At 41.7% G+C, this 131,821-nt stretch overlaps 11 protein-coding genes across 17 annotated transcripts; 4 read left to right on the top strand and 7 right to left on the bottom strand.

Moving 5' to 3' along the window:
* Positions 1-16,430: 16,430 nt before the first annotated feature.
* On the bottom strand, positions 16,431-25,686 carry LOC113150790 (TBC1 domain family member 10A-like). Its single transcript, XM_026343486.1, has 9 exons — positions 24,966-25,686; positions 23,447-23,546; positions 21,887-21,994; positions 21,383-21,489; positions 21,172-21,286; positions 20,545-20,610; positions 19,773-19,962; positions 19,513-19,667; positions 16,431-18,828 (listed from the first exon to the last, which is right to left on the bottom strand). Exons 1-9 carry the CDS (start codon positions 25,145-25,147, stop codon positions 18,340-18,342), a joined length of 1,512 nt encoding a protein of 503 aa, XP_026199271.1. The 5' UTR covers positions 25,148-25,686; the 3' UTR covers positions 16,431-18,339.
* Positions 25,687-26,147: 461 nt separating this feature from the next.
* Positions 26,148-30,769, bottom strand: sf3a1 (splicing factor 3a, subunit 1). The gene is made up of 16 exons (XM_026343871.1): positions 30,731-30,769; positions 30,519-30,597; positions 30,038-30,147; positions 29,736-29,943; positions 29,385-29,642; positions 29,214-29,288; positions 28,972-29,122; positions 28,693-28,889; positions 28,405-28,522; positions 27,994-28,301; positions 27,629-27,877; positions 27,335-27,542; positions 27,078-27,232; positions 26,842-26,943; positions 26,680-26,751; positions 26,148-26,582 (listed from the first exon to the last, which is right to left on the bottom strand). Exons 2-16 carry the CDS (start codon positions 30,564-30,566, stop codon positions 26,481-26,483), a joined length of 2,361 nt encoding a protein of 786 aa, XP_026199656.1. The 5' UTR covers positions 30,567-30,597; positions 30,731-30,769; the 3' UTR covers positions 26,148-26,480.
* Positions 30,770-30,834: 65 nt separating this feature from the next.
* LOC113151057 (coiled-coil domain-containing protein 157-like) lies at positions 30,835-31,159 on the top strand. The gene has a single exon (XM_026343874.1). It carries the CDS (start codon positions 30,908-30,910, stop codon positions 31,157-31,159), a length of 252 nt encoding a protein of 83 aa, XP_026199659.1. The 5' UTR covers positions 30,835-30,907.
* Positions 31,160-33,283: 2,124 nt separating this feature from the next.
* Positions 33,284-34,246, top strand: LOC113151056 (coiled-coil domain-containing protein 157-like). Its single transcript, XM_026343873.1, has 3 exons — positions 33,284-33,498; positions 33,583-33,674; positions 33,772-34,246. Exons 1-3 carry the CDS (start codon positions 33,316-33,318, stop codon positions 34,013-34,015), a joined length of 519 nt encoding a protein of 172 aa, XP_026199658.1. The 5' UTR covers positions 33,284-33,315; the 3' UTR covers positions 34,016-34,246.
* Positions 34,247-35,145: 899 nt separating this feature from the next.
* Positions 35,146-41,587, bottom strand: slc7a4 (solute carrier family 7 member 4). Its single transcript, XM_026343954.1, is given in 6 exon segments — positions 35,146-37,287; positions 38,370-38,478; positions 38,734-38,961; positions 38,963-39,441; positions 39,555-40,612; positions 41,526-41,587. Coding segments are annotated over 5 exon segments (2,016 nt in total). The 5' UTR covers positions 40,537-40,612; positions 41,526-41,587; the 3' UTR covers positions 35,146-37,069.
* An 840-nt stretch (positions 41,588-42,427) lies between these two features.
* On the bottom strand, positions 42,428-44,576 carry dgcr6 (DiGeorge syndrome critical region gene 6). 2 transcript variants are annotated; one of them, XM_026343955.1, is made up of 5 exons: positions 44,211-44,576; positions 43,928-44,088; positions 43,429-43,529; positions 43,206-43,346; positions 42,428-43,098 (listed from the first exon to the last, which is right to left on the bottom strand). In XM_026343955.1, exons 1-5 carry the CDS (start codon positions 44,312-44,314, stop codon positions 43,021-43,023), a joined length of 585 nt encoding a protein of 194 aa, XP_026199740.1. In that variant the 5' UTR covers positions 44,315-44,576; the 3' UTR covers positions 42,428-43,020. The 2 variants fall into 2 exon arrangements, with proteins under 2 accessions (XP_026199740.1, XP_026199741.1); XM_026343956.1 differs by having other exon boundaries at positions 43,275-43,346.
* A 514-nt stretch (positions 44,577-45,090) lies between these two features.
* LOC113151112 (rasGAP-activating-like protein 1) lies at positions 45,091-59,181 on the top strand. The gene is made up of 21 exons (XM_026343952.1): positions 45,091-45,312; positions 45,620-45,676; positions 47,135-47,248; positions 47,591-47,652; positions 48,890-49,019; positions 49,603-49,684; positions 49,839-49,979; positions 50,127-50,218; positions 50,809-50,926; positions 51,114-51,267; positions 52,721-52,785; positions 53,055-53,167; positions 53,751-53,943; positions 54,102-54,239; positions 55,092-55,236; positions 55,860-56,032; positions 56,802-56,939; positions 57,147-57,282; positions 57,682-57,802; positions 58,022-58,095; positions 58,211-59,181. The coding sequence occupies exons 1-21, from the start codon at positions 45,248-45,250 to the stop codon at positions 58,357-58,359; spliced, it is 2,460 nt and encodes an 819-aa protein (XP_026199737.1). The 5' UTR covers positions 45,091-45,247; the 3' UTR covers positions 58,360-59,181.
* Positions 59,182-61,430: 2,249 nt separating this feature from the next.
* dtx1 (deltex 1, E3 ubiquitin ligase) lies at positions 61,431-100,351 on the bottom strand. Of its 4 annotated transcripts, none has more exons than XM_026342816.1 (10): positions 100,332-100,351; positions 98,879-99,525; positions 79,695-80,442; positions 73,187-73,248; positions 72,785-72,946; positions 71,057-71,118; positions 70,760-70,918; positions 67,971-68,132; positions 66,713-66,802; positions 61,431-65,931 (listed from the first exon to the last, which is right to left on the bottom strand). In XM_026342816.1, exons 2-10 carry the CDS (start codon positions 99,135-99,137, stop codon positions 65,707-65,709), a joined length of 1,929 nt encoding a protein of 642 aa, XP_026198601.1. In that variant the 5' UTR covers positions 99,138-99,525; positions 100,332-100,351; the 3' UTR covers positions 61,431-65,706. The 4 variants fall into 4 exon arrangements, with proteins under 4 accessions (XP_026198601.1, XP_026198599.1, XP_026198600.1 ...); XM_026342814.1 differs by lacking the exon at positions 100,332-100,351 and adding an exon at positions 99,891-100,325; XM_026342815.1 differs by lacking the exon at positions 100,332-100,351 and adding an exon at positions 99,891-100,325 and having other exon boundaries at positions 98,879-99,522.
* A 4,324-nt stretch (positions 100,352-104,675) lies between these two features.
* Positions 104,676-111,136, bottom strand: slc20a1a (solute carrier family 20 member 1a). The gene is made up of 12 exons (XM_026343432.1): positions 110,979-111,136; positions 110,577-110,686; positions 109,413-110,011; positions 109,155-109,295; positions 108,964-109,049; positions 108,375-108,471; positions 106,958-107,077; positions 106,584-106,793; positions 106,011-106,482; positions 105,742-105,927; positions 105,573-105,657; positions 104,676-105,472 (listed from the first exon to the last, which is right to left on the bottom strand). The coding sequence occupies exons 3-12, from the start codon at positions 109,759-109,761 to the stop codon at positions 105,317-105,319; spliced, it is 1,902 nt and encodes a 633-aa protein (XP_026199217.1). The 5' UTR covers positions 109,762-110,011; positions 110,577-110,686; positions 110,979-111,136; the 3' UTR covers positions 104,676-105,316.
* Positions 111,137-114,426: 3,290 nt separating this feature from the next.
* Positions 114,427-118,412, bottom strand: vgll4l (vestigial like 4 like). The gene is made up of 5 exons (XM_026342265.1): positions 118,211-118,412; positions 116,436-116,559; positions 116,067-116,316; positions 115,376-115,457; positions 114,427-115,227 (listed from the first exon to the last, which is right to left on the bottom strand). The coding sequence occupies exons 1-5, from the start codon at positions 118,275-118,277 to the stop codon at positions 114,926-114,928; spliced, it is 825 nt and encodes a 274-aa protein (XP_026198050.1). The 5' UTR covers positions 118,278-118,412; the 3' UTR covers positions 114,427-114,925.
* Positions 118,413-120,569: 2,157 nt separating this feature from the next.
* Positions 120,570-131,162, top strand: syn1 (synapsin I). 3 transcript variants are annotated; one of them, XM_026342351.1, is made up of 14 exons: positions 120,570-120,798; positions 121,067-121,458; positions 122,436-122,493; positions 123,381-123,472; positions 123,644-123,800; positions 124,511-124,600; positions 125,101-125,163; positions 125,279-125,421; positions 125,510-125,584; positions 125,681-125,783; positions 125,868-126,017; positions 126,406-126,475; positions 126,559-127,066; positions 127,983-131,162. In XM_026342351.1, the coding sequence occupies exons 2-14, from the start codon at positions 121,145-121,147 to the stop codon at positions 128,008-128,010; spliced, it is 1,851 nt and encodes a 616-aa protein (XP_026198136.1). In that variant the 5' UTR covers positions 120,570-120,798; positions 121,067-121,144; the 3' UTR covers positions 128,011-131,162. The 3 variants fall into 3 exon arrangements, with proteins under 3 accessions (XP_026198136.1, XP_026198134.1, XP_026198135.1); XM_026342349.1 differs by having other exon boundaries at positions 127,945-131,162; XM_026342350.1 differs by having other exon boundaries at positions 120,570-121,458; positions 127,945-131,162.
* Positions 131,163-131,821: the final 659 nt, after the last annotated feature.

Below are 131,821 nucleotides of genomic sequence, written 5' to 3'. Positions count from 1 at the left end.
AGCCATCTATGAGCTAGCTCCTAGAGTGGGTGGCCATGATGGTAACATATGTGCTGACTGACTCCACAATCCTTTATGAAGCCAAATGTTTGCACCCCACACTCATCCATTTATGATTTAGCTTAAAACAGACAGCTGCCAACCATATCCCTACTGGTGACTACCACAAAAAACACTCTCAGCATTTACTTTATCATCAATCTGCTTATCATCAGTCACTTTATCATCAGTCAGTTCTGATCTTTCATGAATGTTTATCTGTAATACTGTAGATGCAGATGCTTAGGGTGACAGTCACGGGATGCTGTACACCATTAGAATACACTCTAATGGCGCCATATTGTTACACTGCTTTTGACCAATGTTTTCCTTCATGCACTGTCAAGAAGAACAAAGTGAGAGGCCTCCTCCACCCAATAAACACAATCTCACAACTGTGTATTCACATCTTAACATGTCTGATGTCTACATATCCACATCAGAGCCATGATTTGAGAGTGTTTACATTGTACTGGAGACCCCAAATGAATCCTTTAAGAGGCATTACTAAAACAGGAAAAACAGTCTGTGCTACCAATCACACTCCACCGACACTCTTAGCGTACGATGGATACAGAGGTTTAGGGTGGTTATAGGGTTCATCGACTCAGCCCTTCCTGCCTTTGTTGGTGTCTGTTTACGGTGGTAAGCCTTCAACCAGAGGTGCTCTTGTGCATGACCCCTGCTCTACAGGTTCCTCCTGCAAGATCAGACTTTGTGTTACACTTCAATCTCAGTTGAAATCTGAGGTTTTTCATTTGTAAATTGAGCTGAACCTGGAGGAAGTTATGCACCCATTTTCATGAGTATCATGGAAACTGAAGTGCCTTCAAACTGAAGGTTGAGGTGACTGCAACCCTGAGGGGGCCTCTAGGATTAGGACTGAGAGGGCAAGCCTAAACCTGCTCGCTTCCATTTATGTGCCTTTAACGACCACTGACTTTATAACATGTGATGCTAAATTGTACTTAAATCTAAAAATTCAGTTATGGTGACATATCAAATTGGAAACCTTAAGATAATCACGGTTACATAGAAACCTTAATAATTAAAGGACATAAGAAGCTCACCTACATACCTGTGCAAGTATGACTGCATGGGTCCATGCAAAGGGGCAGGGGGCTGCTTGACAGCAAGATCAAGGTCAGAGAGTTTGAGAGGAAAGAAGAGAGAGGAGGACACCCCGGTTCTTTTCAGGGATAATCTCTCCTACCACAACATGGAGTGACAAGCTTTCACGGGCCCAAAAGGTAAACAGCTCTAAGCATTCCAGCGTTGCAGACAGATCGGTCTATTCATACGCAGAGCAAACAGCAACTCATCACCTTGCTCATCCTGACATGCAGTGGGGGATTTCAAGAAGATCCGGCAGGAGAAAAGTCAGAGGTAAGAAGGTTCTTTGGCCAGGACATGGAAGCACAGATGCTTGGACAGATGCTTCCTATAGATGCACATGAGGTGGGTGTCACTATTTTGTAACCGCTGTAAGCAAAGTGTGAACTGAGGAATCAAGCATCATGCACAATGTAGTGTCTACTGGAGAAAGTCCCTTAACATCCTTCCTGCATTATGCTTAATGCATGCTGACCTGCTTAATTTAAAGTATTGGTGGTTCTCCGTTTGGTGTGATACATGCATTACCTCCAATTCATGCTTATTTGTTTCTTGTGGAGATAAATATAAGACTAGAGCCCAGCAGTTGGTTCACTCAGTGTGAGCTTTTAGCATTTGCTTACCATAAAGCTTGGAAAAAGGGGGAACCAGCCGGTTTAGCTGTGCACAAATGATTGATGTTTCCTTGCTGTAGATTCATACAAAGAAATGCAAAAGTAGTACCAATCTTCTCATTTAGCTGTGGACAAGAAAGCAATAAGTGTACAGTCAGTCAGTCAGTCAGTCACACTATAGCTTCACCAACTGGAGGAATTTTACACAGAATATAGCGGGAAATCAACAAGTTGTGTATTTTCAAAATAAAATATTAGCAATTGTTTTCAAGCAGCCAAGCTCCAGACTACTGTATTGTTCAAAGATGCTATTTGGCAGCTGGTCTGTAAATCCTATTCTTGTTAGTGAAAAGGAGACAGTCTGCAGATTTTCTTTGGAGAAAAGAGAGAGAATCCGATTGTTTTTTGCCCCCTCCCTGCGGCTATCAGCAGGTCTCTAGAGAAGTGCTGGTTTCCGTAAACGTGATGGGGAGATGCTTCCTGTGGCAGGTCTGTCTGCTAGTGATTAGAGCCCATCCATCAGCTGGACCTCCTCGGAGCAGAGAGGAGGGCACTGGTCAGATTTGTCTCTCAGTCCAGAGGAGTTTCTCATAAAAAAAACAAGGTCACTTAAACCCACACCCTGCCACTCCACCCTGGACAATACAGACCGCCAAACTCCTCAGATGGCGCTTATTTAGAGCAAGATGAGTCACTGATTCAGATCTGAAAATTTATGTAAGCCAACACAATAAACAATGTAGGAACACCAGCCAAGATTTCTCTTTTATATCTAATTTGAAAGACGTCCACGTGATTTATCTCAATTTCTTTCACACAGACCTACATTTCTAACGCTTTTCCCCTGTCAGACTGGATCAATATTATTGCACCTTCTGAACAATATGCGTTAACTTTTGTTGTTGGGAATATTTTACAGTGCAGAGCAGCTGCCTCAATGCTCACAGAGGTCAGAGAGGCTTTTGTTTCTCCTTCACAGACACAATCCTTCATCAGCTCTGGCCTGCAGGCGCTGTTTGCTCCATGCAGCAGTGTGTTGGGTTTCTCCCCCCTATGGACTTTTGTGCCACTTCTTGGTAACACACCTACAATAGCAGGATGACTCCAGTCTAAAAACAGGCTGCCATGTTTGCCCCCTGCTCAGTTGAGGCATTTTCCTCCACAGTCTCCATCACTTTCTTTGGCTTCCAGTATAAAGAGTAAACAGGAGGCAGTGATGCATCCTCCCAGGCTAGGCAGAGGAAAGCACATGAGGTCAGGAGACTAAACTGACACTTTTAACATAAAGTCCTTTGTAGTATAACAACAACATTTTAAACTGTGTCAAGAAGAGGAATTTATGCCACACTTTGACTTTAGACTCTCTTGCTTTTAAGGGCCCCTTTCAGGCATGCATTTGTACGGAAGTAAAATTCCTTAGAGAGCAATAACTGACAGAGCACTGCTGACCGTACTCACCTCAACCTGTCAGGTTACTGAACCTGAGGCTGACTTAGACAATGCCCAGGTCAACAGGTCTACACTGCAATCGCTACACACTACAGATTCCATTACTCAGGGCTGACCTCTGACCTTTGAGGGAGTGCTCAAATAAGATCAATAAAAAGGTGGAAACAGCATCAAAACATTAGTCAAGCCACAAATTAGAGAGAGCAAGAGAAAAACAACGCAAAACAAAACAAAACAAAACAAAAAGACTCTTTGAGGTCTCTGAGGTTTAACTGTGGATTTGACCTAAAGGCTAACGTCCGTATACGAAACCGTTCACAATGCTGACGTTTACTGATGTGTAAAATATTTAACATATTGACCATCTTGTGGCCACAGTGACAATTTGCACCAAATTTACTGAAAACCACTGCTGTGGTCGAGGTACTATACTAAAAGACCTTCAACCTGCTGGAGGCCCTTCAGGAAAAGTGAGGAGATGATCAAAGACATTAGAACTCAGAAGCTGTGAACAAACAATTTCTATATCCAATTTATGTTGATATTTGCTATGGTTGATGCGATTTTTCACTGAAAACAAATATGTCAGCTTATTGCAGTGCTAGGGGATAAAAAGTCAGAGCATCTCTTAAATCAATATGACCAAGAAGGCAAAATCAATGATGAGAAATGAAATTTAATGGCAATGTATCCAAAGGTTGTTGAGTTATTTTAGTCTGAAACTAAGTGCTTGACTGGGTGAATTAAACTGACATTCCTGCAGCCATACTGCTAGCGTGTCTTAAATTCTTAAAGTCCTCTGAGTATAGAAGGATTATATCTTATCTGACTCCATCTTGGCTTAATTGCCATCTTTATGCACAGCAGCGCCAGACAGACTTATCATTTCATACTCAGCCTCCCGAATGCAGACAGAAAATGGGCCAAGAGTGACCAAGCACACTGCAGGAACTTGGCTTCTTGGACTCACATTTGAACATTGAGCAGCACAGGGGTGACAGCAACTAGCTCAGGCATCAGAGAAAACGTTTTACTTGTCTGGCAGAGGAAAAGGGTTAAGAGGAACTGGGGTCTTCCCAGCTGCACTGCTAAAGGAGGAAATGAGAAGCAGGCTTGGAAGGATTTATAGTCTTATAGTAGAATCATTTTCCTAGGCAGGATAACAGCATTACATTGTGAGTGTGAATATAGTAAAGGAAGAGCAGGCAGCACTTGGCTCAGGCATGAGACAGTTCTGTTAATAGCCTGGCCACCGCTGCTGTTATTGTTCAGGAGATGCTAGGCCAGGGAGACTCCTGTTTAGATCAGATACAGCTAGTTTTGCTGAGATATCCTTTCTGCCATCCAGCTGCTGTCTGCAGTTACTGAGAACCCCTGAAGTTACAGCCAGCTGCCCCTGCAGATCAACTCACTCTATTCTCACTACAGCAGGATCTGAAGCATTATGTTTCACACGAATGCAATAAGTGTGATATTTGCAAAGGATCCATGGGCTTTTTGGAAGGAGGAGAGCTCGCACTGCCAGAGAGTACAGCACATCAACCCTCGCACGTGTGTGTTTTTCTTTCTTATGCACAACTCTAAGGAAAGTTTTCACATATCAGTCTTTCCGTTTCCACATCTATCTGACTTGGATTGTTCAGGGGCTGACCCACCAAATTCCACTGCTAACAACAAGCACCACGGGGCAGAAAAGGAAAGCTACAGTTAGCAATAGTTACGATTCATAAAACACAATCCAGCCATAAAAACTTTACAATTTCTCATTAACTGGCCAGACTGATACAGTCCAACAGACTTTTTTTTTTCTTTTGTTGGTCAGGCGTGGGTTGTGCATGAACACGTTGCACGTTGTGAGAGAGAAGGGCACATTTGGCAAAAGCTGCACAAGCCAGTGGTGTGACCTGACGCTGGCCCCTGACCTACACCCAATGGGAGTGAAGCTCAGCGGCAGGACACCACTGCAGACATGACAGCTCCTGCTGGGAGGGGAAGGGGCGCAGCACAGCTAACCCTTAATCCCCACAGGCCAGGCTTCACCAGAGTGGTATCCTATGCTGAACATCACAACAGTGCAGAAGCCCCTGCTAGATCAGAGGAAGGGCCCCTGCTGAGCCACATACAGAGAATGAAACTATCTGGAAATAAATAATGTCTAATAAGCGAAATATGTGCATGTGAACATGCAGATATTTGCTCACACATTGCATGTGAGTTGGTAATATGACAAAGTGTGCAATGCCCACAAGTATCAGCATGTTTCAGATGGCATGCTTTACACAAGGTTTAAGATGTTGCCTTAGGGGCACAATGCCCAAAGCAAATACTGCAGATATCTGAAGAGCTGATGAAACAAGGCATTCAGGGGCTCCCTGAAAGCAATTATCCTGGCATGCATACACATACATACAGAGACTACGGTCGGTCAGTGGTGAACGGCTTGACTCAGGCTCTGGTTCTCCAAACACACCCTCTTCCTGTTTTCATAAGGAGAAAATGGGAGCAGCAACAGAGAGGAAGAGAGGAGAGACACAGCAGGGTGAAGGTGAGATTGAATGACCAGGACAGAAACGTGGTTCCATGTGAAATGTGTTAAAAGTAGAGCTAACGTGATTATTTGTTTGACAGAAAGCGAACTGGGACCTATTTTAATAACTGATTATCAGTTGCAGTGAGTTTTCAAAGTTTCAGCCTCTGTACAATCTACACTCAGCGGAAAAGTACAATGGTTCCAGCTCGTCTAATCAGATTATTAGTTGGTTTTCTTTGTCATATTTTTCTATAATGAACTGATTTTCTTTGGGATTTAAACTTTGGTTAGAAAAAATGAGGCATACATTAGGCTATAATATAATGGACATTTGTGCATTAAAAGTGTGATAGAAATCATGAGCAAAACACATGACGTAATGCCTGTGTAATGGTCCCAATATGCTCAAGCCAAAGGTCGGGTGCTCTTTCCATATGGTTTTTCTACATAAAGGCAGAAAAAAGATTAAGAAACCACAGGCTTTTTATCTACAGGCACGAGGCGTGCAGACGGAGAGCATCAACTTAAACATCAAGTATTTTACAAAGCAAGGAAATTAGTGGGGCATACATAATGGGATCAACATGGAAAGGCCTGCTTTTTGCAGTACATATATGAGATGAGATACAGTGTGTGGTTTTTGATGTCCCATAGTGTGGGAAATGAAGGAAAAAAACTTTTCACGCGGTATATTGCATCTCTGCATCGTCTCTTACAAGAAACTCCTCCTCTTTGTCAAAGATTATTAGTTCTTCTCATGAAAACACTGGATCAGTCATGGCGTGAATCATAAGCATCGTAGAGTCCCTTCCTGAACCTTGAAAAAAAATCACTGCTGTTTTCTCAGTTGTGTGTCATAAATGTTTGCTACTGTGTATATTGTGTTTTTTTATTGTGGGGGAAATCCTGTCTACAAGGCATTGGAATAGTGGAAAACTGTAAACTGCAGCTCTAAGCTCTACCTGGAAGTAATCAGCATTGTACAGAGCAATATTATGAGTGGTTCGACAGGCTACTCCTGTCGTCACACCAAGTTGATTCCCGGTTCCTATGACTTCCTGACGGGCCTCCAGGTCTTTAGAGCAGGGCTGATGAGATCCTCTACAACCTGTCAGAATTACACTTCAGTGTCCTGAGAGCTCAGCTTCATCACTGAAAGCACATTAGATACACAGTAACATCAGCTCTGATGTAATGCAGTTTATTTAGAGACATAATTGAGGAAATGTAATAGAATTATTTAAGGAAATTCAAAGGGAAATGTGGGATATTAGCTATTGGTTTCATGAATGTTGCTGAATAAATAAATCTGGGAGTGCGGAGAAAAAGATAACCTGAGTGCACATTTCTTAATTAATGATTACTAACTTAACTTAATTATCTGCAACCTGAGAACAGTGTGTTTGACCAACTGATATCTGAAGCATGCAGGTCAGGATAGGAGAATGGTGGAGCCCCAGCTGGACCACTTCCACCTTGTCATCTGGATCCAGCTCCCACATGTGCTGCAGCCGTCCCTGGATACACCCAACAAACACTGGATTATTCTTACTTGAATGAACTACTGTATTTTACACATTCTCGTCCATGTATTGACTGTGGAACAAGTGGCAACTGATGGGTCTTTGCTAGATAGGTCAGAGTTCAAGCTGCAGGATTTATAATAGTTAAAGGAGGTCACTGTTTGGTAAATCCCTTCAACTATCAGATAACATATTATTACCAGTGACCACGGTCGATGCATCTCTGAGTACAGAGTACCCATTTTCAGGGGCTTTTTGTCTATTGAGGCTAAAACCTATTCAGTAAATTAGGTTATGTTATGTTAAAATCCAAATAATAGTATAACAAGCCTAGCAAGAACGGCAATGCAAAAATGTGGTCTGTGTCTTGCATGGCTTGGTTAATGACAATACTGACTTTCCACCTGGGATATGCAGTTCTATATCATATCATTACATCACATAAGTAGTCACTGAACCATCACTGACACAGTTTAATTCTTCTTTTGAATCAAGTCTGCTTGTATCTGCTAAATCAGCTGTAGACCACGTGGTTGATGGTAATTAGGCTGCTCGCTATAGCTGATACAAACTAGTGGCAGTTCATCCTTCAAAATCTATAGTTGTTGTCTGTGGTTAAAAATCTGCTTTGTTAGAGCTCTGTCTAAATTCAAGGACCCAAACTGTTTCAAAAATTCCTGAGAAATCTGAGGCACAATCTGCCACTGTTTTAATTGTAAACTAAATACTGTGCCATGTGAGAATAGAAAAGCTGACAGGCAAAGAAACAGTGATGCAGGGGCTCCAGTGTAAGTAGTATCCAGTATTTCTTTACTTACTTACTAGATGTTGGCTGTGTACCATCAGTCCCATTACTACTGTCTAATAATGGCTGATTGTTCTTCATCTACTCTCAATGGACCTTTGGCATAAGACCTCTTTATTCCTGGGTGGTACATTTTCTCTACGTTATAATTATTCACAGCAGGCCCGAGCTAGACTTGGGTTTGTAAGATGTCTGTCACCTGTTGTTCACACGGTCAAACATCTACACACAGCCTGTTGCTCCCCCTACTTTTCCTGTGCTTACATCTTTGATCAATAATTCTGTGGCCGCCCATCAGCCATCAATATGTGCACCAGAAAGAGGCCCATTGTCAACTAATTACAGGCTGCTACTCTCTGACTGAACCAGTGGCTGGATGATTAAAAGTTAGCTGGTCAGTGCTCTGGTTCCAAGCGACTCTTTCAACTGGAACCAACAGCTTGGAAACACGGCACAGCCAAACAAAGCTTTCTTCAGCACACTCCGGTTGGGCCTGACATTTGAAGCACTATTACTGTTGACATTTCTCTCAGATCGGGGCTTCACAGGAGTTACAAGTAACGTGATTGAGCATCTAATTTGTGTTGAAATGGAGAGCACCTGTGACATCTGGAGAGGCCCAAGCTGAATCACACAGGAGTTCATCTTCAGCGTGAGAGCAGCGGAACTTCAGGACAATAGCTAGTAGTCTCAAAACAGGGACAGTGACCATCTGAGTCAGTGAGGTCATGCATTAGGTGCCAAGACCATTGTTTGTCTTGACTGAGGTGAAGGACAGCAAGCACAATTGAATCTTGAGAGTGTAGGTGCGTATACGTACATGCTGGCATGTCCAGCCGTGGTACAGTATGTACTGTAGCTACCTCTCTTCCTGACATAGCAAAGATCAGTACGGTGTTTTTTGGTTTGCAAGCCCAAAGCAAATGAGTTCAAGATGGAGTCCAAGATGTTAGTTTTAGCTTTTAGTCTGCAGTAAACCTATGGCATTGGATGGAGGACAACTTTTCCTGAGGGAACACTCACAGGAAACACCTCTTTTTATTATCTTTCTTGCTGCTATCGCTGGCAGCGCCTGTTTGCTCTCTCCTCTCCGCTCTAATCTCCATTGCCGGCGCTGCCTGCACGCCATCCCAGCATAACTCCTTTTTCTCAGGGCCCCACTCCCTTGTGCACCAACCCCCTTTCCGATACCTTATATAACCATGCAATTTATTCAAAGGTACATCAGAAATGAAGGACTAGATGTGTTAAAAAAGTTCAGTCACATTTGACCATGCTCAGCAGCTAGTAAATAAAAACGGTACACTGCATCTACTTGTTAATACTCCTTGTAATTGCAAATAAATGGAAAGAACAAACTCAACAAAGCATCTGTGACCCACTCATATGTTCACGTTTCTCCGTGATTAAGAAGTAGTGCTTTCCTCTCATCTGCAGCAATCATGTTCCTACATCTATCGTGATCTGAGGCCCCGGAGCAGATGTAAATTTGGGGTTTAGATTAGGGTGACACCATCACACACATGCAATCATGGCCACGGTAAGATTTATGATATGGCATAATGAGTTCATATTAATGCATGAACAAAACCTTAGCTGAAGCACAAACTCCAGATGTGTTCATATGTGGCTTCACTGACTCCAGTTAGAGCTAAGCTGTTTATTTTCATTCTGGTTAAGTTTAAACGTCAGTGATGTAGCGTAACATCCAGTTAGGCACTACTGTATCAAATTTACTGTATGTAAATAAACACAGTTCCACTGATTAGAAAATTAGTCATCTTTAACCTATCAATGCTAATCATAGTTTATCCTTTGAAATTAACAGATAAACTACAATTAATATTGTTTTAGTATGATGTCACCTATTATAGTGTTGCCACTGCTTAACACTATGTGTTTGGAGTTTACAATGTGAAAACGTATCTAATCACAGAAAACCAAGCAACTCTGTACTGAATCTAGGATTTTCTCTCACTAAATCCCCATAATTATTGTTTTTCAGTTTCATCCTTCTCTAAAACATCATCTCACCCGTGACTTTGTGTATAGCGTGCACGTAGGGAACTGCCCTGCTGAAGCTGAACCCTATTGTGGCATAGCAGAATTAACAATAAAGTTTGTGAGCCATAATGCTGTATAAAACAATATTTTGCTAGCCCCTCCAGTCTGATGGCTAAAACACTGAAACCTGCATCCAGCAGTGCTAACAGGTCCCACTGCTGTGCCCAGAACTGCGTCAATCACACGGTGTGGAAATGAAGGGACTTGTCGGTGCAGCTCTGAAGACAGAACACCCTCTGTGCTAATCCAAGAGATGCTGTTTCATCCTCACAGGTCATTGTAAAAACCACAAAGTCCAATGTCAAGCTCTTTCCATGGGAAGCAAACCTGCTTTGTGTTCATCAGTGTGTATATACACCCTGTAGAAGTACTGTAGTGTTGCCAGTGCTTACAGAGGGGGCCTCTTCTGTACTGCCAAACAGAAAAATTGCTAGTTAAGTTTATGGTTCCTGCTCTGTAACGCTCAGGTTTCTCCTCATCTGGTCTACATAACACTCAAGCTGTGTGGGGGTATCCTCATCTCCAACTTGGGAATCCGTACTGTCTGATTTAAGAGTAACCAGGAGCAGCTCAAAGAGTCTACAACAACTGCAATGCTTTTCTAAATGTAGTCAACAGTCGAAGTTAATTAAAAAAACATTAGTGACTTTCTTGAATCATTAAATCTACTAAATAGAGCATTCAGGTTTATCTTAAGCAAGATTATTGTTACTTAGTTATTGTTAAGATGAACTGGCAATAAGACGGGGGTTAATGCAAAGCTCATAAAAAAAACTCATAAAAAAAAACACGAACATAGTACAGTAATTAACTCATTACACACAACTATAGTGAAGGTTATGTAATGAGTGGAAAGCTGAAAGCAATGAATGAAAAGTTTAAACAGCTAAAAGTAATCGGCTGCTAAGTGAAGGACTGAGATCGTTAGCTAATGGATAAATGTTTGAATGTTTAATGTTTGAACCCATTCAAAGGAACATTATCTGCAAAGAGAACTGTTTTTTAGCAAGCAGGGTTAATAGTGCTGCTACCGTAGATGTGTTTCCCCGCAGCAGGCCTGTCAGCACTACCCCAGTGTCCTGGCACAGTTAAATATTTTTCCTGGCTGTTATCATCACTGTCTGGATAAACTTTCTGAGTGGTGTGTAAATTCAAAATTTAGACTTGGGTTTGAAGTAAAAGTTACTGCACACCAAACACGCTTGGATTTTGAGTTTTCTTTGTCCTAGAGTTCTTGAGTGTCAGTGAGGACCATTACTCCAGCCGAGCGTTGACAGTTGGAGTCATCAAAGAGACGATGCTGCTACAAAAACCCAAAACAATGGCAGGAAGCGGCTGCGAGTCTTCAGGAGATGAACCACACACAAACATCTTCAAGCAGGATTCATCAGACTGGCACATTAGACTTGGGGTGGGGGGTCCATTTCCTGTTTTTACCTCCCAGCTTAGCAGTGACAGGACCTGAGTGTGCCAACACCGCTAATGACTCAAAACTTGTGAGGCGCTACTAATGCAATCGCTCAAGACGCTATTCTGTTCAGAATGGAAGTGGTGCAGACATACGTCCCTGGGTCCACACGTGTGCATTGGCAACAACATCATTATAATTAGTGGTGACCAGAGATGATGCCAGTGACCATGTGTCTCCAGCTTTGAACACAATTGTTTGTTAAGAGGCTGCTAACGCAGAGGACATCCTCTCCATATGACTAAGGGAGCCTGGCTCCGATACTAATCTGCTCCCACTGTTTATAAAATAAACAGCTCCCCAAATGCTAACCTGCAGCCTGACTGGCTTCCCCCTCCTGCACTTTCTGCATTGCATCTGGCTGACCTTTGACCTGGGCTGTTTGAACTGTGCTTCCTTTCCAGTGCAACATAAATATGGTATCATGGTAAAATCTGCACTGTAGGCATTTTTCATGCAGAGGAAGAGGGGATTACCAATACATCCCAATGGAGTTTGCACATGTGGTGTTACGCACACACATATAGAATAAACAGGGTTACTTACATCCCATAAAGTGGATTATGAATCATCAAAAGTCACAAAGGTTTAGTATAGACTAGAAAAAAAGTGCAATACTTGACACCACGCTGTAAAAGTGCAAATGAGTATGCATTTGGACAAGGCGCCATTTAGTAGTGTAAAGTTACTTCTAATTACTAAATCTGTGCAAAAGCATTACCTTTTCAAAACAAGGGTGTTTTCACTCAGACATTCCCAGCAGACACCCCCCAAACACTTCCCCGCCCCTTCTCTCCAGGAGCCTTGAGCCTGCTAGGCCCAGTGGTCGTGGAATGAGACAGGAGATAAGCCCATAGTCGGCCTCCATCAACACACGAAGCCTGCCAAAGCGAGTAGAGTTACAGACAGGCACTCCTCTGGGGCTCGGGGATGGGGGGGGGGGGGTGCTCAGACATGGGAGGCTGCTAATCTGCAACCAGCCAGCTTGCTGATGCCCACCATCTGTGTCTGTAACTCATCACCCACTGGCCACGAGCCTCTGCAGGCACGCACACAAGTAAACAAACACCCAGAGAGAGCCATTTAGCAGCTAATTCTCTACCTGGCTCTGTTAATTACTTATTATCAGTGCCACCCAACAAGCACGGGACACAAGTGGATGGAGGGAGGTAAGAGGGGATAATGAGGCGCCAGCTGTGAACTTCAGGTTATGTCATCATCCTCATTATACGGTTAGTTTGTGTCAAAGAAATGTGAGAAATAGCTCAATCAGAAGACGAGGATCTGAAAAAACAGTTGTGACAGCTTTAATCACCGGCATGGAATGAAGACGGAGTCGAGTCAACAGACTTCAGGAGTGTCAAGAAAAATGCGGCGGCTCCTTATGCTTCATTTACTTGACAAGTCTTCACAGCCATAATTGTGCATGCCTCTGGCACTGCTGAGCCAGGGGATGTAGAGGGTTATAAGGTCAGGAGGATGGGCGCAGAGGAGGAGGGGGGCAACTGATGGAGATTTAACGAAATGCCTAAAACTCCTGGAGGATTAGGACAGCCACACAGGTGTGCATCACTTACCCCCACATAACCCCCACACACCCATCACTTGGAGCTAAAATATCCTGTAGGCGTAGCAGCAGGCAGGTGATTAGCAGACACAATTACTCTGCTTCATAACCTTTCTACCATTCATCTGCGTGTTTACATCTCACTTGTTGTCTCGTGTGATTTGAGGCAAAAGAACAACGATTTGCCAAATGCAGAGAACAACAACTGTTTCCGTATCAGGTCTTAATTAGCGTCGGTTTTCAAAACAAAGAATGGCAATTCATAATTTCTATCCTGTTGTATGATTTGGGCTGTTAGGGGACGGTCCAAACTGAATATTAACAGCTCCTAGTAGGGTGTTACTTTTTAAGTAAGGTTCAGCCCAGCGCCTCCTGCCTCACTAATATTCATATGATCACTAATGTGTGTTTGAGTCCAGTGGGAGAAGTTGGAAAGAGAACTGTGATGACATTTATAGTAGGTTGCTAAATGCACTCATGAGAATTTTGTGTTTTTCTACGTTAAATTTACCAGTAATAACCAAATATACATCCACTTCTACACCATAAATGGAAGCAAAATTATACAGTGAAAACAACAGAACTGCCAACTACATTTCCAAGGCCCACAGACCCTTGTATATCAAATGATGGAATAGTTTGGCCTGCAGGCATTTATAGTATTATTTAACAGTAGTCTCTGTTTAGATCAGTGAGAAAGAGCAGAGAGGAGCCAGAGGATGGGGAATATTTCCAAAGCTATGTCTGGAAGGAGAGCTGCGATGTTCCAAGAAGAAACCTGCTCGGCCAGAGAACAGACTGCAGACATTTAATATTTATGACATAGTGTACACGCTTCACAGTAGAAATAATCAAATAACACTAACTTGTGTTAAACATGTGGATGTGTGGAAGAACATGGACATCAAAAAGAGATGAAACTAAAAGCGAGGGCTTTGGCAGATGAAGTTAAGAAGTCCACACAGGGATGATTCAATTATCCACCATGGCCCTCGTACGGGGGAATCCCCCCCAGCGTCTCTTGCACCAAGACCGATGTTTTCCCTTGGTGCAATAAATAACTTTTTAATTCCCACAACCACAGAAAGTTCACCTGAACAGACAATCACAACGTCTGCCCTCAGATTTGTTACTACGGCCTTTCAATTTGACCTGAGCCAACCTGTCATGCTCCATCAAACGTGGGAAATGGATACCTCAGGAACACAGGCGCCTTTGCTTTGCATTATGCCGTGCCCCCCTGTGCCTTAACACATTGAGCCTGGGAGCAGAGAGAAAGTCACCCGCATCACATGAATCAAGCACTGTGACAGTGGGCCGTTGGGTCTGGGATCACACGGGGGATCACAAGTCTCTCTTGTTACTGCGCCCTCTCCCATCTCTATTAAGGAGGGATAAGAGAGGCGGGATGGCCGTCTAAAGGCATATATTTCCGTTGATGAAGAGATAAATCAGATCATTTCTGGAGTAAGGAAGAGAGCACAGAGAGAGCCTTCACGGTCTTCCCCCTTTGAGATGTAAATGGCATGGTGGCACTGAAAGAGGGCCAGGTGTCCGATGCAAAGAGGGTAAGCGTGACGGTGCATGCATTCCTTAGGGACCTAGACCATTAACTGTTGCTGTGCCTCATGTGGGCAAACATCAACAGATCCCGTAATGGTCCATAATGGCCTTGGAGGAATGACACAATGGGTAAATACGATTAATACCTATTGACAGGTACTTTTTTTGAAGCAAGAAATGAATCTCATTTACACACAGCAGCGTGCAGTTTTACCGACAATATGTCAAAAGGTAACTGCAAAGTTAGTGACAATTCCCAAATGACCTGAAACCCGCTGGCGTCCGTATGAATCACTGTGCTGAGCCCCCGAGGACCAGACACGAACAGCTGCAGCTCACACTTTGCTGCACGATTAGAAACGAGTTAGCCGGCTTACCGAGGTCATCAAGGTAGCAATTTGCCATGAACTCTTTAAAGCCTGAGGGGAAACCCTCAGATATCCCACACCTCGAGGTGGAGAAACGAGGCATTTGGTAGTTCAAACCGTGAATGAAGGAAAGAATAGGAACCTGTCATTATTGTAAACGAGGACAGGGAGGAGGAATGAGCTGTTTGGGGCATGTTGTTCAATCTGAAGAGAAAGACCGAGAGCAGAAAGGTCAAATACTCGTGTCATGGATGGATCCACTCCTACAGTGGCTTCACAAGTTTTTGTTTTTCCATTTCAAAAATGCCCAGACAGATAGACACCAGACCCTGGACTCCCTTTTGATAAGATGCTGCACCCTGTGCTATCTGACATGACGGATTTGACACGGTGCAGCATTACTTGTGAGAAAAGAAAATTCATTGTGGCGTCAAAATTCCTTCATTGCACTAATCTGACATTGTGATAGTGAAGTTCAGCTAATCTTCAACGTGTCTTCAGACCTTTCTATCCTCGCGCTGCGAAACCACAGCTTCACCAAAGTAGTTCCAGAACTTTTCCAGGCTATATAAAAAATTGATATTTGCTTTTTTTTAAATTATTTTTCAAGAGTCACATGTGAATGCTGATGTCTGAGTTGTGCTTTTAGCATCCGCTAAATATGTAGCTGGAGCCAGTGACCATTGAGATTCATTTACTTAAAGTCTGCTAGAGCTGGGTAAGTGGGGTAACAGTGACACTGGCTCTGTCCAAAAAGATATATTTACAGTCATCCCAGCACACAATCCATTGTTTTCTAAAGTTAATAGACTGAATATATTGTGCAAATTAGACCGATATGCTAAGCTATGCTAATCACTTGAAGAGTTTAGCTAGCGGTATTAAACTTTTCATCTAACTCTCAGCAAGAAGAAAAATAAACTAATTTCCCCAAATGATTCCTTTAAGCCATAACTCTCCTTCAAAGACATTTGTTTTCATGACATTTCCTCATGGCTACCCACCCAACACATGTGCAAACCCGTTTTCATTTGTATGACATGCCTCAGTCACTCTCAAATAAAAGAACTAAGCAGTTTTATGCTATGTTAACTCTTAAAATAACCAAATAACTCAATATCTGGCATACTAAGTGACTAATCTGGTTAATTTAGTAGTTTCTGTAGACTCCTGTGGTGAAATATTCCTTAATCCACAGGATGTTTGGGAAGCAAACCGATGACTCCGCTGCTCCATCTGCTGGTGAACATGAGACGCTGCACACCAGCTCAACACCTCTACACATAGAACCACACTATAGTTACAGTCTTATGATAAACATTTGAAGTTTGCTTAAACAAAGATTTATTTGTAAAATTTTAACTCATGATGATGCATAGTGCCCATGGTTGTCAAACATCTCTTTTTTAATCCTAATGTAAATAGTAAAATGATACCAGTATGTCTTAAAAGTAACAAAAAAACAAACAAAACATTTTCCGTGGCAAACCTTTTACCCCAAATTACAGGTGAACATTTCTTCTAGTGTTACAAATACTGATATAAAATACATTGTCCTGATCATTAAGAGATGTCCCATGTGCAGCTGCTGTATCTGCTCAATAAAATATAGCCTTACACACTGAAAAATAGATTTCATTACAAAACAAATTGTTATTTTACATGTAGTATCTACACAAAGAGCATTAAATTAAAATATACCATAAGCAAAACGTGAGGTGGGTAATACAAGCACCTATAAAACTATTGCATACAGGTGAGTCACTGCTTGAAAATGTGTTTCAGCCATTTAAACCCCATAGTTTTTTGCCTATATATGCATTTTTGCAAGCAATTTCACTATTAGTTATACACACAAACCCATGTCCTAAGTGTGCATTTGCTTGTTAAAACTCCCTTTACCACTTTTTTACTGTTAGAAAACACACTTTGTCTGGAGAATGTCCAAGATTGTCCAATGTTTTGAAAAAAAGCCTTGGCTGCTGCATATTTACCAAAGAAACAAGGCAAGTTCTCATTACTGAAATGCTACAGAGATCCCAATAAACCTTAAAATCCCATGATCTGTACTATACTAACAGAATTAGCCTGGTGACTGGCGGCACTCAGTGATCATATCAAAACAACAGTGCTGCTCTGCTTTGGAAATTCTAGCAAAAAAAAATTCACCCAACAACCTACCCAAAAAGATGTTCTTGGCCCCAGCTGGATATTTTACCAATGCCAAGATGAAGGTCAGCACCATTAGGCGATTTGTTTTGTGATCACTCACTATCCACATTGTGACAGAAACACATACACATACACATTATACAGATCTGCATTTGGCAAGAGGCAGCCTGTAGACTGTTTAGCTTTTAACAAGGCAGGAATGTGTCAAAGAGCAAGGAAGTGTTCTCTGGCCTCTGCTGCCTATAACATGAATTACTGCTCTAAAGTGGCTGGAAGTGCCTGGCACAGTGAGAGGGTAGTTAAACGACATTAATTCATCATACAAAAAAAAAAAAAAGTGACTTTTTGTGCACTAGCAGGCTTTGCACAAATTTCATGTCTAAAACTATTAATTTAATAAATAGTGCTTGTACAAAAGACTTTATCAAATCAGGAAGGTGATTTTCAATTTAAGATTCTTCTAAGAAGAAAAAACAGTCAGAATAATACCTCCCAAACTCACTGCATTTTTAGAGGAATCCCATCTGTGCTGTGCTTCACTAACAGATGTAATGTAACAGAAAATAAGGTTGGACCCTGTGTGAGGCTGCCCTCTAGTGAGCGAAAGCCCTACTGAAATATAATGAGGATGAAAAACAGGAGTTTACATCCTCTGCTTAAAGTAATACTAGTGAATGTAATAGTGTTAAATTTGACAGGAAGAACTGCACACACTGTAACACGTCATTGTCCCATTTACACCACAGATGTCTCAAGAAATTACTTTGCTCCCAATAAGTCAGTAACATGTCTCCCTTGCACACAGAATACTAAGACCTAAGATAATACCAGCTTCAGAAATGGCACAAGCATCCTAGTTATACACTGAGCAATGATGCTTTAGTGTATACCGATAATGTCTCAAGCAATATGTAATCTAAAATTAATATATGAATACAAAACATCCCAATTTTAGAATAATAGCAATGCTGGTCAGTCAGAGACCTTGGAGAGGCTACTAGTTGCTGGCTGAAGGGTGCTGGTATTACATCCACACACATGCACTCACACTAGCTGCTGCAGAGCTACAGGTATGTATCCTGCTCTGAACTGCTAAGGCTTTGTGTGGATTGCTGAAGAGGAGACTCTTTGGCAGGGGGAAGGTCTGTAAGAGGTGGTTGCTGCTGGTGAAGGGAGTGAAGGAAGTCAATTTGTGGCACGGTGTCTGACATCTTGCTGTTGACTGGAGGTGGGGCAGGTGAATCTGAGGGTGGAGATGAAGTATCGTTTAGAAGAGGGTATGGGTTAGGGATCTCCACAGCGGGCTGGGATTTCTTCACGCTCTTCTTTTTACTCTTTTTCAGTTGAGGGGTGGATTGAGGCAGCTCAAGTAAAATGGTGGGGTTCTGCTGCAGGTCCTGGCGCCTTGGCGGTTCGGCCAACATGATGAGACGAGCACCGTGCATCCTTGGTGGCGATTTGAAATTGAGCTCTCCCCGGTTCTTCTTCCAACGCTTCAGCTGGGTGTGATGCTCTCTTTCCACATCCCGCGCGGTCACTGGCACCTCCAGAATCTGCAACAGGAAAATACACGTCACTAGGTCACTGCAGTAATAAAGATCAGAAAAAAAAGGAGATGAAAACAACAAGATCAGCTCTTGCTGGAAAATCTGTTTCTTCCCCATTTCACTGTGGTAAAATGCGAACTTTGTCACTAAATGCCAAAGGGCCTTGGGGCTGCTGTGGATGTACCATCACCCACAGTCAATACAGCCTTGTGTATAAGGAGGGGTATTGTTAATGTAGACACATACTCACACAAGAGTCATAGACAAGAACCAGACACTGGTGAGCGAGCACTCGGATTAATTTGTCTCTATTTCACTCAGATTCCGTTTCTCGGAGTCTCTGCTATTCCCTACATTTGTGAACACTTGTTGTTCTCTGGCAACTCCAATGAGTTACACAACCATCCACTAACATCCTTAAAGCAATATGCTAGCATGATATGACATTTGTGATTAACAGACACTGTTTATGGCTACACCAAAGCTTGGAATTGCAGCCTTGTGCAATGCTACTGAAGTGGAAAAGTGTGGAAAACACACTACAAACTACTGTACTAAAACTACTCCTAATGCTATGTAATGTCATTTTAAATTGTATCTAAGGCCATATAAAGCATTTATAAGCAAAAATCAAATGGAAACACATGCATTCTGGATAAAGCAATGCCATGCTGCCACTCCTCCTCTTACCTCACGAACGAGGAAGCCTTCCTGCATGTATCGAGACTCTATGGCTCTGAGAAGCTCCATGGTTTCATACTGGCCCTGACAGGCTTTCAGTTTCTCCCGGGTACCCAGCATGCACTTAAGCAGCACCAAACCCACACGGAAGATTATCTTTACTCCTGACAGAGGGAGAAGAAGCAGGTAGTTCAGTTCAGTGTGAAGGATTTCTAATGTACTGCTCGTCTTTAACATGTGTACAGTACAGCATTAGCAGCTACTGTTACCATCGCAAAGGAACATGTCCCAGACACGCAGGACTGAAGCCCAAGGGAGTGTTCTGGAGAAGGCACACATAAACCACTCGGTCATATAAAGGATGGGGTCGATCTTGTATTTCTCTAGATGGCGGAAGGCTAGCGGGGAGACACGTCTCAGCAGAGCAAAGAGGATCTCGCCATCTAACTGTATAGCTTCCTGTAGGACAGGCACAGGTAGGAAAGCACAGAATAAACAACATTGATTGTAGTCTAATGTCAGAGCTGAAACATGATGAATGTGAATATTAATCCATTATAAATAGACCAATGGGAATGCATCACATTTCTCCAATTTTAATGTTTCCCACTATGCACATTGCACAATTAACTAGATTTTGAAACATCCTCTTTAGCAGCTCTGTGCTATACTGTGCAAAAACCTCAATAGCAAATCTTAGCTCCATTAAAATGAACTCTATAATTTGAAAACAATAAAGTTGAACCACCAGGCAAAATTAATTAAACAAAACAGTTTACTACTATGCAGTTGTGCAAGTAAGAAATGTTAAACTGTGGTCTGCCAACGCCTCATTGGTTTCATCAGTAACTTATAACCACAGAATCCCTTTGTCTGCGAAAACAAAACTGCATTCCAGGTTTGCTGTAAACACAGTGACAGCCCAGTTACTTAGTGGAGATTATTTTTCTGTAACAGTAAAGTCAGATGGAGTCATATTCTCTCTGCATTTTCAACATCGGGTCATGTAATTGCGCATGTCTGCACGTGTTTCAGTCTCACCAGTCCAGGACTGTAGTAGCCAGGAAGATACTTCTCACAAATTTGGACAAGTACCCAGAATGCCTCCTGTGAAAACAAACAGATGATGTCAGGAAACGAACTATTAATTTACCAGAACACTCTGTTTTCACATGGAAGTTGTAGAATAATGGAAATGTTGACTTTGATAAAGAGTTTTGGGAGTGGAATTTATTATTACATCAGAGGAGAACACTTTGACACATGATTAGTGTCTCACTCTTATATCATTTAGCCAGGTATACTATTGTGTGTTTGATCTGCGTACTTTGCTTACGTCTATGAACTAGATAATTTGCCTCAACCTTTGTGAAGTCAGTATGGTTGCTGTCGAAATATTATAAGTTATCCTCCAGGAATTAACTACAGATGACATCATCTGCACAGTCTATCTCTGTGCTGTTGAGTATAAAAATAAACTTGTGTAAGGTCACAAATTAAAACTGAACAGTAGAACAATACAAAAAGCATGTGATTTCTAGTTTAAACAACAAATGATAACAAGCCTTTGTCTTTTAGCGCAGACAACCAACAACTCCACACAAGTCAGCAAATACATATCTAAACCAAAAGAATCAGTTTGTGATTTCAGGAAAATATATACAGTACCTCAGCAGGCATGTGCATGAGCAACACAGCAGCAATGGGAGCCTGAGCCTGGCAGTATCCCTCCTCTGGTCTGTACAGAGTGTAGGCCTTAAGAACACGAAACAGGTCCTGCTGCCTGTTGAGGATCCAAATACAGAAACTCGCAATAATTAGACAAATTGAATTTCAAACAAGTTGCGGTCATCAGTTTCAGTGTGTAATGTCAGATTACCCGTGTCCTCCCCGTGACACAAACATCTCATGGAAGGGAAACTGTCTATGGAGGTCTTTCTCAATCACATCAAGCCATTTAGGATCCCCTGGTTGGCTGTCCAGCTCCTGATACAAAACACAGAGGGGACGTGAGATCTTTTACACAGTAACAGCATTGTGGCTTTTTCAATTGAAGTAATTCCAAAAAGAAGTAATTCAATAATCACAGGAATGTATTGGCTTAAAAGTACTGTATTCCGTTATCCAAAATAAATGTTAACTGATAATGACAGCTGTATCTTAGGTCATTACAAAGCAGTTCATTTGCCATCGGTAAACTGACAGAACTGAAAGTGAACTGGCTCTATTCCTGTGCTTTCCTGCACATGCTCCACAAATAAAAACAACACTAGTGACTAAACACAGGGTAAAAGATTCTTAAGAAATTCACAAATGAAATGAGCCCAAAATACTAGTGGGGGAGGGAGAGTGAAAACAGAAGTGAAAGGAGAAGCTGCAAGACCTGAAACTTTCCGTGGCCCTGCTCCTTCTTCACCTTTCCCCCTGACAGGTAGAGCCAAGCACGGCCTCGGAGGGCAGGAGGAATTCCTTTCTGGCACCGCAGCCTCACCTGAGCCACACGGACACAGGTGTTAACCAAGTAAAATACGACACAATCCTCAGATACCAGCTTTAGAAGAACTTAAGAAAAAGGGCGAACATTGTTTAACACAATCCTCAAATCACTGGACCTGTCAATGGTTTTAGTTCCCATTTTTGTATATATATATATAAATGAACAACACAGTATGTTGAAGCCACTAATAGCTTCCATTTTGACGTCATTGTGAAACTTTATAGACAGATGCTTTATCTCATAAATTGACTGAAAGAACAAATTTGGCCTTTACGAAAATGTCGCAAGAGCAATTCGACCACTAAGGGGCTTCACGAGAACCATGCTAAATAATATACACAACAAAACAGACAGAAGGGAAACTGATTTAGCTGAAGACATCTAACTAACTGTATCTTGTATGTTATGTACACACCATTCACACCGAGATGCTTCCTTAAAAACTGTTGGGTTGACTTAAACAGAAATATCTCTTTAAATGTCAATCACATATGAAACTTTCTCATCTTGTCATTCATCCCTGTCTTTATTGTTGTGCTCCTCTGTGTTTATTTTTACCAGACTGTGAGATGACGACAGACAGAAGGCATATGCACAAGGGAATTAGATGTTTAAGAACGAAACACGACAAGAAAAGACAGGAGAGATCAGATATCCAATATGAATTGGATTTGTGACCACATACAAAAATGGTCGAGAACTGAGTTTAAAATATATTATTTGGTCGGCTCACTATAAAAGACACAGTAAAATAATCTGATTTTTGTCACTTGGGGACATAAAGATTTAGGTTGGTCAACTTCAGTGTGGATAATGCAGCTATACTGTGTAATCTTTGTGAGGACTGCCTGCAGTTTCTGCTGTAAAGTTACTGTAAAACAAAAGAGCACATTAAGGGATCAGAAACCTGGACTTGCAAAACAAGCAAATAAAAAAACTGCTTCATTCTGAAGAGCTATGTTCTGCTTGATTCGAGCTGTAGTTTATACTCACAGCACCTTTATTATAGAGTTGCCTCACAGAGATAAACACAGCCGCACCCTGAATGTGAGACTGTCAATTTGTCACATGGTGTATGGGTAGATAAAGGGATGGGTTATATCCTGCCCTGCTGCTGACTCTCAGAAATAAAGTGAAGTTGCACCTCTGTGTTGAATTGCCGAGAGCGTATCACAAAGAACCAGCTAAACAAGTGAAGCTGCAAATAATGTGGCCACAGAAATCTTGTCTTTGTGCAATGCCATGTGCCTTGTCTGATCATGTGTACATTACTATTCTGTGCTGAAAAACTGCCGCCTTTAGACAACAGTGGTACAAATCAGTTACCAGCTTTAGAAGAACTTGAAAATGAACCACTTAAGATGTGGCAAATCTACATGGCCACATACAAACAAATCACTCAATGTTTAATTTAATTCTTTAATTTAATTAACTCTTGGTGCTGACCTTATCAAATCTTTTGATCATCCACTTGTCCCAGTGGCTGAGCATGTCCAGCCACTTCACCTCCCTTTGCCTGAGCACTTCTGGAGGCACATCCTGAGCTCTGGAGATATAATGAAGAAAAGATAAAAAAAAATCTCACATTTTAAAATCAACATTAAACCAAATGAAACTGAACAATAAACAAAATCTAATCCTATTTCTGGAAAGGTTGCAGGAACCAGCTGAAATTAAAACAATTTACATATTTTTTCTTTGAGGTTCATTGAAATTAAAACCCCAAATTAAACAAACACAGAAAGACAGACAGGAAGACACTTGTTAGCAGCAGGCTCTTGTCGAGCTGGGACAATAAGGCAAAAAAAAAAACATCTCCAGAAAGCCTGTTCATCGTTCTGCATGTGCCATCAGATCTGCGTGTGTGGCCACTCATGTGCAGTCAACTAAACTGTGCAATGAATCAAAAATAACAACTAGATTGTTTTGAGTAGACTATAAAAAAAAAAAAAAAAACCCATTTAATGGCAAAGCCTGTGCAACTACAAAGAGCTGCAGTCAGGATTTGTCTGACTTATGACGTAATTTAACGGCAAAGCATTTACAAGGAGGGAACATTAAAGTGTTCATAGTATATTCTTCAACAGAAAAAAGAAAACGTAGGCAAGTCTAACCTACATTATGAATGAGGTCTGATGCTTTACTAAGCTATGCAATTATCTCATCTGCACAAGCCTGTAATTGTAGGTTTTAAACGTCTTCAAAGAGCAAGTTCTGGGACTTGGGACAGCCCCCTTTCTCCTAAAGAACTTAAGCTACATGATGTAGCCTACAAGTACATCAGCATGTTGCACTCTGGCTTCAGCTTCCTTAAACAATGATTAGGTACTCTCACTGCCAAATAGTGTAAGTTAAACCCTGAGTTTGTGACTACCTATAAAACTAGGAGCCAAAAGAGGCCCTCTAGTAAAAGGGGCACCGGAGCTATGGCACCAAGTCTGCCAAAACCCCAGGAACAGGAAGCTCCCAGCCAACCAGTGCTTGGCAGAACTTTCTCTCACTCCTTGCACTATTTCAGTGCTGTAATGTATGCTTTAGGCCCACACTAAAAAAAAGGGAAGAAAGAAGGACTTTCTTAAGAAGAACTGCACTGCAACTTGCCTCAAAGGCTATGAATAAATCCATTCAGATGAAAGCGTGATAAACAAGACACAGGGGAAGGCGTGTGTCATGAATCATTTCTATATAGGAAAAGTTGAAGTACGCTATTTGCTGTCAGTGCAAAGTGATCTGCTCCCCTGTTGCTGTATTTACACCATGATGAGTGGGGTTTAAACACATCTTGCCACGCAGCTGGTTGGGTGTACTGACTCTGTGTACTGACTGCTGCACGATGATCACACTCTCAGCTGGAATAAAAATGTACAGCTCATATTTTAGTAAGCTGGGTGTTCACTGGCAAGAAAACACAGATGAGGTCAAGAGGGATTAATCACTGTAACTGCAAGAGTTGAAACAGACTTACGACGCCTCCGAGTACTGCTGTGCTCCACCAATAAATCCATATTTATCGGTTTGTCTCTCGCTGGTGAAGCCGTTAATCTCCGAGTCGGATCCCAAAGAGCTTTCATCGTCGATGTGACTGCTGCTAATAGTCCGGATACTCCTTGTGTCCACTGACTGGCGGCCATTCTCTGTTTTGGCCATTATAGCAAGAAAGCTAGCTGGCTAGCCAGGATAGCTAACGTCAGCGAGCTTGTTGACAGCCCGAAGTCAAAACTGCTCCTCTGCATATGTTGTCGAGTCAAACAGTATCGACGCCATGATTTCTCAACAAGCTCAACTTTCTCTTATGTCCTGAAATGTTATCTAGCGTTACGCTAAAGCTGCCTGGCCACATCCAACGCTTTCGTTAACTAACTTAGATTATCTTCAGTTATTTAGCACACTCAACATTAACTAGCTAATGTGGGGTTGCTAACGCGAAGTTAGCCTCCACCGCTCGTCACAGCCCAGTCCCAAAGTGTTGCTAACGTTATATTCACCCCACCTACTTCCAACGCGTCAGCGCTATATTATTGTCTTGGTTTCCATAGTTGAAAAACTATAGCTGGTCAGCTCGTAAACAGACTAAACTATTATTTTGTCAGCTAACGGTGCCGCGATTCGCTGCCCTGTAATCCCGAGTATGCTGGAGCGTTTATGCACCGACTGTCCTGGGCTGGTTTTAGCGTGTTGCTGTTACCACTTCCCCTAGTGGCTGTCTGAGGAAGTACACTTAATGTCTGGGTGTCTCCTGCATTGTAATCCTCCTGAATCATCTACCACAGAGCAAAGCTCCAATCAATGACCAGTTTAGGAGCAGGTCACCAACAAACCAGGGGGTCAGCGGTTCAATTCCCAGCTCAACAAGTGTCCGTGAGCAAGGCACTGGACCCCAGGTTACTCTGGTGGGTCAGGTACCTTATAGGACAGCTCTGTCTGTATTGGTAATTGCATAAGTGGTTGAATGAAAAGCACCATTGTACCTTTCAAGCAGTATGATTTAAAAAAAAAAAGCACAATATTCTGTAGCCTACAACAATAATTCTGGGGTTTTTTTTTTCTTGGTATTGTATTTGGTCTGTGCATCACACCATGCGGACTGCATTAATCCATGTCGTGTTATACTATAATTACTTATTTATTAACAGTCAGCACCCCATTGTGAGGCAACAAAGTCAGATTTTTATTTTTTATTCCTTTATTTAAATGGGTGAGCATTGTGAGGCTCTACATATTCTTAAAGGTTACACAATACAGTACATCAACATGTACAAATCAAGGGTTTAACCAACAGTGTGATGGCATGCCTGCCATCCAGTATCTTATTCATATAGCATTCTTAGTGAGAGTTGACATTTAAGAACAGTACTCCCTTCACACAAATGTATGAAAAATGCAACATAATTCTGAAAATGATAATTAAACTAAAATTACATGACAAATGAGTGACAAAACACCAACAAGTATGTTTTTTTTTTTCTTCTGGCTGCATGGTTCACTTCTTTCTTCCACCTCTCTCCTTCAGTGCCAAGTGAATGATTGAACCATTGCTCATGTTGTAATAAGCCAGGGAGTTGGAGTCCTTGATAAAAATACCCTATGAAGGAACAGAACAGTTCACTTGTTTTATTCAGTCCCCAGATTATTGCAGATAAGACATCACATGTTGCAACAAGGTTAAAAGAAAAGTTTACCTCATATTGTAACTTCTGCTTTCCTGCTGGCATGCCTGTAGCTTCATGGATTTTGACTTTAATAACAGACACCTGCAGAGATATGACATTTGCATAGTTATAAGAATGGAGTAGGTGCACACTCCATAAAAATATGGAAACAATTAGGCAACACTTGCTCACCTGGTCTGTAAGTGGGACAGTGAAATTTAGCACTTGGCCATTTAGCTTCCATTCGGTCTTGTCCTGCATGTTGGGGACCTGGACTTTAACTGCTACAGGACCCTGGAGAAGAAAAACAATAATAGTTCGTTTCAAATAATCACAATGGGAAATATAAACAACTTCATTTCTCTCCAACTTCACAGTGCCATTAACTACTGAATATAAACCACTGACATTTCACTGCAATAACAAACCTTATTTCTACGAAGGAACTCCTCCTCTGGAATAAGATTATCCTCCGTCTTCATCTTCTTGCTCACTGGCTCATCCTCATGAGGTGGTGGTGGGTGGGATGGTGGTGCAGGAGCAGCACTTGGTGGTTGTGGTACAGGAGGAGCCGGGACAAATGCTGGAAGAAGTAGTAGGTTATATGAATTAAGCAGTATAAAATAAGTGGATGAAGGCTCATGATATTTATTTTCAATGTCAGTGATGGAAACCTTTATCTTACCAGCTGGAACAACCATTGGAGGTGGTCTTGGGGCCATGATATGGGGCGCTGATGGAGGCATTGGAACCACATTGATACGGGGAGCAGGAATCATGGGGGGCATTGGCGCTATAACTTGTCCTGGTGCAAGGCGCACAACTGGAGCCACGGGAGGTCTTGGAATTACAGGTACAGCAGACAGGAGAGTGGTACGCACTGGAGGTGGCACCTGTTTAACAAACACATTGGTGGATTGTGAACTACATACAGGATGTATAGACAATTTTAAAATAACAATACATAATTTGAACTCACAGAGGAAGGTGGGCGAGGCACTGCTGTGACAGGAGGACTGGGCTTCTGCAAACTGGGTGCAGAAGAGGGGATAGGAGGCTGGTGGTGAATTTCACTTGGCTTGCTTGGGCCGATTTTCTCCTTCGTATCATCCTCTCCCACCAGTCCTTTGGCCTTGTGAATGGCTTCAATCTGCTCTTGCAGGGTGATGTTGGCCTGTGCTGCCTGCTGTGTACGAGCCATGCTTCCAGAGTGGCCATCCCAAGTAACCTGTATGGGAATGAAAACACAAATTTTACAACAACCTTTGAGGATCAAAACTTTCCTGACTTATTTTCCATTCATTTTGGATTAACTGTGTAATTTGAGCTGTTGACAGTTCTCACCTTTTCCTCAGGTTTTTGGATTTCTTCTTCACCAATCTTCTTACCAATGGCTGTTTCTTCCACACCGAAGATATCGGTACGCCTTTCAGCCAGCTGTTTCAAGCTGCTTTCAATATCCAAACCAGGAGCATAGACCTCATCTTCTATCTGCCTCTCTTTAATTATGCGGTCTCTCTGCTCTAGCCAGCGTGGATCCAGCAGACCAATACGCATGTGCTCCTGCATCTTACTGGCTGGGATCTTTTCACCAGTAATTGGTGAGATGAGGTACTCATCCGGAGCTGCAACTGAGGGCGGAGGCTTGGAAGCTTGGGAAGAAAAGTTTGCAGTAGATTAGCACACATTGTATACAATGTTAGCTAGTTTTGCAATATTACCCCAAATATTACATTATTTGGGGGCATGGTTTACCTTTAGGATCATAGTCTTTGCGAATAAGAACCTGGTCTGGAGTTGGAGGCAGAGGAGGTGGCATAGGGTGGTCTGGTGGAAGGGGAGCCTTCATGCCATCATCCTCATCATCAGATCCCTAAGTAAAGCAGGAGTGGAAGAATATTGTTATCAAACATAGGCTGTATATGTAGTTAAACAGAAAATGAGGACAAACCTATAATATTCCTTTGAATAAAAGTATCAGTATAGCAATCGCCAACTGATGCAGGTGGTACACAAGCAGTGGTGAATCACTTCATTTCTTACCTCGTCCATGTCCTGTACTTGTGTGTCTTGATCAGGCTGTGAGGGCTGGCCTTGGTCCCGACCCTCTCGTTCATCCTCTTCATCCTCGCTCTCAACCTCCATTTCCACCTCTTCGCTCTCTCCATATTTCTCATAGCGCTCTTGAATCAGGATGCGAGCACCAAGCTCCTCTGGTGTAGTCGGTGGTGGGAAGTGACCTGGACAAAAAGAAATTCCAGTAAAGATAAATGATTCTAGCTACATTTATTGGTTTACAAAAAATTGTTGTCCTTTTATCACCTTGTTCGTTAGGCTGGAAATCCACCGTCTCAACCACTACAAAGTCATGCCAGTCTATTTGGGCATATGCAACACGTTCTTTCTCTCTTTCCTCCTCCTCCTTCTTCCTCTCACGCTCCTGGAACTTTGCCCACTCAACACGGTATCTCACCTGGTGTTTGTGGAGTAGGACAGCTGATTAAAATGGGGGACAGGCAATTAAATTTTTAAGCTGAGAAACAGTCACAGTTAGAAGGGATTACCTGGTCCATAACCTCTTTTGGATTATCAGCTTCTTTCTTCAGCTTGGTCAGCAGGCCTTTGGGAGGAATCAGGATCTAAAAAGACAACACAAATGCAGAAAATATAGTTTAGCATCACCCAGCAAACAAAAAGTGAAAATAATATCAGTGAGGCATAATCTATGAGCTCACCTTAGTGTACTGTTCAACCAGTTTGGTGAAGTAGTTGAAAAGGCTGTGCTGTGGTCGCAGAAAATCAAACTGGTAGTTCCTCTGTTCTTTCTGCATCAGCTGAGTGAGAAACTGGCGCCCATTACGAGCAACAAACTGGGCAGTGAGCTTGACAACATCCAGATCAAATGCTGAGATTGATGGAGGATCTGCAATGAACTCATACTCAGGAGGTGGTTCTTTAGGGACAATGGTCTCCTGGATTACTTGTGACTGCACCTATTAGCAAAAATAGAATATTATTTTTATTAAACAAAAACAGCCAATATTAAACAATTACAAGAAATAAAATAAGATCATACAATGTCTTACTTTTTGAGGAAGTTGCTGAGACTGCTGCATAGCCTGCTGCTGCATAACCTTAGGCACAGCTGCAGATGGCTCCTGTGCTTTGCCTTCCTTAAATTCATTGACCTTGTGACGATAGTAGGCATGGTAGGGGTCATTGGGGTTGAGAAAATTAAATTTTGGATTGTTGATCTCATTTTGACGGATTCGTGCTTCAAACTCGGGTCCATTCCTGTAAAATAACAAGAAATTAGCTAAATAATATACATTTAGTTAGGATTGCAGCTGTACAAAATATTATATAAGTGAGAAGTGAAGTAACAAACCTGGCAACGAAGCTGGCTGTCTTGTCAACTATGTTTCGGACCTCAGGAGGTGGATAAATGATACCAACAATGGGTTTGGTGGCTGGGGTTTCTTCTGCTGCTGCGTCATTCTGTGGACAAATTTCACTCTGGTTATAGTACAGAATACTTACATAAGAAACAGGCTCAACAGCTATATAAGTGCCCACTGCATCTAGCTTATGTTTAAAAAGAAAGTTATCCTATGCAACCAGTAGACACCATGTTGTATTAAAGTGACGGGGACTACTGAGCAGCTGATTATGTGGGTGAGTGGCTCTCAAAGATAATGTTACGCCATGAGACGATTGTTGCAGTAAATGTTAGCACATCTTAACCTGGCATGCACAGTATATATATATTTTTTTTCATAAAAGTGTAAACACGTAGTTCATTAGTTTCCTAACAGAAGGAATATGATAGCCACACTGCTAACATTAGCCAACTCGTAGCAGTAGCGTACCTTGTTGGTTGACTCCGGTTGAACTATTTGAACAGGCCCAGGCGGCATGGCTGTGTCTTTGTGTAAAGCTGAAGGTTGCCTGCAAACACCCAACCAACAAGAAGCGTATGTGTAATTTAAATACAGTTATTAGTAGTATAATTTATGTTAGCAACACGACATTTAACAGCTAAACACCCAAATTAGTTGTGCTTTGTTTGTTGAATACTTACTACGTCGCGGTATCGTTGACCCAATGGCGGCGAATTACTTCCGGAAACACGCCGCAAAGCATTATGGAATTTGCAGTACGTTTTGCAGGTTACCGAGGAGATGAGATGTCAACAAATCATACCGACTCACTCTCATAACAGTGACATATAGAAGAAGCATAAGCTAGCTTGTCAGCCATGAGTCAGTTGCTAGGTCGTCAGGACTGTATCGAAAGCCTCCGAAAAGACCTGGTTGACCTTCAAGGTGCCATTCTGGACGTCTTTTCTAGAACCGGTCCGGTCCGTTTTTCCTCCTGGAAGTTCCCCGATAAACTCTCCTGTAATCTGGACATGGTAGCTCTGCTGGAGCAGTATGACTTTGTGGATGGGGAGGATGCATTTAATCAGCATTCCCACATCGTGTTACTGGAGCTCGTCATTGACAGGTAATAAATAACCCAGCCTTAAAGCACATTAATACAATATTTCTAAAGGGAAAATAATGATTTGTCTTTTCTTCTCCGTGAACAAGACTATTGCTTCTTCTACAAAGCTTCAATTCCTATATTGAGCATCTGAGGTGCAGCCGCAGGAGAGAACAACCCCAGCAGAAAGGATGTCTGTCAGTGGGGCTCGTAGTCAGAAACTACTGGAGTAACTTAGTCCAGTTGGTTAACACTAACGTAAGCATACTGTTATGTCAGTGAAGATAAAACAATGAAAGGGAAACTGATAGACGACATGATTATTTTTCTTGCATTCTTTCTGTTTGAAACAGACAAAACCAAAGACATTTGAGAGTGATGAAGCAGAGACAGCGTCTCCTGGTCCCCTCCAAAGCTCAAGGAGTGACTGCAGCAGACACAGTTTAGCTGCTTGGTCTTCAACCAGCTCCTTCAAGCATTTGCCACAGAATCATGTGCCCTCCAGTCCTACCCTCAACACCTCATGCTATCCTAGAGATGACAACCGCAGTGTAAGCTGCCAGACAGTCGAATCATCCCTCATTCCCTGCGATGCCTGTCATCAAGTGCAGTCCATACTGAGAAAAACAGGAAATGTTTTAGTGGAATTATTTCAGGGTGAGGGTCTGCCCTGCTCTCTTCAGCCACTCTTGGCTGCTGTGGAGGACACACTGGAGGTGGGAGATATGACGGCGGGTGATGTTGCACAGTGGGAAAACCAGCAGCTCAGGGACATGCGCCGGCTGGCAAAACATCTACAAGATGTGAGGGGTACAGTACAACCTCTTAAAGATAGATTAGCAGCAGCAGAAGCAGAGCGGGAAAAATTCAGGTCTCAGCTGCAACAAGCACAGAAAGAGTTCAAGCAAGAAAGGGAGAAACATCAAGCAAATATAGTTCAGCTGGAGTTTTCACTGCAGAAGGCACAGAGGTCCATGAAAGAGACCGAGCAAAGGCTACAGGAGGAGCAACAACAACTCAAGAGAGGTGAGGCAAGCTGCAAATAATCACTGAGTTCACATGTATTAAAATATGTTTCATTTTTGGTTTGCTTTTTAACAGAAAGTTTGTCCTTGGAGAAGAGTAATTCCGGGCTGAAAGAGAAGGTAGCACTGCAGCATGATACATTACAAGCACTTGGTAAGGATCTGTAGGTTTCATTTAACATACCATCAATGTTACCATATTGAATTTCACAGAATTTAATAAAAATGTAATTATAATGACCTTTTTTTTTGTGGCAGAGAGTGAAAAGAGTTTGCTGCAGGAGAAAGTGAAGACCTTGCACAGGCTTGAGGAAGAAGCCCATTGTAATTTACAACAAAGAATACAACAGTTAGAGAATCAAATCTCTGAAACCCAAGTCCTTCTTGACAAAGAGAGTGCAAAGTACCACAGCGCTTGTCGACAGCAAGAGGTCAGCGTAACAGCAAACACCAGATCATATGCTGTTTTTGCCATCTTGCCCATGAATCAGTCACTTAGCAGGATTCAAATAGATTTATATAGGTGCTTTTTTTTTTTGTTGTGCATCCAGTCAATGCACGCAAAGCAGAAATCTCTATTGGAGAGAGTGGATGCCCTCGACGAAGACTGTGAAGAGCTGCAGAGGCAGCTGGGAGAGTCAGAGGAGAGACAGATCGACCTGCACAAAGAGCTGCAGCAGATGACAGAGGAGAAGCAGCGACAACAGGCTCAGCTCGCGCAAGAGCAGGTATATGGCAGCCCTTAGATACCCAGGAGCCGTAAATACACACATGATAAATGCTCTTTAACTTATTTGCTAATGCTTTTATGTTTTTCTCCTACAGGACTTGCGTTTAGAGCTCCAAAAGGAGAAGCAAGTTCTAGAAACGCATATAGGTGAACTAAAGAACACTGTCGCTGAGCTAAAGGAACATGTGAAAGCTTTAAGGGGGAGAGAGAGGCTGTTGGTGGCTTTCCCAGAGCTCAACCCACAGGCTCAGGCCCAACCACAGAGTAGGCATTTATTAGATAGAATATCATTTTTTTGCATGTACATAAAACTTGCTCTGTGCTGTTGAAACAACTGTGTGAAGCTACCTGTGGCTATTCTTTCTTTTCAATACACACAAATAGGAATGTGAAAAATAGTTCATACATAACTGTGCACTTCGTGTCATGTCATGTGGAGTGTTTTGTTCATGTTTTGCATCCTTTAAAGCAACAGGTAATGTGCTTTTGGATATGGAGCAACAATTGCAGGCAAATAGCATTCGTATACAAGTTCTGGAGCAAGAAAACGCCTCCCTACACAGCAGCCTTGAGAAATTGAGACAAAGAGCACAACACAATGCCACAACGGTAGGAAACGAAGAATGTTGTAAAATGTGAAAATATTTACTGTATGTGTAAAAGTATATTAAACTTATGCATTGTTTTCAACAGGACAGCTCAACTCAGCAGACTTGGAGCGCTTCTCTACCCAACACACCTGTACAAAAACAACAAAATTACCTGACCCAAATGCAGCATGCTTTGTCAGTATTCGCCCTTAAGATTACATTCTAATACAGACGGTATTACAAGGCACATCAACCATTATGTTAATCAGAATGCTGTCACTTTGTTTCACAGGCAGAGCAGTGGTGAAGCACGAGCAGGATACAATACCGGAGTGAAGGAAGCAGGAGGTGGAGAAAGTGGTCTGGAGTCAGCCAGGTCAGGAGATTGTGTGTCCACTGCCAACCCCTCGTCCATGCAAATTCACCTCCAAACCCTCCACCTCAACACAGGCCCCACCGGTGCTAAACGCAATACAAAAACACAAAGTGCTTCTCTTGTCTCTCATTCCAGAGGCTTGAATCAGAAGAGAAAATAAAGCCTTCAAGGCGTAAATGTAAACAGGAGAGAGCTTTGCAATGGGACATAACAGACCTTTGTGTAAGGATGAAGTATGTTGGTCATAAAATAATTATTTTCTACATCAATAACTTTATTTAAAAAATTATGCTTTGTGTTTTACGTTTTAAATTATCACTGTGTACATGTATGACATTTGGTTACCAGTGTTTCCACTACATGTGTCATTGTGTTACATCATAATAAACCTACTGGCTGTGGAGCCCTGCTGACTGTTGCATCTTAAGTTTCTGGATATATGATATGCTTCTCAAACAAACCTGGATGTACAGCATCTGAATGGAAAGACCTCACTGAATAAGACAACCCATGATGATGTTTCATAAACAATGATGTAGAAGCAGATGTGTTGATAGGTGATAGCAGTGCTGTCTGACAAAGGCCAGGAGTGACAGTTTCCATGGATACACAAGTGCTTGCAGGATGCACAGGATTCATGCTCAGCTGAATCTCTACAGACCTTTATTTCACTGCCTTCAAGATAAGTCCTTATAACGCATTAGTGCACTGAGATCAGGACCACACCTAGTTATGCCTTTGATGTGTTGTTTTTGTGTTTACACTGCATATCATAGAGCTTGGTTTGCAGTGGTAATTTAAGATGGTACGAGCTCAGGGCTGTAATGTGAGTCAAACAGGGAAGCCGATGAAACTTGTGTCAGAGCTGTCTCTATGGGGTTATGGTAGTTTGTTCATCATTGTGTCATCAACCATATAATTGAAGTTAGTCTTGAGCTCTTTCACTCAGTGCCATAGATGCCAAATGAAAAGCGATATGTTTAACGGGGCATTCAATTCATATTAACTACAGCATTTACTTATACTAATCAGCTGCAGTTGCAGTGCATTCTTTATAATGTAATAGATAAGACTGGGTATGAGATGATGTCTATTCTTAATGAAGCTGTGTGATGAAGAGAGAATTGCTGTGTCTTAGGTGATCTGAAAACTTAAATCACAAGTATCGTGTACAATTTTGACTATAATTCAAAAACATACTTAATATACAAAATAATTCAAAAATTCATGCATATTTGGATTTGACAGATAAAACTCAGATTCCACATTTTAGATTTTTGTAAATGCTGCTCCAAAACATTTATTTGTATTTATAACATAGTCTTTGCATTTTATACAGACATAGACTATAACAGAAAGACCTTAATGTGCAAGTACAGAGTATCATACTGATCAGAAGTAAGAAAAAACTGGGTCATTTCTAACTGTGCTTCCTGGCACACACACAAAAAAAAGACTGAAAATAGGTGAGAGAACGTTCAGCTTAGAAAAGCACCACAGTAGTAGAATTTGTCACTGGCGCGGACATCAAAAGCAGAACTGTGACACAATAACCAGACAATAATCTTCAAACAGTGTGCAAAGTTGTACAAAACTGTCTTGAATCTAGGTCCTTTTCTATATCTTTGCCAAGTGCCTCCAACTGTACATTCTCCTCCATGTTTGTGTTTTGGTTTAACAATTAGAAAGCATGAAATCCTGTATAAGAGTTGTTCACTGACATACGAATAAATTAAACAATCAAACCATTCAGACGGACTCCTTTGGCTTTGGAAATCAGTCTGTGTTGATTACAATGTGTTTAAGGCCATTTGGTTTCTTATTTAACACATGCAAACACAAATTGAACTGAATATATAGAGAAACGATAAAGATTTATATTAGAGATTTTAAAAAAAGGCTGTCAACATTTATTGACACTGCGTACACTATGGGAATGTTATCAGTATAATGTGAGAGTAGTCTCACACGTGTCTTTCTCAAATGTAGGTCAAGCTGCAGACTGGCGACAGGGACGACTGCAAATCTGCTGGGATTACAGAGGCCCATCCCAGGTTTAACATCGCCAATGTCTGCCTGCCAGTATGCTACCCTGTGTGTTGTAAAGACATTTTCAACCGCCATCAAATTTGTTTGTGCTTGACTGAAATATTCAATAATCTAATTCTCTTTCAGGTTATTCTGGAAATTAGTCATATTACAATACAATAATCTATGTGCTTTGACTTCTTATAATCTCATGCCAACAGGGAGAGAGGGGAAAGATCTGCTGTTAAAAGGTCCGAGTGAAAAACCCACAGAAGTGCAAGTGAACAGGGTCATGGGACGAGATTTAGGAGATTAAGTGAAGCACTGAAGTGTTGGACAGCCAATTAAAAGGTGAACAACTCATGGACACTAATATATGTCAATGAGAAAGAGGGCTTCTTCATAAGACACGGAGACACAAAAATTACACCGGCAGGAGAAAGAAACAAACAAAATAAAAAATACAACTAATAAGATCTATGTAAATGCAACAACACAAACAATCATAACAGTAAAATAAATACATAGTTTAACATATTAGATTAAATAATTTGTCAGAAGCCACTGTAGGCAGGGTGGTCTATTTGAATGACTAGTATGGTCCACCTTAACAGAGTTTCTCCTGAGGCTTTGGGAAGAAATTTGATGTAAAATGTAAACTGACAATAGTTTGTGCATTCCTTTGCTTAACTAACAGAAAAACATAATGAATGTTTACTTAACAACACAATATGTAATTTGTAGTGAATGTTGATTTTCCATGTATTAAAAGAGTAAAAAAAAAAATCATCCATTGAGTGCGCATAACTTAAAGATCGGTGTGTCACAAAGAAAGCACCATATATAACTGGACAGATTCTATCAAACGGGCGAGGTTGCAAGGATAGAGCTGGTCTTAAAGGATATAACACAACTTTGATTTTAGGAGTTTACAGGACAGTAATAAAGCTCTCTACTGTACATTAGAGAATTACAAGATATACAAATGTGTATTACAACAAGACAGAGAGCGTGCATCCCAACCAGTGGTGTTCTTACGTTTGCAGAGCAATGACTACACATTATGCCAGGCCATTCACACACTAAAGGGAGTGAGATACAGAGAGTACACTAGTACTAATTCTGTGTATGAGTGGGAGACACATAGTACCAGGCAGAAGTAATGATCACTATGTTCGACCACACATCATCTCTTTCCTGCGTACTCCTCAGCCGGTGAAGCAGTGGAGGCACTGATGTGGTGCCCTGAGGTGTCCACTTGACCGTCGGGCTGGACAGGCTGCACTGTTTCTACCAGGCTGCCGCTGGGTAGCACCACGTACCGGGCAGCCATGTCCTTAGGCTGCAGCTCTCGCATGCCCTCCTTACTGTGCCAGATCCCATAGCCAAAGTACACAAAGAGACCTGAGAAAAGGGAGAGCATGAACACTTGCGTAGTGTAAAGACTCAAAGTTAAAGTTTGTGCACGCTACATAAGTAAGTAGTGAGAAAAGGTTTGTTTTGTGTAAGTCACAGGTTAGGGAATGGCATAGTCGATCTGTCATACTATGTTATTGTATTAATAGTTTTTAACATGCTGTCAGGTGTGAGCAGCTGTTACACTTCCTGATGTCAGGACTGAACTGTAAGCAGCTGATATGTAGTGTTTAGTGATGGCTGTTACACTTTAGGCTGTACAGGCTGATACAGATGACTTTCTTTATTCCTCTTTCAAATCATCACTTTCCTCTGACCAGAATAAGTACATTACCTCTTTGAAGGATTGTTGTTTGCCCTTCTTGTGTAGATGGACTGCAGATTCTTGACCTCTCCCATGTTGCATGAGATGTGTTAGTGAACTAATTGTTATATTCTTCTTTGCACAAGTCTCTGTATTCTTTGCTGCATTGAACTGCATACACTACACTGCTTATGTCTATGTGTATTGTGTTAGGATGGGTTTGAATTGTACAGGACTGCGGTTTTTGTTCATGATCTTTCTGAGCTTTTCAGATACTCTGACAACACATGGAATGACAACATCATTCCCTTTGTTGCTCTTTTCTATTGCATTACTACGCGGCTCAGTTTGGATCCCATGCTTTTCTCCTTCGATGGTCATTGTAGGATTCAAGTGGCATTTTCTTTCTCTAGGGAAATGGTTCCTGGGAGAGAACTTCTAGTCTGTCAAGTGTAATAGTCCATGAGTGTGCATCTTATTAACTTGCTGCAGTCTGACAGCTGTGTTTAAATGGTTTACTGGTTCAGAGAATCCTTAAGCTAATCATGTGTCCCCAGTGTTTTCCCATCACTTACGGAGCATTAACAATCTCACCATCTCTTACATTTATTCATTCATTTTTTTCACTAAACATATCTCTAGTTCAGCTATTTATTGAACTCCTTACTGAGGCAACATTAGCCTTTACATGCTGGGAAAAACATAACTGTTGAGAAACTACAGAAAACTGAGACGTACTCCTGCTTAAAGTCTGATGCCTTCTTACCTACAGCGATCCACACAGTGAATCGAATCCAGGTCAGGGGGCTTAGCTTCATCATGAGGAATACATTAATGAGGATACTGGCACCTGGGGTCAATGGAACCAGAGGTACCTATACAATAAAAAAAATGTTCATTCAATCATGTGATTGGCCTAAAGAAATAAATAAATCTTTCCATTTAATTTAGATGAATGTTTTAGCTGCTCATGTTCCAGGTCTATGTTGCTGTCAGTACAATAAAATAAGTTGTGAAGAATAAACATCAATTAACTTGGCCACAAAACCACAAGTGAACGTCAACAGTATCCAATCACCGTGTAAAAGGTGAAGTTGATAAAAGTTAAAAACATTCATGAAGGATCTCACCTGGAATGTTTTTCTGTCGGTTTGTGGCTCATGAACCCAGATGAGTGCTAGGCTGAGCACAAAAGCCAAACTAAAAATCACCAGCAGCATTGTGAAGCTCCAGACAGGCAGATGTAGCTGTTTATTTCCAAATTCTAGCACAGCACAGAGCGATACTGAGCTCACTATCAGGATCAGCACACAGAAGGCCACCACCTCGCCTGGCTCACAGTCACCCAGCAGTCCTGCCCAGGTATGGTTCCCAGCAGGCCCTCAGCTGCCCCACGCCACGTCGCTCTCTTGTTTTTTGCCTCTCAACTAGCTGGAGTTTATCAGAGAAGGATTCGTACTGCTTCAGCTCTCCACTATCCTCTGTTATGGTCTGAGACTCTGAGGGGGCAGGGGAAGGCTCGGCATTGGGGTTAGGAGACGTGGAAGCGGCTTCTTTGGAGCTGTTTTTGTCAGGCTGGAAACGCAGCACGATAACACTCGCTGCGACGAAGGTGTACGCCAGGAGGGTGCCGATGGACAAGAACTGAACCAAGGCTTCCAGGTCAAAGATGAGAGCCATGGTGGCCATAAGGATTCCAAACACCAGAATAGCATTGACAGGAACTTTGGTGACAGGATTAACACGTGCGAAAATGGAGAAGAACAAACCATCCTCTGCCATGGCATACACAATCCGAGGGAGGGAGAAGAGATTACAGAGCAGCACAGTGTTCATAGCTAGAAATGGGAACAAAGAGCAATTATCAGAACTTAAGGCAAAAATATACCACTGTTCAGGCCAGGCCGCATTAAAGACATATTGCACTAATCAATTAAAGGCCGACACTCACCACAGATGGAACCTATTGCCACAACAACTCCAGCCCAACTGTAGCCACGGCGGAAGAAAGCATCTGCCAGAGCTGAGTTGGGGTCCAACGTATGCCAGGGTACCATTAGTGTGAGCACCGTGGAGACCAGGATATAAGCTGTTGCAGCCAGTCCGAGAGAGATCGCAGTGGCAATGGGAATAGCTTTCTGAGGGTTCTTTGCCTCCTCGCTTGAGGATGCAATCACATCAAAGCCCACAAAGGCATAGAAGCATGTGGCCGAGCCTGCTAGTATTCCAGACAGTCCAAAAGGCGCAAAGCCTCCTTCTTTCTGGCTCCAATTGGCTGGTTCAGCCAGCACAAAGCCAAAGACCAGGATGAAAACGATGACACCCATACTAATGGTGGAGAAGATATGGTTGAGGTAAGATGACACTTGAACTCCAAAGGAAATGAAGAACGAGGCAACTACTAGAATCCCTGCTGCAAGCAGGTCAGGGTAATGGGCAAGAAAGGGCACGTTCCACTGCATAATATGGGTCTCAGTGAAGTTCTGAATAGCGTGATTAAAAATAGAGTCCAGATAGCCACTCCAGGCGCGTGCCACAGCTGCACCACCAATCATGTTCTCCAGAATCACATTCCATCCGATGAGAAAAGCCCAGACCTCTCCCACAGAGACGTAGGTGAACATGTAGGCAGAGCCTGTTTTGGGAATGCGTGCTCCAAACTCTGCGTAACAAAAGGCAGCCAGTAAAGAAGCGAAACCTGCAAAAAGGAAGGATATGATGACAGCAGGCCCAACCATGTCTTTAGCCACTGTTCCTGTCAGAACATAAAGCCCAGAGCCCACCATGCCACCAACACCCATCAGGGTCAGGTCCAAGGTGGAGAGGCAGCGTTTCAGCGACGTGGCCATCATGTCATCGTCCAGCGTCTTGAGTCGGTTCAGTTTTTGACAAAGGCGCACCGCTGGTGCACATCCTCCCTGACACGATGCCATTGTTACAGAGTTAGACAGGCCCGCTGGGTGGTGCTGTTAAATTACACTGGATCCATGACCTGTTTCTGCAGCTCACCTGCAACACAGACCACAAAGAACTTGACAAACACTGACAAAGGTATACATCCAGGAAACGGGAAAAGCCAGTATGGTGGGTCTCCAGCTGTTTACAGTCTGAAGGAGCGGGACGTGTGTTTGGTTAAAAACAGTGTGATGATGGACACTGTAGGTCTATGTGAAGCAAACCCACTCTTCTGACTTCTTGCATTTCTTATTGTAATATTAACACTAGTAGTAACTTTTTTCTTTGTAAGAAAAAAAAAAGCATATTTTCTTGCAGTAAGTCACGCAAAATCTATCAATCCCACGAGTCAATACACCCATTTTGTTGATGTTGTCCATCTACATTTCCCACTGTAAGTGTCTTATCTAAAGAGGCCTTTAATGCTGCTGAACACGCAGGACGGTCCACGTCATCTGAAAGACGTCGCTGATGTGGAAATAAAATCTTAAACAGGATATGGATGATTTTTTAAATATGTTTGACTACTAACAGTACCTTTGGCTTTATTATACATGGATGCCAGCTGTCATCCTCTCGGATCGGGCGGTGCAACATCTGACTCCTGCTCTCCTCATGCATATGGCGACAACAGGATGCTTCCTATCATTACGTAACGCTTTATTCCCCTCTAGCAATAGGAACATACGAACTACACTACTAATATATAATACGTCTTTATCTTACCAGACACCAACACACTGTACTGTGCAAATAATGGACTAATCGTCGTCGTTTTAAATGATTAAAAATGTATAACAAAATGGAAACGGACGCAGAGACGGGATCGTCAGACTCTCTGCCTGCTGGATGTAACGTCACAGAGCGACATCGCACTGTTTTTACGGGGAGCAGGTGGGATTTAACAGGACACCGTATGTTACCACAAAAGCAGAAATGCCAGCAAATGCAATAGAAAAACAATGACCTGTTTAACGTTGTTGTTCGCCGTCTCTCTCTCTCGCCGGTTTTTACCGTGTGATGGAGCAGAAGGTGCAGCGACAGCGGCTGACTGCTCCTTAAAGGCACAGTCACCTCCACTCCTGCTCCTCTGCCTCCTCACAGCCACCCAGCAGTCTGACAGAAAGAGGGGGACCACAGGCTGTGGTCTCAGGACGAGCCCCCGGACCCAGGCTTCATGGGGGAGATAGGGATGGATGATCACATCCATGTCTCCAAAGTGGAGAACTAAAATATCATAAATCATTTTAATGTGTCGGGTCATGCAGTGTTTATAGGTGATCATAAAACCCTTACAATTAGTAAAAGATGCGTTTGATATGACAGAGAGGTAGTAGTAGCAGTAGTCTAGATCACTGCAGTATGATGTCCAAAACACCATAAAGTACATGTGGAGAGGAAATGCAGACAGGGGGGGATGAAATAAACATGATCAAGTCTGTTTAAGATCTAATAGGCCTGATGTTGGCGGACTACTTCAAATTGTGGCTTAGCTGTTTGATTTGGTTCACATTTGGTATACATAGAAACTACCCACAAATAGCTGCAAATTATAATTTCATCTTAAAAAAGTGATGAACAGTGGCAGAGAAAAAAAAAGTAAAAAACTTGCACTACGAAGATGAACTGACTGCACTGAAACATGTGTATATAGTTAATTCTGTTACTCACAAACACAAAGTCCTTAAATATGGAAAATAACCCAACTATCCCAAAGATTATGAAAAAATTCTATGTAATGGCCTGGGTTACATCATAATCTAATATGTAACTCTTGTATCAACGCAAGTAAAACAAACTAAATCAATTACAATCAATAAAGTAGCAACAATGCCAAAATGTGAGAAAAGAAATCATAACACTGTTTTAATAAAGCATGTTCGAAACAAAGCCAGCACACTTGAACTGACAGTTTTACACTTTCTTCCTATTTTTGTTTTTACACACAAGTTTCCAAAAGAATGCAAACATGTGAGAAAAGTTTTTTTTTGAGGTCAGCACATAATTAGGACAATAAAACTTTCCTTTCAGCTCAAATGTTGCTGACTGCTCTGAAGGCATCGAGAGGCACTTATAAAGAGACAATACCACTGCAGGCAGATCACAGGATTTCCATTCACAGCCACCTTTGTTCACTTCTTTGTGTCCTCGAACGTTTACAAGATCTCCTAATTTCACAACATGTGATATGACATTTAGGTGCTATACAAGCTTGTCAGAGCCTGATCCTGTCCTCATCCTGTCTTTCTGGAATACTTGAGGAGCAGGATTCCTCCACTCACTTACGATGGTGACACAGAACAAGTCTAACATATCTCTGCGTTTGTTTTTAGAGACAGCAGCGTTACATGTTGACCATCACAGACACTTGTGAAGCTCAATTACTAGAATGTGAGCATACACCATCTATGCAACATGATGTTTTGTTTCTTTTGAAATATATTGGATCTTTGTCATCTTTCTCATTGTATTCCAGATTGGGACTCCTTCTGCTGAAGCTTGAGGATCAGTTCAAGTAGGTTCATCTGCATCATGAGCTCCTGAAACACAAAGAGCAGTAAGTGAGGACATACATTGCCATCTGCTGGACCTTTCTCTGTGCACTTTGTGTTTTATATTGTACATTTTAACCCGAGACATTAACAACCTGAGGATTAGTGGTGATATAAAACCCAGGGACTCCCGCCTTTTCCAGGGTGTTCTGCTGGTCTATCACCTTTTGATCCATTTCTGCTACAATCTTCTTATCCATCATCCTTTGTTCCTCTCGCACACGAATTTCAAGAGCCTGAAAACAAACAAACTTTAGGTTAAGCTAAAAACATCTGACTCTTTAAGCAATCACAGATATTGGGATTTCAAAATCTTACCTCCAGTTCTCCTTGTTGATTAGATTTGAGAAGTACAAGGTTGTGAGACTTGCATGACTGCAAAGCATCCTTGTGCTTTTTTGCAAGGTCCTGTTTGAGTGCTACACATTACAGGAATAATCAGTGAAGCATTAACATATTAAGACTTTACCTCACACTAAAAGCCTGTTTCAAGAAGCACGGTATTTGAATAGTTCTTGATTTTTAACTTTAACTAGTTTATTGTTCCCTTTCGGGAATGTCAGACCACACAGATGATGATGTATTGAATTAAATTCAATTTTATTTATATAGCTTATTTATTTATAAAGCTGCTATTTATTCTGGCGTTGGGGTAACTTGGGATAACTGTCTTGTCCTAGGACACTGACCCTATGGTCAGTGGACAACTTGGAAACCCTGGTTTTACTCAGCAGTTCGCCAGGTAACCGGTATCTTTTTGGTTCTGGAAACAGGCCCCATTAGTCACTGCACGTATTATGTTAAGCGGTGCACTGACCTTGGTGTTCACAGTGCAGCTTTTGCCTCTGGTTGTACAGATTTTTCTCTGTCAGATGCTGAATGTCCAACAGTCCTTGCACAATCTCATAGACTGTCCCATCTATGAGTGCTAGAGCCAGATCACTCAGCATGTTGTAGGAGAGGCGTTGCTGGAAGGAGCTATCCAACAAGAAAAACAAAATGAAAACGATTAATAATCTATTAGTGACCATTCAACCAAGAAATACACCTTTACTGATATAAACAATTCTCTGAAATCACCTGCCTGAAGGCAACATTACCTTGGTAAATCTTTCACTAAGGTTTGCAGTTCAGATAACAGGTAGTAATGTCTTTCTTGCTGCTTTGTGGAGTCGCCGCCGATGACGCCAGGATAACTCTCCATCTCAGCTGGGACAATGAGCAATAAGACGCTGGTACACACAGGTTGTTCTAACTTATTATAGTACAGAAACAAAAATAAACATAATAATGTGTTATCTAACAAAGACCTGTCTGCGTCCAATGATGTTCGTCAGTGAACTAAACCCGGGTAAAGTTTCAAAAAACTATTTTAAAAGAGGACCATGAGCTAATGTTTTTAGCCGAGTTATTTGTTTGCTAGCTAGCTAGCTAGCTTCCATTCACTCCAAAGAGGACCCCACGTTGTTGACTGTGAAGATGCCTGTCTGAAATTAAGCCGACAGTAACTCGATATGTTCGCCAGGCGGCGCACTTTATCAAAGAAGAAACGCTCCTCCTCCACACAGGCTACTGATCAGGTATGGCCACCACTCACTCACCAGTATTTTAAGTTAGTAGGGTAGCCTTCATAATAAAAAGGCAATTAACACACATTATAAACATATTGTGAACGATGTCATAAGCAATATTAAAAAGATCTCTATTGCTGGTGTGAACGGAATTTATTCAATGATTCTTATAAATTGCTCGTCTAAAAGCAGCGAACTGTCCAGTTTAATGTTCACTGTGGTCCAGTTGCATGTCACTCAATCTGTTGCATGTTGTTAAATCAGTTGCATGTTGTTAAATCAGTTGCATGTCATTAAATCTGTTGCATGTTGTTAAATCAGTTGCATGTTGTTAAATCAGTTGCATATCATATAATCAGTTGCATTTCATTCTGCATGTGTTTAACCTGCTGGACCCTCTGTACTGGATGCGCGCCTGTGTTGCGCGCTACTGGCGGACTGCGCGCTGTCACGCGCTGAAGGTGCCATCAAATGAAGCCAACTCAGTTGCGGAGGGACGAGCACTATTTATAAGAGCGCGTATGGGAACATAGGAGAAACTGGATTAGCAGCTCGCTCGACTAAAAATGGCCAAAAACACATCTCTTTATTTTCGAATTGTCGAGGGAAGGAACCTCCCGGCCAAAGACGTGTAAGTATTTTCCTGAATGGCATGTCTCTCTGTGCTCTCTGTGTGTGTCAGCCTGAGGAATATACAGGCTGCACAGCCGCTGTGCTTATTCGCTTTTTAACCGACTAATTAGATGAATAAAAAGTTCAACCTATTTTAAATGCCAATTTCTGTCATGCTGTCTTCTCTAATTTACTTTAAGTGATTAGAGGTGAAATTTATCTCAGCATGTTTAAGTAGAGACAACGGATAATCAAATGAAGATGAACACCATACATATTGCCTGTGCCAGTACAGTATGTGTTTGTTTTGTCTTTTTGATCTTTAGCTCCGGAACCAGTGATCCATACTGCATTGTGAAAGTTGACAATGAAGTTGTGGCCAGGTGAGTTGTCTCTGATTACCAATAAAGATATGCATAATAGGACATATGTTCATGAAAAGTATACTGTTCAATTAAAAAAAATAGCTGGAGAACTGCTTAGATTTGAAAACCGTTCATCACAGTTTAGATACTTGCCATAGGTTAGTGTTAGTGCTTTGCACATGTAAATCAGGGTGGACTGTATATGATCAGGGTGGTGGTGCCTGTACTGTAGCCCCCTCCAACACAGAGAACCTGATACTGGTCTGGCCTTTAAAACACCCTCAGGTAACCATGGAGAGGTTGCATCAATTATTGCAGCGACTTCTAGGTGTTAGAGAGAAGACTACTGGGAGCAGATTATACCAGTTCCAAAGTGTTCTTAGTATGGGTGTAAAAGTGCTGATGAGTTCATCCAAAGTGTTCAAATAAAATATGATAAGCTTAGCTCTAATAGTAGCTGCAGTGCACTGTACATAGGTTATGGTATTTTTTTGTGGTGCTTTTTGACAGCAACAGAGCTTTCATTAGAAAACATGTTTGTTGTGGGCTGCAACAAGAACACAGGATGAATTCAGTGGCTATTGTTCCATCTGGCATGATGAGGGAAAGTGGCACAATGATTCACTGCAGTCACTCACACTAATTATCTTGTACTTGTAGTGTTGGCCAACTGACTTGTCAAGTGTGATGTTCATGCATGATTTGGCTGGTAGATTGTTGTCATGCATTGTGGTTAAGGAACAGAAAAATATATGGAGTTATACAGTCACCTGGTGCATGTAGTCTTTCAAAACATTTGCACCTCTTAATGCATCAGCCACAGAAAAATGTCCCAAAATAGATAATGGTTAGAATCTGGCACTGGTAGACTCTCATATTAATTATAACAAGTAATAAGTAAAAGTATAGTATTTGTTAATAAAATGTTCTGTCCATAAGCTTTAACAGGTTCATTTATATTCTTCCTGAACAGTATATCCAGAGAGACTGTCGAATCCAACAGTCCAACAGGAGATTTTAACGTGGTGTACAGCAGGGATTCTCCACCCTTTATCCACATGATCACTTAAAAGAAAACACTGCCTGTCCATGACACTGTATATGTCACCAGGGTTTATGCAGATTTGAGAAAGGGGGCTAGTTTCAGCTCAATCATTAGGTGTGCATATGCACTTAGGTATATAGGGTGCCAGACAATTGAAACATTTAGATAAACAAAATCTATGTGTTTTTTTCCTATCAATAATAATCTTGTGATCACTTGGAGAGTTCTGATCTCTAACTTTTTTTTGGGGGATATTGCATGAAAAGCATATGATGTTTTTACTTTCTTTCACGTGAAGCTTATACTGCGGCCATATTTCCAGTGGTTTCTGATGCCTGCCTTTACTGTTGTAGTTTTGAATGTTGCTTACATTTCTGTGATATGTTTCTCCATAAGGTCTGGTCAGCAAGCATGTGAAACCTCTCTTTCAGGACTGCCACAGTGTGGAAGAACCTTAATCCTTTCTGGGGTGAAGAGTACACTCTGCATCTCCCAATGGGGTTTCACTCACTCTCTTTTCATGTCATGGACGAAGACACTATTGGGTAACAGTGACATTCAAAGCTCAATAAAATTCCATATTTAGCCATCAGTCTTCGCTGACAGAGCTTGACAGTTGATTTATTGTGCCTGCGAACCTTAAGTCATGAAGTGATATATTTGAGTTAAAACCTTGTGTACAGTTTAAATGTTTTTTGGGGAAAAATAATCCAGGCATTGAATAAACAAACCAACCACATGGTCGAGCAGACTGTCTGCTTCTCATGACCACCGGTCCAATCCACTAGTAGTCTGTCTTAATACAACTCCAACGAGATCAAACAACACTGACAGCCTTTTCAACAGCATACGTATCTGACTATCTCTTCTTTTATCTTTTTCTGCAGCCACGATGACGTCATTGGAAAGATTACTCTTAGCAAAGAATCCATTGGATCTCAAGCTAAAGGTATGACGGAGCGAATTTATATCAGTCTGTAACATGATGGATGGATGACCAGAGCTCAAAGGTTAGACATACATGGATTTTCATGACAGAGTCAAAGGTCTGACTGATTGAGGAGCTTTGCCTCTTTTAGATAGAGACTCTGGGAATGTTTCCTAATGGATCCTCACACATTTAATTTGATTTGCACATATTTATCACGTTCACGAGAATCAGTTTCAGTTGTGTCAATTGTATCTCACAAGGCAGTGAATTCAACATTTAAACTGATGCATTTGTGATTATGATGCCTCTTCTGGCACGTGTCTTTTCATTGTACATTATAAACAATCCCTTTGAGTGGATGCCCACAGTGCTGTACAATGAAGAGAACAACCAAAGCATTGCAAATGCACTTTAAACCATTTAATATCTAGCTCTCTTAGAGATGCTTTCACATGAAAGAAATTAGTTTACCTCAGCATCAGCTCTAGCACCTTCTATGCTGTCTTGCCCAGACATAGGGTATTTAAAATATGGTGTTGTGCAATGATGTAGTTTTACTAAATTGCTCAAAGTGTTTATCGGGGTGTGTTGGCTGCATACTGATTCCCTCTTGAAAGCCACCTGGCATGGCCTTCACTCCTGTGAATCATTGCTACATGATGACACTGAGTCAGTTACTCCCTCGCTGGAATCTTCTCACAGTTTGCCCTTGATACTGTACCCTTGCTTATGCTCATATTTCTGAAAAATAGTACAATACATTCAGTTTGAATTGCCTGAGATGTAAATAATATCAAATGTTGTTCAAGCTGGTGAGAACCATGTATGCCTTCACCTCATCTTATACCTAGTAATACAATGTTTTGCTACTATGCATTTTCAAAATGTCTCACTTAGAGAATTCAAATTCTCACTCTCACTTATGTAACTGTCTCTGTCAGACTGCTTAACTGGTTAACTGATTATACATAAGGAAATAATAACTTGTTTTGATCCACCATCGCTCCAAATCCAAAAAATATTCAGTTTACTTTAGACCAGAAGAAAGAAAATATCTAAATCCTCAAGACTAAGAAGCTGGAACTGAGCAAAGTTTGACTTTTTCTGCTTGACAAAAGAAAGTAAGACAATTAATTGATGATCAAAATAGAAAAGAAATAAACTACAGAATTTGCTGTATTAATTTTTAATGCTTATGATGACATAGCAGCAGAGTTGTTTTGGTGAATACTATCTCTGTATGTTATATGATCAGGGCTGGATAGCTGGATGAACCTGACGAGGGTCGACCCGGATGAAGAAGTCCAGGGAGAGATCCATCTGAGTCTGGAGCTACTGAAAGATACAGAGAAGATCAGTCTGCGATGCCAAATTATTGAAGCCAGGTAACATTTCTCTGTATTTAAGTAAGTCTCAAACCTGTACTACTGAGAGGCTGGGAGGACAATGAACTCATTTAGAGATAATAATGGACAATGACGGCCTAAACATTTAAATAGCAGGCCTAAAGAGTACATAAACTATATAATTATGTGTACATTTACTAAAGTTGCAAGTTATAAAACTATTATATTATCGGCTTGCAATTGTGACATGAGTACTGAGATCTAGCAGTGTCGTTACTATTTCTGAACTGAAAACTTATCACCATCACCCTGCAGGCCTCCACACTCCCCTCCTGAGTCATACTGTCACTATCACACCCCTTGCCGGCCCATCTGTGTGTCCCAGACTACAATCTCACCCTCTCAGGCAGGGCACTAATGAGCATGTCAATCAGTGCTTGACAATGCACCGGTGAATGTGAATATTGTTTGAAAGAATAAGGTCAAGTGGAAAGTAGTGTTTTGGCACTTTTTCCTTGAGGCCCCTCATTAACTAATATAATTTGCAGAACAGGCACCGGGGAGTTTGCTGAGCATTTGAATATACTGATTCTGTTGTCTTTTGGTCTGGTAATATATGCAGAGACTTGGCCCCAAGAGACATCTCTGGTACCTCTGATCCATTTGCAAGAGTTATTTTCAACAACCACAGTGCAGAGACCTCGGTGAGCTCTATGTCTGAGCATGTGCAGTGTGTACTTGTTTCAGTGACGCTGTTCTTCCACTGTAATGCATGGTCGTCTGTCATTTTATTCTAAATTACCCTAAACAAGTCAACTGAGGAGACAAGCGTTTTGTGGACTTTCAAACTGATTTTAGATTATCAAGAAGACCCGTTTCCCTCACTGGGAAGAGACCCTGGAGCTGGAGTTGGATCCAGAGGAGCTCAGTGAAGAAGGCGCTGTCACTGTGGAGGTCTGGGACTGGGACATGGTGGGCAAGAATGACTTTCTAGGGAAGGTGAGGATGGCTGAAAACACAGCAACTGGTTAAAAAAATCTAGCTTTTAATCACTGGATACTGTATTTTTAACTTTTCTTACTTTTCTAATTAAAAGTTATTATTGATCCCAGTTGTTGCGTTTTTGTTTGCTATTGCTTTCTACAGGTGGAAATCCCTTTTGCTTGTTTGCACAAGACACCTCTGGTACAGGGGTGGTTTCGTTTGTTACCCTTGGGAAACAATGAGGTTGATGCTGGGTGAGGATTTTGTGTGTGTGTGTGTGTGTGTGTGTGTGTGTGTGTGTGTGTGTGTTCGTACAATGTGTTGCTGTTGTGTGTTTGTATTACTAAGGCAGCATTTTGCTTTGGGAAACAAGAAAACCAAAATTGAGAAACTAGCACCGTCTTTGTTTTTTGTAAGTGGTGCCAAGTTGTAGTTGGTCTTTCCATACTCTCTTCCATGTGTTGAAAATGAACACTTGCACTTGAGTGAGCTGAATTAAAAAAAGTTAAATTAGTGATCAAGTTAATATCTGATCAATCAACATTATTATTAATGACACATTCACGGTCAACGCAGGCTGAGGGGTGCACATTCCTGAGTATGAACAGTTTGAAATACTTGTTTGAAATTGATAAAAAAAAATTCTTCCATAAAATCTTCTACACAAAAATGAAGCGTCTATGAATGTCCTCACAAACATAGAATTAAGTAATCCAGGAGCTCATCATTTAAATTTAGAAATCATTGTCTGGTGGAAAATACTTTTCCCTCATTTTCCAGGATTTCCAGGTATATTTAGTGGAGACTTGCTCATGAAAATCTGTGTCCTTTTTTTTGTTTCTAGTGGTAAACTGGGGGCACTGCGTCTGAAGGTGCGTTTGGTGGAGGATCGGATTCTGCCATCTGTGTACTATCAGCCGCTCATTGACCTTCTGGTTGAGTCAGTCATTTCCCCTGCAGAGGTCAGCAACTCCACCTCATTGTTGATATTCCTTTGCTCACAAATATGATAATTGGTGCATGTGTGTCCTAACATTTCCCTTTGAAGTGTTTTCGAGTGACTGTTGACGGCACCTGGTACATTCATCCTGTTTGTTTTTCAATGACATCTAAATTCTTTGACCATGACCCGAGTCCTACTCTTACCAGGTGGAGGATAGCAGTGCTCTGACCATGCTGGAGGAGGTGACAACAGTTGAAAGCCGGCAGGATGTGGCAATGACCCTGGTGAAGATCTACCTGGGTCAGGGTCTGGTGGTGCCTTTCCTGGATTACCTTAACACCCGGGAGGTCAACCACACCAGTACGATTATGGAATAACATGTTAAAACATCACAAACGTGACATCAGTGTCTGTCAGAGACATATTAATACCGTATCTAGGATATGCAGAGGTTTTTCATTTTATGTACTCTAGCTTTTAGTTAAGATGGCCTACTCGTAGTTTGTTAGTAACAAATATAAGTTGTCTGTTGAAATAAGCATACTTAGAGAAGTAGAGATAGAGAAGTTACATTAATACTTCTTCCTTGCACCATTAGTGCCTATACATTATAAGGCAATGTGTAATTTGAGGTAATGCTGCTGAGGTAATACTAAGTTTATCTCAATTAGTCAGTATTTGTATTAGTCATACATGTGGACATGTCAGTTTGCTGCTATTACTCCACTCTCCAGAGACCCTCTGAGAGCTGCTGCTATTTAACTCTGAACTGACAAGGTCTGTGGATGCTGCAGTCATGGTCTGTGTGTGGGCCGTTAAAGCCTACCAGCACTATATTTACCACCGCAATGCCAATTATTTACTCATCCAACAGGCTTTTCATGGCTTGTCTGTGGTCTGGATTAGTCATGTTTTTGCCTTCGCACCACATCCCCATGATAATTCACACAGAGTTGTGCTCTGGTCTTTGGGTTCTGTTGGTGTAGTTTGAGATAATAAGCATAGTGCCTAAGTTTCCATAGCAACTCCACATGATCCAAATGGTAAGTGCTTGATCAAGAATAGATGCCGTGAGCAGCCACACATTAAAGTTGGCTACAGGGGCAAAGAAAAGAAAATGTCTTGTACACCCAATGGGCTGCAAAGAAAACAAAGCCTTCATCATTTATAATCAAAATATTTCACCTGGCAACTCTGTCCAACGCCCGTGGATATTTTAATATTATTATTATAAGTTGCAGCAGGGTCAATCTGCCCTCAGTTGCGACTCTGAGCTGTTTCCAAAACAGGCCAGTTCTTTACTGATATACATATGTCAAACTAAATAATGAGAAATGCACAGCATATGCCAGCACCAGACCAGACTGAAGTAAGTGCAGAAACGAAGGATCCACACACTGTATTAATAGCTCCCAGCACATTTAATGAAGCATTGTTTCAATCTCAGCGATTTTCTGCAAGCATAATTATGTGCCTGATGAGGAGCTCTGTGAAAGCTTACATTTTGCTTTCATACATCCACGTGAAGCTACAATATTAATACAGGGATGTCTTTTTCTGTCCTCAGACATAGGTACATCATCTCTCTTCTCTTCAAAGAAAAAGAGAGACATACATACTAATATGTGATATATGTTGCATGGAGACATGTTATTGTCTAACTTTATCATATGTATATTTCTCTGAACTGTTGCATCCCTGTTATGATTTAATGTGTATTGTGTAATGCTGTGTTATATGATGTATTTTCAGTTAATTCATGTTATTATTTACTGTAAACCTAATCAGTCCCATTTCTGTTTTGCTCTCATAGCTGATCCAAACACTTTATTCCGCTCCAACTCACTTGCCTCAAAATCTATGGAACAGTTCATGAAGGTGTGTCAATGTATGCACTGTTTTCTTTTACCAGGAGCTGTTTCTATTGTATCTGCTGTAAATGAAAGCAAGATTTGACTGTTAACTATTCTTAGTGTTTTGGTCTATCTTTGCCAATCTTTCTTTATGTTTCTGTTATCTAGATTGTAGCATTGTACTGTATATACTACTTTTTATTTTTTCTGTTCATATTTGCACATTTCAAAATGATCCCTGTCGCATAGACGCTAATGACATCTCCTCAACATATGGTATTGTTTTACTGCCAGGCTGTTGGCATGCTGTATCTGCATGAGGTGCTAAAGCCCATCATCAATCGCATCTTTGATGAGAAGAAGTATATTGAGCTGGATCCATGCAAGATCGACCTGAACCGCACAAGGTAAAACAGGCCTAAAGCACAATACCATGATTATGGTCTGACCTAAAAATAGTTCTCATCTGTGTCGCGTGTGCTCATCTGAAGCCATAAAAGAAAAGTGGGTATATGTAGTTGTAGGTTCATGTGTGTTGTTCATAACCTATGTGTTAAAATGGTCCAATGGAAGGGCTGCCATAAGAGGCTGCCCACGTCCTTTACATGTCATGACTGAGATGACAACATCAATGTGAGAACATTTGGAAAAGAAATGTAAAAAAGGGGGAAGGCTGTTGCTTGGCAACTGCCATGATCCCCTTGAGATGTCTTTCCCTGACATGAAGGGAGATCCTGCCTCTTACACTCTGTACATCTGCAGTCGATCTTCCATCTCCATGATTCGCTACCTGTCTGTATATCTCTTCAGACATTGTCAATTCATGCCTCAGTGTCTGTGGTAATCATTTCTATCATAACAGGCAGGTGTAATACTGAATAGGTTTGATTAGTATGTTTAACTGAGTGGTTTTTACATAACTCAGACACATCTATACACAAACTAACCTGTACCTTGTCTGACCGTGTATACCATATTTTCTCTCTGAAGACGAATTTCATTTAAGGGTGCAGTGTCAGAGGCAGAGGTGCGGGAGAGCAGTGTGGAGATGCTGCAGAGCTACTTAACCAGCATCATTGAATCAATCGTTGGCTCAGTTGATCAGTGTCCTCCTGTCATGAGAGTGGCCTTCAAACAGCTGCACAAGAGAGTAGAGGAGCAATTTGCCGAACCTGAGAATGAGGTCAGTCTGGAGCAGGAAACTGTGAGAAAAAAAAAAAAGCATAACATATTTACAGTTCTTGTAAATTTCAGATTTAATCATTTTACATTTCATTATGTACAGCTACAGATGTTATTCTTCAGGAGACCGTCCTTCATTTGTTCACTTTCTCTTTACAGGATGTGAAGTATCTGGCCATTAGTGGATTCTTCTTCCTCCGTTTCTTCGCTCCTGCAATCCTCACGCCTAAACTGTTCCAGCTGAGGGACCAGCATGCTGACACACGTACAAGCAGAACACTGTTACTACTGGCCAAGGTATCACAAGGTTTCACAGCACAGACATGTACACAGACATTGCAATGAATTATTTATTCGCACGCAGACATCACACTTGCGTGCAAAACAACAACAGCAAACAGGTGGATGCACTGGGTGTCTGTCGAGACGGAGGAATTTTAATTTTGCAGGGGTTAAAAAAATATATACAAAGCAGGAATACAACATACAATGGTTGGACTGCGAGTACAGGAAGAAAACTTAAAGAGAGAATGAACACAAGAGCTTATACACCTTGAGTCACCATCTGTATTGGGTATACAGTGGTTTTCAGTTCGATTAGTGTGCCATAAAACTTTAAAGTATACATCTGCTCAAATATCCAGTTTCATCTAGAAATAGATCAAATTAGAAAAGGAGGTAACTAAAAAATGCACCATGCTTTTGAAGAAGGGTGACCTCCAATTATAACTGACAAATGCATCCTTTATATCAATAAAAACAGAGGTGTCAGGGTCACATATTAGAAAAAGTGAAGCCTTGTGCTTTTCCCATGTATGACTTTTATGGTTGCTGTCCACGGTGCTGAAGTGCTGTTGCCATGGGCCCTCTACAGAGAAAGGCAACAGGCTATTTTTACCTCTGTGTGTGCTGCGACCAACCTGCGGTTCAAAGCCGAGCATCAGAGAGCGGTGTAGAGAGGGACTTCCTCCTCGCCCTAGGCCAGGTGTGGGCCGGACAAAGGGCCTCACAGCATGCTTGGCCTCAGGGACCCTTTTGATCTCACGACTTTGAGATATGCAGTCACTCGCAGAGTTCTGTCAGTTACGGGAGACTTGACTTGCTGAAGATGTGATTTGGATGTGAATGATGTGTCTTTATGGTCGCCAGGCATTACAAAGTGTTGGGAACTTGGGTCTTCAGCTGGGTCATGGAAAGGAGCAGTGGATGGCGCCTCTTCATCCCATCATCCTTCGTAGCGTGGCCTCTGTCAAAGACTTCCTTGACAAGCTGATCGACATTGATCATGACATTGGTAAGGCTTATAACACCACTAAACTTGTATTGGAAAGGCAAGTTCAGAGGTCATGCTGTCCTGCATGCCAGCTGCTCGCAGCTCCCAGCTGATATCAAAATTAAGTGAAGCAATACTTTAGCTCCGCGGTGAAATATTCATAACTAGCTGGAAGCGTAGAGAAGAGGTGGCACGGTTAACGAGCTGGCGGGGGAGCTGGAGTGAGAAGCTGCAGGTGCTTGTGCACGCCACATTGGTTATCTGACATGTCTTGGCTGCTTCCTTACTGCCGTGTATCAGTCAGGCTGCTCCCTTTGACATATCATGTTTCGGCCTCCTTCTGCACATCACACCCCCTCTTTTCTCTTAAAGGCCAGTTTGACATTTAATGCTCTTCAGGTGGATTTGTTGGACAGAAGGGGACGCTTGTCATGTCTCTTTGAAGCTGTCCCTCATGTGGGGATGGAAGGCGATGGAGGCACCATCAATAACAAAGTGCTCAACGTAAAGACGTGTACTCTAGTTGAACATGCGTGTATTCTGTTTGTTTATTGTCACAGCACCACCTTGTGTCTATATGGATGAACATGCCGTTACGTGTACATGTCAAATGCAGTTTTTCGTTGCATTTCCTGTTTTTGCAGTGTCCGAGGTTCCTCAGAGGGCTGTGTTCATGCCCTCAGTCACGGTTAAAGAGGGGTACCTCCTCAAATACAAGACAGAGGGGCCCCTACTGCTATCCCGCTTTGCCTTTAAGAAACGCTACTTCAGGTTGACTAGTGAGACGCTCTCCTATGCCAAGACCCCTGACTGGCAGGTTGGTATGAAACTAGTAGGCTACAGCTTTATTTCTATGAACACATGTTAATCTGTAAACTACTTTACTGTTTAGGTTTTTTGGCAACCAAGTTGAGTTTTCATTCTTAGAAACTGATATGACTTCTGCTGATGAATTAGCCGGCGTCTGCTGATAAAAAACATTTTACACATCCCCAACTCGCTTTAATGTATTTGTGTTGATTTCCTTGTGAGAACATCATTAGTGATATTACCATGTGGTGCCTAACCTTGTGATAATGATCACCTCTCATTCATCAACCGGAGACTGAGAAAGAGAGTGAGACAGAGAGGGGAGCAGCCTCTCTCTATCCCAGTAAAAAGCTCTCTCTTTGAGCCAGTCTCTGCTTTGTGTGACTGGAATAAAGGCGAGGGTTAATTGAAGGCTGTGGATATTCATGCTAACATTGCAAATCAGATTGCAGACAATGTCCTGGCTCCTTTCCTCCATGTTGGAGCACTCCAGTCTCAGTGAGGCAAGCTCCCATTGGAAGTGGCTGATTTACACTTTAAAGTAGTCCTCCCTGCCATTCTGATCTCATCTTTGTTTAGTCCTTTTCTCGCACTGTTCCTTCAGCCTGATGTGTAAAATATTTCAGTATCGCACACTGCTCCTTTGTTCACCTGTGATCAGATATCACTGTATTTAACCTAAACAGAGTCTAAACCGGTAACAGCATCATCCATCAGTACCCATCTATGCATACTTGTGTTAATTGGTGTTGTGGTTTGTGGCTGAATCGTTGCAGGTGTGCTCCTCGATCCCTATTCAGTGTGTGTGTGCCGTGGAGAGGGTGGATGAAAATGCCTTTCAGCAGCAGAATGTAATGCAGATAATCAGCCAGCACAACGATGGACAGCTGCACACCATGTACATCCAGTGCAAGGTGCATTAGTACTAACAACAACTAGCCAACAAGAAGCTGATGACATTTATCAGTTTGCCACAGAAATGTAGTTTTTGTAGATTTGGCACAGGCAAAATATTATTTTCCCAATTCATCATTTTGTTAATTGTTATGTGAGTGAATACTCACTTCATTACTGCTTTGTTTTCATTGTGTTTTATGTTGTGTTTTGTGTGTTGGGAACAGAATGTGAATGAGCTGAACCAGTGGCTGTCAGCGATCAGGAAAGTCAGCATCTACAATGAGCGCATGCTGCCCTCTTTCCACCCAGGGGCTCATCGCAGTGGCAAGTGGACCTGCTGCCTTCAGGCCGACCGTACTGGTAATCCTGCTCTTATTACTTGTACTATATCAGCTTTAAGGACTCAGGATGTGCTGTAACCTTTTTATTTATTTAACCTGTTTTATTGTAGTCTTTGTGAGCAAATATGAACAATAGTTTATTAACATGCAGACTTGCATCAAGTTCACAGCGTTACGGTTTGTTACCTAACTCCTGGTTAACGACCTTCATTAAAACCCTCAATGCAACAGCCGCCTGACACCTGTGTCGGATTAAATTTCCTGTTTCATGTTGAATTGTCCAGTCACTAGTCACTGTTAATATGACCTGTTCCCTGTAGGTTAAACCCTGGGTAAAGACAGGATTTGATTACCACTGGGGCTACTCAGTGGTACTCATATGTAGAGCACCACTGTTCAATATAAGGCTGGTTCTCAGTTACAGGCTGTAGTAGAACCCACTCTGCTGTGACTCTGGGGGACTGGAGTGATCCCCTGGATCCCGACGTTGAGACTCAGACCATATACAAGCAGCTTCTCCAGGGCAGAGACAAACTCAGGTTAGTGCAGAAAACGGACCATAAACAGCTTCAGTCTACATGTAGTTCACTTACTGGACACTAGAGGTCTATGTTACAACATGGGAATTCACTATGCTGCTTCTACTGCTGCTGCTTGATGCTACAATCAAATGTTTAACTGCAACTCTGTGGAAAGGCCAAGCAGCACCAGAGAACAGTCAGTAAATATGTGATTAATGTTACTGGTTTATACTGTAGGAAAAAATATTTGGAGATGCCAGAGGCTGGTCAGACATCCAGTAATAAAGAAATCAACTCTGACATTCACCCAGGTGAGACTCAAGCTACTGATCCTAAATAATCCATTTTCTGCAACAGCAAAAGATTTCTTTGCTGATGTCATCATCAATAACATAATAATAGCACTGTACACTTTCTGTCTGCTAGATGGTGCAGAATCCAATGTTCAGCTAATGAAGCCAGGTCAAAGTGTTGCCGCTCGGCTGTTGGCGATGATACAGGATCTGGAGCAGGCCCATGCCACTTTCCAGCGCAGAGAAAAGGAGGACGCCACCGGTGTCATCCTGAATCCCTAGACTCAACATAGAGTGGGATCCATAATACCTGAGTGGAGGAGGGCAGCATCCTGCACCAACACGAGTGAGCATCAGATATTCACTCCTTCGATTGTCAGGGAGAAGAAGCGGCTACGGGTTGCAACCTCTTCCAGCCGTTTACTATATTCCCCGCTGCAAAGAGCAAAGGGAATTCTGCCACACCAGTCTTTCTGTATTCTCTGGGTGCCACCGACTTCAACAGCGCCGGGGAGTGATTATGATACATGAACATAATTGGGGCCGAGGGACATTGAAGCATGATATGACTTGATATTTTTTTATGTAGATAAACAATCTGTTGCATGGCCTGCATCCCCTTGTTGTGAAATGTGAGAAGAAGCTTTTATATTTTTGAGATACTGTACAGAACCTTGGTCAGACATTTTTATGCAAAAAGCTTGTTGTAATGTAATCTACGGTACCTGAATGTCTTGATATTGCTTTTATTAACATTTTGTATTTAATTGAGAATTTATCACTACGGCCGCAATGTAGCAGTGATATTTAACATTTTAGGTCATACCATGAGTTTATGAAATGCTGGTGCACATGCTACAGTATATCGCTGCCTGTACAGTGAGCAAAGTGAATCTAATTTTAATTGTTGCTTTGCTCCCTTCATACAAAACAATGTGCTTTTGTTTGGTGCCACTGCCAGTCAACTTAAATATATGGTTCTGATGAAATTTGCATATTTGAAAACACTTGATATAGCCATGCCTAAAGTTTTATGGGTAATATTTACCTTGTATAAGTAGAATGTCTATTCATATACAGTGGAAAGAAAAGCGTGTGAACGTTTTGGAGTGTCATGGTTTTCTGCATTAGTTTGTCATAAAATGTATCTGATCTTCATCTAAGTAAAGAGTGTTAACAAATATAATTATATATAACACAAAAGAAAATCTGATCTTTTATGTCTTTACTAAGAACAAACATACAAACCTCATGGTGCCTGGTGAAAAAAGTATGTGAACCCTTGGAATTAATTACTGGTTGGTGTTTTCATGATGATACGCGGTGACCTTTTGCCAGATGTAGTGTTGCGTGTTCTTTCCAAATAGTTTCATCTGTCCAGGAAACATTTTGCCAATACTCCTTCGTGGTGTCCTGCCATAGACACCCTGATAGTTCAATGTTTTACCTACTGTAGACTCATGAACACAGATGTTAACCAGTTCCAATGATGCCTTCAAATCTTTGGCTGTCACTCTGGGGTCATTTGGACTGGTCACCCACTTCTTGGTAGAGTAGCCACAGTCCCAAACTGTCTCATTTGTAGATTGTTTGCCTAACTGTTCACATACTTTTTCCACTTGCACTGTGAGTTTTTTATGGTTATTCTCAATAAAGGTATGAAAGATCAGAATTTTATTTTGTGTTATTCCTTTAGGCACATTATAGTTGTTAACTGTCTTGACTTAGATGAAAATCAGATCACATTTTATGACAAATTAGTGCAAAAAAACAAGAAATTCTGAAAGTTTTTTTTTCTTGCCACTGTACAGGCTCAATCTTCACTATAACGGAGGAAAGAGAAACTCCCATTTAGATAAGTTTACTTTTTAAGATTTTAGTGCCACAGCATTTGGCTCACGAGTGTCAGGATCTGTTCCAGATGTCAAATTTCTTTATAGAAATGGAAATTATTTAATTTTAAAGTACTCAGATAACTTTAGATATCTGTGAGACACAAACTGTACACCAACATATTCAAAAGCCATTTCCCATAGAGCGAGTGCTGACCAGTGTCTTTCCCTTATATGGAAAATCCACTGAGGGTAATTGAGATCATATCTGATTCCTCAGACAGCCTCAGCATCCTGCCTCTGGAACGGTTTAGATTTTACTCTGGTACATCTGTAGGGAGTCGAATTCTTCCTACCACAGGTGTAACAGTGTAGTACACACAAACAACAAATAATCAATAGACTACATTAATGCATTGAGTTATTTCATAAGTGTTTTGTGTTTTGCAGCTCTTTTCAATTGGAAAACTATGTGAATGAATTGTGAATGTTATATTCCCTTAACAAAGGCTCTTCTTTTGAAAAGAAACATGAGAATGAGACAACACCACTGACTGTACTTTATTTTTATATTTGATGACTTGCTCCAAGTGAAACGTTACTGTGAACTAAACACAACAATATTATTCAGTAAACACTAACAGTATTTCAGCTAATGTCTAGTCCCAAATGTTTACCTAGAAACAAACCAAATGACGTTTTTTTTCCATTCTAGTTATCTTGGGTTAAGTGCAGAAATAATTAATGCTCATCATTTAATTTGCTCTCTTATGCCCTTATGTCCTCTCCTGGTTAGTTTTAAAGTGGAAGGTCTGAGTCAGAGCAGGAGATGACATTCATTTATTAATGGTATTACAGAAAATGTCATTACGTGTCTGACAGATACCAGAGCAGCCTTGCAGAGTCATGGTTACTGCACCACGTGTTTGTTCAAATGAATAATTTAATGAAACCAACAGAACCACAGACTTTACAATGGCAGGAAGTCAGAATGTGATGTGAATTTATGCCACGCAAACATGTTTGCTGCTGTTCCACCTCCCAGCCTTATTTAAATGCTAATGAGAGCAGACCTACTTGCAGTGGCGGTTCAGAGTCTCCCCACTACCTCTCATTAGGCATGAGAGGTGAGTAATGGGACGACGCGGAGCGGGAGGTTCAGGTACCAGAACTCAGAGGAAAGTGACCCCTGGCCTGCTGGGTCAGTGCTGGAAGGGAAGGGGGTGTGTTGGAGGGGAAGCTGATGATGCTTACTCATCGCGCTTAAACAGCCTGCTTTAGTATGCTCCAAGCACACACACCAACATATAGCAGGCAGTGACAGGAAAATGGCCATAAAGGAAATTTATTGCCAGTGAGAACTGTTTCTGCTTTACTTCACAGCTCCAGAAAAGCTCATTTATATCCATATAATGAGGTTCAGCACACATAGCAGCCCTGGGACCAGGAAATTGTGGAGGTAAAAGGAGGACAGGCAACCAAGTAAGGAAAAAAACAAGGAAGAGCCAAGGTGACAAAAGGTCAATCAAACTCCCCCTGTCGAGGTTACATTTATTTTTTTACACAAGAAACAAACAAACATGCAACAAGGTCATCACAATTCAATAAAGACTGATAGAATAAGAAGCCCTTTATAGTTTAATCAATGTCTTTCAATATCTTGCTTTATGTTTATCTCAGTTGCTCTTGATGAACCATTTTAAGTAGCAATATGTAAGGTCACCACTTAAGAGAAACCAAACCACCAATAAACATGATGTAAAAATGCCAATTAAAATGGGCACTTAAAATGCAAAACATTCAGAAGTTTTACATGTCGAAAAGAATGAAGAGAGCAGCCAAACGCTGTCTCATCCCCATCTGAGTAACTCAAATACGATAAAGGAAGTTAAAAAAAAAAAACAAAACCTTTCTACCTAACTGGAGTAAGATGCAAAACCACAGTGCTAAATCACCAGGGGACCTGTGTGATATTTCTAAAGAAGCTATAATGTTTTCATATGCAAAAAGCTATGCATTGTCAAAAAACTTGCTCACAGTTTGGTTAACATGCACCTCTAGAACATTACTGTATCTTTAAAGGACATGAACCTACGCTTTGTCTACTAGACGCACGCATGCACACATTCACGCACGCTCGCGCAGACAGACAGATAAACGTACAGTATATCCACACGAAATGTTACCATTTAGACAGAGAAGTACAGTTTGCAGAGGACACTATGAGAGAGTACAACTGTAAATACTTCATAAGCGAGGACAAAGTGATTTCATCCCTTCTCCCACTTATAATCACATGGAAAATAGCACGGAATGAGCCTTGAGTAATACAACAATATTATAATTTTAGGTCATAGTTCTTTTAGAGACAATCATCATTCAAAAAAAGACATCAAAAAATATATGTTTTCTAGTACATAGCATGTGAATATCCTCAAATAGCAACGCCTTTGTTTTGAAACCTGGAGGTAGGCACCCCATAAAGAAAACATCCATTGTCATTTAAATCAACAATTAACCTTCTTGCTACACATAAATCATGTATTAGATCTTTAAAAATAGTAAATTGCATAAACACCACCTCTCTCTTCCTTAATCGGACAAACACCAAACCGTGTTTCGTTCATCGTTCCCATGGAGGTCTGTACACACCTGAAAAGTCTAAAGGGCCTGCATCATTCGAACTACACGACCGACACGTGAAAAGAAGTCAAAGAAGCAAACATTTGGATTTCTCTGGTTAATGAAACGTCACTCAACGTGGAAAAAAAAAGATCCCTGATAGATTTAAAACATCCTCTCTTGCTGTCCCATTTTATAAAGGGTGTCTAAACGGTGTCAAGAAGAAAATTGCACAGGCCAAACAATGACTGTTTCCAATGACCTGGGTCAAAATCCTGCAAACAGCCTACCTTTAGTGGTTTGCTTTAGTCGAAAAGCTGAAGGTTTGAGGCAGAATACACAACTGAACAACACAGAAAAGCTGTTTAAAACCCTTAGAATATAAGGCTAGCTGATGTTTTCAGAAAAGTGGGGCCAGTGGAAACAAGCTGTGAAGACAAGATTAGCAAAGTATGCCGCTTTAAGTTGATATGGCGCATTTGATAGCAAACATTTGCTTATTTGTACATCCAACGCTTACAAAGCCATTATTAGTTTTGGATTATGCTTAATAATGTATGTCCAATATTCATATTTTTCACCATGCTCACCAGCTGGTCACTAATGGCATCTGCCTCTCTGTGGTGCTCTGCAGGTTGGCTAATGTACAGTGGGAGTTCAGAGCTTTTGTGCTGAAACTGCTGTCTGCTGCAGCCTAATGTTTTTCTATGGTTGGACAGCCAGACAATGAGCTGAAGCTGCAGGTTTGCGTGATAATTCTTTGTAGGTTTATCACTTTGTTGCATTATTTTCATGTTGTCGATCCCTTATTCTCCATTATTCTTAAAAAAAGATATTTAAAGAATCTATAACTGCTTTAAAGAAATTACTCAAAGTATGACCCTATAATATAACTACAATATAATATAATGGGTTGTTTTGATTAGCTAAGACAAACTTTAAACATATTTGCAGCTTAACCCAGTTTTCTTTTGTTTTCTTCAACTTAAGACTGAACATAAATGGCAGAGTGCATCCATTTTCATGTTCTGGACAAGTAGAAAAGCTAATGAAACTTCACTCAGAGGGCCTCAGTTTCATTAACTGAGTAAATGACACTGGAGGGAAACAGCAATCTTCATGCTGCTAAAGCCCCGCAACTTAAAATAAAGATGTATTTTCTGTATTTCTTGTAGTCCCACTGGGGATCAACTACACAGATTCGGCACAGCAGCATTTGCTAAGACTACTCGTAATATAACACTTCCGTAACATGTCATATATATTTCAACAGTCCCTGACATACTGACAGTTTTTGCCAGATTTTGTATATTCATGTTAATATGTGCCTGTGTATAGATATGTGGGCCAGTCTTTGTATTTTATAGATATAGAAGAGTATAAAAATAAATCACACTTACACCACCAACTCAAACTGAGCTTGAATTTAAAGGTATATCACATCTGCAAATGTAGATTAATATATTTTTTCAAAGTATTGCAAGCCAGTTTATAAACAGCAACTTAAAAAAAGACAGATTTAGTTGCAATTTAAGACATTTTTTTTCTAAATATTAAACTGATTAAACAAAACTGTTGCCTCAAAGTGCAATGGAAGACTATGATTCACTCCGAACCTAAGCCTGCAGCTGAGTGCACACATGATATACGTACACCCCCCCCGCTCATTAAAACTGATTAGATATATTTATGGAGAATTATGCAGCACTGGCATATCTTTAATCTCAGAGTAAAGACATATTATATTCAGGTAAAAGTAAAGATATATTATATTTTATTCTTCAAAAAGTCTTTAGCTCGTGGGCGTATAATCTTAGGGGGAAAAAATAGTTCCCAGCCAACCACGTACTAGACCAACATTTGATGATGAGGAGGAGGAGGAGAGTGCAGACGCGGCCATACATAAGATCTGCTCTAGCATTTCCAAAGAGGGCTCACGCAGGGAATGAGATGCTCTCTGCACAAGCAGTAGAGCCTTGTCAACTGCCTAAGCACAAACAACCTCACAGGAGACTTGTAGATTTCAGGAGAGCCCAAGATGGCTCTCAGAGGGAAAACTTATGGTGTTTGAAAGAGGAACCTCCATCTGCGAGATGTGCATTTTCTCCTCAAGGACTTAAAGCCAGCATATTAATGCCTCAGAGCACACAGTCACACACTCACCCCTCATGTATGGTCAGCGTGATGGATTGTGCCAACGCCTGGATCTGCTCCAACAGGGAGAATAATAATGCAGACTTTATATTCACAGAGGTCAGCATCATCAGTGTGTCAACAAAACAAATGAGTTTAACCTTGGAGGCTAGCAAATACCGCTCTACACCTCAGCCTTTCAAGTCACAACACCTCGTAACAAGCATCAAACTGACTGGTAAGATGCTTGTTTCATCACAAGCCACAAGGTTAACCAACAACATACATATATTAATGTTTCATAGGTCTTAGCTCTCTGGATTCTAGTTCATGCACTACAGAACACACTTCCATTTTACAGAACCACTGATCTGTGGTTTCAGATGTGGAAAATGTCAGAGATGCCTAGTGCAATCTTAAATAATATCACCAGAGTCATAGCTTCTCCCTCAAATCACAAAACCAAGTTACGCCACTGGTTACAGAACAACAACGCATTATTCTCCTAATGAAATTCTCTTACATTTATCTTCACAACGTCAAGCAACCACTGATCCACTGATACCTCCCCCTGTAGTGGACTGTGCAGCGCTAATCTCGGCCATGAATTCAGTTCAGCATTTACAGTTATGCCTTTGTATTGTTTGGGCCCGTCGTCATTAAGAACAGCTTCAGTCTGAATCTAAAAGGGGTTAAATACCATTTAGCTGCAGCTACCAGCGTCGGGACAGATATTTCATTTTGGCTTTACTTTCTTCAACCCTATGAGAAAATTTGGCATGAGGACAATAACGCTCAAAAGATGAATTAGAAGATAGCACGGGGGGAGATTTTAGCTTATACAAATCAAAAATATCGATCATTACCATGTCTTTTATTGCGCTTTCTGTCGCTCTCATGCCACCAGATCTGCAGGGTATTTGTGTTTGTGGGGAGTAAAGAGTTGTTGGCTGCATTTTGGGCCCGTCATGCATTGTCCCTGTTCTCAGCGAGATGGCGGGGCATGGTGGGTTGTCTTTCTTTGTACCAGTCCAGCTGGCCATCAATCTTTCAAGTTGTCCTCGCCAACCCCCTGGGCCGACAGCTCTCTCAGGACATTGTCCAGGTAGTTGGGGTCAGGGTAACCGTGGCCTGTGAGGTTGGAGCCAAATTCTGTCTTGTGGTGAATCTCGTTCCACACCACCGTGTCCGACTCGCCCGTGGTGCTGGACGTTCCGATGGTAAAGATGAGGCGTCGGTCCCAGGCCATGATCAGCAGCTTCAGGACCTGGAACCAGACAGTGAGTGGAAGGGTAATGAAGGAAGGAACAAAGCACACGCAGGACACGTGAAAGAACTCTCTGAAGCACGTCTTGGTGAGTTGTGTTGGTAGTAATTCACAAACGCTGATGCGCTTTCATTACATTTGTTTTGAATTTCACTAATGCTAAACAAAGAAACACAACAAGTTATTTCCAGTAAAACAAGTGAAACATCTTCATTTGTAATGTAGTGACACATTTTACAATTGCTCCCAGGCACCAACACAATGCAATTACATACCAATGCATTTAAAGCTGCATTATGTAACTTTATTCCAATATGTTTTTAGTAGAAATCTGCTCTGTTAGCAATGTGAAGCGGTGCTGTCAAAGCTTCCTGTGATGCAGACTCACAGAACAGCCTGGCAGCTGGGGATTTTGAGCAAGGCTTGTCTTTCTAACCAATCAGGCAAAGTCCTCCATAATGCTGTGCGTCACGTACCGATGCAAAAGGGTACACAGCATGTATCTAGGAGAGGCCACAGGTTTTGACACCGTGTCATTATTTCACACTCTAGGTGTGATTGATTTCTAGTGTCATGCTACAGCTATAGCTTGATTCCTAAAGGTTGCATACTGCGGTTCGAGAAGCTCATAGTGATTCTCATCCATCAAAGCTAAACTATACAAAATAAATCTTTACAAACTTCGGGACAGATTGTCCTTTAGCAGCATGAAAGAGTAAAAAAGCTCCCCCCCACATAAAGAAAGTCTTTGTAGTGAAGAACTACTGATGTCAGGACTTACCTTCCTTCCTTTCTCGTTGTCGGGTAGGTAGCAGTGTCGAGGGAACCCTCTTGCACTGAACTTCTTCCCTGGGTTGGGGTGCTCATTGGTCTGGTGAAAATGTCAAACGAAAGTGAAACAAATGTTACAGCTCCTTCTCTTCCACTTACGACTTCCTTTTTTAAGAAATGTCAACAGCACCCACAGGACGGGCTTTATTGTTCATGCTGCTTACAGTGACCCTTTGAGAGTCATGCCTTTGTAAATATCCAATTATCTCTTTAAATATCACATTTTACAAAGTTGCTTTCAGGGAAAAAAATATCCAGCTTGATTAAAGCGTGAAGTGTCCACAAGTAGGTCAGAAGAGGGGTAAGTGGGGGCAGATATATCAAAACTCTGGAGCCCTTTGTGTAGTCCCACCAGATTACCACCTAACTAATAATAAAAGAAGTAAATGTAAGTGCAGTTTCCATGCTGTGACAAACTGCTCGTGTTATTTCCTCCTTTTCTAAATTTATCCCAGCGAGAAATAAGGAAAAGCCTTAACTGTGATGCTCCTTTCACTAGTAAACCGATCTCTGCAAAGCAGCAGAAAAATAATACACACAGTAGATAGATATGATATAATAAAGGTCTACTAATACTATAATATTATTTGCTGATGTTCATTAAGCTTGTTGCCTTGTTGTACAGCGAGACTGTCCTAAAACTGCCATGTTTAGAGGTTTAGAGTGCAGACTGAGGAGTGGGGGGAGAGTGGTCAGGTGATCCCCCCTCCCTCCCCCCAGTATTCAAAGGGACCTGCTCCTCTGGTGGAAAAAGGTCACTTTATTGACTCTATTAAAGCTTGTCTCAGCAGGCAGGATAAAATACGCAGCTCTTTGATCACCACCCACCCACTAACACAAATCAAAGCTGCAAAACATCCTGTCTTCTCCAATTGGAAATGACCTTCATTGGAGTAAGCTCAGCTTTATTTTTTTTTATATCCATTACTCATAAAGCATCAGCAAAATGATCGTAAAGAATGGCCTTACATTACTAGTATTACAGTATTTTTCACATAATTTTAGTTTCTGAACTGTTCTTTGCCCAGAATAATAGCGTGAGCCCTAAAGATGATGTTAGCCCTGCTCCAACACCTCACCTCCATGCACGAGTAACTGTCCGTCATATTTAAGTGAATAACAAGCAGCACTTGAAAAAAGGGCACAGATTCAGAGAGGAGAGACACAGAAGTAACATGTTGGGTTCAGTGAAATGAGACAGTTCTGACCTGGATCCCAGCAGGAATGTCATAGACGATGCGGATGCTCTTACAGTCTTGGTAGCCGGGCAGGCAGTGGGGGATGACATGGTACTCCATCTTCCCAGGAGGCTGAGTGCCTGTTTTCTCCCCATAGATGGTTTTGCATGTTGGGCACTGAAGACTGCCATCCTAAAAATGAAGACACAGCATGGTATTCGTGGCATCAATGATTATTTGATTGTTTCAAATGACTGAATTAACCCAAACTACAAAGAATCTTCAGGTTATGCTTTCTCCAGACATATCCACTCACTGCTTTTTTAGAGATATTAATCTACGAGAATTTAACCTTTACATTTGGGTTGAAATGAAGTGTTTGAAGGCTATAAAACATGATGTGAGCACGGACGTGAACAGAATTGTTGGTACCCTTCCGTTAAAGAAAGACAAACCCACAAAAGTCACTAAGAAAACCTGAAACTGACAAAAGTAATTATAAATAAAGATTTACTAAAAATTAACTCATGAAAATCCGACATTGCTTTTGAGTTGTGGCTCAGCGGAATCATTATAAAAAACAAACGAATGAAATAACCCAGACAAAAATGACGGTACCCTTAACTTAATATTTTGTTGCACAACCTTTTGAAGCAATCACTGCAATCAAATGATTTCTGTAACTGTCAATGAGACTTCTGCACCTGTCAACAGGTATTTTAGCCCACTCCTCGTGAGCAAACTGCTTCAGTTGTCTCAGGTGTGAAGGGTGCCTTCTCCAGATGTCATGCTTAGCTCTTTCCACAGATGTTGTGTTTTGGGTTATTATCCTGTTGGAGGACTATGACCTGTGACAAAGACCAAGCTTTCTGACATTGGGCAGCACGTTTTGCTCCAGAATGCCTTTAAAGTCTTGAGATTTCATTGTACCCTGCACAGATTTAAGTGTCTGTAAGCAAAGCAGCCCCAGAACATAACCGAGCCTCCTCCATGTTCCACAGTAAGTACAGTGTACTTTCCTTTGTATGTTTCATTTTTGCGTCTGTGAACATAGAGCCTATGTAACTTGCCAAAAGGTTCCAGTTTTGTCTCATCTGTACAAAGGACATTCTCCCAGAAACTTTGTGGTTTGTCAATATGCGTTTTCTTTTTTTTTTTTTACCATTTGCTTTTATCAGCGGAGTCCTCCTCAGTCGTCTTCTATTAAGTCCACTTCGGCTCAAACAGTGACTGATGGTGTGATCTGACTCAGATGTACCTTGATCTGGGATTTCCCCTCTAATCTCTATGGAAGTTGTTCTGGGCTCCTCAATTAGCATTTGTATTATGTGTCTCTTCAACTTCTCATCAATTTTCCTCTTATGGCCATGTCCTGAGAGGTTGGCTACAGTCCCATGGACCTTAAATTTTTTAAATAATATGTGCAACTGTAGTCACAGGAACATCAAGCTGCTTGGAGATGGCCTTACAGCCTTTGCGTTTAGTATGTTTGTCTATCATATTTTTTCTAATCATCTCTCTCTTTAGTTTTCTGTGGTCCATGTTCAGTGTGGTACACACCATGATACCAAACAGCACAGTGACCACTTTTCACCCTTTAAATAGTCAGACTGATTACAAGTTTGAAGAAACCTCTGATGCTAATTACAGGACAGACTTTAGTTCAACATGTCCCTATGGTCAAATTATTTAACATCTTATCCGTCATTTTTGTCCAGACCAGTTTCATTAGTTTATTATTATTTTTAACTTCTGTTAAACCACAAATTAAAAGCTATGTCTGATTTTCATGAGTTAATTCTTAGTACTTTTTTATTTATTATTACTTGTTTCAGTTTCAGTTTGTCAGTTATTTTAGGGAACTTTATGGGTTTTTCTTTCTTTAACAGAGGGTATCAACAATTTTGTCCACGTGTGTATGTGTAATGTTTAAAGAGCTACTTATACTTAAATACTGACAAACCAAACAAATTATCACTAAAATGAGTTTCAGTTCATGTTTAGCGTTAGCTGTCTGTCACACAGCTCTTCAGTGCAGTCTTGTAGAACTGTTTTTGGCCAAAGGGGGTGAATACACTGAAAATACACTAATAATAGACCCACTGCAATGCAACTGCCCCATAACAAGCAACAGAGACAAAGTTGCTTACTAGTGAGCTGAGTAGTGAATTTATCAGCTTTTAAGAGCCAGATATTTCCCTCAGGAGTTGGGGGTGACAGAAACAAAGCCAAAGGGAGAGAGAATACTGGACTTATAGCATCCAATATTCTCCTATATCCTCTTTTTGACAGCTAGTTTTTTTTAAAAAGCATACACTTACAGTATATTGCTGTATGTCTGCCAAATATATCAATAAACAACCATTTGCTAACAGTTTCCCCAAATGAGAACTTCACCAATTTAGCATTTTATTCTAGGAGCTGATAAGCTCAATTAGGAACCTCACAACTCTGTATCTTTTTCAATATTAGTCTAATAAACCTGTTTTTAGTCGCAGCCAACACTGACTCCAGTGACATCACCTGAGGTAGTCCACTCACAGCTTGTTTCCGCTAAGATAAATTTTAACAACTTAATCATTTTTTATATGTTTGGGTTTCCTCTTGAAGTGAGCCACATTCCTAGTGATTTTACTTGTTGACACTGACACGACAGAGCCCATAAGACTATTCCAAATCCCTGCCTGTGTGCAGCAATATAGATGCCCGATCATCTGCCAGTGCATTAACACCTAGTCAAGCTGTAAGACATCGCAAGTTTATAATTTGACTTCAGAGTGACATCATAACAACGTCTGGCCCTCAATCTTTTTACCCACCTTATTGCCATTGTTGTACATAGCCACCAGGCACAGCAGATGGTACATGTGCCCACACTTGCCAAGTTTGCCCACCAGCTCTGGCTTGATGCCTTTGTGCTGCAGGACGCCTTCATAGCCTGATGACATGACCAGCCTTTCCATGCAGATGGTACAGTCCTGGAATAGCCAACCAAAATACTTTAGCTGCCATTCTACACGTCTGCATATTTAGAAGACTTTCACACTTTGTTAGGACATCCAATGGTAACAGAATCTGAATCACCAAACTTTTGAATTTTAAATTCTTGTTCTCACCTCGTCTGGGACCACTTTGATCTTCTCCGTGTATCTTCGCACTACATCCTCTGGGTTTTTCCCTTGTCATAAAATGAAACATAAAAGAGATGAGACGGCCATCAAAGAAAAGCCTAAATCTAAGGCTTACTTACACCTTTATACCCACTAAGAAATATGAAAAAAGACAGGATGGACCAGCTTGTCATCTAAACAAATCTGAACACAGGAGAATAATGGTGTTGATGGATGACAAACTTTCAGTGGTCACTCTGGCCACATGTGTCCAATAATAGATTGTGAGCGTGCATGTGAATACAGTATACATGTCTGGGATGTTGAGCAGGAGGTCACCTTGAAACTGGCATATAACAACAGGCCATCCCCAAACTCTCTGATAATCCCTGTGTGCATCCAGGCTAGCATGGCTGAGAGCACACCCACAGCTTACACCCCTAATACGCTTACAGGCAACCTCTTTTCCCCCCAGAGCCTTTGTTTGTTGATTTGAGTGACAGCCAGCAAACAGAGGGAGGGAGAGCAGTGGAAGGAGAAAGACGGCAAGCGTGAAGTGTTGATGGTAGGAAAGACAGAAGAGGCAGAGAGCTGTGAGGAGAGGGAGTTAAACAAAAAAGAACAGGAGAAAGACAGAAGAGACTGGGATATTTTACACCGTAGCTACTTGATAGCTTCATTGTCTGCATCAAAAGCTCTCTTTGACCTTTTTTTTGCACAGATACAGAAACGAAACGAGAAAACCACATCTTCATTCCTCTCGCAGTATGAGTGTCAGTTCATGATCTTTCTGCATGAAAAGGGTACATTCGCCTGCAGGCTCATCCCCTCAATATACAGTCACTGGTAACACACTCACCACATAATTTCCTAATAATTTCCAAGGAATTTCCCTAGAGTGAGCTACGTAATTTGGTTTTGATTAAAGGGAGGAGGGGTCGAGATGAAGTTCTAATTTTTTTTGCAAATTTTTGCATGTTAACACGCGACACTAAGATGTTGACACTAGCTGCTTTAGATTTTAAGTCAGAGGCGCCTCACAAGATTGTTTAGTTATATTGAGTTGATTAGATGTTGTTATCTTTAAGAGGAATTTCTTATTTAGGCTGGAAAACTTGGGGGGAACTGTAAGTAAACACTTTCTCCACTATTCCTCTAATTAATACCAAATTGCATTTTTCCTTATTTGTTCAGCTCTATGAAATTATGGGACTTGTGTTACCACATCTCCTGACTGACCAGCACTTATTCAAACCAAACTCTGTCCAACAAGACACCAGCTTCTCTCTGAAATCAGCTCAGATGTTTGGTGATTACTGTCCTTACAAGGGCCCGTGTCAGTCTGGGTGTAGTGTAATTTCAAATCCCGAGAGTCACAGTTTCACTGCATTTTCTCATGAAACCAGCAGCCAACATTACACTTTATAAGAACATTTTGAAACATTTAGCAATGTTTTCCTAACTAGTTATTAGTGCTCTTGGTTTGAGTCCCATTTGTTAACTCACAAACACAAAAAAACAGCTCTGGTTTTGTTTGCACGCTCAACAACAGATATACAATGAGCCGATTCAAAAACATCCTGCAAAGCTTGGCCTGAATCTGCTGACTGTCAGTGGTTGGTCTATTCCTCTCCTCAGTGCATTTCCTGTTTATTCACTAACACGCTATAAAAAAAACAAAAAACAATGGTAGCATTTTCACTTCTCTCCTCTCCTTGATTCCCTCCATCTCACCTCTCCTCAGATGCTTTTTCTTGGTTTTGCGGCGCATGCCATTGATCCCTGGCACAGGCTTCATGTCACTCTTGTTGATGGGGGGTGGGTGCAGTATAGGCTTGGGGGCCCGAGTCAGGCAAACTGGCAGACCTGCAGCGCACATCAGGATACCTGTCATACCTGATGGATATGTACAACACACACACACACACACACACACACACACACACACACACACACACACACACACACACACACACACACACACACACACACACACACACACAGATAAACAGGAAAAGAGCTGTTTGTGATTACTTTTCAAGATAAACTAGATCAAATCATTGATCTCATCATTTTTAACAGTAAAAGTGACACTCTTTGTTGATTTCTAGCACAGCACTGGAGATGTTATCTAACCTGCTAGTGCTGGGTGCACGGGTCCAGATCCTGTCAGGTTCTTTACTGGGAGGGCAGGAACACTACAAGAAAAATAAAACAAGAGTGAAATAAAGCTGAAATAAAGAATTACACTTCGTAATGGCCACAGAAACTGATTCTGCCTACATCATACATTCATTTAGGGTCATATTACCACCTTTGTCTATTTGTACACACCCAATAACTCAGGGTCACCTGGAAACACTCCAGACTAATATTTCTATGGATAGAGTTTATTTCCTATACCTACCAGTACAACAATTAATATTTCTTTTATTTCATTTCCAAAAACACTCAAGTTGAAAATGTCACCTGTGCTTCACCACAGAGACAGAGACATCTGCAGTGGGTAGACTAATGTATCATCTTGACTCATGTACAAAGCACTGCAGCTGAGCCTGATTCATTGTGACATTTGTGGAGGCTGGAGTTCACAGCAGAAACAAACAAGAAAGACAGTTGACTTGTGCACTTTTCAAGATGTGGAGCAGAGCGGACAAAAGCACTTGAGGCATTATATGAACATACAAGTCAGTATGAGTCTCCTGTCAGAGTCTCCGCTCAAACAGCATCCCACAGCAGGTGCCGCAAAAGCAGCACGAGTTCAAGAGCGAGTTACCTTTCAGCATGTAAGTCAGCGTGACAAGCCAAACCAAGTTACAGCAACCATAACAAGTTAGGTCATTTGATGGAAATACTACATTAATTAAACTTTCACTGCAATCGACATCTTGTTTGAAAACACATCACACCATGTCATCTGGATTATTGAACCAATTTCCCTCTGCGACTAATAAAGTATTTTGAATCTTGAATCTAAACAAGCCATATCTTCAGAATAGAAGGACCTCATGTACACCTGACCATGCCATGCACCTGTAGTATCCAGATTAAAGTCACCATGTGTGCAAATATACATATAATAGCATATTTCAAGTTGTTTGCAGTCTATGTGTTGCTAACCAAATATATAAAGAAACTTTTTTTTTAACGGAGATCTTTGAAAACGCTGTGATGAACAGCCCTCATGCCCACAGTGGAGCATTTAGCAGCTAAAGAGGTAACATTTGAGAAACAAGTTAGCAATAACATGGCAGACACAGAGAATCGAAATTAACCTGCTCCTCTCTGGCCAGCTCTCCTTTACCCTGCTCTGCCACACTATGCATAACACAATGCAACTTCTCCATCTAAATCCCCACCCAGACATTTAGGAGTTTGTATGTAGCTCACATGAACCACAGTCTGAACAATGAAAAACTGTACGATGAAAAGAATAACAGGGCACTGTTTACTGAGCCACTAGTTATTGTGGTTTAATAGTGTTGTACTTACACCTATGAATCTCTCCTCTCTACTCTTTGACCATAAAGCAACAGAGGTCTCTGGCTCTGCTGCTCCCAGGCGTTTTTACAAATCCACAGCAAGAGACTGCTCTGATATTAGTGAGAGCCTCTGTTCCTGTGCCAGGGGAGGCCCTTCAATAAGCTCACTGCAATAACAAAAAAGGGACGCAAGGTCTGCCTGGGGCTGATGCATAAGAACTCAGATGTGCTGTGTCTCACACCAGTGGACCAGAGACTGGGATCTGACACTCATTTTGTGCAGGACTGATGAGTGAGATGAATGGGTAAAAATCACAGTTCTTTCGACCAACTTAAGTCAAGAAGTCAAATGCCTGGGTGTGAAACTATGACAGGTTTGATTTTCGTTGCCTTCGACTGCAAACGATTTCACACCTTCAACCACAGCAGAAGAATCAGTGAATGAACCAATATCTTGAAAATGAGTGATTCGATACTTTAACACACAGGAAAAAGAAGACGTGTCCCTGTGGGAGAGTTCCCCCTTCATTAAGAGACGCTCTTAAGCCCAAATCAAATCAAAATGCGTGGTGGACAAGCCTTCCTGTATGAGGGCATGTACAATTTAGGTAGTACACAGAGAGCGCTGTGATCAAACAAATTAGTTTCATTAGGAGAAGAGAGTGGGACAGCAAACCACGAAAGCACTTAACAACCTTCTGGTTTATTACTACAACAGCGGATAACTTCACATCGTGCAAGCAGTTTCCCATAGCGCTGTATCATATATTTTTTTATGGCTTTTCTATTGACCGTATGCAGAAACTATTCTGTGCCCTTAACCAGCCGGTCAACCTGTACCCTGTGTGCACCTGTCACCCTTCATCTAATTCTGCTGCTAAGCCCTTTTCACTTGACTTGGTTTTTCTGTGCACCTCTGGAGGCACTCACCCTGTCTGTGCCTCAAGCGCTGGGGTTTAGGACACATGCCACCTCCTCACACTCTGCTGTCCGTAACACTCAGTGACTTCCAGGGTTTAGCTCTTTTCACTTGCGCTTTCTTTCTCTACTTCTCTAACGTCACATTTGTATGAAATGTTTCATTTTTTTAACTTTTATATACAGACGAATGACAAATTAAAGGAAGCAGGGAAATGGATGATTGGAACAATTAACATCCAGTCATGTTGTGTGACGTGTCTAAAAATGCTGATGCTCTGTTGGAGCACAGATAACAGGAGCTTCAGCCAGGATACTGTTTCAGTAGTAGTAGATCAGCAGGTAGATTAGCACAGAGAGGGCTGCAGTGTATACTCGCCTTGTTACAAAGCATGTGGGACACTTTATGTTTCTCCTTTAACTCGTCATCCGTCTATATCTCCTTTCCCTACTGCTTGTGTGAGCAATTACAGCTCATGATGAAACAAGCACAGACCCTTCTCCTTTCTGCTGTTCCAAGCACATTCAGCGAACCAGACTGAACCTTCTCACCTCTGCATTTCTTTCGCCCTGCCAACTCTAATTTTTCTCTTCCTCCTGACTTGTGATGACGCCTTTGCTCCCTTATGTCCATCTTCTCAACAGGAAATAAAAGAGAAGTGCCTGGCTACACCCATGCCTTTGATAAAGGACAGAAGTATGTCAATTACAAATACTGCTGTAACATTTACAATAGTTGCAGTTTTCCTGTCCATTGCTGTAATTTCTGACCTAAAACCAATTCAATTAAGCGATAAATCCTGCCCCTACATACCTAACCTATTAGCTGCACATTAATTGGCCCCTTTAAGGTCAGGGTACAAGAGCTGATATCCCCGTTCTGTGTCCAGCTCAACATGATTGCAGCTTTCCAGAGGGGAATCTCCAGCCTACCTTGAGGACTTAATCAGACTGAGAGCGATGTGATTCCCCAAATAGAGACACCACATTAGGCCTAGTTAGAAAAAGTGCTGACGGAGGACTAATATTGCATCATCTGTGTATTATGCACCATAAAGAGAGTGAGAGAGAGGACGGAGGGGGAGAACTCAGTGAGCCTTTAATTGCATATTGATGCCGGTGGTGGGAGGCAGAAGCAAGCCCTACCCCCTGCTCCAATGCACCTGAAATGCCCTGAAAATAAGCCATAATAACACCAGGAATTTACACATCGCTTCAGTTTGGTCCAGATGAGTTCTCATGATTTATTCATTGATTTCAATATTAATTTTTATCTTGCCAAAAGCACCAGAGCGATGCAGTGCAGCAACCCACTGAGGGATAATGATCTCTGCACTCAACACACAGCCCCTCGAGTCAAAACTCAAACGAGCCATCTTAACATAAGGAGCTCGTAAATACAACCAATAGCAGTATACAATTGCAAACGTGTCCAAAAGCCTTTTTTTCTATCTGGACTGGATATCTTCTTCCCCCCTCTAATCTTTCCCCTGTCTCCACACCTGTAGGTTTTACACATTAAGCAAAACGACACACTGACAGTTGTCGTAAGATCAGTGCAACTCTCTCTCTCTCTCTCTCTCTGTCACTGACGTGCGTGAAGAAAATTAACAAGAGGAAGTGGTTTATTGACAAAAGAGACCTATAAAAAAGAAAAAGTCCCGAGAGATGTTGTGAAATCCTTACTGTGTTCATCCCACCTCAGAATGTGTCTCTTTATCTTTTAAACAGAAAAATTTGATATCATCATCTCACGACATGATCAACACTGAGAGACTGTGGTTTACATTTCACACGTAAGGGAGAAAGTAGATATTACCAAATATGTCACAGGGGGAAATATTTACTCTACTTTTCAAATGTTTTAATACATACAGCACTTTATATTTTAATGTTACATCTGCATTACAGGGTGTTATACATTTATTTTTCCTGTTTATCTAATGTCCACACAATGCTGCTAAACTCTAAAGATGTAGTGAAAATACACCATTTGATTAAAGTGGATAAACAGAAGCTTTTTTATAATGTTTTTATCATTAATCAAAAATGATTATTAGTCAATGAAGTCAATCAGCACACTTCTATGGTAGTTTATAATACTTCTATACAGAGCGGAAACAGTTGATTTAACTGATTAGTAGGTAGAAAGAAAAAGAAACTAACTATCTTGATAATAGCCTAATTTCTTTTTAGCAACTTGATGTTTCTAGCTCTTAAAACGTAGGGCTTTGCTGAGTATGTCTGTTTTGAGTGTCCACTTTATTCAGTTTTGCTTCTAGATTTGAGCAGGTCGCACATGACAGCAGGTGGTGATAACAGTGAGTTGTGTCTACCTGGCAAAAAGACTAACTGATGTGTTGACATAAGCCAGCAGATGGTGCCACTTGTAATGTTTGTGCACATAAGACAGATTCATGAAGCAAAGCAAACCCCCATCCACCCTCTACGGGCCACCACCGGTTGTTTCTTGACACAATGAAAAGATCAATATGTGAGCCAGAGCCTCCATCGTGAATGACACAGCACGTAAAGTGGTTTCCTAGCTTATTGAAAGATGAACTCCAATCATTTGGAAACTATTGTCTTGTTAGTTCTCAGATATAGAGCTTTAATCAGATACCTTACGGTAGTTTGTGCATGTCAAGCAGCAACAACGACTCATGTAAACAAGCCACAGCGTGCCAAACACCTTTGTTGCACCCAACACCAGTTTTATTAGAGTGTGGGTGTGTGAAAAAAACAGATCTGATGTTTAACTTTCTGTGTGGGTTCCTCTGTTATCTGTCTGTAGCACGCTTGTGGGAATGTGCGAGGGAGTTTGCAGTTCAGTTTATGTGTGTGTGTGTGTGTGTGTGTGTGTGTGTGTGTGTGTGTGTGTGCGTGCTCTCATGTCCTGCTGCTGTGTACGTTAACCACACTCATCCTGTATGTCGAGCCACTCGCTTGGGAACCAACATACTCTGCCTCACCCCCTGTCTCTTTCACTCTCGCACTCATGTTCTCTCTGTCTCTGCAAAAAAAAAAAAAAAAAAAAAAAAAAAAAAAAATATATATATATATATATATATATATATATATACATATATAAATTAATAAACCTCTTAGTTCTGTGAGGGGAAAAAGTCACATTTCATCCTCAGCCCCATGCACACCTGAGCTTTCAATGAATTCTTAAAATACAGAATACAGTTTCTGAGTAGGTCATCCTGCTGGATTCCTCTGTCACATACACCTTTGCACAGAGACACGCAATTTCTCTCCTGATGGCTGAATTAAGGTCGGCGCCTGCTGCAAAGAGCCTATATACATTTTCTCTCAGTGACCCTGAATCAGGCCACAGAAGGTAAAAGCTTGTGTGCCTGGGTGAATGATAATATTCGTACGTACAGAAAGTGTGTCTCTCCCCATGAGCGGCAAGAACAAAATGGAATCGAATTAGATCAGGAGAGGGTTTATTTTAGTAAAAGAAAGCAGGATATGAGACCAAAGTATCAGTTACAACACTAGACACACTTCTTTTCTTTGGCTCCTTTCGCTGAATCGCTCTGAGGTCAGAGCGCTCTGCTGAAGCTCCCATTTTTCCTTGATCCATTATTCATTCTTCCCCAGTAGAGCTCTGCCTCCATGGCAAATAGGTTTCCACAGCTACACCAGAACCCTGCTTCACATATCTGACCATGCATATGCACACCCACACTATGTAACTAAGATGCTTTTACACACAACATCAGGCTCTTTCACATCGACATCAGCGTAGTGTGATAGTAACAAATTAGTTCAAAGCAGGAGCAACAGAATAGTCCTGAAGAGCTGCAGCATTTCACGCCTGCTGGGGCCAACATAAGCTCATTACCGAGCAGTAACCATGGCAGACACAAACATATATATATGGAGGAGGAGGGTTCTTCTCTCGGTAAAGTCAGACAAAAGAGAAGCAGCTGGACCCAAGACTCTTCTGTAGCTTGGTACATTAACGAGTAGTTGTAAATCAGCAGAAAAATAGAGAAAGACCGAAAATGATACAGCACAATTCACAGACCCATGCAGGCTGAAGCTTGTGAAGCATACGAGCAGAAACTGAAATGTTTGCTTTATATAACCAAGCACTGCCTCAGCTGAAGTGTACATTCATCTGAATCTGAGCATTGTGCTCTTGCTAATAACAGTCGACTGCAGACACCAGAAAAATCCTAATTAGAAAATGAGGGGGAAGACATGATAGTGTTTGCAAACATCATTACCCTGGCGGAATGGCTCCCCTGGCAGCGCCCATGGAAATGCGCTGTGTGCCCGGTCGGTTCAGGTTGTTCTGTCCGTTGATGGTGAGTGCGTGGTGGGCATGGGCGGATGAAAGAGATGGCATCACGGGGGAACAGGAGAAGTTGGCAGTGGACAGTGGCAACTGCACCTGTTCAGCTTTGGCTTGCCCACCTCCCATACCTATGTTATTGTTGTTGGTACCGGAGGAGGTGGATGTTGGAGACCACAGAGAGGTCCCAGCAAAGGTGTTGCTTTGCCGCACTACGGTGAGGGTTCCCACGGCACCCGGGTTTCCCGCTGTGCCTCCGTAGAGCTTGCGCCTCTGAGAGGCTAGAATAGCATTAGAGGCAGCTCTTGTACTGTTGACCAGGATGCACTGCTGACAGGAGCAGGGCTGGCCAGAGCTGGCTCCCACAGGCCAGGACTGCGACTTGGGAATGGAACCCATGATAAGCGGGTAGGCCAGGTCCATGCGTCTCCGCAGGCGCCGCTTGCGCTGACTCTGCCTGTTGGTCTGAGACATGCTATTGAAGTCAATGAGGTAGCAGAAGCCCAGAGAGGTCAGGTCCAGCCACGGGTGCTGCTTCTCGTAGGCGTTCTGGATGGTCACACAGATCTCCATGTCATACGGTGTCCACGAGCCGTTGTCGTTCTCCCACTCCCACACCACTCCTTTCCCCGGAGCGGATGACGGCTCATAGAAGTTTCTCTGCACTGGTCTCATGGTGCCTGAAACCAAAGGACACAGGAGAGAAGGAACATCAATCACTCCTTGTAAATCCACCTGTGCTGGCTTTTTATCATTGTCAGGTTTATTTATAGAAACCTTGGAAAGCTCCCCACAAAGAACACAGAACACATTACACTGTACATCTGATTTTAATAGGCTGAGTGGTAGACAGCCACAACTAAACTTCATCAAAACTGGTGGAGTCTTGCTGTCTCGCTTTTCATTTATTTTAACAGGAAACGTTTATGTGACTTTATTTAGTATATAACACCATTCAACACCATCTTCTGTGTACATCTTTACAAATGCAGAAACACTGCATACTTTGCACCATTTAATAACATTAAAACATTGACAACTTTTGTCATCATATTTGACAATCAATGCAGTGCAATGCAATTACTGTGTGAGTGATCAGCAGGGGAAAAAACATAATTAGATAACAGTAATCAGTGGTGAGAGTTTTTCTACTGTTGAGAGTGTTAAGATTGCAACTTGACCGACTGATGGAGATGAGGTGTAACACTTCACTACACGCCTGAGGGAATATATGCTCGCAAAGTGTAGCATTACAGCAGTGCGAAACAAATTGTAACAAGCGGCAGTGCACACGCAAGTAACATGCCTCGCCTCAACAAGCTCTGACTGCATATTAAACCGCATACATGGCCTTACAGGGACACACACGTCATCTCACTCGGCGCACTGCTGCTCTGTATGGTGATAGAAACGATGGGGACGTGGAGCCGGTAGCATTGTACTGCTGTGCCTCGACTGAGGGCCACTCAGCTCCCACCTCCATTATAACACAATTACTGTAGTCACATGGGAAATCAGGACACCTTAGCCTATCCATCTCCCCGCCGTACGTCAGCAAGGGTATCCAGGCATCCTCCTTCCCCTACCTAATTTAACGGGTAAAAGCACACTCTCCTGCCAGAGAGGACCAGGGTAATAATGGAGGAATGGGAGTGTGTGCAGTGGATGAATGGGTGTGGGAATGAGCTGAGGGCTTGGTGGGCAGCGGTAGGCCCTCATCTGGCAGCCTGGTGCTAGATGCAAAGAACAAAATGCATCAGCAGAAGCAGCAAGTCTGACCTTGAGTTGCTTCTGCAGACTGCTGCTAAAGGACTCGGCTGACGGCTAATTTCATTTGGCGCTGCTGAGAACCACACACGCGCGCACACACCCATACGCGAACTAACAGATGACTGCTCAGTGAGCCAGCTGCCTGTGTCTCTCACGTCTTCAGTCAGTCAGCCATGCACAACTTTCTCTGCCAGTTGCATCCGTGCCTGCTCACAGCTTGCTTGCTTGGTTCCTTAAATTGTCTCGGAAGATAACAATGAAAATAATAAAGACTTCCCTGAATGGGTTTCAACATAAAACGCTCGCTGATTTTGTGAAAGTATTTCCCTCTGTCCTTTTAGCACAACAGTGGAAGGCTGCGAGATGGTAACCCATGCGTCTGAACCCTTTGGCCATTCCCGTGTGTCCTGCAGGATGCATTAGGTTTGACACTTTCTGGCCATGATCAATAGTGGCACAGTTCCACACAGTCTTGCTCAGCGGTGAGCTTAACTCAAGCTTCATAAATATTTGAACATGTGGAGATTTATTCCCAGGCATCAGTTTAAATGCCTGAACTTTGGTGAGGCAAGATAAACAGTAACTCTTTTTGAAAGCCTATTAGTACTGTTAATTGTTCACGAGAGCTCTGATGGAGCCCGGTGCCTGAAAAGTATCTATAAACAGTTCAGTGGGCTCTGAGGCGTGTTTGGCAGTTCGATTTCTTGTAAGGACATAACAGAACAGGACCAGAACCAGACCAAGGAGGTCTTATAAGAAGACTTACTGCGGTTCCACATGTAATTACATAATCCTCACCTACCTAACCACCTAGATGAAGTGATGATGAAAATGTACTGCTCTGAACAAAGAAGACAGGATTTGCTTTACAGCAGAACAGTGCACAGTTTTTACTGTTCACTGTTGGTCTCTGCATTCCCATATATCAGGATTAACTTTATGTGTTCCAATAAACCAGAGCTGTTCTTTAAATATTTGCATTCTTACACAGAGACAGTCAAGATTGCTGATCGGAAACCATTACAGGAAGGAGCGTAGATCAACACAGTCCCGGGGCCTCATGTAGGAAGCTGTATTCCAAACTGTTCTCACTGCTTCCTATTCTGCTGTAATTTACTGCTGTATATATTCCTGCCTCTGCCAAAAAGCCGGGGCTGAGTTGTTGATGTTCTCCCTTCATGCTTTTCCTAACAGGAAACTGAGCAAAAGTGGCCACTTCCTCACTGACCCCGTGTGCCTTTGGCAGACATCTTTCTTGTCTTTCTTTCTTTCTCTCAGTTGTCATCCCTTGTCTAACCTCCCATGATGTCCGCTAGCTGTCCTTGCCCCAAACCAGCGTGGTTCCCCTCATGTGAGCTGTAGCTGCGTGATGTATGGCCGCATCAGACCTCACTGTGGGACCCTAACCTCACTGTCAGTCAGGGCCAGGTGGGTTCAGGGTGAGCCTGGATGCCCTCTTACATCTCAGCTGGGGGGAAAACATCCTGCAGTGTGCTCGCCATATGACGCCAGGCCAATCCCCATCCTTATTAGGTTTGTTTTTCTCTGGAAGTGAAGGAACGCCTGTCTAAATCACTTTTTGTGAGTGGAAGAACATGCAACACTTAATTGCAACATATCTGACTGTCCTCACAGGCCGGCTGCAGGGCAGTTCAATGTGGTTGATGTTTTTATCACAACAGTTCACAACGACTACACTTACTACACATATTGTATGTTTTTAAAGTCATGGTGTTTGGATGCTTAACTCATACTGTAACTTTAGTTTTACACACAAAACGTGATTATTATTATCTTCTTTTAGATATGTTTCCTTTGCTTGAGCTCATCTGAGGAATTAACTCGTCGACTCCACATAGTAAACAGTCGACCCTGTATAAATTTGTCACTGCGCTCTATGTTGATGTATGTTCCTTTCACACTAACACCTCTGTGCTCACCCAGAATACACATACTATAGATGTTGTTGGTGACACACAACTGATGTGTAACCACAGTTAATACCTGAACAGCTGCTGCAGGATGCATGAGATTTGTGCTTAGTTGTCACAGAAACACTAAGGAAGGGTTTTGTTGTCATGGAAGCTGTCTCTGGGGCTGAGAGGAGAAGGAGTAGGAGGGAGGGTTGCCCATACATGACTGTTCCTACTACTCCTTTCCCTGAGCACCGCGGCAACACAGTCAACTCCTCCTCCACTTGCTCATCTTGTTTGTTGCTGACGCTAGCTTTCCCTTCGCTCGCCACCGTCTCTCTTGGCTCCTCACCAACCCTGTCACGCTGAGCCATTCTTCACATTTTCCACTCTGTCACTCACTGGACCTCATCCTGCTCTCACACACCGCTCAACTCTTGGACAGAGAGTAAAAATCTGTGTCATTGAATTAGGGCCCACATCACCTTGTAGTTAATACTCTTTCTGGCGCTGCTGCTATGGGAGGAAAGGCAGACCAGAAGTGCCCGGATCAAGCTCTCTAATATATCCTTATAATTGACAAGTTTCCCTGAGGCTGCGTTGAGCCTAATAAAACGGTGCTGCATGATTCCTTTTAACTACAGAAAGACAGAGGCCCGTAACAGGTCCCGCATCATATGGCTCAATGCTGTCTAAGAGTTATTTACAGCTAACTAATCTATGAGCAGTCGTCCCTCCACATGCAAAGCAGAGACAATCTCCTCATAATGTTGACGTGACACAGACATTTACCAAGCAGGGTGGGTTTAATGAAGGATGCTATTGAGTTGTATTATGGGAAATACAGGATCCATTGCTTAAATCATCAAGTGAAAAAAGGATACTGTGGAATAATTACATCAAGTCATTGAAGGATAAGACAAAAATAAATAAATAAATAAATAAACTAACTAAAACATACACGTCAGAAATCATATCTTGATATGCAACCTTAGAAAATGGAGATTCACTCCAGCTCTACTTCAAATTATAAATTTGAGTTCTTTATTTATCCAGTGAAGTATTTAAACCTCTTCAAGCTCGAAGACATGCATGTTGCCCTGAGGATGAACTGTAATAGCTGGTGTTCCCATGACTTTTCATCTTGCACCAATATCAGGTCAAGTTTGGCCAAACATTTGGTTTACAACCAAATAGCCAAATAGTTAATGATGAATTAAGACTATTAATATCCCCATTAGCCTGAGCTCTACTTCCTGGTTAGTGCTATTCAGCACACTATTGTAAACCTCAGCATGTTAACACTGTCATAGTAAGAATGTTGACATTTAGCTCGTAGCTCTGCTGTGACTCAAATACATCATCGCACATGGCTGTAGACAGTTATACTGGCTGCTCATCTTTCAAACTTTGTTACACACAAACCCTATTTTTGACACCCATTTCTTACCTTCATTCAGTGGAAATTGTTCATCATTTATTTTACTAGCAAATCCCCACACAGCTGTAAGCGTCACAGAAGACACAGACCGCAAATGATCCCTATACGGCAGTCATAATATCCAACATATGAATAGTACACACATGATGAATATGCTAATAAATTCTACAGTATGGGGGGAAATAAAATAATTGAAGCGTGTTTGATGTTTTCACATAAACCCCAGAGCACAGCTTGGAAAAAAGAGGGACTTTCATCTCCCAAAAAAGGCCTTGACAAACAATAAACTCGAGCAGGCTGTTAGAGATGATGAAGAGACAGAGTACTGCAGAGCGGTTCAAAATGCCTCACAGACTGAGAGAAAACATCTGGCTGCAAAATGTCAGAGCCCACAATATGAATACAATGAAGAGTCCACTTTTTATTTAAATGCACGTATCAGTGAGGCTTTAGATGTAAAAAAATAAAATAAAAAATCTCTCTCCTGCTCAAAGGCCTTGTCGTACCTGCACATCAAAGTTAGAGAGATCTGTAAGAGCATTATCTGCTCATTAACAAATACCCAGAGATCACAGACCATTATAATGAGGATGACAGCCCAGCATTAAGCTGGTTTAACAGCATTATATGTTACATTATCAGAGCTCGCCCGCTCCTCTTTCAGAATCCCACATTAAAGCTAATTTTCTATACTGAGATGACACTTTCTTTCTCCCAGAATGTAGTTCTTTATAATGAGCAGCACGGTATTAAATAGTGACTTGGATTCCCTTAAACGAAATTGTCTTTTTTGTTGACAATCGAGATGGATGAACAAAAGCAGAAGAGCAGCTGCTGGTTGGGGAGCAGGGGGAAAACAGAGGGAGACACTGATGGGTGAGAGAAAGAAAGAGAAAAAGGGGACTGGAGAGAAGGAAACAAGGTAGACAGTAGAAAAAAAAAGACAGAGCAAGGAAAGGAGAATGACAGGAATGGATAAGAGGAAGAAGACAGAGGGGATAGATGGACAGGAAAGGGTCAATAAAGAGGAGGAGGGAGAAAAAGAAGATGAGGAAATGCTATGTGATTAAAGGAGGGAACTTATAGAAGGACGCCTCTGACGAGTGGAGGTTTTCTGCCAAAGAACAATAAAAAAAGAGGATGTCTCACTTTTGCCCGGGCTTAGAAAGTGAACACTGCAGTAAAAGTGGCCCCACTATTACAGTGTTGTTGCCAGCAAGACAAAGTGGTGAGGAAAAGTGGCTTAACTCCCACTGCTACTGTCCTCACCCTCAGCCCCTTCAACTATCCAAGCTCTCCCACAACACGGCCTGCGGAGCTGGCCAGTTACCATGCACTTGTGCAGAGTTTGCAGTTACTGGGATAACACACACACACACACTTAAAAAAAAGACAGAGTGGATAGAAAAATCTTGAGAAAATGAAGTTATAGGAGCTGTCTACCTGCCAGCTCCTGTACCGCAGTGAAGCAACAGACCCTGAAACAACCTTCGGACTCTGTGTCGTGACCACACTCAGCTGAGAAGCTTCTGTTGTGCCAAGGATGCTCTCTGACTCACGTTTTGTGTGTACAACCATTAGCTCGTGCACACTTGAGTTGTCTGCATGTGTATGTGTAAACTCTGAACACGCTGAAGAGGTGAACGGGGTGCGTCTGTGTGTTTTCACTGCGAAACCTTCTTCCACTTGCCACCACTTCATCCTCACCGCGTCCAGCAGGAATCTCGTTACAGTGTCGGCGCCGTGGCATCACGTCACCGGGGCGAGGGAGTAGGAGCCGCAGCTCTAGGCACGGTTTCACACACATGCAGACACACGCACACGAGGCGCAGGCCAGCGCTGCCAAGGAGCAGCGTCGGGGTTACAGTGAAACAGGTTTCTCGTTAGCAGAGAGGACTCACTTTCACACATGGAAAACTAAATCCTGCAGCGTTCGCTCTGATATATTACATTTGCACATTTTCTGGGAATTTTGCACGTTTAGTGTATGAGTACTACAGAGAGCTGTAATTTTATCACAACATTTCTTTCCATTTCATAGAAATATGGTGTTTACCATTTAAGAATTACAGGCATCTTATGCAGAGCCAAAAATTGAACTTTTCAGTTTTGATATGTGAACGTGTGCTGAATTCTGCTTGGCTGTATGTTGTGTTGGGTCTCTAAACTCGGAGAAGGAAGCGTTTAGGTTGCGTTCCATTCAAACAATGAGCCAACCACCAACGAGGAGTCTTGCTCTAGTGCGATGCAGACTTTCAAAAATCGAGAGGCACGCTGGCTACAATGTCCTAACTGTGATGCTTGTGGGTTATTTCGCCACCCACCACAAGGATGACTTGGCCTTAGGCCTTTGCCAACCATCTTCACCTAGATTAAGGACTTCCTCAAAACTTGGTCTCCAGCTGACCTCCGCCCTCATGTTCAAGATTTGAACACAGTGCTCACTTAACAACCGTAACTCAACCTCACCACTAACTGTAGGAAGCACAGTGTACTCCCATTCTACATCAACAAGGACCGTGTGGCGAGTGTTTCCCACCTTTACATTCCTGAGAACATCTCTGTGGACCTATCCTGGTCTGCTAACACCACCGCGGTCTTTAAGAAAGCACACGAGTGATTACACATCCTGAGAGTGCTCAAGAAAAATGGAAATGGAAATAAAACTGCTGGTGTCCTTCTACCACTCCTCCATCGAGAGTGTACTCGGGTACTGGATCTCATCGTGGTGCGCCAGTTGCTCAGCAGCAGACAGCACTCTTCAGAGAGTCATCAACACGGTACAGAAAATTATCGGCTGTCATCGAGCCTCCATGGAAGACATTTCCAGCTCCTGCCACCTCTGCAGAGCCAAAAAGCATTCTGAAGCAATTTTCACACCAGGCGCACCACACATTTGGCTACATGCATTACCTTATCTCCCGTCTATTGCCCTCTGGTAGGTGCTACAGGATCATCAAAGCATGGACCAGGAGCCATAAATGCACTTAACTCTAGCAAGCACTGATTGTCCCCACCCATGCAATATGAAGACTGCTTCTTTAGGGCTATTGAACCAGTGCGTTGGATCATTTGCTGTGGTTCACATTCTTTGTATTATTATTCATTGTATCAGCTGTTATCCATCCAATACATCATATGATATTATCATTATCACATTACATATTATATCTAACTCACTGTCCAGGAATAAAGTTTCTTATTTCGCTGCGATCCGTACAATGACAATAAAGTTTTTATTCTTCTTCAAATAGTCAGTGTTGCCCAGTTTATTTCAGTCTTCATGATCTCTTCTAATGTTATTTCTCTGCTCATTTCTGAATACCCACTGATGTAACACTGAATGAATGAATAAAAGTGTTGGTTTTCAACATACAGTAGACGCGCAGGAAGGCACTAACTCTCTTGTCACTCCAGATGCTGCCACACCCACCTGACCTGCAGAAATCCCATTCCTCCCACCAGTCTGGTCACCATCCCAGCCAAATACACACACGCTTCCTGTTGCCTCACTCTTTGCCAGTCTATTGTCTATTGAGCATTAACAATCTCATCTTGTTTGTACGGTTAGTATAGATGAACTGTTCTAAACTTTTAAACAGTGTTTAGCTGTCACGCATTTCAGTCTTTCTCTGACTCTTCTCTATGACGTCACACACTAAAAGTTTCAGTGTAATTATTGCTTGTAGTATATCATTGAGTATACACATACACTACAACCTTTATTAGAAAATATCACGAATGTTGTAAATATAAATATAATCATGTTTGCGAGCTGAAACGTATTACTTATTTCTATAGCTGACCTTGCATCAGAACAAACCGCATCCTTCCTCCCTCCACTCAGCAAGAGAATGTGAAACACACGCACGGTTCCCACGCTGCAACATGGTGCAGCATTCATCTGTGAGCACAATATTTCTTGTCAGCCGTCACACCAAGACGATGGTACATCAGTGAAACCGTTTTGTGCACTCAGCAGAAAGCTGACTGATGGCCGTACTGTGTCAGAGTGGACTTTGAGGAATGATCTCACACGGTTTTCAATCAGATGAGCTCTGTCACACTCTACATGCAACTGCAAGACTGGATCAAGAATAGATCACATCCTATGATGCACACGCATACACCACAGTCACAGAACGCGCTGTGAATTTACAGGCGCAAACAACAGCTGAGGTCAAATTCTAGACAGAGATCTTAATTTCCTACTGTAGTGTGTGCATACTGCACATTTGTCAGACACAAAACACATGAAGTGAATTCAAAGCTATAGGGTCATTTTTAATTGCAATATTAATTTCTTGAAAATGACATCGTAGCATCAAGGCTGCTATTTAGAGGCACCAAGAGGGAAACAATTGCTCAGAATATTACATTCGACAAATAAAGGTGATCTGACTCATTGAAATGAACAGCATGCAGTAAATGAGTTCGCTGAGACAGGCTTTTATAACCCTCTTCATGGCTGTCAGATGCATTCAGGTCTTATCAGAGGAAACGTCTGGCTACATTAAAGCAAATTGTCACTGTGCCAGACTACGCTGGTCAGCTTTGATCAGCGGTAAAATGGACATGGTGTGAGAAAGGTCAAAGGGCATTAGACCAGCCTGCGGGGAGATGAGTGCTTTATCCACTGTGCACTGTGATGGATTTACTAAACACAGTTTCACCTTAAGTATGTTCTACTTTCCCAAGGAGTTTATACAGTATTATTAGGCTTTTCCCTGATGGATCACAAGTGTAATCACTCTCCGCACACCTCAAAATTAATGATGAGATATTTTTTCAGCATAATAATAATAGCTCATCTCAATGGCTCGATTATTTTTAATGCCATGTTTCTATGATGTACACATTTCCTAGATAAAGTCTATTAAGAGGAACCAAGGATATTCGGGGAGCTAATTTATGCTTGTTGAGGCTAAATGTCAGAGGCCGAAATAAAATTAGGGTCATGTCCTCATTGCGAAGTTGCTGCTGGATCGCTAAGAGCTTTCATTGAGCTTAAAGCCTGAGCACAGGTCCAGTGGGTTTCATCTACAGAAGTGTAAATGTGGTCTATTGACTTTGGGGGTCAACGCTTTCAGTTCTGTTGGTGTGAAAGAGAAACAGGAAGCTGCTGAAATATGAATGATGTGGTGATAGGAAACTGTGTATTTTAGGTAGACCTCATAACTAAAGTAGACCCCTCGTGACAAAAGGCTGTTTAGAGTGTTCAAGCACATGACCTCATGCTCTCCGAGCCCTAATAACCGCAAGAAACGTCAGTAACTTATATGAAACTGTGATGAGTAAATGATTCGGAATTTCTGAACACGAGGGTCAGCTTTGAAATTCAAGTTATGTTGCGCTCATAGTGGGGTGGGGGGGGGGGATTAAGTGATAAACAGTACTCAAAATCTGGCATTTTCCTTCCTGAAAGATCCAACACTCTGTTTTTGGGCAAAATTATAACTCTCTGAGCCAGACTAACCATCCAGCTGGACAGGAGAGAAGTAGGTTCTGCTGGAGAAGGAAATAGTAACTTCACTTCCACTGTGCAGAATACTGTACTGTATGTACAGACATTAACGCCAAAAGGTTATTTCCATATTCATCCGCTGTTGAGTTAAACACCTACATACAAAGAAGATTTATGTACCTTGCACAAAAAGACTCACTTTCAAATAAGACCATTAAAGACCTTTTGAAAATCTGACAGGAGAGTTCAAATTTTTGTAGCGACTGTCTGTCCGCTGTGTGCGTTACCTTTCAAATGGCAGCGGCTGAGCTATAAAACAAAGCATAGACTGAAGAAAAACTAGGGACTGATGACGCATAGACTGTAAAGACGTACTCCTTCGTGCCTTTTTTAGCTTGCTTCTTAACCCCATTAGCATTCAGGTTTTCAGTGAGGCGAGGTGTATCACGTGCTGTCGTCTGGATGCCTCTTGAGCTTTATTTCAGCGATGATTTAGCATTTTCCTTTAGAACGATGGCTTCATGAAAATCTGACACTGCAAGTAAGTATTGTCAAGACATTTTTTTCTACATTCATTCCCTATAAATGAATTCTCTTTATTTTCCTTCCATCAGTTGTAGATTGGCAGAAAGCTTGAAAGCTATCCTATGCTGAGAAGTTCCTTTTCTCTTTCTTGTTCATTTTTTATTAAATCTACTCCAGATTTAGAAAAAGTGCAGTTAAGTGAGTTCCTAATCAAAAAAAAAAAAAAAAAAGATCACTGGTGAATGTTGGCACCTTTTTTATTCACTGGCTCAGACTTGTAAGTAATAAATGATCATTTCAGCCTGAAAAACATTGTTGTAATGACTTTTATTATTGTGTGTATTGATAAATGTCTTTCTTCCTGGATGCATCCAGAGTAGAAGCAATCTCTATTTAACTCTGATAAAAATTCACCTTGAGGCACCAGTGATATAAATCCTTGGAGAGTTTGCAAGCACTCATTAATAATGAAATGTCTGAAGAAGTGATGGTGTGTGAGCTGATCCTTTGAGGAGAAGCCGTGGAGGTTAGATGGGTCTCTGCCATGAGCACCTGGCAAATATTATTCACATCATAGGCTACCGCAGGATGTTCCTCATGCTGACCAGTCACAGGACTTGGACTCTCACCAGGAGCCATGATTTAGAAGCACTTACGGATGACACAGAGAGAAAGTGAGAGAGAGAGAGACTCACATTGATATTCTGCTGACCGCCCAGGCCGCAAACAATCTAAATAAGTGATGTTTTTTTTTGTATGACTGAAAGGAAAGGGTGTGAGGGAATGTGAACCTGCGCTGCGAACATGCGCTTGACCCGAGTCTTGTTACAGTGGTTCCTGCTCTTGTTTTCAATAGTTTGATCTGTGACTTGATAGGAAACTCAAACTCAACATCATCATTGTTTGTAACAAAAACTATAACTCACAAATCTCTTAAACTTTTCCTTTTTAATTTATTTTTGACTGTAGATTGAATGTTCTATTTTGTTCAGCAAAAACTAATATGAAAAAAAAAGGATATAAAATAAAATAAACAACCAACACTCATGCTAGTGGCTCTTGCAGATTGCATGGAGCCACAGCAGTGCTTTACCATCAGCAAGCTACAGTAATAAGCTCACGGCTACACAGGCGACGTGTGGATGTTTGCCATGCATTACCTTTTCCATATTCACAATGTTAATTCAGCCTGATCGCATGCTGACATTCACTGTCTATCCATTATTCTAACTACTGTTCCTCTTAAGAGTCATGCAGGTGCTGAAGTCAAGTCAATCCCAGCTGTCAGTGGGTGAAAGGGCAGGGTCCACCCTGGAGAGGTCACCAGTCTATCACGGGGCTGATACAGAACTGTACGTCTTTAGATGGTGGGGAAAGTACATGAAGTACACGCTGGATAGTTCACACTACTGTACTCGGCACAATAAAAACGATATAGGGGCATTCAAAAGAGTTTGCAACAAGTGATTAGATTATGAGTAAAGGGCTCTTATGGACAGACTTCTGCATGTGTGATCAGACTTCGAAAAGAGATTTTTTTGTCCATTACATTAGATGCACTGGAACAATGAAGACCGACTTACCACTAAGGTGCTTTTGAGAAGCCATCCCAGTTTCGGCTTTAGTGATTCGTCATGCCTTGACTGTGCTAAAGAAGGGTAAAAGTGCATTTCTGTAAAATGAGTGAAAATGCTGAGATCAAAACAAAAAGTCCCAGACTGTGCTTCTGTGTTCACCGAGACTGATCAAGGGTGCTCTGAGCCTGGCTCGCAGCACACACTGGCAGCCCGAGTTACGTCAGCGTAGCTCTGGTCTCAGTCAAAAGATGTTTTCAGTAAATGCAAGACCACACATTCCCGCAGATCAAAGACGCCCCATTTGTTACAGCAGGAACACTCTGTCCCTTTGCAACATGACAGCTTACTAACATCTGGTTTATCAACTGAAGAGCCAGTGTGTTACAGTCATCTTTGTCAAAACAACAGATGGATCTACATTCATTTAATTTTTCACACTTTTAAACAGCAATGGAGATTTGAGTGACGGCGACACTTCTATGAATGACAATAGCAGAAGGACTCCCTACAGGAGAGTGAGGATGCTTTGGGAAAATTGGCTGATTTCAACAGCAGATCTGTCAATAAATGTGAGCAGGGGATTGAGGATAGTTTACCTGAGCAGCGCTGTCATAATGCCTCATTCCTGCTCGTCTGAGGACTGCGATGCGGGCGACCTCTCAGGCCGGCCTGATAAGGAAGCAGCGCAGAAAGCAGCTTTATAGCTGCTTCCCCGATGAAAAAGCAAGATATCCACTCTAGAGGTTAAAAGTGGTGACTTGCTGGATTAGAAGTTAGAAGGAGATGTGAAGGGACGCTTCTGCTACAAATGCCAGAGGTGTCTTCACACTCTGCTCCTCAGCGTAATGCAGTAAGGATACAGTGGACAGAGCAGACCAAAGTACTCCAACGCTGGAAAGAAGGCCACCCGGAGAGGGGCCAACAGCCTGTCTGATGGTTTCTAATGGGATGAACGGAACCAACTATAAAATAAATAGCTTTTTGATGAAGATAGAAAATAATCGAGTTAATTACTGAGACAAACACAACATTTGCAGTGTCCAAGTACTAAAAAGTAAGACGGATATTTTACCTGCTCAATGTTCTAAAAATACATTTAAACAATAATAAAAAATAATTATAGGTGACAGCCTAAGTAAAGGTCTATTTTAAAGCACTTGTTATTTGACTCAAGATACTTTAGTCATTGTTTGAGTGAAAGTAGTAAAATGTGCTTCAGAATTTTAGAGATGATGAAGTTTTGTGTCATTTTAAACACAAAGACTCTTTTGCGTGTTGTGTTGGCGCATGATCAGGCCACTAAACGACCTTGGACTTGTGACAGGTATCTGCCACTGTTCCAAATAAAATATTTAGTCAGATAAAGCCAAAAATATACTGCCACATTTATCCATAATTAAAATAAGCACACCTCATGGCCCTGGTTGGGAGACTTCACAGCAGCAAGACAAAAGCTGTATGTGTGTGCGAGCCAAAGGGCAGGGAAATGTTCCAGTGTTATCATCACCTCCACCCTGACTGTCACTTTCCATCAGGAAAATGCTCCACCTCTCCCGCTGTTCCTCTTCTCTCCTCACCTCTGTCAGCCGCCCGCCCTCCTCTCCCTCCACAGTGTCACTACAGTCCCTTTCCTGCCGACATCCCGGAGGATTTCAGCCAGCTGCTTTGGGCTATAACGGCCCGCGGAGTGCAGTGACACCTTTAGCACCACCTTGGCTTAGCACCATTTTTGATTCTGCTAAACATCCTCGCTGACTGATTGCGCTGATTGCAATTAGTTTGAAGAGGAAAAGCTTGTTATAATGCTTGTTTATCTTGAGCCCAAGTCACTGAGGAAGCAGCCGACATGTGACTTGCTAAAAGTCTGCAGAGCTGCATATGGTCGGTCTTTGAAACTATGATTGATAGATTCAAAACAACAGCCGCGCAGCGTCTTAACCGTATGAAGAAACGGCGTGGGCCTATGGAGTGTTTCAAACCGCAGCATAGCAAACAACATCACAGTGCTGATGTACACACCTGTGCTCTGCTCGCAGACACATTCAAATAGAAAAGCACAAGCGCCACTGTAGCACCTGAGTTGTGTCTTGTTTCTATTTCTTCTCGTTTCTTGGTGTTTCTGTTCTAAATATACAGTTTACAGGCTTCGGGCTCCATTTTTCGCTCGTTCTTTTTGTCTTCTGACGCAAGTGGGATTTCACAGTCACAACCGATGCACACAGCACCTGACCTTTAGCACGTACATAGCGGGAATCCTTTTTACAGCTTCCTCCCACAAACCACCAAAACAGTTCCCACGCGCATTTACTACATACTAAATTACATTAAAGAAACAAAAACCTAAAGTGTCTTACAGCAATACACATGCTCAGCAGGTTTCCAGCAGGTCTCCAGACCACAACCACGTAGTGTTGTTTTTCAGTTGAACACAGAACAGACACAAGATCACGACCATCTCTCTTTTGTCTTCTAGCACTTTGCCATTCATTCACATTGCATGTGGGCAAATTGGCCAGAGGTTCTAACGCCTGTGAAACCAAAACAAACAAAGACCCGCTCCGCCAAAACACAGCAGCCAGCAGCTGCTGATAGTGGTTATCTGTGCAGTCGCACATGGACCATCTCACAACAGTGAGCGCCAGTCAACTGTAATAACCCTTACAGCTCCAGAAACACGAACAGAGTAGACTGTGGGATTAACAGCAGACTGCACGTTGGCTCGAATATTGAACTGAAAGCTTGTTTTGTACGAGACAATGTCATCTCAAAAGATTTCAAACGTGTAACTTGGTTAAAAGGATCAACTGCATGCTGGCCTCAAACCTCTGTGATGATGATGATGGTACTAGGCAATTCACAGTCTATGGAGCATGTTCATCAACTATTTCCAGTTAAAATAAACTGTTTGTCTGAACTGTCAGTGTAATGTAAAGCTAAGCCACAGCTAAGGATGCTACTAAGAGTTATTTATATGTTGTTTATATGTTTTGTCTTTCGACTACTTGCTCTTCATTTCTCTCGCTGTATTGTGATCATAGTACCACAATAGTGGCGTGATACTGGCTCCAGTCAAGAATAGTCTTTTTTGATAACTATGATTTAGCAATTGTTCGTGATTTAGCTCAGGTCTTTCATGCAACCTAAACAGTCTCTGTTTTGTCCCACTTCTCTGTCACAGGGGAAGAAAAAAATACACGTGGTAAATTCTTAAAAGCCAGGCAGCAGAAGCAATAGTGGCAGCGTGAAATCCATCAAACGGGCCACGAGTGCTGATATAAGATGGACAAGGCACAAAAGCCCATGTGTTTTGCTATGGGAGTGGGTGTAGTGAAAGGGGATCAGTCCACAACAGTGTTTAGTGGTTCAAACATCCCTCTGGGGAGCAGAGTGGATCGATCCTCCTTGGCTGGGAGCCAGTCCCGTCCCTGCCTTCAGCCAGATATTCATCTACACTATATATAAACCTCTAAGCCTTCACTCAGGCAACATACAAAGCACAGGGTTCAGGACTCCATCACAGGTGTGATGGTGTTCTCCATCTCAAGCTGTCTTATGATGAACCCTGTGCTCTGTGTTTTAACACGACAAATAAATGCAGATTTTTTAAAAACTGGTGTCCACAGAGAGAGGGGCCCCGTCACAAAGGCTATGGCGCATGCGCTTTCGTCATGATGCTCTGATTAGAGGGAGACATGGAGATAAACTATGGCTACTGTCTCATTAGTTGGAGCAACTCTGCCTGGTTCCCACCCACAGGAGCTCCTCCCAAACCCACAGGAGAGCAGGGCACCCCTACACAGCCTGCAGGGGCAGCACACAAACACCACAGCTGGCAGCGTGCAGCATCACACACACACACACACACACACACACATCAGCAAACTCACCGACGTGTACAGTGGACACAAGGACACAGATGTACACATTCAAACACAGGGGGCACCAAGCACACTGACTGTTTCCAGTGTGTGCCAAAAAAGCTAAAGCCTCAAAGGACAAGATCACTGGCTCAATGACAAAATGGGGTTTCCCCAAAGGGATCACTCCATAAGCCTGTAACAGAGCAAGTGGCTGCGGCTGAGCTGCTGAGCTGCTGAGCTACAAATATAGCAAACATCCAATGTGAAACAGATGCATCACAGTCCACATTAAAACGAGCTCACTGAGGCTCTTTGTGCAAGCTGTGGTGCAATAACAGCACATCAGTCTGGGAGCTAGGACTCACGAGAACCCAAATCAATGGCTGTGACCTGGCAGCGTGAGCAGAGGACGTGGAAAGAGGAGAGAGAAGAGGCAGCGGGTGTCCGGCCCGCCGTCCGTCAGGCCCTGCTGTGACAGGTTTATCCCAGCCGAGTGAGAAGGTAACGCACCAAACGGCACAACGAGGAGTGATAAACGTCAGACCCAGGCCCAGCACCATGGTAATGGCTGACAAACGGCTCAGTGGCTCATCCTGCAGCCATTCAACCCCCAGACATGTGTGCTGCTTTGTGTTATGTTTTATCACAAGGGAAAACAACAAGAACAGTAGCAGTCCAACAAGGCCATTTTTTATGGTACAACAGTCCTACAGAAACATTTTGACCATAAAGAACAGAAACAACTTTGACATAATTGCCATTTACTCTACTGTATATGCTGTAAATAAGTCCTCATTTACTTTTTCATGCTCAAAATATTGTAAATAATATTGTGAAAAAGAAAAACTTCATGTCTACCTGCTGGTTTCATCTATTTCAATCATGATATATAATATACTAAAGAGTAATAAAGCCTGTATATTGTATGTACAGTGTTACCATAATAAACCAAAGCAATTATTTTGTGATATTAAAAGTCGATAATGACGTTATATCTTGTCTTTCTGCCCATTACTGACTTTTGAATACATAAATTTAATGTTCATATTCATTTTTAAAGGGGACAACACAGCTTCAACCAATGCCACATACCACAAAGTTTACAGCCTTAGCTGGTTTCGCAACGCTTGTGTGTATTTTAATAAAATACACAACCACAAAAGGAGAAGACATACCCGACTACAACTGCTTATTACTTTTCAGCTGAATGGTCTTTAAGAAAACATTTCATGACATTTTCTCACAATCGGAGAGTTCCTCTAATGCCCTTTGTGCCTTGGAGCTACAGTGAATGTGTGTATGCCAATTAAATACACAAATATGTAACCATGCAGGTGTAAGTACACCACTGCAAAGTAATGAAAAGTGACATAACGCAGGTCGGTGCACAGTGAGGTCACCTTCTGTGTGTCCTATGCGCTGCTTGTGATGCTTTGTTACATAACACCTTCAAATGAGGGACTTGTCTTTGACTTAAAGTGCTTCATCACACCATTGACTTGGAAAAGTATTGCTTTTATCTATGTGACCTGTACAGCACAACACAGTCGCACTCAGTGGCTAATTGACTTTACACAGCGCGGTATGTGCAGCTGAATGTTGTGTTCTAACAGATGTCTAACACATCCCACATCTCTTTGCTTCAGACACTGGGGCAGCAGGAAGGTGAATCCACAGACAGAGATAAACACACAGAGTGTGTTGAGCATCGGTTGAGTACACAGTGAAAACATCTTGTAGCAGTCATCAGAGAGAATTACTGTCAACCTAACAAAGGGCGTGTTGGATGGATTTAACGTAAGAGTGCTCTTACAAGAGCTTTTACTGTTCTGAATATGTCAGCTCCCTAATCGTTGTAACATTAAGACCAAGCTCTGCTACATAATCCAACAAAATTACTTCTCATACAGTATCGTTGGTACTTTGACCACTGTGGACCGGTTGTTAGATGTCTCCTCTATAACCTGTTTTAACACATACTGTATGTTCTTTCCATCCTGTGGAGTGAAATTAAATAAATGGATGCATTGTACTGCGATGGCCAGTGACGCCTCATTTGTGAACAATGTGGAAGAGTGAGGAGCAGGTCATTGAGGTACAGCACTCATTTGCCTGATGGATGCAAAGCTCCTCTAATGGGGTGACCTTTGGCAAGGTCACGGCCCTCCAGCGTTACACATACAAACACGTCTGAATTAATAAATGATGGCTACGCTTTTGTCACCTGGGAGCTCTGTGTCCTGTTTGTTGCCGTTTCTCTCATCCCAACCTGTGGCTCAGCTACATGAGGCCCAAAGCGGCGAAAGGCACTGAGGACTCTCATTTATTCCCTTGAAAGTTACATAAGATTTGTGTAGCAACCACATCCAGACCAGTTGTGTTTTAATAGGTCCCAGTGTGATAATGGGGTGAGGACTGCACAACACTATTGATCAGGGAGTGAACATCAATATAAGGTATTGATACTTGTTCTGTGTACTGTACATCCACAGCACTTTACTAGTACTTTCCCTGACTGACCGTCTGTGTCATGTGTGTGCACGGTGAGGCTGCTGCCACCTCTTACCTGTGTCTTGTCGAAACTGGTGCATGGACTGCAGGTCGATGATGTAAGGAGAGAGCTGGGCATCCACCTGCCCCAGAACAACAGTACCTCGGGCATCCCCCTTCAATACGTTCTCGATATGGTGGCAAACCGCTGCGCTGTAGGGCCTCCAGCGTCCATGTTCGTTCAACCATTCCCACACCACCACCCTGGCCAGGTTCTGGGGAGGGTAGCCCAGCCCGTTGACGGGCACCAGCAAACCAGATCCTGGACGTGCCATCTCCTGCGAGGCGTCTGCTGCGCGTCGGCTGCTGGCTGCGTCCACGGGGCTACAACACCACTGCGACCGTGTCAGTCAGCTGACACAGTGGCACATTTCCTCCTCATTAGCGCCAAACAAAAAGCTGGAAACGGCGATCAGTTTGTTTGTTTGTTTTTTTTTTTTTTGTTTTTTTGGTGATCCTCGGTTACCTCATGATGCTTTCAGGAGAGCGGCTTTGCCGGAGTCATCGTCGTCCACAGGTACTCTCAGATCGCTGAGAGCCAGAGAGCAGCCCCCTGTCCTCTCGGGTCTCGTCGTGTTTGAAGTGGCAGATGTTGATAATGATGATGATGAGCTTTGCAGCGGCAGTATCACTCCTCCACGGCCGAGCGCAGCACATCAGCTGCTAGACGGGAGACACAAAGAGGAACAAACACTGGTAAACACATAAACACATGCTGAGAGGGATCCCGTCACTTCTCTCCAACAATAAGGAAGGGACTGTTTTCAGAGGACATGACACGGACCTAATCAGTCCTGCGCTATAGTCCCATTAGTGGCCTGTGTCTGTGGGCAATTCCGCCTACTCCAAAGTGCAGCAGCGTAAGATCGTATGTGAACAGTGAACAGAGCATCAGCCTGTCAGTCGTGAGCATTTCCACAGAGAGATCTGCCCAGGTGTCTCTGTTGCTTCTATGATTTGTAAATCGTCTTGCTCACATTCAATATTTTTTTTTCCTGGCATGCACAAATGAATGTGGTGATACAGACCTGTAGGCTGCAGCAGTGGAGCCACACATCTGTCAGGTAGAGGCTGCATTTCACAGGCTCCGACCAAAAAAAAAAAAAAAACAAATCAAATGGCAAAAGAAAACAACAAAACGCTTCGACAGCACCGGTTTGTCTTTTCACATCTGTGATGAGCCTCTTATCCTAACAGCTTCCTTCAATCTCGCGTCCTGCGGCTCCACTAACCCTCTGTTATCGCACACAGCGGGACCGTCGTGTGATTCTCGTGAACCTGCCACACACTACAGCAGCTTGTTGGTCCGCCGTGCTCCAGTGAACGCGTGTCCCACTTGCCTGGTGTTCAGTGTGCGAGGTGCGGGGCAGAGCCGTTCCGCCGCAGACGCGCGTCCGCCCGCACTCACGCCAAACATCACGCACAAGAAACGCGCGCGTCGAAAATTAGGCACAATCGTCCAGGCTCACCTGTGTGGATTGCTGTTTGAAAATCATCCAAAGTGTCATTTACCACAAAACCAATTTCTACAACATCCGATGTTTACTTTCAAAATAAGACGCCTAGGGGTGGAGTGGGGGTGGAGGGACAGCAGGGATACATAGGCCTGTACACAAAGCGGTGCTGGCTATGATACTAATCCAAACAAGAGGAAAAAACACACTCTCTGAACCATATATTCAGACACTGTGACCAAAACCACTGGATGACAATATTGTATTAACATAGAACATCAAGCACTTTGGCCAAAAGTAAATATGCAGAGTAACTAAACCAGTTCTTACAAAACACCCAGTGAGACATTTAACAAGTAGCATGTAGCACATATGTTATGTAGCTGAACTTTGACAGACCATGCTGTTTGTGTCCAGCAGTTTACACTGTAAACAATGCTGCTTTATCAGCATGGATATCAGGGAGGAGAGGAGATGGATAAGTACTGAATAAATGCAGTTTCTAAGGGAAATAGTACCACAGATATTTATCCCAAGTGCCTATAATATTTTTCAGCAAATCCGTAAACTGAATGGTATGACAGATTCAGATGGCGCAGTAAGGAATGTCTTCACTTAAGCACAAATAAACCCGGTGAGATATCAATAAAATGATTGTCTCACTTCTAATGGATGGCTGAACAGCTGAGTGTATGTATATGATTTGGTTAGTTGTGCCTGTGTCAAGCATCTTTGACAAATTTCATTGTTTGCAGATGCAAGTGATAGGTAAATGTAAGCGAAGATGTTAAATGTCTGAATCCTATTTTAGAGATAAATCTATAGATATATGGATAAGGATCATGTATTTCACTTTTCACACATCGCACTGATCCTGGCTTTACTGTCAAATCCTGCTAAATGGAACAACAGTATCACCTGCTGCCAAGACATCAGATCTGCAGCTAGCAGACAAAAACAAGGGGTTTCTGGAAAACCTCAGAAGAAAGAGCTGCCCTGCGGACAACCTGTCCTCTCTAGCTGGATGTAGACACTTTCCTATTAGAAAGGGAGATGCCTATGTTAAAACCGCACTTTACACTGAGGCTGCATTAGTTGCAGCCATTGACGCCGTCTGTGATGGAGTCGAGTCTCTCTGTACAAAAAGAGAAAATGTTGCTATGTTTCCAGATATGGTTTCTCTTCTTTATTCTTTTTCTTATTTAAAAATAGTTATCCATGTATTATATAATTTGCTTCTACCTGTAGCTCTTCAGACTTGGATGCAGCATCATGTATACACTTCATATCACTGTTTATTATGGGGTCATGTAAAGGTCAGCTTAGATACGGTTTTCTGTCACAGTCCAAATGAACGAACTAGGGGCGCTTGAGGGGAATGTGCCTTTTTGTTGATCTCATAGAGTCTGAGAGTTTGGAGGTGTAAAGGACATCAGAATCACAGAAAAAAAACTTTAGTCAAGAAATACCATCCTTTGTTTAAATATTTTACTTTAGCTAAGCCAGATGCACTTAGTGTCAGCTTCTTAACCCACGTTGCACTTGACAGATACATAAATTAAAAGAAACGTCCCCTGCCATCCAATCATCTGGAGAACAGCACCATCATGTGGCATTTTGCAGCAAAACTCCTACAAGTAACTCAGTGAGGTACTGCACATGTTCGCAGGACACTTCATTGGGTACACCTTTACAATCTAATGCAAGCCAATACAGCAGCCCTGCTGTGACTTCTACTTTTACAATGTTGAAATGTCTTTGTTTTTAGGTCCAAACTGTCAGAAGAATTATAGTATTGACTGAGGTATTGCCAGTACAGTTGCAAGAAAATGTGAACCCTTTGGGATTACATGGAGTTTTGCATGAATTGGTCAGAAAATGTGCTCTGATCTTCATCTAACTCACAACAATACAAAAACACAGTCTGCTGAAAATAATAGTACACAAACATTATATGTTTTCATGTTTTTATTGAACATAACATGTAAACATTCACACACCAGTTTTGGGTTTACTGTTGCAGCACTGCTGCTACTCTCGGATGATGCAACAGGACAATGACCCAAAGCATACAAGTAATTCAACAAAAGAATAGCTTCAACAGAACAAAATACACCTTCTGGAGTGGCCCAGTCAGAGTCCTGACCTCAACCCAATGGAAATGCTGTGGCATGACCTTAAGAGAGCCATTCACACCAGACATCCCAAGAATATTGCTGCACTGAAACAGTTTTGTGAAGAGGAGTGGTCCAAAATTACTCCAGATCGTTGTGCAGGTCTGATCTGCAACTACAGGAAATGTGTGGTTGAGGTTATTGCTGCCAAAGACGGGTCAACCAGTTATTAAGTCCAAAGGTTCACATACTTTTCCCCCCCTGCACTGTGAATGTTTACATGTTATGTTCAATAAAAACATGAAAACATATAATGTTTGTGTACTATTATTTTCAGCAGACTGTGTTTTTGTATTGTTGTGAGTTAGATTAATCCCAGGGTCCACATACTTTTTCGTGCAACTGTAAGTCAGCAGTGAGTGAAGATCTGCATCTACATTGACCAACTATGAGGACTATTACAGATCAACTGCATAAGACAATGGTAGATACATTAGTATTTGTTTGGGTCTGCAAAACCACTATGAAATGAAGGGTTAAGCACTGGCCATTTAAAATGATACATGCTAAAGCGTATGAATCTCATAAGTAGAGGTTTAAGATCATTTATTCAAGTGAGGATCACTCATACCTACAAGGAAATGTCTTGCATTCATTTGTGTACTCGTTAGGTAAATGACACCCACAGCTGTATTAATGCAAATTTTCATCATTATTATTGATGCTGTAACTTGTAATTGCCAGTATGCCAGCAAAGTTTACATACAGCCTTGATTTTTCATTGTACATGGTACATTTGAGGTTTTCTGATCCTCTCCCACCAGCCATCCTGCCTGATGCAATGTGCAAAGTGGATGGTGGGACAACATCAAGACCCTCATTTAATTTGGTTTTCTTTATTTGGCTCATTGCCTTTTACTTTTACATTTACTTTTTTTAAAAGAACCATTTACCTGGTAAATATACAAAGAACTGCAGTAATGTAGTGTATATTTACCACATGTTATAAGTTGGTAAATACAGAAAAACTAGAACTGAAATACAAAGAAAAAACCTCAACTATTACCCATCAGCCCAAATGAATACCTTGTAGTTAACCAGTTTATGTTGCTAATAACTACAATATAATTGTGTTTATCTGGTGACAGTAAAGAAACTGTTCATAGAATCACCTTCTCTACTCATCAGTTGATTCCACAGATGTAGTAATGAAAGGTTTATGTTGTTCGCAGACCAAATTTAATTATGCAGTATATAGAAATGAAGATATAACTTTCCAATAAATTACCTTTTCTCATATAGTTACTGATCATGGCTACATCCATTTATAAAGGCTTTTTTAATCAGTCACTTATATTTACCTGGTAACAACTCCGGCAAGAACCATTTTCCTGTGGTGTCATCGTACACTAAATACTGGGTATGTTTTTCTGATGTTTTTGCAGTTTATTCAGTTTTATTACCTGATACACATGTTTTGAGAAAGGAATGTTATCCTCTAGGAGACATCGCCAAAATATTAAAACTTTCTTCACAGAGTGAACATTATAGTCTCAGGAGACATGCTGCAACTTGATGCAATGAGAACAGAAGAAACATTGTGCGGCCTAAATGCACATCTATCCAAGAAGACAAGTACTAGCGCGTGTCCTGGAAATCCCACCTGAATATCTTGAAAAAACGATCAATAGAATACCACTGATTTGTTAGGTAATTATTGCTGCAAAGGATGATTTTGAGATAAAAGTAAAGTTTGACAAACACATTAAATTTGACCATTATTCTGGGCTCCAATGTACTTAATATATACTTACTTATGAATGAAATGTTGTTGTTCATTGTTTTGTTATCAATTTTGAACCATTTGATTAAATAAGGCCAACCAAAGATAATAACAACACAAGTGTGTTTATTATATTTAATTTATTGCCATGGTTTTAAATTTCATATAAATTACTTTCTTTTGTTTTAGTTTGAGAATTAAAATATTTTCTCATCACATTAGAATTTTCTCAGATATTAGGTTTCTTTTCTGTATTTAACAGTTTTATTTAAATATATATGATATTTTATTAACTTGTTAATGTTGTATATGTTTTGTTTTCATATTTATTGGTCTATTTAGCATTGCTTTGTTGTTATTCCTATTTGCTGCTAGTTTGTGATTAATGTCTTACATTATGTGTTTGCAGATGCAGCAACTACACCACCCAGTGGACTTTTCAATAATCACAAATTGGCATGGTTACGTTTCTTTCTTTCTTTTTTCAGTTTTTATTTTTCTGCACCAGTAACACAACAAGTTGAAAAGATATTATTATAGAAAAAAGATTTCAGTTTTTCATCAAGTTCACAATAAATTTAAAAATCCGAAGCCCATCTAAATGCTTACTCAAGACAAACATACACAGTATAAATATTATATACATTAAAATTCAGGTTTACAGTAAATGATGAAACAATAGAGAACAGAATTAAACCTGTAGTTTCTCCCAATACTGTGCCTGAAACACACTAAATATGCTTATTAGTAGCAAGTATAATACATTGAAATCCCTCAAAATCAAATCAAATCGCTTTTTTATATCCAAATACACAAACAGATAATACAACATGTACTTGTTCTTTTTCAGTCAAAACGGAACTATCTGAATTTCAACACATATTGCATTTATACAAATATACACAGATATGTAGGAACACAGACCTCTGGATATTTGAATAGTGCTATTAGATCCTGCATCATTCGTGGACACATTCCTGTGCGATATCATCATTAGCTTTACTACTGAAAAGGTTACTGATATAAAACTATAGCATGAGCAAACAGCAGCAGCAGAAGCAGTCTGTCAGTTGAAGTAACAGTGCAGCTAAAGAGCAGGAGCCTCACAGAATAACGTATATGAAGAGAGCCATGATGGCTGCACTGATCAACCCAGAGATCGGAACTGTGACGAACCACGCAATGAAGATGTTCCTGAACAGATGCCAGTCAACAGATTTCCTGGAGCGCAACCATCCCACAGCCACCACAGAGCCCACCTGCGTTGTACATAGGTTCAAGAATATACACCAAGTTCAGAATGTGTGCTCAAAGCTGGACCGATTGTTTTTCTACATGCATCTATTTGAGTTTCATCACCTTGCAGTGGGTTGTGCTGACAGGAAGCCCGATGTTGGATGCTACGACAACGGTGACTGCTGAAGCTAGTTCAATGCTGAATCCACTACATAGTAGGAAAACTATTTAGAAAGCATTGACCATAACATAAATCAACATTTTAGGTATAGGATATAAATGTGCAGCATACCTGGAGGGTGTAATGGGGGTAAGATCTTTGCCCAACGTTTGGATCACCCTCCGTCCCCATACCCAGAGACCAGCGCAGATTCCCACTCCGCCGTACAGAAGCAACCAGATGGGTGTGGGTGAAGTGGACACCACAGAGCCGCTCTCATACAGAAGCCAGAGAGCCACCAAGGGGCCAATTGCATTGCTAGTGATAAAATGGCCAATATAAATCCTCTCAACAAACAGGACATACATAAAATCCTCAGAGGAAACCACTGTACCACCTACCTGACGTCATTCCCTCCATGAGCAAAGGAGCCAAAGCACGCTGTGAGGATCTGCAGGAACTGGAAAAGTATTGAAACAGCTGGTTGGTCCACCTCCAGCTCGTCTTCCTCCAGATCCAGGTTCTTGTCAGTTTCCAGATTCACACTACAGTCCTGGACTACACTGCTACTGGTCACTATTGAGCTGGAGCTGCTGACACTGTCCACCCTGGACCTTCTCTGCAGAGCACCATCTTGGTCCTTGTTTTTCAGATCTCCTTGGATGCCATAAATGGCCATGGTATAGGAGGTGTAGCTGTTGTTCCTCCGGATGGGCCGCTCTTCACTGTCACTGTCACCAATGCAGTCACCGACCTTGGCCATGTGGAGCTTGTGTAGCAGGTCTTTGTAAAGACCGGAGTCTTTGTGGATTGTGTGTGATCGTCCACTGTGAGGATCAGTGATCACCATGGGACCAACAGTACCATTCAGACCTATGAACAGAAATTATCATTATTATAAAATCATTATTCAGTTGGTTAGATGTTTTTATACCCACAAAGTCACATAAAGCAGAAGTTACGTTATTTCTTACCGCTGCTGATATCTATGTCTTTGGTTTCCATTTCGTTGTTGTCCAAATCAGTTTCCTCTGAGCCTCCAAGTTTGAAAGCCACCTTCTGACTGCCTGCTGGAGGGGACTTGGGGCGAGGTTCAAGGGGTTTTGGGGGCTGCTCTGCTAATGCAGGATTTCTGGAGTTCTTCTCCATTAGTGGAGTTTCAGAGGGCGCAGCAGCTGTTTCTCCTGAGGTGCATAACAATGCTCCACTTAGGTTACATATGCTACCGTATAGGTAGGATTTATATATGCATGTTCAAGCTTTAGAAATAAAAAGGTTTTTTTACACTTGAGCATCAAAAATGATGTTTTTTTTTAAATTTGTGTCACAAAGGGTAAACTTTACTCACGTTTGATTTTCTTCTTGAGGCGTGGACAGACAACAAACCAAACAATCAAGGCTGTGATGAGGGCACAGCCTAGTGTAATGCACAGTGTACCCCACCATGGCACTCTGTCAAAACCCAGCACTGTGCACACAAGACATGGACATGAGAGAGAGAGAACTCTGTCTCAGAAAAGGAGAAATGGAAACATAACTGCTCCTTTAATTCATTCACAACTCCTCTGATCCTTTGACACTAGAGAGAAAAAACTTGTAGAGAAAAAATACTTCTACACAAGTATATTCCTATGTACTTTGATTGGCACCAACTTCCAAGAAGTGAGATAAAAAGCGTGATCGTTTTTTTCAAGGTACAGTAAGTATACTGTACCTTATGACCGGTGGCCATGTGATTTCTTCAAAACCGTACAAAATGTCTCAGCGGCCTGCTCCAGCGTATTAGTATGTTATTACAGACAACAGTATCAGCAAAAGTACACACGCCTCCAATCAGATAGTGAGAAAGAGACCTGTCCTGCAGCACAGTGATAAACTACGCTGTGCAAGGACATTTCTAGTAATTTCATATTTTCTTTTCATGCTTCATAGAAAGGCTAAACTTGTTTAAACTCTGCTGCATCTGCTAGAATTAGATGGTTTAATGCAGATTAGTATCATAATGTTAACTCCCGTCCCTCCTTACAGGCAACAACTTACCTGGTTGCATTTGTGAACAATAAATAAAAAGTCACATGGCAAAAGCAGTGGATTTGATGCCATTATCGCCACAAACCTTGCTGTGTTAAATGATGTGTAAATATTTTACATTTTCTCTATCTCTGTGTGAGGAAATACAACATACTGGAACACATGTGCAGAATGAGTGGACGTGCACTCGGCTGTATTACGGTGTAATTTTGCATAGCTGGAGTTATGGTGTGTTATATCCCTTGACCCACACACACACCGGCCTGCAGCCTTTAGTGAAGGGCCCAGGCCAGTTGACTTCCCGTTAAGTTCAATCCTGCAAATGAAACAAAAGGAATGGAAATTCTCCATTTAATTGTTGGTATCTTTATTCCAGATTCTAATTGAGCTAGTTTAGCTTTATTTTTGTTGTGTTTGCTGGTTTTAATCCTGTTTTCAAACCACATCTGTCCCTTTGATTTTTGGTATAAATCTCCAGATACAAATGCGGACGACTTCAGGTAATATTTACAAGAGTAACTGCAAATGATGGGATGTATTCAGTTATGATCTACTCCTTTTTGCCACCTACTTTTGGCTTAAGAAGACTGTCATCAATTGTCTTCGGTGTCTCCTGTGACACATTTATTCAGACCTCATCTTGCTCCAGGGATTTCAGCAGCTGCTGTGTTAGTGCAGTGCAGCAAGTGAGAGTCAGACAAAGCAAAGGTGTAGTGTGTGGACGTGGTACTCACATGGTGCTCCAGTAAACATGATGGAAAACAGGTTGATGCCCATAGTGACAGCATAGAAGATGGGAAGAGCTCTGAGACCATTGGGTACAGGATCAACCTGTGGAAGTCAGAGTGTGAGCTCTCACTGAGATGTTCCTGGGACATATACTCTTCAGGAGTCCCAGTGATGAAGTATAAATTAGCATATTTACTGAAATAATGTAAAGTTACACCCTTTTGGGAACTATGCTTTATTTGCGTAAGATGAGAAAATGAATACTGTTCTCTTTTATACTAAATATGAAACTACAGCCAGTAGTAGAATAACTTTGCTCAAGCTCAGATATTTGCGTGATTAAAAAACAAATAAACAAATGTAATCTCTCTTCGCTTTTCTTTTTTCATTTCCCATTAATCATCTCACGACCCTCAATATTTATCTTGTGATTAAAAAAAAAGCTAATAGTGAAGTATATAATAATATGTGCTACCATTTTGCTAATAGTACTTTTTCTTAAGTTCAGTCATTTTAAAATGTGGTGAAAGATATTTCCACTTCTCCTACTAGACTCCACGTATGAACCATGTACATTAGAAAAAAATGTCTTACCTTGCTCAAAATGAACTTGCGAACAAAGTAGAAGAGAATTCCTGACATGATGCCCGACAGTACAGGTGACAGGAACCAGGATGCCACTTTGGATAGCAAAAGACATTTGATTCATAAGCTTTTACCTGCACTGTTTTTCTGATTGAACAGAGACTTGTGTAGGATGAGTTTAAGAAAAAACATATATTTACCAATGCGGAGAAGCTCCATCCATTTCACCCCTTGGTGACCTCTGGCTACCATGGAGAAGCCAATTGTGGCTCCAACAATGCAGTGGGTTCCAGAAATAGGGAGCTTCAGGAATGATGCAGCCAGCTGCCACACAGCAGATCCTGTGGGACAAAAACATGAACTCAGAATCTGAAAGTTCACTATTAACTTATTTCCAATGCACCATTTAAACTATTTACAAGGTAATTTCTATGTAACATATGTACATGAATGCTTACCACACATTGCACTTATGGATCCTGCCATCAGGACATGTTCAGAGCCATTGTACATGTGGACATCAATGATCCCCTGTCGGATGGTCTCGCTGACTTTGGCCCCCAGTAGCACTGAGCCCACTGTCTCAAAGATGGTGGCCAGGATGCAGGCCTGCCGCAAGGTGACCACCCCAGAGCCCACGGCTGTACCGAAGGAGTTGGCCACATCGTTGGCCCCCACAGAGAAAGCCAAGATGAACGCAATGATGAAGCCCAACACCAACAGCCACAGGAAGCCTGACATGTCAGTCTGAGAGGCCAGCGCCATGGTAGTGGCAGCGGCCAGGGTTGCTAGTGTAGTTGTATCCATCACTAGATTACTTTAGTTGAACTGATGCTGATTTGTAGGGGGTCAACAGTAACGTATGAGGTAATATGCTTTTATAAATAAATGTATATAGCTCAAAATAATTAGGAACCCCTTAGTTAAGTTCAAAAAGTACTAATGAGAAGGAAAGTAAAATTTATTGCTAGCTAGGTAAGCAGGGTTTGTCTGTAGGTTTTATCATAAAATGACTGGATATAGAACAAGAAGAGCCATCCATCGTGACAGTGAGCCTCTGTAAAAACACAAAGTTAAGTTACAGATTAGTATTCCTTGTACGCTGCTCCACAAACAAAGGCTGAGTTACATTTTAACAAGCCCCAAACTAGGTTACAAGATAAAAACACCATGCATCATTTATTCTCCCAGGTATGATTTAGAGATCTATGGCAGATGGTGAAGTGTTTTTTATCAGTAATAAATCATTACTAGGTTAACATCTGGCCTTAAAGTGAGTATAACAAAACTGTAGAGTTGTCTGTTAGAGCAGGAGGCTGTACTGAGCTGAGTTAATCATAATGAGTCCATGTCTGAGTGCAGGACACTTTGCTTAGGTTATTTATGAATTATGATTTTTTTTCACAGGTAGAAGACTTCACAGAATTCACAGTCACACAAAAAAGCATCAGTAAAAATTAAAAATTAAAATTAATTAAGGTTGATCCGGTTCTCAGTGTTATTGTAATGTTGATAATAATAAATAATTCCATAGAGTAGTACAACAATGACTCTGGTAACTTCACAGTCATGTTGTACAATTAGTACAAAATGCTTAAATTAGTGAAATACAAAATACTTACATTAAATGTAGCCTGTATAATGACAAAGATCACTGAGGTTTTGTTTCTTCACTTGTCCCAACACGCCAAAAGTGCTCAGTGAGCGTTTCTAGTTGAAAACTCCAGCCGGACTGTGAGAAGCAGAACAAAAATCCAATTAAAACTTCAAACGTGGATTTCAAAGCTGCGACTCTTTTTTTTTTTTTTTTTTTGGGCTGTTAAGCGCTGTCAGTAATGTGGAACTAACTCCCAATCAGTATAATAAATAAGAGCGGCGTGTTAATCTCCTTATCTGCTGTTGCATAATTGAATTGGAGCGACGACACAGTCAAAAAGTAAAGGAAAGGGGAAAGTGACAGAGAACACATGCATATAAATATATATAAATAGAGAGAGAGAAGGGGTAAAGTCGCTGCTACTCACATATGAGAGCAAAGTGAAAGTTGTCCCGTGCGTCCTGGCGTCTGTGCGCTGCAGTCAGCTGGGAAGCAGCTTTACGCACGGAGAGAGAGGGATGTGCGCGGCTGTCGGAGCAGAGGAGGGTGGGCCCGCAGCAGCCTGCGACGTTTCAAGGCTCCTGTCACGCTGCCTTATATATTAAGCTGCTTGGGTACACGCCTCTCCGGGCCGGTCATGGGACCGCAGCCGCCTAACGCTAATGTTTAGCTCGTTTGTTGACAGTGGAAAAATAATTACGACCGTCGTTGATTATGTTGCTTCACCGCACCGAAATCCCCAAATTATGTTTTCCCCGAACGTCCATGGAGAAGAATAAATGTCTATTATTTTGGCTAAATATATCTTCTAGTTCCTAAAAAAAAAAAAAAAAAATCAGGCTACTGTGTGTTTACTGCGGGGTCTGGTGTTTTTATATAATCAGCCTTATATTCCCGGATACTGTGTCAAAGTCAGAGCTCTGTCCATCAACAAGGAGCTGAGTCCGAGCACATTTCATATTTTCATTACTTTTAAGTAACAGTATCACTTTGGTGCCACCTACTGGGCAAACGGAATATTTTATGCCCACTAAGTATATTTTTATTAAAGCAGCAACTTGATGATGAAGTGTGTGTATTGTTAATGGCTGAGGGTCATTAACTTGACTATACATGACTTCTCTGTTCATGTCTAAAAGTTTACATGGAAGTGTAGACTTGACCTGAGCCACCTTCTGAATGACCTGAAGTGTATTTAGCTCATTAAGAAAAAGTGTAACTAAGCAGAACATGAAACAGCGCTCAATAACTGCATCACTGATCAACCTGCCATCTGCCATTTACAGAAAAAAATTCCACTGCTGCGTCGGGTCGTCAGCAGAACGGACTCATCTGAAATGGTACAGTGCCCCCAAATGTGCTGATAAGTTCCTCTTCATTACTCATTTATTGCGCTCCTGTTGGGTTATATAGTTGGCCATCAGTTTGTGTCATCCTACCAGTCAACCCATGTACACAAATGCTACCCATGTGGAATATTTTGACCTCTCTAAAAGCATGTGACAACGTTAAGTGGAAGTGACACGCAACTCTGCTGAAGGGAAATGTGAAGGTGGTGGCAGCAGGGAGCCCATGCACTGTATCAATATGAGACATAAAAGGTACTGTACTCTATGTGGACATGTACTGCATACATAGTGGTGCAGATCCATATACGTGTAATCACACCAGTACACAATGAAACTCACCTACAGCATTCACGCATCCATGCAATCAAAGCCTATTATTATTATTACCACAAATAAAAAAAATCTACATTTACATAAACTATAAACAAAGTATTGTGACATTTGTAGACCAATCTGGTTTCTCCAGTTTACAGTAGAGACACTTCCTGTATTCACATTGTGAAAGACAGGATTTTTTTCCATAGTATTATTATTCTTTCTCTTTGAGGATCTGATACTTTAACGTCCAACAGAGATTTTTTAAATACAGCAGTCATGAAGAAGAAATCCATGTTAGACAGAAGAGAACAGAAATTAGACTAAAGATTAACTAGTGAAATACGGTGTTTGTGAGGGATTGCTGTAGAAATATGACAATTACAGCTTCACATGGTTTCACATCAGGTTCACTTTATGGTTAAATGAAGCTACCGGTTTGGTATTGTGAATACCCAGTGGTCTGTAACAATTTCTGCAATTATCCTAGCTAAGTCTGATAATTTAAGTACCAAGAGGTTGAACGGGAACTTTGAAAATGAAGCAAAACCACAGCCATTCTGTGCAATCATGTTCTCAGCGGATTAGATCTGCAATTTAAATTATTTACAAAATGCTTCTGATTTGTTGACGGTGATCTAACTCTTGACAGATCAGACAAAGTACGAGAACTTTCCCAGATGGTTTGGCCAATCGTCTGTATTGTGGCGCACACTTAATTACCACTGCCACAGTAAAACTCAGTTAAATGTTGTTTTCTATCATGTTTGAGGTATCCAGGATTGTAATTATATGTCATTGTTGCCTCAAACAACAATGTGCATGTGTTTTGCGGCAGCATGAGAAGGTTTTCTCTGAACATTCTCATGGCCATTTTGTGTTTATTCCAACTGCCATTTACCGCTTAGCTGTGCTGAGCTACAGTGCAACATATTTGCATCTGCGCTGTGCATCAAATACAAACTGCATATATATAAGCAGATCTATTTAAAATGAATATCATGAAGTTAAAGTTACAAAATCTCTAACTTCATCTGGTGCACAATGAAAAATCATGCACAGTGGTGTCATTTTTGTTGGAATTTTATGTCATGCCATGTTTAAAATGTTGCGTGAAAAAATGGTAAAATAAATAAATAAAGTGTATGAAAAGCTCAGGAACAAAGTGTGACACGTAGCTGCACTAACCTGAGTTTACCTGCGGAGCAGTTTTTTGTGTTGTAACGTGCAACAAAAGACTGTTTGACATTGACCATGTTTAGTGTTACTTCAGGGCCTCTAGGTGGCACCAATGCCTCTGTTCAGATTCCACTGGCTATTAAAAAGAGTCCCTGTTCAAATACCAGGTAAAATACTTAGTGAAGAATAATACTAATCATCAGTTTGATCCAAAGTGGCATCTTGCAGCAAGATGTTCTTGATGTCAACTTTTTGGACCTGTACAGTGGACTGTGATTGTTTTTGTGAAAGTGTCCTCGCTCAAACCACCCGCTGACATTAGCTTTCACATTTAAATGGTTTGCCATGACTATTTCAGTGCACATAGACATATTAATTCACATTTCCTTCATTGTAACACACAGTCAAGTGCTGTCTCGCCGACATGTTCAGCTTGTCAAAGCAGGTTATTTCCCACTTTGTTAAAATTTACCAACTCTGTAATTTCAAAGACAAGCTTTGGGATTTTTTAATGTTGGATGTCACGTTTAAAGTTAGACAAGATAGGACATGCAAATAGGTAACTGAAGAGCTTGGGCTGGTTCTCATGCGCAGACCTATATTAGCCCAACCCTTACTTCCCCGCTTCCCTCCCTCCTATCCCTTGCCAAACAGGATCTGTAGGATCTTACAAAGTCATTTTCTCAGGAGACAGGAATGTCAGAACACAAGGCCTGGTGCCTGCTGGAACACGTACCCTCACATTCCCTTAAACTTACAGGAATAAGTCCCCAATGTGTTGCTCATACTGTTGAATAATTTCCACTCAGTGTGTGGCAACAGTTAAATGTAAAACGGCATTTGTGCACCAGACATGTTGTAGACACTCACTGAGTCACTAGGTTGTGTGGTACACCACCCTGCCCAGTTTTACAAGGTGGCAACGAGTTCCCAACCTTTGAACTTACAGGGGGCCTAATTCATTTTCTGGCATGTCTAAATTATTTTTTAAATAATAAAATTGCAATTGGAAATTACAAATACGCAAAACTGTTTAAGCATTTGAGCATTTTTATTTTTCCTTTTCTTCTCAAACGTCTTTGTTTAGTGTACAGCATACAAGCATACTATAATACAGCATAAAGGCCAGTCATTTAGACTACAAAGAACCCAGGTGTATCAGAATATAAATCTAATACAATGAAATTGTGGCATTCAGGCTGCATTAAAAACAAAAAAGACACAAAATCAAAGAAATGTACGGGAATATTTGGCTGATTTTTCAATCATCCCAGAACATCATCTACAGTATTCAGGTTATTAGATGCTATCGACAAGCACAGGATAGAAATGTAACAAAACAGCCACTGATGCTACATTCTTCTGTGTCGTATGTGTTTTAAACCTGGACACACAGAGGTCCAATGTGACACCGCTCCTGCATCGGTTAGCTCGCTCTCATAACACCAGCCCTGGCATTTCCATCCAAGCAGATCTGCTCGCAGTGAAATGTTAAGTCCAGTTTCCTCCCATGTCAGAGGTCATTTCTGCTTTAATTGACAGACCAGTGGCTGGAGGTTGGCGATGGGCTGCTGGTGGACTCTTTATGGGACTGATTTGGGCTGTGGCTGTAGGTGGGGGAGTGGGTGACACTCGGGCTGCTGGGAGGTGTGGATGAACAGGAGGAAGACTTGGACTTAATCTGCAGCCATTTGTCTCCCAATGCCTTGGCGAAGTGGTCGTCGACGGACACGCTGATGGAGAGCTGCTGGGAGCGGGCTTTCTGGTAGTTCACACCGAGGCTTCTCTGGAAATGCTCCTCAACCACGTGATCATAGTTGCATTTGGAAACCACTGGGAAAGAAAGGATGATTGGCAAACATTAAATACACACCTCAGTGAGTCAGTAAAAGTGAGTTTATGTCGACAATATAATGCGTGTGAGACAGCTAGGGAGGGACTGTCTGGAGGGTGAGCTCATTCACAAGAGTGTGAGACTCACCTGATGAGTGACTTCTGTGGTCCTCAGATCTGCACGATGGATTTCTTAGTGAGGAGACACAAGTGATCACAGAAGGACGCATCTGAAAACACAAGAGGAGATCAGGGGGTCAAGGGTTTGAGGAAGAAACGCAGACAGGGGACTTTCTGCTCGCTGGATTCAGTCTACAACAACCTCGTTTTGTGTTTTGTCTATTTTACCACCAACTAAACCTGACTGTGCACTTCCCATTAAACAAGCAAACAAACAAACAACAAAAACCGCGCACAGTGTTCAGTTGGAAAACTAACTTCGGAAACCGATTAAACTGGTTGGGTCTGAGAGTCAGCTCACTCCCAGTGTGGTGGCATAAACAGGTCAAAGAGAGAGCAGTCTGTTTGGTCTTGTTTATGGCATTCCTCCCTCCATTGCTCACATTTTCTTCCTGAATCCGGCTGGATTGCATAGCTCAGACAAGCTTAGGCCTGCATGCACGCTTGGAAGTAGAATGGATTCACTGGCTTCAGATGGGAGATGTACCACTGCTGTAGGTAGCCTGGAGCTACACTGAGACTACAAGGGAACATACAGTGCAGCTTCACCTTTTCATGAGTTCTATCAGCTAAAGATCCCTGATCTTTGAGAAAGCTGCTTTGAACGCACAAAGTGTGTGTGGAAGATGCAAGCAGGACTTGTTGTCTTGGTGAATTACCTGGATTTGACTGGTAGCTGTAGTTTTAGTCTTTTCATCTGTGCTCTCCGGGTCTTTTCTTGGTTTCTTGATAAGGGCAAGTGGCTCATCCATGACTGGTGTGTAGTATACATGGGTGGGCAGAGGGCTGGTGGGACTGGGTGTCGGACTCCATGTAGATGAGGGGCTCTGTGGGCTGTTAAACACACCTGCTGCTGGTGCTGATCTCTGGGCAGCTTTACCAACGCTTCTGCTCAGCACCCGCTCTCGCCTGAAACAAACGTTCACCAGAAAATATATGACGTCTCTGACAGAATTTGTATTTATTTCATCTTATTTTTACTGTTGAATTATTACTGGGAACATTAGTAATAGACCAGTTCCACCAACCTTTCCTCCAGAGTCAGACCTCTCTCATGGATGCGCTTGCGTTTGACTGGATACACTGTTGGGGCTCGAATTCGGTCATTTGTGATATGTCTGTATCTGTCTTCGCTCCTGAGATGGGGCTGACCTAAACAAACCAAATGAAAGTGCACAATTACAGTGAGATGCTTTTAACTCATGCAGGCATTAAACCAAAGTGAACTTATTTTCTTGAACAAGTGACCATGTACTGGAAGTGATGAATTTACTATACATCGATAATGGTGTGTGTCACTCAGTGATGACTAACCACTTGTTTTGATCCATGACATCAACCTGCATGACTGCTATTCGTGGGAAAACGTTTTTTGTCACCGTTAATTGTAAACTCCGTTAAGCTGTAGAACTTGATATACCTGATTAGTGAGCGTTGCAAAACTACACAACTAATTCAGTGCTAACGGAAAATGTTGTTTTTCTGCATAATGTTGGCATCCTGCCCTGTCACACAATCCAAACGGCCCAATCAACGTGTTTTGTTATGATGAGGATGCCACACATGTGGGAGCTTTCAGTTTTTGAGGTCCCTGATCTGGGCGGCACCCATTTTGGGAAAAAGGCCATCAGTGTGAAGACACACACTGGATCTTTGCAACTACACAAGTTGAAACACATCAAAATGAAGCTGCTGATGTCACAAGTGTGTTGGATAAAAGGAGTGCGTCTGTATATCAAAAATACAGACATTAAGCTCACAAACACAGTCTTCTCGTAAATGTTTATTTGCACTATGTTCACAACAGGATGACTCACGTCCAGCCTGGTTTTGCTTCCCAGCTGAATACAGTCGAAAGACAAAACAGTATTCGAAAATGTCATGGCAGCATAATTACACTGCGACCCATTGTTTGACTGTATGCACAATTAACACCACACTGATGTCTTTTGGTAGAAGCCATTTAACTGTATTCAAATGAGCCAGTCAATTTCCAAAGAGAGCTGCTCACTGTACGACCTGTTTGAAGTAAAACAATAGGTGATCATCTGTTTCGCATGTAAAGCAACAAAAGCAGTTCAGAGTCTGCAGCCAGACTGTTTGCTCCAATACGCAATTGTTACTGACTAAACACTCCAACACCTGTGAGCTACTCCTTCACACACACAGTGCCATTGTGGAGGAGGGGAGGGGGGGGCAGGTACAACCACACCTATGCTGATTTTCTAATGCCTCGGGCATGGTTATTTCTTCCTTATTAGCAGAGGGAATACGCTACCTGACCTTCTGCTTTGCTGCGTGTAATCAGACTTTATGGCGATACACCAGAAACACCATAACAAACAAACATGCGAGTGACAGCACAATTAACAGAAACTTGAAGATCACGAGCACCACTATGTGCTGACAGTGACTCCTTTATTCTGTTGTGTTCTTCGTTATTAATTACCCGTATGTAATCTAATGATATTTTCTGTATGGCAAAGCTAAAATGATTTGACAAATGACACATAAAATGTTTAACTTTGCTGGTATTCTTTTCCATTAGACTGATATCACATCTGATTCTTTCCATCTGATATTTAATTTACATAGATATCATTCATCGAGAAAGAATAAAGGCTTCTATAGTTTTATAAAAAACAGTGTAACATGATAATAAGATCCAAAGATATGAAAACATTAAAATAAAATGTCATAGCACAACAATACAGAGACTTACTTTCACAAATCAAATTAGTTCAAGTATTCAGTGACATCAAACAACACAAGGCATTAAAAGAAAGGTAATAATCAATCTTACCTTCTAAAATGTAGACCTTAAAACCACTGCTCATCCGGGTAATGTACTGGAAATTTGCCACAGCCATGGCTCCTTGTCTTTGCGTGTGTGGAGTCAGATACAGAGGAACACCTTGACTGCTGGAGCTTACAGGACACAATGTGCCTCAGTTATAGATTCTATTAGAAAGGTAATGAGATGCTGGGTCTGCGCTCAGCCAGGTAAAGTATCAGGTGAGAGGAGATAGGTGCAGTGGCTTTCTTGTGACTCTTTCCCTGCACTGTGATTGGCTGTCGTCTGGGCCAATCGGAGGCCCTCATTCGCTCATTGTTATTGTGCTACAGACGGAATGTGCACACAGGTAGGCCTGTCTCATAAGTAGAAAGTGAAGTAGCTAAATGTCAGACAACTCCTCAGAGTGAGATGATTTTCGGTTTTACTTAACGCTTTCATTTCTTCAATATAAAAACACCTCTTTTGCCATGAATCCCCTTTTCCCCAGAATTTGCCAGATTTCTCCCCAAAACATACAGAAAGTGAAGTGTGCCTTTTGTTTCCCCCACCAGAGTCCTGACTCCTGACCCCCAAGCCCCCACCTCCCTCCCACCTTGCAATCTCACCAAACTGCATTTTTTCGAGTGCTTAGCCCACCGGAGCTCCAGTCATTCCACTGACCTGCCCATACACGCACGCAGCTGTACTACGAGCCTGCCACATCAGTAATCCAAAGGCTTTTGTTGATGGCCAGACAAAGACTCTTAAGTCCTGAAAATGCTGCTGCCATGAGAACAATCTTGCCCGAGCATATTGAGGAGTTTGGCCACACATAGGAAGTCCTCGGAGTCCACTAACTCTGATAATGTCCAATACTTTTACTGCTGAAAAAGTACCAATGTGTATCAGAGTGTACTTAGTATGAGTTTGAGATATCTTTATGAATTGATATAAGATAAGATATAAATATAATATATCATTGACAATGAAAAAGGGCCCCTGTGTTTCCTCATCAGTATTAATCTATATAATACCAGAGGTAACGACCTAACAGGGTGAGAGCGACTGGTGGATACTGGTGGACAGTGGTTAAACAATGAGAAGGAGATTTACATGTAAAGGGTTTGCTGGAATACACATAGGATACACATATTAAACGCAGGGGTTGATTTAAGGTCGACACTGCCCCCTGTCAGTCATCCGCTGCAATAGCACAGCTTCATACCCTCCATTAGAGCTGAGTCCGTACAGTCCATGGGGTTTTTACACTTTAAAACACGTTAGATTTTCTGGGTCTCCAGAACCATTTAGGTGAAGCTCAAACAGTCCAGAAACCTTCTACTCTTCGTGTTACTCCCCTATTAGAAGTCTGCACTGCCTGCATTAATAAATATGAAACAGTGAAAGTAATAAATTAGCCCTGAAACGTCTTATACAATATATATTATTATTATATAGTTTAATTTTATATAGAAATCAGATTATTATTCTGCTTTTTGCCGATCTTTGAATTACATTGGCCACTATTCGTATGCGCATCTCTTTCTTCTAATGGTAAAGGATTTGTTTGGCATGTTTGGCAACCTCTGATGGGTTTCATCATCTAAAAAGCAACAACTTCATAGTTATTCTTGTTTTTTATTTGGGGTAGAATAAGTTGGGCTACTCGTGGGTAAATTAAAGTTCATAAAGTGGATATAACAGGCACTCATGGTTTAGGTACACTCAGCTTTGCGCCTCTGTGTCCATTATGAACACCTGAACTGTTGCCATCACAGTTCAGTTTCCACAGCAGAGCCTGCTCCCGGGGGGGGGGGGGGGCTGTGTTGATCTCTGCCTCCTGGTATCACCGACAGACCGCACAAGCCTCACAGTGTGTAAAAGTAACACCCAGTGTCCGCGGCTGAAAGACAGGCTGCAAGTGTGCCACTGCAGCGTTATTAAACACACCAGGAAACCATATTACATCAACACCCACAGGCACCCCGTGAAGTGAACAGCGGGCTCATGTCTGACAGAGAGCGACGCCCTTGTCACACCGCTCTCATCAGCACCACCTTCACATCCCGACACAGAGCTGCGTCAAGTTAGACAAGCACAGGCCGAACGAAACAGGAACTTTAATAACATGCCATTAAAAAGATAGCGTTTTGATCAGGGGATTTAGAGCTCTAATCACTTGTTTATTTCCTATGTATTGATTAGTTATCTGTCCTTGTCCAATAACTACACGCTGAAACGATTAAAGTGTGCTATTAATTATATAAATATATAAAAAGAAACACAACACCAGAATAAATATTCGTTTATTTTGAAAGCAACTTCCGGAAGTTGTGATCCGCACTCTGCCTAACTTGACTGCGGTCCAGCTTGGCAGGCTCCTTTCCCTCAGGATGACTGGGAGTGACGCAGGGCAGTCGGAAAAAAAAAAAAACTGGGGCTTGACGGTGAGGACAGGGAGAACGGCGGTGATGCAGGAAGGACTGTAGCTCTCATTACACAGGTTCAAGCCCGATGCATGGCCTCCCTGCCTGCACAGAGGACATGAGAGTCACCCATCTGCTGACTTCACTGTGAGAAATAGGCTAATAATAAGGAATCAGCACCTCATCAAGGTAGGCTTCCTCCCGCCTTCTTCTGACTCTAACATCACATTGCAGCGTTGATTGGTGGTTTATTAACCAGAGAAATGTGTGCAAATGAATGATCTGGTTAAAGTCAGCCTTGTGGACCTATTATTTTTCCAGCCATTATCAGCAGGCTTTGCACTGGTTTCCTTTACATTAGCCCATGCCTTGAGTTACAGTCACGATTTCCTACAACGATCATCAAATATTCCAAAATCTGCTCCTGACTAATAACACAGGACTTGCTCCTCTTTAGGATCACCGAAGTGTAATTCGCATTCTGCAGGAGGATATCTGGACCAGTCTCTCTCGGTCGTTTTAACTAGTCTCCATCATGAACTACCTACGTCGACGACTCTCGGACAGCAATTTCATGTCCAACCTGCCCAATGGCTACATGACTGATCTCCAACGCCCAGAACCGCCGCAGCAAAGCCCCGCAGTGTCGCCCGGGCCGTCGGAAAGGCGCCAGTCCACCAGCCAGCAGCAGTCTGGAGGTGGAGGCTCCAGTTTCTTCTCATCCATATCCAATGCTGTTAAACAGACCACAGCTGCCGCTGCTGCGACCTTATCCGAGGCAGCGGACAGGGCCGGAGTCTCCAGCAGTGCCAAGATCCTCCTGGTTATCGACGACCAGCAGACCGACTGGTAAGAGCAGTGCGCATTGCCAGCACGCCTTCTCCGTCTAGACAGAGACGTGTGCCAGGTTGTGGGTTGCAGTGCTCCAACATCTAGAAGGCCACATGATTCATCCAGTGCTGTGAGATCCATCCCGTGCAACAGCCCGTGGTCCTCCTGCACAGATCAGAAACACCTTGCAGATGTGGTTGTGCACTAAGGTTGCCACGACAAAGGCAGAGAGGCCATTTTCACCAGCTGTGGTGAATTCATCTTACATGCTGTCATTAAAACGCCTCTAATGAAGCCACTGGACTGGATATAGGCCAGTGCCGGCATGGTGTGGTTGGCAGGTGCTTTTGATTTGAGAGCGCATTGTGCAGATAAATGCATCCACCATGTTAAGTGAAGCTTCTTCACTTGTGCACTTGCACACGCAGAGCTTTGCACCAAACGTGATAAAAAAAACAAAACCCCTTGTCTCATAATTACACCTTATGTGAAAATGAGGTAGGCAGATCAGAGCATCATCACATCAAAACACTTCCCCTCCACAGCACTGAGCCCATGTGGTTCCACTCTGTCACAACATGCAGGAGGTGTGGATATTTATACTTCACAGGGTGGATGTGAAAGGACCTGATGTTTGTGAATTTCGTCCATTTTAAACATCCTTATAAGCCAAGAAGGATAAAATGATATTTCATACTGTAGGTTACTTCATTTAGCATTAGGCATTACCTGCTATTACACTAACATCAACATGCAGTACACTGCTATAAATGGAGTAGCGTATGTTCGAAAAGAAGGAGAACAAAACCTTTGATGTCAGCTTATTTCATGTTTTCACTGGTCAGCACTGGATACATTTTACTACATTTTCAAAAGCTCTTGCAAATACTTCAGGAAACGTCAGCTGTCAGTCACAGGAGATAGGCTATGTGCCAAATCCAATGTTGTGTTCTTCCGGGTACAAACAACAACTGGTTTTCTTGTTTCACATTCAGGGTGAAGGTTTTCAGAGGAAGAAAGATCCATGGTGAATTTGACATCAAGGTGGAACAGGTATGTTTCACAAATCCAACATTGGACTTCATTCTCATCCTGTTTCCTACCAGGAGAACAGAAACCAGCCCAGGTTTACTGAACCTTATGACTAGAATTTCAGAAGACGTTGGTATTTTGAATTATGTTGGTGGACAACACTGTTTGCATGTATTTGTACACAAACCTGGTTAGTAAATTCGACATGATGCATGGTTTACTTGTATTTAGATAAAGGCTTTGTTGTTGTTATTATTATAGGACGAGTTCATAGTATTTAATGATGCTCATTCTCTCCAAAAACATGAGTCTTTTAGTCTCCACACTTTGGTCTTATTTTGGGTTCATATTTTTATTTTTGGAGATAGTGTCATCTCATAAGTCATTTTGTTAGATATAACTATGTTTCAGCTGCACAAAAGAGTTCAGATCAATCAGTCAGCATTGTCTTCATAGAAAACCCTTAGAGTGACAGAGCGGGGAGTGTTATTCTCATTTCAATAGGAAGAGCTTTCTCTTTGCAACAGATTAAGAGACATGTATTTTGTTAGTCTGATAGATCAAACAACTGTTATCTCTTATAGAGGTGAATTAGTTGTTTGTGAAGCCAAACAATTGACCAATAACCATTCTAGCGAATTTGCAAGTAGCTTTATAAACAGCCACAGCTTTTGTCTGCAGGCTGTTTATGCTGAAATCCACCCAGCAGGATCTTCAGACTAGGGTCTAGGTTTCCACTCTTTTTCTCTGTCTCAGGCATTTTCCCCCTCTTACTGTTTTTGCCCTCTGTTTTATGGTGTGCTGGTGTTTTCAGCATTTCACTTTTGGCCTCTTAACAGGAGAAACATACTTCAAATACAATCTGCCAGCTTATATAGTAACTGTATTCGCTGCTTTTCATATTTTAGGCAGAATTCTCTGAAATTAATCTGGTGGCGAATGCTACAGGCACCTACAATGTGGACATTGATGCCATCAGGAATGGACATAAGTTCACTAAGTAAGTACTCAGCTAAATGTCTTATCTGTATAAAGCTATTTCACAATATGCAGTTGGTGCTTGTGAGATACAATTTGGATATGTGTGGAAATCATTTCCCTTTAAATGCCTAATAATTGATTAGTTTGTTTGCAGGGAAGTTTAATATTTATCTGATGTTCTCTGTTCCAGGTCCTTTAAACCAGACTTTGTGCTGATCAGGCAGCATGCCTTCAGCATGGACAAGAATGGAGACCATAGGAACATGGTGATTGGACTTCAATATGCTGGACTGCCAAGTGTTAACTCTTTGCACTCTGTCTACAATTTCTGTGACAAACCATGGGTGGTAGGTACAATTTAATTTAATTCAATCATTGGTTCGTTTGAAACCATCATTTTATTAATACTCGACAGACATGATCCAAATGCAGCCAGATGTGGAGACAGGCAGGTGTAATGCAAGTCAAGCAGTTTATTAAATAACAAAAACAGGCTTACTCAGAGTCCAGGGCCCTGTTCTTCAAATCTGGCCCAAGTAATTCAGGTTAATACGCTGATGTTATGCTAAAATAATCCTGTTGAAACTCATCCAGCTAATTCAGTTCTTAGAAAGCATTAGATTATATAAGATTAGCAATTAAATTAAAATATTTATTAAAATATGGATAGAAGAGTTAAAACCGTGAACAGCATTTGTTTTATTGGCTGAGTCATAATGGTGTGTTTGCACCTACAACAAATTCCCAATGCTGTTAAATTAAATATTGGCAGAGATTGAGATATGTGCGCCTTCCTATAAGCTTACAGTTATGTTTTATGTGCTCATCAGCCTCAGGTAAATTTTGAAATGTTTCTAAAATATCTTGAAAAGTAGCTTTAACTGCGTGTTCAGTCCATCAATCAAACCACAAGTCTAAAGGAAAACGCAAAAACACCTTCAAACCATGATGACATGGTCTAGAAGCAGATACTATAGGAGAGCAGAGCTGTGACATCACAGCATGTTGAAAACAGCTGCATGTGAAGCTGCATCCTAAGCATTTTTGTCTGTTGCAGTTTGCTCAGATGTCTAGACTCCACAAGCAACTAGGCCCAGAGCAGTTCCCACTGATTGAGCAGGTTTATTATCCCAACCACAAGGAAATGGTGAGTTCTTTGCCATCTGCTCTCTTCTCTCTCTCCTCCCCCTTTCCACTTGTGCTAATGGGTATGTCTTCATGCTAAGCAGCCCTTAAAGAGACACACACGGACAGGCCATTCCTTCTGCACGGGTCACTTGAGGGTAATTCACCTCCATGTCGATATTCCATCTCATGTAGCAGCTGGGACCAATTTAATTTTCTTGGGAGTGCCTTGTTTTTTGTTTTTTTTTTTACTTCCCTTTTAGAGGCTGGATTTCTGATCATCATTGTGCCAAGTCAGTGTTAGTACAGTTAAAGTGCGACTGTTTCTGTGGAGCAGTCATCTCCACCCCTGCAGTCACAAGCTGACAGCACTGGGCTGGCTTTCAAGGCATCACTATGAATCAGAATTTACTGCAGATACAGTGGAAGGATGCCACTGTATGCGTCACTTTGGATTGATAGAAATTGATTAGGAAGTTGGTTTATGAGAAATCTGAGAATGTGACAATGCTCTTGTTGCAGATCACCTCCCCTCGATTCCCTGTAGTGGTAAAGATGGGCCATGCTCACTCAGGAATGGGAAAGGTAGCCCTGCAAAGCTCAAATATATTTACTTGCTCTAGTTACTTATGTAAACACAAATGCCATTTCTGGAAAACGTATATATAGATTTATCATCATATTTATATTTTGACTCCAGGTGAAAGTGGACAATCAATATGATTTTCAAGACATTGCCAGTGTTGTGGCACTGACCAAGACTTACGCCACATCAGAGCCTTTTATTGATGCAAAGTATGACGTCCGCATCCAGAAGATTGGTAACAATTATAAAGCATACATGTAAGTGAAACCTCTGTTCTCAACAATCAAGTCAACAAGGGATGGCAAAATCACTTGGTAAAATTTGATAATGTATTTTAATTAACAGGAGAACATCCATTTCTGGCAACTGGAAAACCAACACTGGCTCATCTATGCTTGAGCAGGTGGCCATGTCAGACAAGTAAGAGCACCAATGCAGATAAAAGATGAAACCTCTGAATCATATAGTCTAACGTTTCACTGTACAATTATAGCTCTGTCTACCATGTTATTAAAGGTATAGAATGTGGGTGGACTCTTGTGCTGACATCTTTGGAGGGTTAGATATCTGTGCTGTGGAGGCTCTGCACGGTAAAGATGGCAAGGACTACATTATAGAGGTACTGGAAGGCATTAGACTATAATGAAGGGTATATCTCTCCAAGATCATGATCTATTATCTTATTATCTCACCGCACTTTTAGGTTGATGACTGTTCAATGCCACTGATTGGAGACCAGCAGGACGATGATCGTGTGCAGATTGCAGAGCTGGTGGTTTCTAAGATGAACCACACTGTTCCACGCACTTCAAGCTCTTCCACAGTCCGTGCAGCAGCAGGACAGCCAGCACAGGTCCTCAGACCTCAGATACCTTATACTCGCTGCAGTGATCTCCCACCTTCATTTACCCCACTTTTATCAGCACTGCAGTATATGTCACAACAATATTGGCGAATAGTACAATATCTCTGTGGCTCATTAGCTGTCTTTCACTGACAAACCATGGCATTAGCCAATTTCATGGATAGCTGATGGTCTTCATTTTGTAGCAGATAATGTTTGTTCTTCAGCAATTAGCTTAAAGCAGATGATAAAATATTCACTAATATATTGACATGTCAGTTATTTCGTAATGACGAATGTTAAATGGAAACAGAAAACAACTCACCGATCAAAATTGAAGGTAGTTCGAAAAATAGTTTTCCATAAGTTTTCTTTTCAACCTTTGTGTGCTTTGTAGAAAGCTGTGTCTCCTCAGCCTGTCTCACAGCCCAGAGTGCCACAGGCTCAACAGCGCCCTTCTCCTCAAGGTAAGAACTTCACTTTTTCATAAAAAAACATTTCTTATCATTAGGAAAATATTTAAATGTTACTGTGGTGTTTCCCTCTGTAGGTGGTCCTCAGCAAAGTCCTCCATCTCAGCAGCGTCCACAGCCTCAAGGCCAGCCTCCTGCACAGGTTCAACAATCTGCTGTCAGCCCTTCTACAGGTGACCCCAGTGCACAGTCACGTCCAACAGGTCAGGGACCTCCTCAAGGCCAGAGACCTCCTTCTGGTCAGGGTTCTCCTCGGGGGAGTCAGGGGGGTTCCCCACAAGCTCAGAGACAGCAGTCTGTCTCCCAGCAGCAGAAACCCTCTGCAGGAGGTCCTGGCCAGAAACCCGCAGGGGGCCAGCCCCAGCAGCAAAGGCCCGCCCAGCCTCCTAGGCAGTTGTCACAGGGAGGGCAACAGAGGGCTCCTGACCAGCAGGGTCGACCTGGAGCACCCACTACCCAGCAGCCTCGATCTGCTGCTCCAGGCCAAAGGGGGCCAGGAGGACGACCCCCTCTGCAGCAAAAGCCTCAGCCCCCACAGAAACCCAGTCAGGACAACCCGACTATGGGCGCCTCTCCACAACTAAAGTAAGTAACTGAGCTCACAAGAGACCTGAACAGATCCTCCCTTATGTTTTGCATGCGTTGAGATATGCATGCCACATGGAAAATCTATTCATGGTCTTCAGTGATAAATGATCCACCTGAACGTGCATGATGGATGGATTTTTTATGTTCTTCAGTTCTTCAGCAACAGTTTCACAAAACATTTATATTTTCAGAGATTACAATACATTAAAACAACAACAAGCAGAAGAGGGTTTGTTGTTGTTCCGGACCATAATGGAGTTATTACATCACATCAGATCTCATCAGTCACATCCCATGTTCTAGGACACTGGACACCAAACCAAACACCAAATCAGTTTTGTCTTAATAGCAGACATAAGAATTAATATTCAATATTCAATAAATAATGGTAAAACAATAGAAAAACAACAGATGCTGTTCATGAATGACATTCAAAAAGCTATCATAGCTGTTAGAAATACACAGACTTTTAGTTATTGAATGCTTTAGCTAAAGTCTTTTGCTGCAAAATCTGTATGTTTGCATCTTAGCTGAGCAGTTGATGCGTTCTCCAGCTGGGGATTTTCACAAATACATGACACATAATCCTAATTTTGGATCATATTAGATTGTCAGTGCTCCTGAAACAGAGACAAAACATATCAATCACCGATTAAAACATGCATCGCTTCCGAAAGGTCATTCGCTATTCATATCAGATCAGTGCTAACTTGAAATGATAAGGTAATACTGAATGACCATATCTTTACTGAGCCTTTTCTTTCCCCCCTCTCTCTCTCTGTCTTGCCATGCTCCAGTCTTTTCATTCCATAGGTTTGCTGCATGACTTTAATAGCCTTTCCCTCTGCTCTATTACCATTTTCCTCTCTTTATAGCAAATCCCAGTCTCTTACCAATACCTTCAACATTCCAGAAACCCCACCTCCACGAGCCAGCCTTAGCCAGGACGAGGTGAAGGCTGAAACCATACGCAATCTACGCAAATCTTTTGCCAGTCTCTTCTCAGACTGAGACGGCATAAGTTCACCCCCCCTACACACACCTCTTCCAACTGACAGAAAGATGGACAAGCAAACTGAAGGACAGATTGCTTCTTCCCCCAGTGAACGAGGACCAACAGAAACCCATCTCCAATTCACGTACATTGACCCTGATATGAAAATGTACACACTTGGCACCCACTGCCTAAATAGTTAAAATATTTTAATTTGAACAAAACGTAGAACACATAGTGAGTTTAGGCACTAATGTCTGCAACATTCCTTACTTTGCCTCAAGCTTAAGAAAGTCATCTGCTCATTGTGTCACACGAGCTGGGAGCCTACACTAGCATCCACACATGCAGCACAAAAGCCAAAATATGCATGAGCACCCATACACAAAAATAAGAACAACACAGTAGCGCTCCCACTTGTTTGTTGGTGCCGTGATTGTCATTGTGATCTTTATGTTCAAATTTTGCAGATCAACCAAGTGATTTAAGGGACTGCACAAAGAATTATTGATGTGGGAGGAGCTTGAAGGCTATATTTCATTCTTTTTTAAAAGCAACAGCCTTTCCCTTTCTTAACTCAAAATAATATGGTGAATATAATGCTCACCCTATTTTTGCATAAAGAGCTGCTAAATGAGCTCTACGTATGAAGCTGTGTATAGCCACAAAATAGAACAAGCATCCATAGGCTATTCACTACGTACAGCAAAAATGCAGCAACGGTTTGATCTCTTTTAAATAATATAACACATATAAACCGTGCAATAAAATAAAATTAGAGCCCTCCATTGCTGTCCCACTAAAGATCAGTTTACCAACCTTTAGCAAAAACCTAAAGTACAATACACGCCCTCTATTTGACCTCTCTTCCACTAATAATCTTTGTACAGTGCCTAAGTCAGCACAGCTCCACACATAGGATGTCCAGTGTTAGCTAATGCTAGATCTGTTTGAGCTGTCGACCTCTCATGGTGATGTCTTAGCTGCATGTTAACAGGAGGAAATGGTTGCATTTTCCAACCCCTGACATTGGCGCTTGTAACTGTGTCGTCACATGTAGTTGAATTACTTAGTACAGTAACCTAGTAGGTGTTGTGAGTATGTTGTTGTCACTTTTCTTCCGAGTTCTTTTTATGTTGCACAAGAACAAAAGCTGTCCATATTCAAAGCATGCCTTACACAGACAAGGACGTCAGATCAAATGGAGTTGTCTCAGGGATGTCCAATTGATTGTGACACTTGTGTGTGGGTGAGGAGACTTACTTTACCATATTATTGTGGTTGTTTACCAGTAATGAATGAATAGCATGCATTTTAAAGAGGTAGAAGGTTTTTATGATTTCTAATGCATTTGCACACAGAGTATACTGAAAGATTATACTTGAATACAGTGACATGGACACAAAGCTATTGTGTGAAGTCTATATTTTCAGGTTTACTCATCTGCCACTTGACAAAGCAACAGCTCATCCATTCGGGGGTGCTGCCGTGTCGCTGACAGGTGTGAAATAATAGGATACATCATAGGCAGGGCTGACAAGTGTTCAGGTACAGTTAGAGAAACATTAGATTGTTGCCCGTTTCATTTCATACTCCATTTATTTCAAAGCAATCAAATGAGAAGACCTTATGACTATAAACCAGCTACAAACTTTATTGGATGCACAGTAGGTTAGTGGATTATGTCAGGCTCATATTTAGGGTTCATCAGTTAATAAGTGCACTGTGATTTTGCACTTAAGTAACTCCAACCCTGAAGTTTTTACTTCCATATATGCCTCTCGGTTTTCAACGGGTTCATAGTCTATAAGGAGAGACCACACTCCAAAGCAAACTCAGCCAAGGAATGTTACATACTGTAAATGCGGTTCAGCTATACAATAAAGTAAAATGTAAAACTATAGGAAACTGTTTGATGCACCTCTACAGTAAATTTAGCACTTCCTGCCACCCTTCCCTTGATGGACAACCCTTTCATTGATCAATACTCTGAAAATCTAAGCTGTTGCAGGAAAACAAATCATCTTCCAGGCACAAAAAAAAAAAAAGTCTTCCAGAAGGAGTGCTTTCCATTTGAATGTCAATGTAGTATGGCAATATCATGCTTTTTAGAGAAGACCCAATAGCCAAAAGCATAAAGGAGTCCTGGTTTCCCTGCATTTTCTCCACGCTGCCCGTATTTATCAGTCTATTTGTGTACCCACAGTGACCCCTTGTGCTCAATGGTGCATAAATGTGTGAATGTTGTTCTGTGACTGGTCAAACCAAATAGATGTGTTATACAGAGCTCTGAGTGATGCAGATTGTCACATTTATTCCCTGCTGCTATTTGTGCTTGTTGATATTCTGTGTGCGTCTCGGAACCTTTTGGTTTATTTCAATTTCTGCTTAATTTTTCACGTACACGCTTCTTTATTCTATGAGGCAAGACTATGTGAGGCTTATAGGTTCAAGCATTAGTGATTCAGGAATTCATTTTAATTTTTACTCTGTGTTTATCGTGGTATAGCCTACTGCCAGGAGAATCAGTAAGAGCAGCCTGGTGTAATTGTTATTTATGAAAATAAGACGTCACAATTACCATGAATGATTAATTATCTAAAATGTAATTCTGTCACTCAGAGGCCTCTTGGCCATATTAAGACATAACATTTGCCATAGCACAGACAAGATGGACTGTGGCAGCAATGCAAAATAATAAAAAAAAAAGAAGACAAATTTATGTAATTATGTTTTTGATATTCACTTTTTCTTTTTGAGGTTGACATTACTTATGGTGGATATATTTGACTGTGAATGTACATTGTTTTCTTTGTTACTGCTAGTTTTGTTGTTTTCTAACGGCATTGTATAATCATTGTGAAAAGAGTGAATCCTTACAAAGTTGAACTGATCGTCAGTCGATGCCTGCCAGATTTAAAAATCATAAATGTAAGTGCAGAAATCAAGCTGAGGTTTTTTTGTTAATCAAAAAATAAGATACTTCATAATGTGAGTCATGGTGGATAATTGAATTAAGTGTAAAAAATTTGATGTTATATGCAATGTAGCTATATAATGTGAAAATGAGTATGTTACTAAACATGCACATGCCCAATAAAGTCTATGATCAACAATACAGATTTATTTATTACTGACTGAACATAGCCCAGTCTTTCAGGCTGCTCATTAAGTATATCGATGATGGCAACTGACTACGTATAGGAAACTTGAAAACCGTGCACACTTAGTTGCACAGTGGTTTAGCAGTTATACTAATGTGACCACAAGGTGGTGCGGGCCTACAGTCTGACAAGATTAACCGGGGTTATATAATTCAAGCAAAATGAGCACATCATTCTCCTGAATGTCTCTGTGTTTGTTCACAGATACTGTCAAGTTGGCATAGACTACATGTATAAGTAAATTGTTTAGTTTTTAGGATTTGTTGATTTTCTATGTGGGAAAAGCTGCACAGACATAGTTTGAGTTTTGTCTTTTACTTAGCTATAAAATAAAAGTAAAAGTGTTATTTCTTGTGTCCGTACAAATTGGAGTTACAGTCACACAGAAAATGCAAATGCCAATGTGTGCATAATCCTATTAAACAAAACTAATCTGGCACATATGAACACACAGCTCCCTGAATACTACTCATCAGAGTTTAGCTCATCTTCTCTCAGAATAATGACCTAATTCATGGTGTCTGAGGAAATACACATGTATTATATTCCAATATCTTTTGGTCTTTAATTAGGAATACAATTCTGAATGCAGCA

The sequence above is a fragment of the Anabas testudineus genome, chromosome 9 (genome assembly GCF_900324465.2).
Source record: "Anabas testudineus chromosome 9, fAnaTes1.2, whole genome shotgun sequence".
Classification (NCBI taxonomy): Eukaryota; Metazoa; Chordata; class Actinopteri; order Anabantiformes; family Anabantidae; genus Anabas; species Anabas testudineus.
Note: the sequence above shows the minus strand (reverse complement) of the source record. Positions and strands in the feature narration are given on the sequence as shown.

What these genes read in the sequence shown, in the direction of transcription:
- syn1 (XM_026342349.1), top strand. Translation starts at nt 121,145, where the DNA reads ATGAACTACCTACGTCGACGACTCTCGGACAGCAATTTCATGTCCAAC. An exon ending in GACGACCAGCAGACCGACTG is followed by an intron (nt 121,459 to 122,435) that starts GTAAGAGCAGTG and finishes TTTCACATTCAG; the next exon opens with GGTGAAGGTTTTCAGAGGAA. An exon ending in AACAATTATAAAGCATACAT is followed by an intron (nt 125,422 to 125,509) that starts GTAAGTGAAACC and finishes TTTAATTAACAG; the next exon opens with GAGAACATCCATTTCTGGCA.
- LOC113151112 (XM_026343952.1), top strand. Translation starts at nt 45,248, where the DNA reads ATGGCCAAAAACACATCTCTTTATTTTCGAATTGTCGAGGGAAGGAAC. An exon ending in CTATGGAACAGTTCATGAAG is followed by an intron (nt 52,786 to 53,054) that starts GTGTGTCAATGT and finishes TTTTACTGCCAG; the next exon opens with GCTGTTGGCATGCTGTATCT. An exon ending in CCTTCAGGCCGACCGTACTG is followed by an intron (nt 57,283 to 57,681) that starts GTAATCCTGCTC and finishes GCTGGTTCTCAG; the next exon opens with TTACAGGCTGTAGTAGAACC.
- dtx1 (XM_026342816.1), bottom strand. Translation starts at nt 99,137, where the DNA reads ATGGCACGTCCAGGATCTGGTTTGCTGGTGCCCGTCAACGGGCTGGGC. An exon ending in TGTACAACAATGGCAATAAG is followed by an intron (nt 68,133 to 70,759) that starts GTGGGTAAAAAG and finishes CTTCATTTTTAG; the next exon opens with GATGGCAGTCTTCAGTGCCC. An exon ending in ACATTCCTGCTGGGATCCAG is followed by an intron (nt 66,803 to 67,970) that starts GTCAGAACTGTC and finishes CATTTTCACCAG; the next exon opens with ACCAATGAGCACCCCAACCC.
- dgcr6 (XM_026343955.1), bottom strand. Translation starts at nt 44,314, where the DNA reads ATGGAGAGTTATCCTGGCGTCATCGGCGGCGACTCCACAAAGCAGCAA. An exon ending in GCTGCACTGTGAACACCAAG is followed by an intron (nt 43,530 to 43,927) that starts GTCAGTGCACCG and finishes TGTAATGTGTAG; the next exon opens with CACTCAAACAGGACCTTGCA. An exon ending in ATATCACCACTAATCCTCAG is followed by an intron (nt 43,099 to 43,205) that starts GTTGTTAATGTC and finishes TTTGTGTTTCAG; the next exon opens with GAGCTCATGATGCAGATGAA.
- slc20a1a (XM_026343432.1), bottom strand. Translation starts at nt 109,761, where the DNA reads ATGGATACAACTACACTAGCAACCCTGGCCGCTGCCACTACCATGGCG. An exon ending in CATGTTTACTGGAGCACCAT is followed by an intron (nt 107,078 to 108,374) that starts GTGAGTACCACG and finishes TTGTGTGCACAG; the next exon opens with TGCTGGGTTTTGACAGAGTG. An exon ending in TCAGCACAACCCACTGCAAG is followed by an intron (nt 105,473 to 105,572) that starts GTGATGAAACTC and finishes TGTACAACGCAG; the next exon opens with GTGGGCTCTGTGGTGGCTGT.
- vgll4l (XM_026342265.1), bottom strand. Translation starts at nt 118,277, where the DNA reads ATGGCTGTGGCAAATTTCCAGTACATTACCCGGATGAGCAGTGGTTTT. An exon ending in TAAGGTCTACATTTTAGAAG is followed by an intron (nt 116,560 to 118,210) that starts GTAAGATTGATT and finishes TGGTTTGTTTAG; the next exon opens with GTCAGCCCCATCTCAGGAGC. An exon ending in CCACAGAAGTCACTCATCAG is followed by an intron (nt 115,228 to 115,375) that starts GTGAGTCTCACA and finishes TTTCTTTCCCAG; the next exon opens with TGGTTTCCAAATGCAACTAT.
- LOC113151057 (XM_026343874.1), top strand. Translation starts at nt 30,908, where the DNA reads ATGAGTCAGTTGCTAGGTCGTCAGGACTGTATCGAAAGCCTCCGAAAA.
- sf3a1 (XM_026343871.1), bottom strand. Translation starts at nt 30,566, where the DNA reads ATGCCGCCTGGGCCTGTTCAAATAGTTCAACCGGAGTCAACCAACAAG. An exon ending in TCCAATGGTTGTTCCAGCTG is followed by an intron (nt 27,233 to 27,334) that starts GTAAGATAAAGG and finishes TACTTCTTCCAG; the next exon opens with CATTTGTCCCGGCTCCTCCT. An exon ending in AGTTCCTTCGTAGAAATAAG is followed by an intron (nt 26,944 to 27,077) that starts GTTTGTTATTGC and finishes TTTCTTCTCCAG; the next exon opens with GGTCCTGTAGCAGTTAAAGT.
- LOC113151056 (XM_026343873.1), top strand. Translation starts at nt 33,316, where the DNA reads ATGTCATGTGGAGTGTTTTGTTCATGTTTTGCATCCTTTAAAGCAACA. An exon ending in CACAACACAATGCCACAACG is followed by an intron (nt 33,499 to 33,582) that starts GTAGGAAACGAA and finishes TGTTTTCAACAG; the next exon opens with GACAGCTCAACTCAGCAGAC. An exon ending in ACCCAAATGCAGCATGCTTT is followed by an intron (nt 33,675 to 33,771) that starts GTCAGTATTCGC and finishes TTTGTTTCACAG; the next exon opens with GCAGAGCAGTGGTGAAGCAC.
- LOC113150790 (XM_026343486.1), bottom strand. Translation starts at nt 25,147, where the DNA reads ATGGCCAAAACAGAGAATGGCCGCCAGTCAGTGGACACAAGGAGTATC. An exon ending in TGATCAAAAGATTTGATAAG is followed by an intron (nt 21,995 to 23,446) that starts GTCAGCACCAAG and finishes CGTGTGGCTCAG; the next exon opens with GTGAGGCTGCGGTGCCAGAA. An exon ending in GGACATGTTCCTTTGCGATG is followed by an intron (nt 19,668 to 19,772) that starts GTAACAGTAGCT and finishes TCCCTCTGTCAG; the next exon opens with GAGTAAAGATAATCTTCCGT.